The sequence below is a fragment of the Kogia breviceps genome, chromosome 7 (assembly GCF_026419965.1).
Source record: "Kogia breviceps isolate mKogBre1 chromosome 7, mKogBre1 haplotype 1, whole genome shotgun sequence".
In the NCBI taxonomy this organism is placed as follows: Eukaryota; Metazoa; Chordata; class Mammalia; order Artiodactyla; family Physeteridae; genus Kogia; species Kogia breviceps.
This window is the reverse complement of record NC_081316.1, coordinates 12365620-12503818: the sequence shown is the minus strand read 5'-3', so window position 1 is coordinate 12503818 and position 138199 is coordinate 12365620. Positions and strand designations below refer to the sequence as shown.

The window sequence follows — 138199 nt, the reverse complement described above, 5'->3', positions numbered from 1 at the left end:
AGAAAATTGCTGGAGCGCCTTCATTTCAGATATAGCCCCTCCCCCGTATCAGTGTTTCTGAAATCGGGGTTCAGCTGCCACATCCATTTAACATCTTTGTGTTTCCTCTCCCAGATCATTGAGGCATGTATCATGCAAGGTGTCTAAAGAGTGGAGGGTAAGCGCACCGCTTACGATTGTAAACTCCCCCTGACGGGCTTCTGTTCCTTCAGGTCACAGCAACGTCATTCATTCCAGCCTCTCCAGTCCCAGCTCAGGGCCTGGCTCTGTAAGGGGTGGTCCGAGTGCTCTGGAGGCGTAGAGATGGGGGAAAGGTCTTCGCTGGGAGCAGCTCCCATCACCAGGCCCAGGAGGATAGCTCTGGCAGGAGACCTTGTGGTTCAGGACGCCAGCCCTCAGAGAGTCCCCTGTCATGTGTGACCCTGGTGGTCCCAGGCTGCCTGGGGGCTGGGATGGAGCAAGGGAGACATGTCTCAGAGTTTCCCCAATTTCTCTCAGTGCATATGGAACAGAGGGGCTCAGTGTGTATGGAATAGAGTGTGTATGGGGAGGGGGCTCCGGTGAGAAATGAGGAAGAACTCGGAGGGTGTCACCACCCCCCTGTTTGACTCCCAAGGGGCAAAGGTGGGGAGGGGTTAGGGCCAAATTGTGAATTGGCTGCTAACTGTCTGAGTGACCTCGGACAAGTCCTTTCCCCTGCCAGGCCTCAGTGTCCTCCTCTGTAAAATGAGAGTGAGACAAACCTCTCCTCCAGCACCAATGTGCTAAGACCCCATGAAGCGCTGTCTTCTCCCCTTTCTCCTTTTACGGACATCTCTTGCCTCTGCTGATTCATCTACCAATGAGAGGGAACCCTTATTGCCAAGCCTCTAACCCACTGCTGTGTGCACTTTACCGACAAAGGCTCAGAGATGTAGAGTGACTTGCCGGAGACCACACAGCCAGGACAGGGTGGAGCCGGGATGTGGAGCCTGGCTGTCTGAAAAAAAAGGCTTTCCACAAATCCCACAGACCCTGGGAGTCTGATCCCGCCCACCCCAGCACTGGCTCCTCCCCTAGGAATCCCCCCCCCCACCCCGCCCCGCAGCCCCAGGAGGGTTCAGAGGGCCGGAGGAGGGGGCCCCATCACAGGGCAACCACATCCTGTGACGGTTGCCCTGGGGAGTGCCAGCTTTCTTTGCACCTCTGGGAGAGGTGAACGGAAAACAGGCCCTGCTCAGCCGCTCAGGGCAAGATCCACTGAGTGGCCTTCTCCGCCATCCCTGGCTCTGGGAGGGCTCAGAGGAAACCTGCCCCCCCAGCCTCCTGCCTGCAGGCAGAGCTGGGCATTGGCTGGTGCAGCTGGGCTAAAACCCCAGCCTCTGAGCAACCTGCGCTCAGCGTGCCTTTTCGAGGCAGCTCTGAGATAAACTCTACTCATCCTCCGCTGCCTCAGAAGCTTTTGGAGGCCCAGGTCAAAATGCATTCAGCGCAGCGACCCTGGCCCCCCGCTGATCCAGGGCTCATTGGCAGATCAGGGAGGGGGTGCTGAACTCACAGGCGTCGGTCTGTCACCTCCAGGAGGGCAGGCCCTGTGTCTTCTTGTCGCTGCATCCCCAGCACTTTTCATGGTGCCGGGCCACAGTATTCAATACGTTTCCAATTCACCCTGACATCTGCACCTCCGTGGATACAGCCGCCTCCAATCCAACACACACACAGACGCAGATACACGCACACACACACCGACACACACGGACACACACCCAGAGGCAGAGCCTGGGTTCTGTGAGTTCAAAGACTTCTCACTCCACCCCCGGTTTCTTTCCGCAATTGGTTTAATCTCGGGATACTCAGAACAGGACGCCAGAAGCTGGCCCTGAGCACTCAGGCCTCTCCCTGGAGGCTGCCTTGGACACGTCTACGGCTCTAGCAGTGACACGGATATTTACGTGTTCATCGGGGAGGATCCCATCCATCCAGGCAGACAGACGGCGCCTCGGGGCTCAGTGCCGCCTCTGGGCCCCTCCTGGAAGACATCTCTGTGCTTCTGCCCCACGGGGACTCAGCCCCACTCTGGGTCTCTGGCGGGGCTCGATGGGACCATCTCTGTAAACCTCTGGGAGCTCAGAGTAAGGCTTGCTGCCCGGGAATGGTCACTGCAGATCAGGGCTGTGTCTCTGGCGGGCTCTGAGGCTCTCTAGAGGCAGGGCTGGCCTCAGGCCCCGGGTGCTGGAGGAGGGGCAGCCATCCTGCTCCCTGTCCCATCGTGGGCTGTGCCCAGGAAGGCTGGACTCCCTGCCGGGTGCAGGTACCAACCTGAGCTTAGCCTGGGTCAGCTGATGGCTGCCCCCGAGCCCTAGCACCCACCTGTCAGAGCAACAGCAGTCCAACGGCCCCTGCACATGGGGCCTCCCTGCCCCTCGCAGAGTACCTCTGGGCCCTGAGCTGTCAGAGACTCAGGCAACCAAAGCCTCAGACACATGACGGTCGGAAGGGGCCTCTGGAAGCTTCCAGTCCGAACCTTCCACGCGGCCTGCCGAGCAGTGGCCTCGACTCTGCCTGTTCACCCCTGAGGCAGAGAGCTCGGCCCCTTACAGAGGCAGCACCTTTTCCCGGGGGCTGCTGTTTGGGGCTGGGGGAGGGCTGTGCTGGCAGGTTCTGTTGGTGGATGGTGGCTGGGCCATACTAGGTGTGGAGGTTCCTTTCACGTCTCCAGGGCAGGACTCTCAGCTCCTGGGGCATGAGGGGGAGGGTGGGGGGAGGGGAGGGGGAGTAGGCAGAGCCGGAGTCCGGAGACACGGAGCACGCAGAGCCCGCACAGAGCCGCGCCGGGCCCAGGCTAGGCTGCCGCAATGTCATCGTACTCTTCATTGGAGGAGGAGTCAGGCTGGGCAGTGAGGGACCCTGTGTGGCCGGGAGACTCAGGTCAGTGAGAGGCCCAGTCACAGCACCTGCTGAGCAGGGACAGAGCTGAGCAGGTCTGGGTCCACATTCCTCTCCCCCGGGGATGCTGTGTGAGACCATCTTATAATCTTGTTCATGGCTACCTCCCTCGCTAGAGTGTCAGTTCTGAAGGCAGAGCCTTGTCTGTGTAGTTCAGGGCTATAGTCCCTCTGCAGGGAGCCCCTCTGCTGCCACCAGCTCCCCCAAGGGGCCATCTGGCTGCTTCTGCTTGAATGCCTCCACTAATGGGGAGCTCACTTCCTCTCAAGGCATTCTCTTTGAATCTTTCTCTGCCCCACCTCCCTCCATTTTCCCTACCTCCTTATATTCTTGTTTGCTTTAAAAAAATCCCGTTACTTCTCTTTTCTCCCCCGTGGGCCAGTGTATCCGGAGCTACCCCACTCATCCACCCTCCAGTCCCTCTCTGTGAACCCTCCCAGAACCCCCTCTCGGGCCCCTGGCACCTGGCCATCCTAACTGCTCAGCAGATGGGAGCTGGGGCGGCGGCTGGAAGTTCTGGTACCACTCTCCGGAGGAGGTGCTGGAGCTGTCATCAGCCGAGGGCCCTGCTGGAAACCCCCAGAGCCAGTCACCCTCTGCCAGCCTAGTTCACAAAGTGCCAGAGCTGGGAGGCCCTCAAGACTCAGTAGAGTCAGGTCCTTAGCTTGACAACTGGGAAATGAAGGCCCAGAGAGGGGAGGAGACTTGTCCAAGGTCACACAGCACGTGGCTGCCGAGCTGGGACTAGAGTCCTGAACTCAGACTGGCTCAGGGCTCCCGGCTTCACGTTTCCTCTGGCCAGCTCGGCTGCAGGATGGGAGGCTGGGGCAGGCTTACAATCCTCCTGGACCCACCTTACCTGGAAAAGTTGCCTGGCAGCCAGCCAGCTCCAAGTTCAGGGGCTGCCCCAGCAGGGGGTTCCTCTCTGAAGAAAACACTTGAGAGCTCCACGGAGGTAGCCTGCTGCTGGGGCTATTACAGTACTCCTCCCCCGAAGATGTGCTGGAGCCACTCTTGCTCCTTGGGTGGTGCCGAGGGCTCGTGGAGCGGGGGTCCGCAATGCAGTGTTCAGGGTCAGCAGGTGGGACCCGGGAGGCGTGCGCCTCTTCGAGTCCGGGGCCTGAAAGAGAGAATCATGATAAAGAAGGTTGCGGTGCGGCAAGAGGGCTTTAAGTTAAACTCAAGAAACAGCTTACTGCCAATGGGAATTGTTAAAGTCAGGAAAGACCTGTTGAGGGAGGTTGCGCTGATGCTTCTCAAGGCGAGTGACCTGCTAAGTCTGGAGGCGGGGCTGGCATCCTAACCACCCCCCTCCACGTCCCTCCCCGGCCTGACTCACCTTCCTCCAAGGGGGGCATCTGGAACCTGTTCTGCTGGACCTCTTCATCCGTGAAGCGGTGCCGCTGGGAATCTACAAGCAGAGATGGCGGTGAGGAAGGAGGTGGGTAGGCTCCACCTCCTTGTCTGGGGAGTCTGGAGCAGAGGCTGGTGTTCTGTGGGATTCGGGAGGCTGAATAGGGCAGGAGGACAATCCTGATGGCTTAGTCTTTTTCATCAGATCCCAGGCTCAAGTCCTAGTCCAGGCAGACCCCGAGCCTCAATCTGAAACCGGCCTGGGGACAGGCTGCTTCCGGCCAGAAACCCCAGTGCCCTGTACCTCCCCAGCCCCAGCTGTCCCTCCTGCCACTTAAGGGAACACGGGGAGTTCTTCTGCTTGGGCAGCTCGGGGCAGGAAAAGGCCAGATGTTGCCCCTGACGAGCCTTCCCAGAGTGAAGCTGAGGGTCTGGAATCTTTGTATCCTGGGCTCTGCGGTACCTCGGTTTCAGAATCAGAGAGGTGCAGATTCATAGCATCTTAAGAGCTTGAGCGTCCGGAATCTGGGAGTCAGCTTTTTGCATGTGTTACTACTGACTTTCGGTCTCAGTGTCACAGGATTTTGGACTCCCGGTCTTGCATCTTACATGCCTGGACTCAGAATCTCAGGTTCTAAGGACACTCACCTCTGTGGCTCCCAAATGCTGGACCATGGCCCCGCAGAGTGGAATCATCCACACTGTCCCCCAGAGGCCCTGGTTCAGCAGGTGGGGCAAAGACGGCTGCTGTCCTCAGTACCCATCCTACTGCCCCGCCCCCGCTACTAGGAGACCTCTGGGCTCTATCTGGACACACAGCTGCCCAGGACAGAGGCTTCGTCTCCCTGCCTCTCTTGCAGCTGCTGGGTTTAAGTTCTGACGGGTGCAAAGTGCGTGGGAGCCGTGTGGGCACCCCCTGGCATCCTGCCATACATACAGGGTAGGGCACGCCTCTCCTTCCCCCTTCCGGCGGCCTAGAACGCAGACATGGTGGGGAGCCACTCTGGACTGTGTGGACCGGGCAACGTCTTAGGGACTGCAGAGTAGCAAGAGAGGAGCCCGGGCCCCCTCCAACTTCTCCGGATGATGTCATTTGGAGTCTGTGTCACACACAGCCAAACTCTCATCCTAGCTTATAAAGGAGGTCCCGGGGTGGGGCTCAGGAAGTTTTGCTGAGCTCCCAAGGGATTTCGCAGTAGCTGGGAGAGTCTCTGGTCTCGTCCGACCTCCCGGCCTCGCGTGGGCCCTGCCTGAGCCCTGACTTTCCTCCTTCTGTATCCCCAACAGGCAGAGAACAGAGCTGGAGAAGCCGGATGAGAAGTGCGAGCTGGGCTCATGGTGGAGGTGGGCGAGGAGGTGAGACTGACGGGGCGGGATGGGACACAGCAGGGGTGAGAGCACGCGAGAAGCCCTCTGAACTGGAGTGCCTCGCATCCGGCACAGACGCGGCCCCAGTTAGGTGAATGTCGAGGGCCCGGTCTTGAGACCTGCGTGACCCCGGACAAGCACGGGAGGGAAGGTGGTCCAAGGGGAAATGACTGGAGATGTCTGCAGGGTCACAAAGCACTTTGAAAACTTCAGCGCAGGACCATTGAGAGTCGGTGCAGTGGTCCCAGCGAGGGACAGGCCACTCTCATCCTGCAGGGCTCACCGAGGGGGGAGACCAGCGCAGGCCCCCCAGCCAGCCGGGCCCTCTCCCGGGTGCGGGCAGGCGGGCCCTTGGGCTCCGGGCCCGGGCACTCACTGTAGAAGGTGGTCAGGGCCACGGGGGGCCGGCTGCCGAAGCCGTAGTGCTCATAATCTGAGTCCGAGCTGGAGTGCGAGTCTTCAGGGGGCGGAGCCTGGGCCTGGATGGGCAGCTCGGGAACTGGGGAGAGAACAGAGCGGGCAGCGCGGCAAGGCGGGGGCAGAAAGCTGCAGAGAGAGGCGGCCGACCGCGTGCGCGGTGGGGGCCGGACACAGAGGGGCAGGGGTGCGCCGGGCAGCCCTCCTTGTACAGGACCGTCGGGCCTGGGGTTTCCAAGCTCCCCGGCATCCATTTCAAAGCCGGGGAGCTAAGTAACATTTATTTACTTGACAAACACAGAGTAGTCGCGGCGTGCCGGGCACTATTCCAACATTTATAAATATTAGCTCAGTTAATGCACGTAATAACCCTGTGAGGTTGCTAGGTTAGTGTCCCCATTTTATAGCTGGGGAAACTGAGGCCCAGGGAGATTCTCACATTGCCTAGAGAAGCAGGCAATGTGGCTCTTAACCTCTGGACCATAAAAGTCGGCGAGTGGCTGCTCTGTGCCTACTCTGTGTTCATACTCTCTTCTCAAACATATGGATATCCTGTGTGCAAAGAATCTTTATAACATATGGCTGAGTTGTTTTTCTTTTTTTTTTTTTTTTTGCGGTACGCGGGCCTCTCACCGCTGTGGCCTCTCCCGTAGCGGAGCACAGGCTCCGGACGCGCAGGCTCAGCGGCCACGGCTCACGGGCCCAGCCGCTCTACGGCACGTGGGATCCTCCCGGACCGGGGCCCGAACCCGCGTCCCCTGCATCGGCAGGCGGACTCTCCACCGCTGCGCCACCAGGGAAGCCCATGGCTGAGTTTTGTATTGGTTTTTGTGTCACTGAACTCTTACAAATAAAGGCGATTTAACATATTCATAATGCAGTGTGATTAAACTTGAACTTCTTCACAAGACTCTCAAGAGGTAATGCGTTGATGTACCGTTAAAGGGGGATGACTGATCCCATTTTTTTTTGACTCGGAAAATATGCAATAAAATTATGTTCCAGAAAAATCTTGATGGGGCTTTGCAGGGAGGCTGATTGGGCAGACCTACTGGCCAATTAGCAGGACAGAGCTTTCCTTTGAGAACCAAGTCCAAACTGCCCTGGGCCTGTTTGGGTCCAGATTGCGAAAGCTGAGAGTTCTAGAATGAGTGCACGGGAAAGTCATCAGCCTATCAAGGCCCAGACTGAGGTTGAACCTGCTCAGGGTCCCACAGCCACTCGTGGGCTGGCCCAGGTCTCATCTCCAGCTGGGGCACCGCTTTGACCCAAGCAGCACTGACCCTCGGAAAATATCCCCTTCCTGTCCTCCCCCGCCCTCCTCACCCCCAGGGTGGGTGACATCCTACTTTCTTCTTTGGCGATGGTGATGGGAACCTCTTGATGGCTTGCGGTCCCCGCTGGGGTGGTGGTGGGTAGGTGCTGGTGGTTCACCATAGCGGGGAGGGCTGAGGAAGGGGAGGCAGAGATCCTACAAGTCATTTTGTGCACCTTCCAGTCTCCCTGGTTCTGCTCTCTTGGGGATACCTCCCTCCTCACCTCCCCCATCCCCAAACACCCTCACACACACACACACACACACACACACACACACAATCTGGTCCTCCTGTGGACAACTTCTGCGGGGCATGCTGGGAAAATCCTTCCCATCAGGAGGTGCTTCTTGGGGCCAGGGCTGGGTGGCCATTGCTGGATCACTGCCATTACTGCTGGGGTTCCCCATGGCTCGTGTCCCTCTGGGAGGACTGTACCTCAGGTCTGCTTCTTTTCATCCCTGGGCCTTTCCCGTGGCTCCTGGGACTCTGCACCTACCGTATTTTCCTTTAATTCTCAAGAGGATGATGGCTATGAAACTGAGTGAGACAAGCAGGAGAATTCCCAGAACGATGCAAGGGATGAGGAGCATTAGCTCTCGAGATTCCCAGTCCTTCCTTTTCACCGTCACAGAAGATTCTGGAAGCAAGAACCCCAAATCAGGGAGAAAAAGGAAGGGACATGGACTTCTCCCTGCCATTCTCACCTCTCCTTCTTCTCTGCATCTGACCCACTTCCCTTTTGGACGTATCCTCCTCCTCCCTTTTTTAAAAAAAAAATTTTCCCATCTGCTTTTAGGTGCCTGGTATATAGTAGGTGCCTGAGAAATGCATATTGAACGAATAACTGACTGAATGAAACTTTCTCCTGGCCACGAAGCCAGGAGATCTGTCTCTGCTCAACAATTATTGAGCACCCACTGTGTGCCAGGCACTAGACCTGGGGAGACAAATATGATGGCAATGTCACAGGCCTTGAGGGCCTCTGTCTAGTGGGAAGATTGACAAGCCAACTCAGTCCAATTCAGTAAGTTTCCTGCTGTGATGAAGGTATAGACAGGCGTGTGGCCCTCCAAGGGGCACCTGATTCTCTACAGGGAAGACCAAGGCTGGATCCCCAGAGAAGGTGGCTCTGAGCATCTGCTGGCAGGGAACAGACCATCAGGAGAGCGAGATCTCCTTTCCTTGCCCCAGATGCCTCCTTCTTACCAGACATGCACCCTGAGGGCGGGGCTGAGGGAGGGCCTTGATTCCAGACCTCTCAGCTCTGCAGCCCTGGTGTGACTTCTTGCCTTCCCCTCCCTCTTGGCCTCACCCCTGCTGAAAAGAACCCAAAGCAGAGAACGGATGGAAGCTGCAGGGAGGCCCTAACCCTCATCATCCCAGAGACACGAACCATCTCCCGCTCGGGGCAGAAAGCCTGGGGTGCGCGGGCCACAGAGCTGGAGGAAGGGTAGTAACAGTAACGCAGGAGGTTGGGGGATGAGATCACTCCGACTCCCTGGCTGCTGGCAGTGTCTGCTCCCCTTGGGAGATCACCCCCCACACACCCCGTCCTCATTTTCTTCCCTCTCCCCTTCTGTTTGCAAATGGGGCAGCCTGCGCTGGGGTAGGAACTGGATTTCGCAGCAGCAAGCAGGTGCAGGGGAGAGACTGGACTGTAGGGGGCTATGGGAGAGCCGCGAATGTGGGCCAAGGGGGTCAGGGCCGAGGGAGGGGCTGCAGAAGCAAGCGCTGGAGTGTGCTCCTTGGAGACCGGCCCTCCAGAAGAGCTCTGCTCTTCTGAGGGCGACATGCCTCCCAACCCGGACCTCAGCAATGGAGAGTGTGAGAGGGTGTGTGGGTCCTGGCAGGAGCTCGTCCTCCAGTCTGCGCAGCGCCCAGCATTTCATACCCTCTCCGCGCCCTCAGCCGTTGCCAGGTTCCCTGGCAGGACTTGGGGCCCCTCTGTCCCCTCCCGAAGCCGCCCACCCACCTCTGGAGAGGGCCTGGGAGAGGCAGCCAGGAACCAGGGGAAGGGGTAAGCCTGTGAATCCGGGTCCCTGTGGTTATCTCGGGGCTGCCACGGGGCTCCCTGCCTGGACTAAACAATGCATAAATAAGAATAACTGAGGCCCAGACAGTGCTTACTATGTACTAAGCCCTGTTGTAAGTACTTTATGAAAATTAATTTACTGGAGACTCACAACAATGCTAGGAGAGAAGTACTAGGATTATTATCCTCGTTTTATAGTCACGGGATCTTAGGCTCAGAGAGGTTAAGAATTTCCCAACAGTACACAGCTAGCAAGAGGCACAGCTGGGGGCTGGGCCCCAGGAGTTGGCTACACACAAGTGGAGGACAGACCAAGTGTGGATTCAGAGCTCAGAGCCTGGAAGGCAAATTCCAGCCGACACTGCTGGCCACCACCTCACCCTCTGAGCCCGAGCTTGCTCCTCTGTGTAAGGGTTGTGGGAAGACCTCCCCCAGGGGGCTGCCGGGAAAATTAAAGGGTTGGGAAATAATGACTGTAAAGCCCTGGCCGGTGCTCAGAACATTATAAACACACTGGCTGTTGCCCTCGGCGTCCCCAACGCCCTGGCCGGTGTCGGATCAGCTCCAGTTCTCTACAGCTCTATCCTCTGCCCTACAGGAGCTCACAGAGAGTGGGGAGAGGACGCCTGTCCAAGAAATATCAGGATTCAGGGAGCTGTGGAGCTGACACGATAGAGGCAGGCGAGGTGAAAGGAGCACGAAGCAGCCAGAGAGCCCCGGGGATGGTGGGGGGAGTCAAGTTCACTGTCCGGAGGTAGGGGATGGGGGACAAACCGTCAGACCCCTCCCGCAGAGACACACACACACACACACACACTCACACACACACGCACACTCACACACGCACACAGTCACACACACACCCGCACACACGCGCCCCCCCCACACGCGCGCTCACTCGCACACATGCTCACACACACTCACACCCACACACGCGCGCACGCTCACACACTCGCACACTCACGCTCACATGCACACACTCTCACACACCCATGCACACTCACACGCACGCACACACACACGCACACACACTCACACACACACATGCTCTCTCACACACACACACACACACGCACCCGAGCCTCTGAGAAACTGCATCCCCAGGGACACTCACCCACAGTGACCGGCCGAGCACTTGCAGGGATTTCAGAAGTGGACAGATTGAGCAGGCTCCGGGCACCTGTCAGAAAGCACTGTTCATTCACTCAGCACACGTGCCCGAGCACCAACTGTGGCCAGGCCTTGTGCTAGAAACCGGACAAGACAGACGAGTGGCTTGCAACTGTGGGTGTGTTCCCACCGGGGCCCATGGCTGAGTCTTTCCCGCACCCCACAATAAGGGGGATCTCATGGATTAAATGCCAGGAAGGTTTTTTGGTTTAAATAAAGGGCTAATGAAAGAATGAGCCCTTCCTTCTGTTTACTCTGCTATAGCACACAAGTATTTCCCTTTTCCATCTAGCATTGCATTTGGTCTTCACAGCTGCCTCAGGAGGTGGGAATCGGACAGTCTCGTCATTATCATAATCATTGGACGGGTAAGGGATGGGGCTTACAACCTCCCTTGGTGGATATTATCTGACTTCCCGGCTACCCTGTGAAGTGCCTGGTATCAGCACCCACATATTCACAAGACGAAGCCTCCCAGCAACGCTTGCACCTGGATACACCTCTCCTCGGGCAACAAAATACAAAGAAACTGTACGGGGCTAAAAATAACTGCATGCATGCTCAGTTATTTGTGGCAAATTCTGGACCCCAAAGATACAAAGAGACCAAAAACCCCAACTGTCACTTTTGAAGAACCTGGAGAAAAAACAGGGTGTCGGGAGCAAAAGCTGGGTACTGTGCGTGCCCCCTGCACACAATACCACCAGAGGGGTGGGCAAAACACCTAAGCCACCCCTCCGGCCCGATCCCTGGACATACCCCTACCCTCACCCCATACGAAAAGCAAGCTTGCCCCCCTCGGGGAGTGAGCCAGCAAGGGAACCTGTTATTTGTTCTTTCTCCCCGCTGCTGCAGCAGGGGCCCCAATAAAGCCTTGCCTGAATTTCTTGTCTGGCCTCTAGTCAATTTCTATTCATTGGGGAAGGCCAAGAACCCTGATCCGTAAGGACCAACAGGAAATCCTTCTAGTGCATTCTTTTGGTGCCTTGAGCTCTCCCAGACAGGAACTCAGAGTGGGGCGGGGTCATCCCAGGGATGTGGTGCTAGGCTTCTAGAAGCCGTGCTAGAGCCTGGTCTAGTCTCCTAGGGCAGGGCTTTGGACCGAGTAGGTCATGCCGTGAAATTGTGAAGTTCTCAACACAGAGGATTTTCCTTCCTTCACCTTTGTGCTAGGCTGGTGGCCTTCAGATGGGAAGGGGCCCAGGTAGCAGTAGGGGAATCGATTTCCGGGTTCCTGATGTCCTGTACCCCTCCCAGTCCGCGTCATTCCCATCCCCTTTCATAACTGTTTTTCTTCCACTTTACTAAAACCATGCAGACCCCACCTTTCCAGATCCTCCGGTGGGGAAAAACCGCTGGGGCACCGGCAAAGGGACAATTTGAAGCATCGGTGCTGGTGACAAGGAAGTAAATGACTCTAAGACAGGTAACACATCATTTTACAAGTCGCATGGTTTCTAGTTTTTATTTGCAACAGCATCTTAACAATTAAGAAGTAATTTGATGCTAGATTGCTTTGCGGTGTTTGGCATCTAACTCGGACACCGTTGAAAAAATTGTGCGGCATCACTAAAAAATGTCCTTTTGGGTCCATCCAGTCAGCACTCACGTCCATAAAAATGAAAGACAGCATGCTGATGCCTGTCTTGTTGGAGCAATAAATAATATCCATCCATGGATACTTTAGCTCAATGAGAGGGAAAACATTGACACACCTCACTAAGAGAGAGATACCTTTATTTTTATTTATTTATGGCTGTTTTGGGTCTTTGGTGCTGTGCGCGGGCTTTCTCTAGTTGCGGCGAGCAAGGGCTACACTTTGTTGTGGTGCACGGGCTTCTCATTGCTGTGGCTTCTCTTGCTGCGGAGCACGGGCTCTAGAGCGCAGGCTCAGTAGTTGTGGCGCACGGGCTTAGTTGCTCCGCGGCGTGTGGGATCTTCCCGGATCAGGGCTCGAACCCGTGTCCCCTGCATCGGCAGGCGGATTCTTAACCACTGCCCCACCCGGGAAGCCCCCACCTACATGCTTTTATAGTAGTTTGAACAAAGGGAGGTAATTGTGGAAAAGGAACTAAACGATATGGGAGAGGAAGGAAGGTAAGAGTTACAGTATGTTAACAAGATCTGTTTGTATAGAATTCTCTCGGTCTCATCTTCTTGTCCTTGACGTGATAAGAACGTAACTTTCCTTCTGGAGTAGGAGGACATCTTTCATATGGGACTTTCATCTTCTGATCTTACGAAAAAGAAGGAAGGTCAGAGTGTTTTTCTTGTATTTGTTGTTTTTCAAGTGCCTTTAACTCAAGATCATTCTTACGCCAAAGTGGCGTATTTGGGGGTGGCCTATTCTTCCACTCTAAACGCCCCATGTTCACAGCAACATTATCACAAGACCTAAGACGGAGAAGCAATCCACTGATGGATGTGAACTGATAAGCAAAGTATGGGCCGTGCATATGATGGAATACTATCCAGCCTTGCAAACGAAGGCGATTCTGTCTCAGGCGACAACACAGATAGATGAACCTTGAGGCATTATGCTGAGTGAAATAAGCCAGTCACAAAAAGATGAAAGCTGTAGGATGCCCTTTATATGAGATACTTAGAGTAGTTAAACTCACAGAGACAGAAAGTAGAATGGTGGTTTCCAGGGGCTGGAGGGAGAGGGGATGGAGAGTTATCGTTTAATGGGGTTTATAGTTTCAATTTTACAAGATGAAAAGAACTATGGAGACGGATGGTGGTGATGGCTGTACAATAACATTATGAATGTGTTTAATACTACCGGACTGGACACTTAAAAATGGTTAAGAGGATACATTTTGTGTTGAGTCTCTTTAACCACAATTAAAAATTTGAAAAAAAAAAAAAAAGATGATGGTGGATCTCAACACTAGGTTCATTTAAAAGGACGATGTAACAGTTTTCTTTTAAAATGTCCGTATTTAAAATGTGACATTGAATATGAAATGTGAGTCACATCCTGCTTCATCAGACTTTGGGTGAAACATTTTAGAAAATGACTTAAAAATGTGTGTGGGCCTGTGATGCAGCTTTCTTAAAAGCATTTCACAAGGGTCGGGGTGGGGGGGTGCGGGCGGTGAGCAAATTCCCAGCCTTGGGCTAAATCTGACTCGGTGCTTGTTTCTGTAGGGCCTGAATGCCAGGAATGGTTTTTACATTTTTAAGTGGGTGAAAAAAATTAAAAAGAAGAATATTTTGTGATACATAAAAATGATATGGAATTCACGTTTTAGCTCATTCAGGCTCATTCAGGCTCATTCATCTGTGTCTTGTCTGTGGCTGCCTTCCCATCCCTCGGCAGAGTGGAGCGGTTGCGACAGAGACCGTGTGGCCAGCGGATCCTCAAATATTTACTGTCTGACCACTTACAGAAAAAGTTTGCCAACTGCTGCCCTAGACCATGGATTCAGGAAAGCCTCATTGTAACTGCAGCTCTGCTCCTAAGCATGGATAGATCATTTCACCCCTTCGAGCCTCAGGCTTCTCGTCTGAAGAAAAAATGTGCTGCTGGGACAATGGTCTCTGAGTTCTCTTCCAGCTCTAAAAATTCCAGAGAGTCTGGGAGAGCAATTCATACTCAAGTGTTAATGACTGATACTTCCCAGGAGGACTTGCCTTTACACATGACACCTGAAGAGACCTTAACCCAAAGGGATGAAGCGTTAATGTCAGGATTTCAGGCACCATGGGTTGGTGGTGGTGATGTTGGTAAAGGGGCTCCTTTCAGCATCACTGGATTTCAGTGCTTGCTGTGAACAAAACAAATCAATCTGCTCAGTTACAAACACTCACCATCTTCCCCAGAGACCAATCCTGGTCCAGCCTGTAAACTTCCCGGGCCCTGTAGATGCCTCAGGGAAGGCCAGGCACAGAATAGGCCAGAAACAGCGCTGAGCTCTAGCTGGCCCCTGCTCTGATGCCAGGCTAGGCGGCAGGATGGGCTCTGTCTCTGTCTATGGGAAGCTCCCCTCTTGAGCAGGCTTGCAAGGAACAGTGGGAGGTGCCTCGTGAGTTACAGACAGACCAGGGACGGACCACACCTGGCAGGTCCTGCTGCTCCAGGTCCGCAGGAAGCATACTGTGCACTACCCCACCCACTCCAGTGAGCTGTGCACTGGGGTCTTGGCCGGAGGGAGGTGCAATAAACAGAAAGGGGCGTTGGCTGGGTGTTCGGGGTCTCCCTCTGCCTCTCCCCGACTTCCTCTGGCCAGGGCACCAGCCATGCTCTGCTTGCCCACGTGTCAAATGTGGCCACGCTGGCTTTTGTGGAGGGAGAAGCCCTGAGGAATCGGGGTGGGGTGGGGTGGTGGTGCACCTAGTGCCAAGAGGGTGTCAAGCTGGGTGACAAGTGGCCCTACCCCATCACAGAGGGCCACGTCTCCTTGCTGCAGCCCCAGCCGATTGTAGCTGGCTGTTGAGGTTCCAGGCCTGGCATGACAAAAGTTTCTGATTTTTCAAAAGAAATCAGAAATCTAGAATCCTATGTGAAGTCTCCTGATTTTCAAATGTTGGCAGTTCATTTCCAAAACATTAAAAACACCAAGCTGGCCTCAAAAAGCACATCTGTAGGGCTTCCCTGGTGGCGCAGTGGTTGGGAGTCCGCCTGCGGATGTGGGGGGCGCGGGTTCGTGCCCCGGTCCGGGGGGATCCCGCGTGCCGCGGGGCGGCTGGGCCCGTGGGCCATGGCCGCTGGGCCTGTGCATCCGGAGCAAAAAAAAAAAAAAAAAAGCACATCTGTAGGTCGAATTTGAATTTGGGTTCCAGACTGCTGGTTTGAGAATTTAAGAAGGAAAATCTGAAGTTTTGGACTCAGGAGTTGGGACTCCTGTCTCAGCCTGGCACTGACAGTGCGGCCCATGGGCCTGTCACCAAAGCATCTTCTTTCTCGTCTCCAAAGTGGGATCATGGTCCCGGACTTTGCAGGCATTTCCTGAGGTAGCACCACCTCCCGTGGGAGGGTCACATGTGTGTGTGGAAGGCCTCGTGACTGTCCTTCCTTTCCTGAGTGGGAAACTTGCCAGTGTTTCCTGATGACAAGAGAAGTGAAGCTGGGGCCGGTGATCTGGTGGGTCTGAGGCTCTGCCCACCGCTCTGTTACTCGTGGCTTCTGGAAGGAAGGGCTAGGCTTACCATGGCAAGGTGCCAGCTGGCCATCTCATTTTGCCCTTGCAGGTGCTGCAAAGGCCTGTCTGGCAGCCCTCCCCCCACCCAAGGAAGCCTCTCAGACCAGAGATGATCTAAATCTCCCTGATCGAGACCCTGGGGAGGGGTTGGCTGCTGAGATAGCTCTCTGATAACTTCTCCGGCTCTGCACACAGACTGCCTTCCGGTTTCCATGTGGGCGTTTTCCCCTTAGAGGAAAATTCAACGCCCTTGAGTCGTCCCTTCCCTGCTGAGGGTGCCCTAACCAGTGTGAGGCCGTCCGGAGGAAAGGCCTGCGGCCCCTGGCTCGGGGCCCGATCACGAGAACCTTAGCGGGTGTGGGTGTAGAGGGAGGCCTTGGACCCCACGATTGGATTTTTGGATTTATTCTGCTAGTCATCGGCTGTTCCCCAAGCTTCTAAATATTTTCCGTCCACAGAAACGAGATCATAACAGTAGCTGTCACATGGGGCTCTTAGGATTAAATGCCATCATGTTTAAATGCCATCATGTAGGTAAAGTGCTTGCATGGAGCGGACACGTGGAAGGACAGCCTGTGGAACAGGAACAGGATAAAGGTTTGCCAATGGGATGAAAGCAAAAACAAGTGAATGAGGAGGAACATTTGTTCTAAACCCTGGCTTGTACAAGAATGGTTTATCTCTGCTCCCGGAATATGTTGAGGCCCCGTGCCATGCCCCACGGACTTGCTTTCTAATTGTGTTTCAGCTCATCTTGCTTCACTAAGAAGTAAAATACTGAGGGACTTGGCATTCGGGAGTGTCACTCACATCCCACCCAGGGCTCTGTGCCTGAGTGGGTGGTCTCCTCGCCCCTTGGGCAGGGCCTGGGTTCACCGACAAGCCAAAACAACCCGGGGCTGGGCCGGGTCCCTCAGGAGCCCTAGCAGGTCTGATGGGGGTGTGACGGGGTGTGCTGGAGTGGGCGGGGCAGGAGTCTTCTCATTGTTTTAAATTGGGGCAGAAATGAAGGGTGATGGTGACAACTTCTTACAACTTAAAAACAAACCTTTTTGGGACACAGATGTTCAGATTGCTGCATAAGCTATTTATAGAAATGCACGTCAAAGGAATGAGCAAGACATCTTCTCAAACAGATGATGAACCAAACACCTTCTGATGCCATGTAAAGGCTGCCACCAGTTCAATTTCTCCAAGGGCCAGAAGCTAGGCAGGGCCTCTTCATTGCATCCCCTCCCCAGGACAGGGAGAAACCACGCCATGGGAACAGGGTGGCTCAGGACCCATTTCAAGGATCTTCCCAGAGCAAGGAGCCCAGAGGGTTTCCACTTTGCCTTAAATGTATTAGATTAGTGAGACCTACTCTTTTCACTACAGCTGGCCCTTTTGTGTTTCCATTTTCCATTCATCTTGACAGAGTAATGCTTTATAAAGTATCAAAGAACTGCACAAGCCCATGACGCTAGGAAGGTGGGTGGCAGGCAGTGGTAGCTCCAATGCTCATTCATCCACTGATGTGGGTGATTCAGATTCAGCACCAGAGGGGATGTTTAGAGGTGTGTGTGGACAAGGAATGCAAGTGCAGAAGGCCTGAAAGGCACTCGGACAAAAGTTGAAGTGACCCCTCCCTCCTTCCCTCCCTCCCTCCCTCCCTTCCTCAAACATTTATTGAGCAGCTACTACCTGCCAGACTCTGTTCTGGGTCTGAGGATACAACAGTGAACAAAGTAGGCAAAAAAATCCCTGCCCGCGTGGGGCTGCCATTCCAGCCCGCCTCTCCTCTCTATATGGTCCTCTGCTTGTGATGTGTAACTCTCATCATTCCAGGCAGGTGCCAAGATCTTTCACTGAATGTTTAACAAGTATTTATTAGCACCAGGAGCAACTGGAGAGTCAGCACAATGTCCTACCCATCTTTGCATCCCTAGAGACGGGCAGAGAAAATGACCCATAGTGGACACTCATAAAATATTAATTTTTATACATGTATATACATATATATATATAAAGACATTGGTCGGGGGTGGGGCAGTGAGGACAGAAGAAAAAAAAAAGCTTGAGGAACTTACAATCTTTAAAAAAAATTTTTACTGAAGTATAGTGGACTTACAATATTGTGTAAGTTTCAGGTATACAGCATGAACTTATCATCTTGATGGAGAAAATATGAAAAAATAAGAAATTAAAATAATATACAGAATCGAACAATAAAGTAAATGGATAGTGAGTGGTGGGGCCTGGTTTCTTCCTGCTGGAGAGGCAGGTTATGGGTGAACAGGAGGAGGCTGGAGTATCTGCGTGGTACTGGATTCGAGTGGGAGGCATTAGTGTGAGCTCATGCTTACCTTAATATGCATACAGGTGGCTGCAGGTGGATGGGTTTATGGATTTGTATATGCACACAGGTTAGTACACACACATACAATTTCCTTGCTCTGTCAGCTACGTGGGCCTAGAGACATCTATGCTCCAGGGGCAACGAGTACACCTAGTACCCAGTGCATATCTTGGTTTCTAAGATTATTCTCCAACAAGAGAATAACCAGGGCTCCTTAGTGAAATGGCTGATTGGAGGACTGGTGCAGGGATTATACCAGATGAGCCTGGAGCATCTTATAGCCAAAAAGTGAGGAAGTGTTCAACAGGCAAAGGAACATACCATGATGGGGTCAGTGAAGTGGTCCTGGAGCCAATGGAAAGAGCCTCCAATGGCCAAAGCTGGCAACTTTGACCAACGAAATAAAGCAGTGTTGGATTAGATCCCAGAGTGAAAACCCATGAACCCACACTGACATAAATAAACGATTGGGACTTCCCTGGTGGCGCAGTGGTTGGGAGTCCGCCTGCCGATGCAGGGGACGTGGGTTCGTGCCCCGGTCTGGGAAGATCCCACGTGCCGCGGAGCGGCTGGGCCCGTGAGCCATGGCCGCTGAGCCTGTGCGTCCGGAGCCTGTGCTCCGCAACGGGAGGGGCCACAACAGAGAGAGAGGCCCGCGTACCGCAAAAAATAAATAAATAAATAAAATAAAATAAAATAAAAATAAAAATAATGATTGAATAAAAAATAGAGGAAAACAGACAAATCTCTCATGCAGAAAACTTCCACATAATTTATGTAGATACTTCATCCTCAAGGGGGTGAATCATTGCTCCCTATTCCTTAAACGTGGACTGTGCGTAGAAACTTCCTTCCAAAGAGGATGGTATGGAAAGGGGAGGGAAAGAAGAGCTTTACATGGAGAAACCTGACAAATACTGCGTCAGCCAGGTGATCAAGGTCAATATCAGCAGTGATAACAGACATGACGATAGATGGACCATTGATGGAGTGGTACGTACATGGCCCGTTACCTCTGTGACCTTCTTCCCCCAGACCCAGAACCCCACTCTAAGCATGAGAAAAATGAAAAACCACAACTGAGGGTCATTTTACAAAGTACCTGGCCAGTATTCAAAACTGTCATTGTTGGGCTTCCCTGGTGGCGCAGTGGTTGGGAGTCCGCCTGCCGATTCAGGGGACACGGGTTCGTGCCCCGGTCCGGGAAGATCCCACGTGCCGCGGAGCGGCTGGGCCCGTGAGCCATGGCCGTTGAGCCTGCGCGTCCGGAGCCTGTGCTCCCCAACGGGAGAGGCCACAGCAGTGAGAGGCCCACGTACCACAAAACAAACAAACAAACAAAAAAACCTCATTGTTGTCAAAAACAAAGTCTGAGAAACTGTGAGAGCCAAGAGGAGTCTAAGGAGACATGTTGGTTCCGTGTCGTCTGGTATCTTGGATGGGGTCCTGGAACACAAAAAGGACATTAGGTAAAAATTAAAGAGATCTGAATAGCATTTGGACTTGAGTTAATAATAGTGTATCCATATTAGCTCATTAATTGTGATACATTTGGCGTGCTCATATAAGGGGTTAATAAGAGGGAAAACTGAGTGTGCGGCGTAGAACTCTGTACTATCGATGCGATTTTTCTGTAAATCTAAACTATTCTAAAATAAAAAGTTAATTTTTTTTTTTTTTTTTTTTTTTTTTTTTTCTGTAGTACGCGGGCCTCTCACTGTTGTGGCCTCTGCCGTTGCGGAGCACAGGCTCCGGATGCGCAGGCTCAGCGGCCATGGCTCACGGGCCCAGCCGCTCCGCGGCATGTGGGATCTTCCCGGACCGGGGCACGAACCCGCGTCCCCTGCATCGGCAGGTGGACTCTCAACCACTGCGCCACCAGGGAAGCCCTAAAAAGTTAATTTTAAAAAATGAAATGTGCCATAAGGAAAATGGGAAGAAGCCTTGCTTGTCAGCTGAGCAGGGAGCGGGACAGGCATTAGGGCCCGGAGCCATCAGCACAGACACTAAAGGCTGAGTTGGCTCCGTCTTCCTGGGTGTGACAGACTGTGGGCTGGGTCCTGCCACCTCCTTTCTCTCACACAGATGATGTTCTCCTGTTTTTACCAGCCTGAGCTGCCCCTGCTGCGTGCCTGCTCCTGGGCACCTGCTAGCCCAGGGTCGCCACCTCTGGACTCCAGGGAGCCCAGGAATGTTGGGAATTCAAGACGTGAGCTCTGCCCGGACACACTTCCATGCCAGGTTCCCCTGTAACTGTCTCCGCCCAGCTTGTGAGCCTCCTGAAAGCAGAGACCCCGTCCTCTCTCGGTTCCAGGGCTCCCTAATGGGCCTGGCCCCAAGGGTGCCCGTTAAAATGTCATGAAATGAACATCCCTGAGCTCGTAGCCGTGAGACAGGACTCCAAACGCCATCGGATCACATAGAGAGAAAGTGATGCTCTTTTAAAGCCTGTGCCAGCCTTTCTCTGACATCAAGGAGAACGTCTCACTCCCACCCTCGCCCATCCCCACATGGAACCAAGAACAGGCGGGTCTTAGCCTCAGATTCAGCAAACCAATGTATCTAGCAAGAGTAAGAGCATTGCTTTATTTTAGAATTGCCTTCGATTTGTAGCAAGCGATACTGGTTTTCCATTTAAAATAGCAACGATAAAGTTTCCTTTAAATGTGTTTTAAATTTTCATACAATTTCATCCTTAGAGAAAAGTTGAAAGAATAATACAAAGAATTCATGGATGTCCTTCATCCAGATTCCCCTAGAGTTAATGTTTTACTGCTTTTCCTACTCTCTGTCTCTCTTGTCTGTCTGTCTGTCTGTCTGTTTCTCTCCCCTCCCCCCACCCCGGCCCCACACGGATTATTTTCTTTAACCATTTAAAGATAGGCTGTCCCTTCACTCCTAAATACTTTCATACTTCAGTTGTAATTCCTAAAAGCAAGCATATTTTCTCACATAGCTATAGTACACTTAACACCGATACAATACTATTATCTGATCTGCAGACCTCATTCCTACTTTACCATCTGTCTCAGTAATGTCCTTCACAGCAAAAAAAAAAAATTCCAGCTCAGGCCTTGCATTCAGCTGCTGTGTCTCTTTTGCTCCTTTAATCTGAAACAGTTCTTGAGTCTTCGTATTTTGTGATAATAGCATTTTTTGAAAAGTGCATGCTAGATATTTTATAAAATGGCTAAGATTTCTTTATGAATAAAGTTTAAAAAACATGACTCTACTTAATGAAAAACTATTAAGTAAGCAAGAGAACAAATCTTTCACAGATAAAGAAAAGAAAAACATGCAAACACACAGAAAACCGAGGTTTGAGAACTACTGGTTTAAATTCTGGGGTGGTCAGGGCTGGCCCGCTGGGTAAAGGACGGTGGGTAAAGCGTGGCTGTTCCAGACTCTGGGCGGGAGCTCACGCTCGGGGGTGGGGGGGGATCGGGTGCTGGGCTTTCTCCTGGGTGCTGGTGAGTGGCTGGGAGGAAGGTGTGCTGTCGTGTGGGTCCACAGTGCATGCAAATTCCAGCTGTGTAGGTCACCAGAGAACAGGCCATAAAGTCAGGGATGGAGAAGAAAGCCTGACAAAGCAGCTGGAAGACTCGTGTGTGGACAGGAGAAGGGGTGAGTTTCCTGGAACCGGAAGTGGGGGATCTCAGGATCTTTACTGGGCAGGGCTCCAGAGTCCATGCTGTGGCCGTCACCCGTACGCTCTGGGAGGTTTCCCACAGCCGGAGATGCAGGGTGACGGGCCTATCTCTGACCCCATCCCCAGGATAGGTGGCCTGGGAACTGACGGCCAGGAGGGTCTTCTGCGGCCCTGGATCCCACAAGGGCCTTCTCGGGGGATGGGTTGCTCTTGCCAGAAGGGTGACACAAAGGGTGTCACTGTGTCCAGGTTGCGCAGAAGAGCTGGGGTAGTGGTGGTTACTGAGCCCTGGGTGTTTCAGCACCGCATCCTCAGATGAGAGCCACCTCCGCTGGCCTCCACGTGGGGCTTGGGAGTCTGAGTGAGGCCCAGGGGAGGGGTGGCCATGCCCCAGTGGGGAGACCGGGATTTGCTGGACGCTCGTGCGTTCCGGAGGGAGAGCGACACCCGGCCTGGGGGGCCGTGGGGGACGACATGCTCGTGAGTGCAGGACACGGATCACTTTTCTCTGCCCGCCGGGTGAGGGTGGAGGGGAGACTGTGGGCCTAGCTCTGCTCAGCCCGGAGGGCAGGAGACCCCACAGGAGGGGAGGGTGCTTGGGAACCAGTCCCCCAGAAGGAAGCTGAATCTCCAGCAGAGCCGTGGCCCTGGGGGGCAGCCCCCTCTCCTTGTGCACTTGTGGGTGGCCGGGTGTGTGGGCCGGGGGAAAGGGAGCCAGGAAGGGGCACCTGCCTCCAGCCAGGATGGGCTGCGGTCCTTGGGGTGGGGTGGGGGAGGAATCCTTCCCCAAGAAAGGATGCATCTCGATCCTCCCTCGGCCTCCATCCTATCCCCGTTGCTCTCCAGCATTGACCTTCCCATTTTCTTTTCTGTTCCTCTTCCTGCGTGCTGGGTGGAGCCCTGCTGACTGGCTGAGAATCCGGCTCCCAGGTCGCAGCTGGGTGACCTTGAGCTAGTTCCTTGACTTCTCTGGGCTACGCTTTCCTTGCCTGGAAAACAATGGAAATGAGGACCCCTCACTTCCCTAGGAGGGTGTGAGGATTAAGTGGGGCCACAGGCGTGAGGGATGCGGGACAGCGCCTGGCTCGGGGAAGCACAGATGAAGGAGGAAGGCAGCTTGGTGGGGCCCTGCGGTTTGTTCCATTGTCTGCTCAGAGCAGCATTGCCTCCTCTTATCCGCCTCTGTCTCGTTAGGCACACTCTCTCAGCTCTCCCTTTGTCTGTCTCTTCTTTGTCTTCCTCTGTTGCTATTTTGGTCCTTCCTCGACGCTGGCGGTGAGGGATGAGCCTCTTTTCATGTCAGGATGCAGAACCCCGTCAAACTGGTAAACAGCTGAAGGATGTGGTGGGAGACGAACTTTCCACTGAGGCTCCTTTGAACTCATCCCTTCCTTGACGGGTCTCCCCGGCTCCTCCCCGCTTTGGAGACTCCATCCCATCTTCGTGAAGTGGGGACAGGGGCCTGGGGCCACGGCCAAGAGGCATCCGCGCCGAGTGCCCACACGGGGCTCCAGTCCCCTCCGCCCGTCTCCAGAAGCTCCGAGAGGGTCTCAGGGAGGGGCGGAAGTGGAAACCACAGTGGGGGCGATAGGGAGGGTTGGGGAGCTGAGCGGCGGCTGGGCAGATGTGCCTCGGAGGTGAGGTTTCTAGTGAGAAAGGTACCAGTCGGTGATGCCCAGCCAGGGCTGGGAAGCCTGGGCCTGTGCCCCTGGGAGTGGTCTCAGGGCCCTGGAACCTCGTCAGTGCTGCCCAAAGAGCAGACAGGAGCCGGGGACCCTGGTGGGGTATCCTGCCCAAGTCTCCTATTGGCCTCATCCCTGGCTGACCCAGATCTGGAGGACGCAGAGCTGTGGGCCTGAAGAGCAAGTAAGATGCTTGGCTAGGCATTCCGATTTGTAGGCACAGAAACGAGCCTTTAGCGTGGACCTGACCACTTCAGGCGGCCGCGTGCAGTAGCGGCCGGGCCCGGCCACGCCATGATGAGCCGGCAGCTACGGGAAAAACTCCGAAGCATCCCGAGCCTCGGTTTTCTCCGCCATGAGATGGGGATAATAATAATACCTCACAGGGCTGCTGTGAGCACAAATGAGTCAGTACCTGTGTTATGCCCAGAACGGTGCCTGACGCGTTGTAGGTACTCAGGGATGGAAGCTAGTATTAATGTCACTGTCCTATTACCGTCGTGGCTGGAGGCTTCTGTGCTGGGAAATCACCTCCCATGTATGTGATCACTCTCCAAATCTTAGACTCCTTCCCCGTTCTCCAGTCCTGGCCACCAGTGCTCCACGGCCACCTCCCAGGTAGCCTTCCTCAAACCCACCTCCACTTTGCAGCAGTGATCTTTCCAGAGCATCCATCTCATCAGATCAGTTCCCTGCCTTAGAAACTACTCATGACTCCCCAGTGCCTCTAGAACAATGTCCTGGGAAAGTTTCACAGACCCTCTGAGATGCTCTGCAGTGACCTTTCCCACTTATGTACTCCCTGCCCAGCCCCAGGCTTCAGCCAACACGCGCCAGCCACACAACTGTTCGGCAAACTCCTATACACCCTTCAATAGCCTATTCATTTGTTCCCTCTTTGTCATGCTATCTCCGACAAACTCTGGCAGTTGGTGGCTTCTTCCCCTCTGTCCACGCAGCACTCTGTACAACGTGCTGGAGTCCTGAATGAGGCAGAGGTTACGTGCTTGGGTAACACATGGGACAAAACTTGAATACCGTCCATATTACTTTTGAAAATCCCTTGAGAGGTGAGAAGAAGCAAGGTGCCTAGGAATGTGGATAGAATGCCCTCTTTTGTATTAGGATGGCGGGGAAGCAAGAGGTATTCCTATTTGCTGGTGTTTGCAACAGAGAAATAAGTGTTTACTTGGGGATGGGGAAGAGAGGGGAGAGGGGAGATGGGTGGGTAACAAGATTTTAATGATATACATTTGTATGTTGTTTGGAGTTTTGAAGCATGTGAATATATTTACTATTTAAAAGAAGGAAGGAAGGAAGGAAGGAAGGAAGGAAGGAAGGAAGGAAGGAAGGAAGGAAGGAAGGGAAAGAAAATGCAAGCTCCTTATGAAGTCTCCTGTATTTGAGTCTGTCCTGTGCTGCCTCCAACCAGACGTTTCTCCCTCCAATGTTAGAGCAGCCAGATGAAGCAACGGGCTTGTGTTTCAAGCCCATCACATATGAAAACTATGAATCATTAATAACCAAGATCCCATCCGGTGTGGTAAGATGCCCTCTCAGTGACTGGTTCTCAGGGTCTGAGGGAACAGAGTCCTGGTTCCCACCTCTCGTCTCTCTTCCCGGGTGTTTGTTCACTGAGGGGTATGATGGGCTCAGTTGTTCTTTGTCTTTGTCTTTTGCGACCGAGTAGATACACTTAAGTTCCTGTGGTTTAAATATGCCCACGATGCGCCCCCACCGTTCAGTGTGGTGGTTTCACGTTGGGCTTTGGAGTCAGGTAGAAAAGTTGTACTACTTGCCAAGCTGTGTGACCTCCGGCCAGTCACTTAACCTCTCTGGGCCTCAGTTTCCTTATTTATAAATTAGGGAGGATTCTAACTTCTCAGAGAGCTCTGTTGTGGATTATAAGGAATAATACATGCCTGGCACATCCGTGTCATCATTATCACCATCACAGCCACCACCACCACACCCGTGGACTATATTGCAGTTACTGGTCTTTGTATCTGTCTCCCGCAGGGAAGGGCCAGGTTTCATTCCTCTCCGTGCCCCAGGCCCAGCATAGAGCCTGGCCGCATACGAGTGCTCAGGCTGTGAGTTATCCCATCCCCAAATTTAGCCTCTGTGCACCCAGAAGGTGCCTGTGCTGTCGGTGGACAGACAGGTTGGCTGGTGTCTCCAGATCTCAGAGCTGGCTGGGGCTCTGTACCCAGCAGTGTAGCTCCAGTGGACACAGGGACAGGGATGGGTTTCCCCGGGAAGTGCCACGGTTAACGCTCAGACTCTGAAGCCAGATGGCACCTATTAAAATCCCAGTGTTGCTGCTTTGTAGCTGTGTGACTTGGACATTTTACTTAACCGCTTTTAGCCTCAGTTTTCTCACCTATGAAATAGAGTGGGTGTGAGAATTGGCTGTCCTCAGCCTCTTCTCAGGTTGGACCCCCCTTTACCTTGAAAGACACCTGGTTTCTTGCTCTTTGCTTATGCTATTCCTTCAACTTGGAATGCCTATCCCTCTCCACTCCCATAGCTAATTCCTACCTATCCTTTACGACCCAGCTCAGGCATCACCTCCTCAGGAAGGCTTCCAGGATGGCCTGCCTCCAGCAGGATCAGGGGCTCTTGTGGACCCCACGCATTCCCTGGGCTTCATTCTCTCACTGCACTCGCAGAGCCGGAAAATTGCTGGAGCGCCTTCATTTCAGATATAGCCCCTCCCCCGTATCAGTGTTTCTGAAATCGGGGTTCAGCTGCCACATCCATTTAACATCTTTGTGTTTCCTCTCCCAGATCATTGAGGCATGTATAATGCAAGGTCTCTAAAGAGTGGAGGGTAAGCGCACCGCTTACGATTGTAACTCCCCCTGACGGGCTTCTGTTCCTTCAGGTCACAGCAATGTCATTCATTCCAGCCTCCCCAGTCCCAGCTCAGGGCCTGGCTCTGTAAGGGGTGGTCCGAGTGCTCTGGAGGCGTAGAGATGGGGGAAAGGTCTTCGCTGGGAGCAGCTCCCATCACCAGGCCCAGGAGGATAGCTCTGGCAGGAGACCTTGTGGTTCAGGACGCCAGCCCTCAGAGAGTCCCCTGTCATGTGTGACCCTGGTGGTCCCAGGCTGCCTGGGGGCTGGGAGGGAGCAAGGGAGACATGTCTCAGAGTTTCCCCAATTTCTCTCAGTGCATATGGAACAGAGGGGCTCAGTGTGTATGGAATAGAGTGTGTATGGGGAGGGGGCTCCGGTGAGAAATGAGGAAGAACTCAGAGGGTGTCACCACCCCCCTGTTTGACTCCCAAGGGGCAAAGGTGGGGAGGGGTTAGGGCCAAATTGTGAATTGGCTGCTAACTGTCTGAGTGACCTCGGACAAGTCCTTTCCCCTGCCAGGCCTCAGTGTCCTCCTCTGTAAAATGAGAGTGAGACAAACCTCTCCTCCAGCACCAATGTGCTAAGACCCCATGAAGCGCTGTCTTCTCCCCTTTCTCCTTTTACGGACATCTCTTGCCTCTGCTGATTCATCTACCAATGAGAGGGAACCCTTATTGCCAAGCCTCTAACCCACTGCTGTGTGCACTTTACCGACAAAGGCTCAGAGATGTAGAGTGACTTGCCGGAGACCACACAGCCAGGACAGGGTGGAGCCGGGATGTGGAGCCTGGCTGTCTGAAAAAAAAGGCTTTCCACAAATCCCACAGACCCTGGGAGTCTGATCCCGCCCACCCCAGCACTAGCTCCTCCCCTAGGAATCCCTCCCCCCCCCCCGCAGCCCCAGGAGGGTTCAGAGGGCCGGAGGAGGGGGCCCCATCACAGGGCAACCACATCCTGTGACGGTTGCCCTGGGGAGTGCCAGCTTTCTTTGCACCTCTGGGAGAGGTGAACGGAAAACAGGCCCTGCTCAGCCGCTCAGGGCAAGATCCGCTGAGTGGCCTTCTCCGCCATCCCTGGCTCTGGGAGGGCTCAGAGGAAACCTGCCCCCCCAGCCTCCTGCCTGCAGGCAGAGCTGGGCATTGGCTGGTGCAGCTGGGCTAAAACCCCAGCCTCTGAGCAACCTGCGCTCAGCGTGCCTTTTCCAGGCAGCTCTGAGATAAACTCTACTCATCCTCCGCTGCCTCAGAAGCTTTTGGAGGCCCAGGTCAAAATGCACTCAGCGCAGCGACCCTGGCCCCCGCTGATCCAGGGCTCATTGGCAGATCAGGGAGGGGGTGCTGAACTCACAGGCGTCGGTCTGTCACCTCCAGGAGGGCAGGCCCTGTGTCTTCTTGTCGCTGCATCCCCAGCACTTTTCATGGTGCCGGGCCACAGTATTCAATACGTTTCCAATTCACCCTGACATCTGCACCTCCGTGGATACAGCCGCCTCCAACCCAACACACACACAGACGCAGACACACGCACACACACCGACACACACGGACACACACCCAGAGGCAGAGCCTGGGTTCTGTGAGTTCAAAGACTTCTCACTCCACCCCCAGTTTCTTTCCGCAATTGGTTTAATCTCGGGATACTCAGAACAGGACGCCAGAAGCTGGCCCTGAGCGCTCAGGCCTCTCCCTGGAGGCTGCCTTGGACACGTCTACGGCTCTAGGAGTGACACGGATATTTACGTGTTCATCGGGGAGGATCCCATCCATCCAGGCAGACAGATGGCGCCTCGGGGCTCAGTGCCGCCTCTGGGCCCCTCCTGGAAGACATCTCTGTGCTTCTGCCCCACGGGGACTCAGCCCCACTCTGGGTCTCTGGCGGGGCTCGATGGGACCATCTCTGTAAACCTCTGGGAGCTCAGAGTAAGGCTTGCTGCCCGGGAATGGTCACTGCAGATCAGGGCTGTGTCTCTGGCGGGCTCTGAGGCTCTCTAGAGGCAGGGCTGGCCTCAGGCCCCGGGTGCTGGAGGAGGGGCAGCCATCCTGCTCCCTGTCCCATCGTGGGCTGTGCCCAGGAAGGCTGGACTCCCTGCCGGGTGCAGGTACCAACCTGAGCTTAGCCTGGGTCGGCTGATGGCTCCCCCCGAGCCCTAGCACCCACCTGTCAGAGCAACAGCAGTCCAACGGCCCCTGCACATGGGGCCTCCCTGCCCCTCGCAGACTACCTCTGGGCCCTGAGCTGTCAAGAGACTCAGGCAACCAAAGCCTCAGACACATGACGGTCGGAAGGGGCCTCTGGAAGCTTCCAGTCCAAACCTTCCACGCGGCCTGCCGAGCAGTGGCCTCGACTCTGCCTGTTCACCCCTGAGGCAGAGAGCTCGGCCCCTTACAGAGGCAGCACCTTTTCCCGGGGGCTGCTGTTTGGGGCTGGGGGAGGGCTGTGCTGGCAGGTTCTGTTGGTGGATGGTGGCTGGGCCATACTAGGTGTGGAGGTTCCTTTCACGTCTCCAGGGCAGGACTCTCAGCTCCTGGGGCATGAGGGGGAGGGTGGGGGGAGGGGAGGGGGAGGAGGCAGAGCCGGAGTCCGGAGACACGGAGCACGCAGAGCCCGCACAGAGCCGCGCCGGGCCCAGGCTAGGCTGCCGCAATGTCATCGTACTCTTCATTGGAGGAGGAGTCAGGCTGGGCAGTGAGGGACCCTGTGTGGCCGGGAGACTCAGGTCAGTGAGAGGCCCAGTCACAGCACCTGCTGAGCAGGGACAGAGCTGAGCAGGTCTGGGTCCACATTCCTCTCCCCCGGGGATGCTGTGTGAGACCATCTTATAATCTTGTTCATGGCTACCTCCCTCGCTAGAGTGTCAGTTCTGAAGGCAGAGCCTTGTCTGTGTAGTTCAGGGCTATAGTCCCTCTGCAGGGAGCCCCTCTGCTGCCACCAGCTCCCCCAAGGGGCCATCTGGCTGCTTCTGCTTGAATGCCTCCACTAATGGGGAGCTCACTTCCTCTCAAGGCATTCTCTTTGAATCTTTCTCTGCCCCACCTCCCTCCATTTTCCCTTCCTCCTTATATTCTTGTTTGCTTTAAAAAAATCCCGTTACTTCTCTTTTCTCCCCCGTGGGCCAGTGTATCCGGAGCTACCCCACTCATCCACCCTCCAGTCCCTCTCTGTGCCCCCTCCCAGAACCCCCTCTCGGGCCCCTGGCACCTGGCCATCCTAACTGCTCAGCAGATGGGAGCTGGGGCGGCGGCTGGAAGTTCTGGTACCACTCTCCGGAGGAGGTGCTGGAGCTGTCATCAGCCGAGGGCCCTGCTGGAAACCCCCAGAGCCAGTCACCCTCTGCCAGCCTAGTTCACAACGTGCCAGAGCTGGGAGGCCCTCAAGACTCAGTAGAGTCAGGTCCTTAGCTTGACAACTGGGAAATGAAGGCCCAGAGAGGGGAGGAGACTTGTCCAAGGTCACACAGCACGTGGCTGCCGAGCTGGGACTAGAGTCCTGAACTCAGACTGGCTCAGGGCTCCCGGCTTCACGCTTCCTCTGGCCAGCTCGGCTGCAGGATGGGAGGCTGGGGCAGGCTTACAATCCTCCTGGACCCACCTTACCTGGAAAAGTTGCCTGGCAGCCAGCCAGCTCCAAGTTCAGGGGCTGCCCCAGCAGGGGGTTCCTCTCTGAAGAAAACACTTGAGAGCTCCACGGAGGTAGCCTGCTGCTGGGGCTATTACAGTACTCCTCCCCCGAAGATGTGCTGGAGCCACTCTTGCTCCTTGGGTGGTGCCGAGGGCTCGTGGAGCGGGGGTCCGCAATGCAGTGTTCAGGGTCAGCAGGTGGCACCCGGGAGGCGTGCGCCTCTTCGAGTCCGGGGCCTGAAAGAGAGAATCATGATAAAGAAGGTTGCGGCGCGGCAAGAGGGCTTTAAGTTAAACTCGAGAAACAGCTTACTGCCAATGGGAATTGTTAAAGTCAGGAAAGACCTGTTGAGGGAGGCTGCGCTGATGCTTCTCAAGGCGAGTGACCTGCTAAGTCTGGAGGCGGGGCTGGCATCCTAACCACCCCCCTCCACGTCCCTCCCCGGCCTGACTCACCTTCCTCCAAGGGGGGCATCTGGAACCTGTTCTGCTGGACCTCTTCATCCGTGAAGCGGTGCCGCTGGGAATCTACAAGCAGAGATGGCGGTGAGGAAGGAGGTGGGTAGGCTCCACCTCCTTGTCTGGGGAGTCCGGAGCAGAGGCTGGTGTTCTGTGGGATTCGGGAGGCTGAACAGGGCAGGAGGACAATCCTGATGGCTTAGTCTTTTTCATCAGATCCCAGGCTCAAGTCCTAGTCCAGGCAGACCCCGAGCCTCAATCTGAAACCGGCCTGGGGACAGGCTGCTTCTGGCCAGAAACCCCAGTGCCCTGTACCTCCCCAGCCCCAGCTGTCCCTCCTGCCACTTAAGGGAATACGGGGAGTTCTTCTGCTTGGGCAGCTCGGGGCAGGAAAAGGCCAGATGTTGCCCCTGACGAGCCTTCCCAGAGTGAAGCTGAGGGTCTGGAATCTTTGTATCCTGGGCTCTGCTGTACCTCGGTTTCAGAATCAGAGAGGTGCAGATTCATAGCATCTTAAGAGCTTGAGTGTCCGGAATCTGGGAGTCAGCTTTTTGCATGTGTTACTACTGACTTTCGGTCTCAGTGTCACAGGATTTTGGACTCCCGGTCTTGCATCTTACATGCCTGGACTCAGAATCTCAGGTTCTAAGGACACTCACCTCTGTGGCCCCCAAATGCTGGACCACGGCCCCGCAGAGTGGAATCATCCACACTGCCCCCCAGAGGCCCTGGTTCAGCAGGTGGGGCAAAGACGGCTGCTGTCCTCAGTACCCATCCTACTGCCCCGCCCCCGGTACTAGGAGACCTCTGGGCTCTATCTGGACACACAGCTGCCCAGGACAGAGGCTTCGTCTCCCCGCCTCTCTTGCAGCTGCTGGGTTTAAGTTCTGACGGGTGCAAAGTGCGTGGGAGCCGTGTGGGCACCCCCTGGCATCCTGCCATACATACAGGGTAGGGCACGCCTCTCCTTCCCCCTTCCGGCGGCCTAGAACGCAGACATGGTGGGGAGCCACTCTGGACTGTGTGGACCGGGCAACGTCTTAGGGACTGCAGAGTAGCAAGAGAGGAGCCCGGGCCCCCTCCAACTTCTCCGGATGATGTCATTTGGAGTCTGTGTCACACACAGCCAAACTCTCATCCTAGCTTATAAAGGAGGTCCCGGGGTGGAGCTCAGGAAGTTTCGCTGAGCTCCCAAGGGATTTCGCAATAGCTGGGAGAGTCTCTGGTCTCGTCCGACCTCCCGGCCTCGCGTGGGCCCTGCCTGAGCCCTGACTTTCCTCCTTCTGTATCCCCAACAGGCAGAGAACAGAGCTGGAGAAGCCGGATGAGAAGTGCGAGCTGGGCTCATGGTGGAGGTGGGCGAGGAGGTGAGATTGACGGGGCGGGATGGGACACAGAAGGGGTGAGAGCACGCGAGAAGCCCTCTGAACTGGAGTGCCTCGCATCCGGCACAGACGCGGCCCCAGTTAGGTGAATGTCGAGGGCCCGGTCTTGAGACCTGCGTGACCCCGGACAAGCACGGGAGGGAAGGTGGTCCAAGGGGAAATGACTGGAGATGTCTGCAGGGTCACAAAGCACTTTGAAAACTTCAGCGCAGGACCATTGAGAGTCGGTGCAGTGGTCCCAGCGAGGGACAGGCCACTCTCATCCTGCAGGGCTCACCGAGGGGGGAGACGAGCGCAGGCCCCCCAGCCAGCCGGGCCCTCTCCCGGCTGCGGGCAGGCGGGCCCTTGGGCTCCGGGCCCGGGCACTCACTGTAGAAGGTGGTCAGGGCCACGGGGGGCCGGCTGCCGAAGCCGTAGTGCTCATAATCTGAGTCCGAGCTGGAGTGCGAGTCTTCAGGGGGCGGAGCCGGGGCCTGGATGGGCAGCTCGGGAACTGGGGAGAGAACAGAGCGGGCAGCGCGGCAAGGCGGGGGCAGAAAGCTGCAGAGAGAGGCGGCCGACCGCGTGCACGGTGGGGGCCGGACACAGAGGGGCAGGGGTGCGCCGGGCAGCCCACCTTGTACAGGACCGTCGGGCCTGGGTTTTCCAAGCTCCCCGGCATCCATTTCAAAGCCGGGGAGCTAAGTAACATTTATTTACTTGACAAACACAGAGTAGTCGCGGCGTGCCGGGCACTATTCCAACATTTATAAATATTAGCTCGGTTAATGCACGTAATAACTCTGTGAGGTTGCTAGGTTAGTGTCCCCATTTTATAGCTGGGGAGACTGAGGCCCAGGGAGATTCTCACATTGCCTAGAGAAGCAGGCAATGTGGCTCTTAACCTCTGGACCATAAAAGTCGGCGAGTGGCTGCTCTGTGCCTACTCTGTGTTCATACTCTCTTCTCAAACATATGGATATCCTGTGTGCAAAGAATCTTTATAACATATGGCTGAGTTGTTTTTCTTTTTTTTTTTTTTTTTTGCGGTACGCGGGCCTGTCACTGTCGTGGCCTCTCCCGTAGCGGAGCACAGGCTCCGGACGCGCAGGCTCAGCGGCCATGGCTCACGGGCCCAGCCGCTCCACGGCACGTGGGATCCTCCCGGACCGGGGCCCGAACCCGCGTCCCCTGCATCGGCAGGCGGACGCTCCACCGCTGCGCCACCAGGGAAGCCCATGGCTGAGTTTTGTATTGGTTTTTGTGTCACTGAACTCTTACAAATAAAGGCGATTTAACATATTCATAATGCAGTGTGATTAAACTTGAACTTCTTCACAAGACTCTCAAGAGGTAATGCGTTGATGTACCGTTAAAGGGGGATGACTGATCCCATTTTTTTTTGACTCGGAAAATATGCAATAAAATTATGTTCCAGAAAAATCTTGATGGGGCTTTGCAGGGAGGCTGATTGGGCAGACCTACTGGCCAATTAGCAGGACAGAGCTTTCCTTTGAGAACCAAGTCCAAACTGCCCTGGGCCTGTTTGGGTCCAGACTGCGAAAGCTGAGAGTTCTAGAATGAGTGCACGGGAAAGTCATCAGCCTATCAAGGCCCAGACTGAGGGTGAACCTGCTCAGGGTCCCACAGCCACTCGTGGGCTGGCCCAGGTCTCATCTCCAGCTGGGGCGCCGCTTTGACCCAAGCAGCACTGACCCTCGGAAAATATCCCCTTCCTGTCCTCCCCCGCCCTCCTCACCCCCAGGGTGGGTGACATCCTACTTTCTTCTTTGGCGATGGTGATGGGAACCTCTTGATGGCTTGCGGTCCCCGCTGGGGTGGTGGTGGGTAGGTGCTGGTGGTTCACCATAGCGGGGAGGGCTGAGGAAGGGGAGGCAGAGATCCTACAAGTCATTTTGTGCACCTTCCAGTCTCCCTGGTTCTGCTCTCTTGGGGATACCTCCCTCCTCACCTCCCCCATCCCCAAACACCCTCACACACACACACACACACACACACACACACACACACAATCTGGTCCTCCTGTGGACAACTTCTGCGGGGCATGCTGGGAAAATCCTTCCCATCAGGAGGTGCTTCTTGGGGCCAGGGCTGGGTGGCCATTGCTGGATCACTGCCATTACTGCTGGGGTTCCCCATGGCTCGTGTCCCTCTGGGAGGACTGTACCTCAGGTCTGCTTCTTTTCATCCCTGGGCCTTTCCCGTGGCTCCTGGGACTCTGCACCTACCGTATTTTCCTTTAATTCTCAAGAGGATGATGGCTATGAAACTGAGTGAGACAAGCAGGAGAATTCCCAGAACGATGCAAGGGATGAGGAGCATTAGCTCTCGAGATTCCCAGTCCTTCCTTTTCACCGTCACAGAAGATTCTGGAAGCAAGAACCCCAAATCAGGGAGAAAAAGGAAGGGACATGGACTTCTCCCTGCCATTCTCACCTCTCCTTCTTCTCTGCATCTGACCCACTTCCCTTTTGGATGTATCCTCCTCCTCCCTTTTTTTAAAAAAAAATTTTCCCATCTGCTTTTAGGTGCCTGGTATATAGTAGGTGCCTGAGAAATGCATATTGAACGAATAACTGACTGAATGAAACTTTCTCCTGGCCACGAAGCCAGGAGATCTGTCTCTGCTCAACAATTATTGAGCACCCACTGTGTGCCAGGCACTAGACCTGGGGAGACAAATATGATGGCAATGTCACAGGCCTTGAGGGCCTCTGTCTAGTGGGAAGATTGACAAGCCAATTCAGTCCAATTCAGTAAGTTTCCTGCTGTGATGAAGGTATAGACAGGCGTGTGGCCCTCCAAGGGGCACCTGATTCTCTACAGGGAAGACCAAGGCTGGATCCCCAGAGAAGGTGGCTCTGAGCATCTGCTGGCAGGGAACAGACCATCAGGAGAGCGAGATCTCCTTTCCTTGCCCCAGATGCCTCCTTCTTACCAGACATGCACCCTGAGGGCGGGGCTGAGGGAGGGCCTTGATTCCAGACCTCTCAGCTCTGCAGCCCTGGTGTGACTTCTTGCCTTCCCCTCCCTCTTGGCCTCACCCCTGCTGAAAAGAACCCAAAGCAGAGAACGGATGGAAGCTGCAGGGAGGCCCTAACCCTCATCATCCCAGAGACACGAACCATCTCCCGCTCGGTGCAGAAAGCCTGGGGTGCGCGGGCCACAGAGCTGGAGGAAGGGTAGTAACAGTAACGCAGGAGGTTGGGGGATGAGATCACTCCGACTCCCTGGCTGCTGGCAGTGTCTGCTCCCCTTGGGAGATCACCCCCCACACACCCCGTCCTCATTTTCTCCCCTCTCCCCTTCTGTTTGCAAATGGGGCAGCCTGCGCTGGGGTAGGAACTGGATTTCGCAGCAGCAAGCAGGTGCAGGGGAGAGACTGGACTGTAGGGGGCTATGGGAGAGCCGCGAATGTGGGCCAAGGGGGTCAGGGCCGAGGGAGGGGCTGCAGAAGCAAGCGCTGGAGTGTGCTCCTTGGAGACCGGCCCTCCAGAAGAGCTCTGCTCTTCTGAGGGCGACATGCCTCCCAACCCGGACCTCAGCAATGGAGAGTGTGAGAGGGTGTGTGGGTCCTGGCAGGAGCTCGTCCTCCAGTCTGCGCAGTGCCCAGCATTTCATACCCTCTCCGCGCCCTCAGCCATTGCCAGGTTCCCTGGCAGGACTTGGGGCCCCTCTGTCCCCTCCCCAAGCCGCCCACCCACCTCTGGAGAGGGCCTGGGAGAGGCAGCCAGGAGCCAGGGGAAGGGGTAAGCCTGTGAATCCGGGTCCCTGTGGTTATCTCGGGGCTGCCACGGGGCTCCCTGCCTGGACTAAACAATCCATAAATAAGAATAACTGAGGCCCAGACAGTGCTTACTATGTACTAAGCCCTGTTGTAAGTACTTTATGAAAATTAATTTACTGGAGACTCACAACAATGCTAGGAGAGAAGTACTAGGATTATTATCCTCGTTTTATAGTCACGGGATCTTAGGCTCAGAGAGGTTAAGAATTTCCCAACAGTACACAGCTAGCAAGAGGCACAGCTGGGGGCTGGGCCCCAGGAGTTGGCTACACACAAGTGGAGGACAGACCAAGTGTGGATTCAGAGCTCAGAGCCTGGAAGGCAAATTCCAGCCAACACTGCTGGCCACCACCTCACCCTCTGAGCCCGAGCTTGCTCCTCTGTGTAAGGGCTGTGGGAAGACCTCCCCCAGGGGGCTGCCGGGAAAATTAAAGGGTTGGGAAATAATGACTATAAAGCCCTGGCCGGTGCTCAGAACATTATAAACACACTGGCTGTTGCCCTCGGCGTCCCCAACGCCCTGGCCGGTGTCGGATCAGCTCCAGTTCTCTACAGCTCTATCCTCTGCCCTACAGGAGCTCACAGAGAGAGTGGGGAGAGGACACCTGTCCAAGAAATATCAGGATTCAGGGAGCTGTGGAGCTGACATGATAGAGGCAGGCGAGGTGAAAGGAGCACGAAGCAGCCAGAGAGCCCCGGGGATGGTGGGGGGAGTCAAGTTCACTGTCCGGAGGTAGGGGATGGGGGACAAACCGTCAGACCCCTCCCGCAGAGACACACACACACACTCACACACACACGCACGCACACTCACACACACACAGTCACACACACTCACACACACGCGTGCTCACTCACACACAGACACTCGCACGCTCACACTCACACACTCACACCCACACGCGCGCGCACGCTCACACACTCGCACACTCACACACTCCACGCTCACTCACACACACATGCACACACTCACACACACGCACACACTCACACACACACATGCTCTCTCACACACACACACACACACACACGCACCCGAGCCTCTGAGAAACTGCATCCCCAGGGACACTCACCCACAGTGACCGGCCGAGCACTTGCAGGGATTTCAGAAGTGGACAGATTGAGCAGGCTCCGGGCACCTGTCAGAAAGCACTGTTCATTCACTCAGCACACGTGCCCGAGCACCAACTGTGGCCAGGCCTTGTGCTAGAAACCGGACAAGACAGACGAGTGGCTTGCAACTGTGGGTGTGTTCCCACCGGGGCCCATGGCTGAGTCTTTCCCACACCCCACAATAAGGGGGATCTCATGGATTAAATGCCAGGAAGGTTTTTTGGTTTAAATAAAGGGCTGATGAAAGAATGAGCCCTTCCTTCTGTTTACTCTGCTATAGCACACAAGTATTTCCCTTTTCCATCTAGCATTGGATTTGGTCTTCACACCTGCCTCAGGAGGTGGGAATCGGACAGTCTCGTCATTATCATAATCATTGGACGGGTAAGGGATGGGGCTTACAACCTCCCTTGGTGGATATTATCTGACTTCCCGGCTACCCTGTGAAGTGCCTGGTATCAGCACCCACATATTCACAAGACGAAGCCTCCCAGCTGGTAATTGGCAGAGCTGGAATTCACAGCCTGGTGTCTGACCTCCAAAGAGATGCTAAAGCTGTGTTTGTTTAACGCTCTTGCTTTTTCACATTTTAACACCTCGGAAATCGGGGTGATGACATCTATCGCTACAATTGATGGCACTTCAAGAGTTTATTTTGGCAGCATTCTTGTCCTTTATGGTACCTAAAATACTAACAGTGTGACTTATCTTCAATGCCGTCTTAGACTTCGTGAAACCCAATTCGTAGAGCAGATGGGAGGCTCTGCTGAAATATATACTGAGTGCCCAGCAATGCCTGGCACCTGATTAGGGCTCCAGACACTGTGGCTAATATTATTAGTGTCTCCTAATGTTATTTTTATTATGATCCTGGGATGGCAAACTGGTTTTATCTCCTGAGCCGGCTCCAGTCAATAGGGAACACTGCTTCGCATATAACAATGCCTTAATAAAGACTGGATTCATGATTCTGGGACTGAGTCAAGGATCTGGGGAAAAGAATGCCCTGATTATTCAGTAATGTCTGCCTGGGCATGGGAAGGGCAATGGTCCCTCTTATGCCAGTATTTGCCATTCCTGATCTAGCCCAAGCTGTAGTCCTTAGGCTGTGGATTCAGATGCAATTCTTGGTCCAAAATCTGGGGGTGAGGGGGAGTGGGGTGGGGGGAAGGAGGGATACCTGAGCAGAGGACCCTGGCTGCCTGTGATTGTCTGCAGAGGTTGGAGTTATTGAACCGCCAGAAGCACTTGGAGAGCGTGGGCTCCCCTCCCTCGCATGAGTAGTACATCTTGCCCGACAGGGAGTGTGGCAGCCCCTTGGGCACCCGGGCCAGAGTCCCACAGCCCAAGTCCCGGCAGAGCACCTTGGCCTCCGGTTCGTACCACGTACTGTCACACACCGTGTTCCAGACCCCTCGGAAGTACACCTCCACCTGCCCCTCGCAGGGGTCAGCGCCCCCGGTCAGGCGCCAGGACTGGTGCTCTGCAGGGGGTGGGGGGGGTCAGAGTCAGGTCAGAATCCTTTGGGCAGAAACCCTCACCAGCCCCGACCCACAAATGCAAGCTCCCCAGAGCCCATCGGTCTCCAGATCTTGTGTACTCTCCCTCCTGCCTCTGTATCCCCTCCTCTCATCTGCCCCACCTGCTCCAGCTGACCCAGCTGCTGTCTACATCCTGGCTGCTCAAATGTGGTCCTTGGACCAGCAGCTTCCGTATCACCTGGGATCTTGTTAGAAATGCAGAATTTCAAGCCCTGCCTCAGACCTGCTGAATCAGAATGTACATTGGACGAGACCTGCCTCCCTACTCATTCTTGGGCACATTAAGAACAGCACTGGCTGGACCAGAACTTCCTGTCCTCATCTGGGCTGCCGACAGCCTCCACAGGGCCTCCAGCCTCCATCTCCTCTTGCTGTTCTGCACCAGGTGACCAACTCCCACTCAGAAAAAGCCTCACCTCTAATGTCACCTCCTCCAGGAGGTGGGCAGGCTTAGCCCTCCAGCTCTGGATTGCCTGCTGTGTCTTAACTCGACCCGGCTTCCTTTCTTAAGGCATTTGCCCCTCTCTCTCCTGGATTATGTTTGTCTGGGTCTCATCTTCCCTCTTGGACTATGGCCTCCCATGGGCAGGGACCATCTCTCCAGCACTAACTGCAGGCCTGGCGCCCAGCAGGCCTCCAGGAAGTGTTGGATAACCGTGGTTCAGCACCGCCCACTGACCTGAGCACACCACGCCTGCGTCCTCCTTGTGGCCACAGTAGCCGTTTCCCGGCAGCCCCAGGCAGTCCCACAGGTAGGTCTCCGACCCGGAACAGTTCACTTGGTCCCGGTGGATGCGTCCTTGGCCGGGGGCAAAGTGCAAGCCGGGCAGGGCCTGGACTGCCCAGCCGCAGCTCAGTTGCCGGCACACCACGTGGGCGTCGTCCAGGTCCCACGTGTCGTCACACACGGAGCCCCACTGTCCGTGCTCCAGCATCTCCACGCGGCCCTCGCACGGGCTGCCACCACCCACCAATTTCAAAGCGAGGTTTTCTGGGGATAGGAGGAGAAGGGGTTTGTGGATGTGAGGAAGGAGGGAGAGGAGGGAAGTGGCCGGAGGATTGTTGGGACTGGGCAGGAGAGCTGTGCCTGGGGCTGTGGACCCAAGTGAGAGGGGCGGGTAACCCAGTGGGTAAGACTGGGGAACACTGCCTGCCTGGGCTGGGGACCTGGGGTGCGGCGGAGGTGGGGAACTGGTCAAGACTGGGGACCCAGGGGCGGTGCTGGATACCTAGTGGGAGGGGCTGGAGGCCTTTGGGGAGGGGCTAGTAACTTGGTGGGCGGGGCTGAGGAATCGGCTCAGGGCTGAGGGCAGGGTAGGCTGAGCGGCAGACTAGTGGGTGGGGCAAGAGACCGGATGGGCGGGGCCTGAAGAGCTGGTCTCGGGGCTGGGGAGCGGCAGCGCTAAGAGATCCTGGGAACCTCGCCTATTTCTGTACCAGGGTGTAGAGGCGCTGCAGCCCTCCGGTGAGGGAGCCAATTGTATTCGCGTCGGTGGTGGGTCGGGGTAGAAGTCCGGAGGGCGAGACTTGGGTCCAGTGGCCAGGGCTGGGGACAGGAGGCGGGGGCAGTGGCCGAAGAACTGGGAGGTAGGACAGGGAGGAGCCCGGCGGCGGGAGCGGGTTGGTCCGCTCGTACCTGCACAGGTGACCTGGACCGGCCTCTCGTCGCTGCTGCACGCGTGCTCCACCACCTTGCAGAGCTGGCGTTCGGGGCCGCTGCACTGGACGGTGGGCGCCAGGGCCCACTTGGTATTCAGGGCCCAGCTCGCGTTTCCCGCGGCTGCACCAGGCGGCAGCGCCGGGGTCGGCAGGACGGGTTGTTCCAGCGGCTCCGCCCGGCCGCAGCCCAGCGAGCGGCACACGGCATCGGAGGCGCGGAGGTCCCAGAGTGCCCCGCATGCAGGCTCCCAGGACTGCCGGAACCAGACCTCCACCGTCCCGTTGCAGCGGCTGCTCCCGTTCATCAGGCGGACCTGCAATCGCTCCCCTGGAAGGGCCAGATCCCAGCTGAGCCTCGGCTGATTCGGATTCTGCCGACCTCAGGGATGGAGGGGGAGGCGGACAGCCGCCAAGGGTCCCACCGCTGATCTGCTGCGTGACCTTGGACCATACCCTACCCGCCCTGAGCCTCAGCCTTCCAGTCTGCAAAATGGGGCTGGGCTGCCTCATCCCCTCACCCTTTGGTCCTCCTTAGAGACAAGAGAAGGTAGGGCCGAAGGTGACTGGAGGTTAGGATGGGTTAGCCCTGGGGTGTCCAGTCTCCACAAACTCTTCTTTCTTGCCTCTGTCTCCAGAGTCACCCTTGTGTGAAAGGAGGGCAGGGTCCTGGGTTGAGAGGCCCTCTCCCGCGCTACTGTGGGTGCCATGCTTCTCCTCCCAGGCCCCTCCGCTATTCTGAGGGTACTACCATGGAGGCTGCCATTGTGACACCAGAACCTTGGAGGATGGACATGGGGGTGGTGATGGGGTTGAAGATGAGCGGCCTCAGTGGGTGGTGGCTCCCCCTTCCCCAGAGCCCCTCCTGGAGGGATCGCCTCCTGTGTTTGCCCAGGGTTGCACACAACTTTGCACAGAGTAGGTCCTTAAATATCTGTTGAGTTCATTGAGGACCCATCTGATGGAACCCCACCACTCCTACCAAGTGTCCTTCAGCTTGTTCTCAACAAATCCCCTTTAAATGCCCGCTGAATGCCTTGCCCACATGTGCAGGACCTTTCGTCAGTGGCCTCCCAAAGATGGTAGCTCTAAGATCTCAAAGTGAATCTAGCCGTGGAGCTTCGGGCATTGGGTCAGGAAGGAGAAGTGTTGTCTGGAGTCAGGGAGCCTCCCTGGTACCATAGAAGCCCATTTCCCTTTCCCATCACCGCAGCAGACCACCTACTTGGTCTCAGAAAGCTGACCGTGAGCCCCGCGAGATTGTTTCCTCACCTGGCTCCAAGAGCTGGCTCTCTTCACTGCTGATGTTGGGCTGGCCAGATGGGGCTGGACTTGGGTGACCTGAAATTAACCAGCAACAGCCGTGAGTGAGCTCAGGCCTGGAGGGCACACAGGTGCCTTGAAGGGCAGGGCGCACTTTCTGGAGCCTTCTGTGGCTACATGGGGCCTCTGGTAGGACAGGGTCCTCGACCTTGGGTGCACTTACCTCCTTTCGGGGTAGGGAAATTCTCAAGCTTTGGAGTTGCAGCATCCTGCACTTTATCTACTAATCATGCACGCATCCTCAGAAATCAGAGGAGAGCAGAGAGGACGAGCTGTGGCTTTGGGGCCAGACCCACTTACTGGCTGAGCGACCATGGAGGGGTTACTAACTGCTCTCGGCCAGAGTCCCAATTTGTTGGCAATAACACTTACAAAAGTTCAGTGAGTCTAAAAGGAGGCAATGCCTGTAAAATGCTTCACATACAGAAGAAGCTCAAAAATGGGAGTTATTATCAGGAAGAACATTTTCGGTTTGGAAAATTTGGCTGAGAAACTCATACCAGACTTTAGGGTAATTGGAGCATCCTGCGCTGGGAACCACTGCACTATGAAGTACTTTCAGACACTAAGAAACTAACATTTGCTGAGGACCGATTCTATGCCAGGTCTTTGCATATGTTATTCCATTTTCCTTCAACAACACAGTGAGGTAGGTATTAGCGTGCACCTTTTAGAAATTAGGAAAGGGAGGCCCAGAGAATAGAAATCAATTGACTGTGCCAGATTGTGTCCATTTGTCCCTCCAGAGCCTCTCTCCACTTTGCCCTGGGAGGCTGACCTGTTTCGACTAAATCAGCATCTTCCGGAGCACTTGGGCGTCTGTTGGGCTCAGCCAATGGGGAGTCCCAGCAGAGAGAGGAGGGAAGGAAGAGAGTGAAGTCGCGGTGTTTATCCTCCTGGTTCCCTCCCGGTGGGATCCCTCGGGCAGGTTGTGCCCCTCATCTGAAGGTCATTGGTCCTCTCCACGGGGTCACTTCTCCGTGACTTTCTCCTTCCGGGTCTCAATGACCACTCTGTGGTCTTTTCTGCTCAGGCTCAGGGTGATGGCAGCTCAGCTGCTCCGAGCTCCTGGTTACTGCCCTCGCCTTTCTAAATAGTCCTTTGCTACATAAGACCCCTTCAAACTCCTATTTTGAGCGTGCCACCTGCCTCCTGTTGGGACCCTGGCTGATACATGGCCTGAAGCCACCCAGCTAGCAAGCGGCAGAGGCGGGATTTGAACTGTCTCCGAGGAATTGGATCCACGCCGGGCAGGGATCTCTCGGTCGGCAGAAACGTAAAAGGAAGGATATGGCTAGGGCCGTAATGCTCATAAAGGAGCTCCTCTACCCTTCTGGGCTCTCCTGCCCTCAGGTTGGGGCCATTGACGTCTAGGCAGAAGGACGTGTACCCACTGCTGGACCAAGGTAGGTAAGAGGCAGCGAGCCTCTTCCAACTCTTTCCGCTCTGTTGTGGCCAAATTAGAGGCCCTGGGTTCCCCATGCAAAGACAAGGTGGAGGGGGACGTTGACCCACCTTGAGTTTTGTGCAAGAAGTGAGCCTTTCTAGTGTTAAGCCATGAAGATGTTGAGATGTACTTATTATCGCAGCCTAGCCTGACCTGGCCTGACTGCTGCGGGGGCTGAAGATTCAGGCATGACTGCTACACATTCTCAGCCTCGCCTGAGAATATTCCATGGACTCACACCTAGATGAGCATACACACACACACACACACACACACACACACACACACACACACCTGCAGACACACACACACACACACACACACACACACACACCTGCAGACACAGCTCTCCTACAAGCATCCAACTGGGCTACTCCGTCACTCAGACAGAAGTAACTAAGCCTTTAATTGCCTGTCCTCACCAACTCCCTGGTTGGCTGCCCAGCCTGACCCCCCGAATGGGAAATGACTCAGAATTCAGAGCACAAACCCTGCAGCTAATGTCATAGTCAGAGCGAGGATTCAAATGCTCCCAAGTTAGGATTTCAGAATCCTGGTTCCCACAGCAATGGTCCCAGTGCTCCTGTGCAGTTGTTATTATTTCTACATGTGCTGGGGTGGTGGGGAGAGGATGGAGGGACTGGGACGCTGGCTGCGGTGCGTGTGTGTGTGTGTGTGTGTGTGTGGCAGTTGTGTACCATTATGTGTATGTCTCTGCGTGTATATGTTGTTTGTTTGTTTGTTTTTGTGGTACGTGGACCTCTCACCGCTGTGGCCTCTCCCGTTGCGGAGCACAGGCTCCGGACGCGCAGGCTCAGCGGCCGTGGCTCACGGGCCCAGCCGCTCCGCAGCACGTGGGATCTTCCCGGACCGGGGCACGAACCTGCGTCCCCTGCATCGGCAGGCGGACTCTCAACCACTGTGCCGCCAGGGAAGCCCGTGAGTGTGTATGTTGTTGTGACTGCCTGTGTGTCTGTGGGGGGGTCTCTACATGCCTCTGTGTACCTATCTCTGGTCTAAGAAACTATTTCTCATGCATAAAGGCACGCATGTTTTCTGCTAGATCAGAAAACCCTGGAGGGCGGGGCCAAAGGCCGGGTCAGCGCCGTGCTCCCAGAGTGCCCAACACAGGGTTTGCTGATTGACTGAATGAATGAAAGAGTGAGCAGGAACCTCCAGCTCCAAGGACAGCCATTGCCGAGGCCGTTTATTGATACCAGGTATACTCAAGGGTTTGTCTTCTGTGTCACAGGCATTTCCCTGTCCCCTCTCCCAACAAGGGAGACTGGCTTTTGTGTTTTGATTTCTGTGTGCAGGCACAGAAGTCACCTCTCAGCCTCCTTCCATCCAGGCCTCGGTTCACAGAGAACCCAGTGCAGGGTCGGCACTTCCCAGACCTTGTTACTGCCTTTGCCTGGCCCTGTGCTTCACACTTTTCTATAAATTTAATTCTCGTTTTTGCTGCAACAAATTGATTGGAAAAGGAGTCTTTACCCTATCCTGTGAATTTGCTTTACAACGCAAAGATGCCTGAATGTAAAAGTATACATTGCAGGTTTTTGAACAGCAAACAACTGGAAAGGGTGAATGCCCATCTGTTGGGAAAGTTGCAGAATAAATATGATCTATTTACAGCATGGCATCTTATGCAGGCTTTATAAAGAATGAAATAGGCTTATACCACTTGGAGGGATTTCCACGCTCTGTTGAGTAAGGAAGCAAGATACAAAGAAGAAAATGTAATATGATACAACTTTTGTAAAACAATGGCCAAAAACCCACTCTTACGAACTAGTATGATTATGTGAACATGGAGGAAAGTACGGAAGAACACACACCAAGTTATGAAAATGGGTAAATTAGAAAGGTGGATGGGAATTCCCTGGCGGTCCAGTGGTTAGGACTTTGCGCTTTCAATGCCAAGGGGGCGGGTGCAGTCCCTGGTCAGTGAACAAATATCCTGCAAGCCAAAGAAAGGCAACTCCCCCTAAAAAAAGGAGGACTTCAAGGGAAAGACAGAGCGGGGCCAGCTGCATGGCCGTGTGACCTGCACTTAAGTGTCCTAGACTTGGTTTAATGCTCTGCCGTCTCCATCTTGAAATTCTCAATAACTTTGGAACAAAGGGTCCTTCATTTTCATACTGCACTGGGCCCTGAAAATTATGTTGCTGGGAGAAGAGAGGTGGGAGAGAGAGAAGAAACAAGAGGTGAAAGAAAGAGATGAAAGGCTGTACTAAGAAAAATCACATATACAGATGATTATACATAATTTTATATAGATTCCATCCATATAAGATTAGGTACAGAGGTAGATATGCAGAAAAACTAGAAAAGGTAACAATATAAATGGGCTTTTTGTATCGCTTGCCTAAAGTACAAGGGAATTGTAAAAATAAGTATACTAGAAATAAAGCCAAGTTAGAAATATTGAGACACATGTCATCATCAAATAGAGACTCTTTGAGGAGATCAGATGATCTCTGAGGGTGACAGAGCATTGAAAATAAAATAATTCAATACCTTTTTTAATCACTTTGTTCAGTGTTATTTAATGCTCTGTTCATTTACCACTTGAAATTCTCCTGTGTGTCCAGAAAACCATCTTGGGTTGAGCCTCACGTTCTGGAAAGTTATGGACCAAGAGGGGTAAGGGAGGGAGGGGAGGGTTTCTGACTGGGAGGCGAAAGAAGTTGGGAGAGCTACCCAGCACCCCCAAGGAAGGTGGCAGCTTTTTTAGGCTGGTCCCAAGCAGAGTGGGGGCAGGATGTTGGCTAGGGCAGCAAGAGGAAGATGCCAGGGGAGGATGAAGTGAAGGAGACAGAGAGTGGGGAAAATGAAAGCACTGCAGAGCCACCTTGCCAGGAACCTGAGAAAATGGGCCATTCGTCCCCCTCCTGGGTCGCCCAGGCCCATGGGATTTCCCTGTAGCTTTTGGAAGGTGAGAGACGCAGGGGGGGTGTTCTCCCAGCCAAGACCCCGGCTGGCCAGCCCAGTGTCAGAGCAAGGCTGGCAGGGAGAGTTTCCGGTCCCTGTAGGGGCTGTGGAATGCCGGCCCGGCCACACATCCATACGGGGGTGAGATAAACATCAGCTACCACTGAGGGCACCCTGGGCCCTGGCTCCATCAGATGTGCCAGGAACACGTAGGCGCATACTAAATGCTCGCCCAGTGGACGGTGGATACAGAGATTCTGTATAGAGGGGAAGGCACAGTGGAGCAGGGCTACAGAACTACGGGGGGGGGACCCACAAAAAGAACCAGTATGGGGAGCGTGGCAGGCAGCGTTGGCCAGAAGCTCATCTTTCTCCCCTTAATATCAGTGCAAAGTGTTTGTGAGCACGTGTGTCAACAGCCTTAAAAACGAAGAAGAGGGCTTCCCTGGTGGCGCAGTGGTTGAGAGTCCGCCTGCCGATGCAGGGGTCACGGGTTCGTGCCCCGGTCCGGGAAGATCCCACATGCCGCGGAGCAACTAAGCCCGTGAGCCATGGCCGCTGAGCCTGCGCGTCCGGAGCCTGTGCTCCGCAACGGGAGAGGCCACAACAGTGAGAGGCCCGCGTACCGCAAAAAAAAAAAAAAAAAAAAAAAAAAAAAACGAAGAAGAACAAACCAGCCCCTTTTGATCTGGTAATTCCACTTCCGGGAACCTATCCTAAAGAAACGATCCAGAATACCACACGACACAGCGGTTAGTGTCCACGCATCGGAATTCGAGAGTTCTCGATTCTTTTTGCTAGCTGAGCCCCTTTCTAACTGTGTGACTCAGGCAGATCATTGACCTCTCTGAGCCTCGGTGGCCCTCCTGTAAAACGGGAGCAACAAACACCCACGTTGCAGGCTCGCCATGAGGATTAAGAGAGATGGTGTACCCGGGGCGCCCTGAGTGGCTGCCTTGTTACACAAAAAGCCTGCGGCCACGTGGCTTCTAATAGTTAAAAAACAAGAACAAAACTGGAGAACAAAGAGACAACTGGATTGTCTAAAAGAGATCGAAGGATTGTTTAGGAAAACACAGCATGTTAAAAATATTTGCAAAAAAAAAAGGCTACCAAGAGTTTTTAAGGATGTTGCGAGGTTCAGTGATGGAAGCGGGATACACAGTTCTCTCTCCCGGGGTTCCCGCCCAAGCCTCGGCTTTAAGCATCTGAAGGTCTTCCAGGACCCAGAGGGACCCAAGTTCAATGCCTCGTTCTAGCTGCTCATCGTACCCTGGGCTTTTCCTCTGTGACCCCAGCCACAGGTGATTACATATTTTATTTATGAGCAGTTTTGTGGCTGTCAGTCCCACTGAATTCTGAATACACACAGTCCCATGTGTATCCCAAGGCCCACAGACTCCCAGTGCAGTGGTCTCCCAAGTTGGCCCGGCTGCTGCTCCAGGGCACTGCTGGGGCGGGGGTGTGGTGTGCCCCTCTCCAGGATTGGGACCAGGCCCCAGGGACTGCAGCGCCCACTGGTTTTGGAAGTGGCATGGGACTGTTGGCCGGGAGACCACCACAAATTGTGTTCATGCAGACCAGCCTTTCGTGTCCTGAGCAAGGATGACGAAGGCTGGTTGAATCCAGGAGGACCTGCCTCCCAGGCTCTAGCTTGGGGCCCAGATATTCAAAGAGGGCAGCTGTCCAGAAACATCCACTGGCCCCTAGTCCTGAGATTCACTGGGTGGACACTGGACTGCCGTTCCCAGTTTGCAGATGGGCATTTGGGAGACAACCAGATGCGTAACTAGTGTTCTATTTCCATCCCACACCGATGGGAGCCGTTACCCATCTCCGGCATCTTGAGTCCAAAATGTAGAGAGATAAGGGAAGGACTTTATGATTCTTCCCATTGCTCTGATGGGGAAAGGGGAGGCCCCAAGACATGCCAAGTACCCACCACAACTTCCTGGCACAGCTCAGCGATATAGCTGACATGTATTGGGTACGTTCACATACCAGGCCTTTAAAAAATACTTTAGATGAGTTAACCAGTTTAATTCTCACAGCAAGTCCACAAAGTGGGGAAACCAAGGTGCAAAAAAGTTTAGTAGTAATTTGCTCAAGATGACACAGCCAGAAAATGGCAAAGCTAGGATTCGAACCCAGGCTGCATGGTTCAAGAACCCGCACACTTAGCCACTCTGTGTTGGGTTGGAATCCAACATCCTGGTTTCTGCTTCAGTGACTGACCATGCCAAAGGCGAGGGGCAGGGAGCTCTGACAACCCGGGTGGTCTTCCAGCTCTACCACACTCAGCCAGCCCTGAACTTAGATAGCCCACCTCCAAGGGTGATACAACTCAGCACTCAGTCAAGCCCCAGGGACCAATTCCCCAAAGGGCCCTGCTTCTGAATACGCGCAGCCGTGAGGAAGCCGACCTTCCCTAGGTCAGGAGCCCCTGAGATGGCATTCTGCTGCCATCCCCACGACAAGGACAAGATGAGGTCTGGCAGCCCAGCCAGGAGCTGCTCCACCCCTTCCCCACCAACTCTCCCACACAGGTTGGATCGGGCACTCCCTGAACCCCCTTGTTTCAATTCTGAGACCAGAGGAGAAATGGGTTACTGGAAAGAGTCAAGGACTAAAAGCCCCAGGGAGTTTAGGGGGAGGAGCCCCGAGTGGGAGGGTGCTGGGACTACAGTGAATGTTTTTCTTTGAAAGACTCTCTTTGTATGACAGACTCCAGGTCTATCCACCTCATTACAAATAACTCAGTTTCATTTCTTTTTATGGCTGAGTAACATTCCATTGCGAGAGTGAAGTAAGTCAGAAGGAGAAAAACAAATACCGTATGCTAACACATGTATATGGACTCTAAGGAAAAAAAAAAATGTCATGAAGAGATTAGTGGTAGGATGGGAATAAAACACAGACCTACTAGAGCATGGACTTGAGGATATGGGGAGGGGGAAGGGTAAGCTGTGACGATGTGAGAGAGTGGCAGGGACATATATACACTATCAAATGTAAATTAGATCGCTAGTGGGAAGCTGCTGCATAGCACAGGGAGTTCACCTCTGTGCTTTGTGACCACCTAGAGGGGTGCGATAGGGAGGGTGGGAGGGAGGGTGACACAAGAGGGAAGAGTTATGGGAACATATGTATATGTATAACTGATTCACTTTGTTGTAAAGGAGAAACTAACACACCATTGTAAAGCAGTTATACTCAAATAAAGATGTTAAAAAAAAAAAGAAAGAAAGACTCTCTTTGAGGTTGTTGATGGAGAGCAATTTTTTTTTAAGTTTAATACTAGTTTTATTTACTAATAGCTAGTGATCTTTAGTGGAACAGTAAACCTCTGAAATGCTTTTTTTAAAAATTTTCATTTTATATTGGAATATAGTTGATTAACAATGTTGTGTTAGTTTCAGGTGCACAGCCAAGCGATTCAGTTATACATATACATGTATCTATTCCTTTTCAAATTCTTTTCCTGTTTAGGTTATTACAGAGTATCGAGCAGAGTTCCCTGTGCTCTACAGTAGGTCCTTGTTGGTGATCTATTTAAAATATAGCAGTGTGTACAAGCAGTCCCAAACTCGTTGGAGAGCAATTGTTAAAACAACTGTCAAGGAAAGACAGTCTATAATTCCATTAAAATTGGAAAGAAGCGTAGCGCTGGCTCGCACAAATAGCTTATGACTCGATTCAGAGGGAATAGCTGTGTCCTGTATTTGAAGGGACTTGGAGAGGTTCGGTTGAGTTTATTGTGTCGCAGAGACTGAAGCTGTCCTGGGGGCTTGGCTGGGCAGTGTGGTCCTCGCTTCCAGAGGTACCGGCGTCGATGTCTATGTGACTAAGACCGGCTGTACCCACTGGGGACTTTCGAAACCCAGGAAGGTTGGGCTGACTTCTCCCCGCCCCCGGGAACCCAAGAGAAAGTCAGCAACTTGGTGTCTTAGGCTTATTTAACTTATTTTACAGGATTTTTGTTTGTTTGTTTTCATTCTCTCTCATCATACCTAGGAAGGGCTTAGGGACACAAGGAAAACTCAATGCACAGGCTATGGACTGAATGGGTATGTCTTCCTAAAAATTCATATTTTATTCATATATGAATAAATTCATATTCAAAGCCCTAATCCCCGGTGTGATGGTGTTAGGAAGTGGGGGCTTTGAGAGATAATTTGGGATAGATGAGGTTATGAAGGTGGAGCCCTCATGATGGAAAAAAAAAAGAAAAAAAAAGCAAGAGACATAACATCTCTCTATTGTGTGAGGACACAGCAAGAAGTCAGCTGTCTGCAGACCAGGAAGGGTACCCTTACCAGACACAGAAGCTGCTGGCACCTTGATCTTGGACTTCTTAGCCTCCAGAAACGTGAGAAGCAAATGTTTGTTGTTTAAGCCACAAACATTTAGACCACCCAGTCTATGGTATTTTGCTACAGCAGCCCAAGCTAAAGCAGCACGTGATTGGCAGAGAAAAGTGATGGCAAAGGCTTCAAGAGTCGCAGCCCCAAAGGTCCTCAGTCAGGCAGGTCAGAGAAATCCAGACTTTTTGGCTTGTATTTGTCACCATATTATATAACAGAGGATATGCTCACCTGCACGACATCCTCCCTACATGCCAGACTGAATTCCCCTCCTTTCCATCACCAAACCCAGGGGAGGTAAAAGGCAACAGTTCACAATCTGCAGTGAGAGGAAACTCAAAGATCAAATCCAGGTACACCACCGGCTTTGGGGTATGCTCTGTTTCTGGAAACTCCCCTTCCTACTCTCATGCTCAGGAAAGCGGGGGCGTGTGAGCGACGTTTTCCTGAAAGCTGAGAAAAGAGTCTATTGCTGTTCTGCATTCAGTTCCATTAACACTTGCTGAACTTGTACCACGTGCTGGGGCCTGGAGTAGGTATTAGGGAAGTAAGTGTAAATAGGACGATCCCGGGGGTAGGAGGGTCCACAGCCTTCCCGGCACCAATGCATTAGCTTCACAGTTGACACTCTTGGAAATTTTTTTTTTTTTTTCGGTACGCGGGCCTCTCACTGCTATGGCCTCTCCCGTTGCGGAGCGCAGGCTCCGGACGCGCAGGCTCAGCGGCCATGGCTCACGGGCCCAGCCGCTGCGCGGCACGTGGGATCTTCCCGGACCGGGGCACGAACCCGCGTCCCCTGCATCGGCAGGCGGACTCTCAACCACTGCGCCACCAGGGAAGCCCGGGAATTTTTTTTTTTCAAGTTTTTTTTATTGTCTTCTCAGTTACTAATAAAAGAACAGGCATTTAATCAAAGAAGACATACACCTGGCAAAGGAACACAAAAACGTTCAACATCATGAATCATTAGGGAAGTGCAATCAAACCATAGTGAGACACATCTCCACACTTTTAAAACAGGTAATAGTCAAAGTACTGACCATACCAACCAAGAACCGGTGAGGAATACAGGGGGACTGGACTGCCCCCATACTTTTGATGGGAATACAAATGGCTACAGTCATTCATTTAGAACCAGAAACCATATGTTCGTATAAAGAATTTTATGTACACGTTCATAGTAAACTTATCTGTGATAGCCAAACTGGAAACAAACAGGAAATTCTTTTTTCATGATTGAGAACGGAGACTTTGGGGGCAGACAGAATAGTGATCCGAACCCATCTCTGTCGATCACTAGCTGTGTGACCTTGGGAAAGTCACTGAGCCCTGCCAGACTTCAGTTTTCACCTGGCACTGGACATAATCCATAAGCCACATTGGATCGCTTTGAGGGGGTGCGTGGATAACATATGTAACATGCTTAGGACGTGGTACGTGGCCACTGCCATTATGTGCCCCCACCCTGCTTTCTCCTGTTCAGTCCCCAATGGACATAGGAGGGCAGCTGGCCATTGACTATCTATTCATTCATCCCAGGCATAAGGATGCCTCAGTTTTCTCTGCAAAGGGACAATTCCAGTTCCCCCAAAGCTGCCTCCTTTCCTCTTGCCTCCCTGTCTTTCTTAGGAAGCTTAGCAGAGCTGCCTCACACTCACAACTCGCTATTCCCTTCCTTGGCTCTACAAACATGGCATCCAGCATTCCTAGAGATGAGATGTGGATTGCAGTTGCCATGGTAACAGGAGCTCCTCTAAAAGCAAAGGCTCCTGTGGACCTGGCCCCAAGGCTTGCTCAGGTTCCCGTGTCAGACTCTACCTTCTCTGCAGCTACCAGATGGTAAGATGGGATATCACCAAGCGTAGAGAGTCATGAGCAACTCATGCTTGAGTTGCTCCAAGTGAGTCCAGCAGGCCAGAGACACTGGGCTTTTACAAGCCCCCTCTTCTCGATCTCCCCGTAAGGATTCAGACCATTGAGTGCAGGAGATGGACATCCAGGTTCCCCCTCTAGAATTCCGATTCAGTAGGTCTTGGATGGGGCCCTAGCATCTGGAAGGCGTAGAACCGTCTAGCAGGTCTTGGGCGGCAGAAAGGGAATGGGATTGGAACTGAACAAGCCTGGGTTTGAAAACCAGCTTCTTCCTTACTGTGGAAACCTTGGGCAGATCCCTTCATGTGCCCCACGTGCCTCCCTCACCTCACAGGTATAAAATCCTCACAGGTCTGAAACAAGATCACACAAAGATCCAATACCTGGCCCCAGTGGGTAGCGAAGAAGATCCTGCAAGATCAACAAGCACAAATGTATATATGTGATAGATGTGTGTGTGCCTATGAGTAATAGGTGGTAAAAGATTGTAAACAAGATACACAGGATGATCATATTCTTGTAAATACAATGCATAGAAAAATGGCCAAAGAGGCCTCATAAAGTTGAGGATGCTGATATCTTGACTCCAAAACGATACTTTTCTATGTATAGCTTAGAAAACTATTCGCCGGCAAGTTCACATACAGACACATACAGGGATTGTCACTGCAGCACTGTATGTAATCAAAGAAAATTAGAAGTAATCTAACGGTTCATCAGCAGGAAATAATTAATGATACTATGCTATATTTATAGACTGAACTATTTTGTTAAAAGAATGAACTAGATCTATATCTATCCACTTGGATAGATCTTTGAAACATATATTGAGCAAGAAAAGTAAGCTGTAGAACAATACATCCAATATGATACCATTTGTAGAAAATATGGCACAAGTACTATCTATTGGGTATTGATACATTTTTATGTAATAAAAGTATAAAAACATGGAAAAAAAAGGGTACACACCCCACACTTCGGAGCGTGAGTGCTCTGGGGAGGGAGGGATAAGGAAATATTTCAGCAGCATCTGTATGGTTTTCTTCCTTATGAAAATAGATCTGAGCAAATATGCAAAAGTGTAAACATTTCTTAAAACTGGGTGGTGGGGAGGCCTAGGAGTTGTTGAAATACTCTCTGTACTTCTGTGTGTTTTTCAATATTTCTCACTAACAAAATGTCTGGAAGATTCTATAACAGGGTGGTAACAGTTACCATTACAGGTAAATTTCTTTGTTTTCCTGTAGTTGCTAAATTCTGTACTATTTACATTATATATAATTTTAGTGTTGAAAACGAAAACAACCGTTTTTTAAAATGACAACATATGTGAAAAAGCCTTTGTAAATTGCTTGAATCATATCAATGCCCTCTGCCAATGAGTCTTGTGTGCTTACATGGGTTCTTTCATCTCTATTATGATGCTCAGAGGAAGGTATTATTATCTCCACCTTACAAATGGGGAAATATAGGGTCCAAGAGGTGTGGAGGAACTTTCCAGAACAACAGGGCTCACGAGAAGCAAAGCAGGGGAACTTCTTATGAGCCCTGTTGTTCCCTTTTCAGAACAACAGGGCTCATAAGAGGCAAAGCAGGGGAACTTCAACTTCATAAGAGGCAAAGCAGGGGTGGTTCAGTGGCAGGGGACGGGGGTTCAATCCCTGGTCAGAGAACTAAGATCCCATATGCCACGGGGCAACGAAGCTTGCACGTCACAACTTGAGACCCCGAGTGCCACAACTACAGAGCCCACGTGCTCTGGAGCCCGCTGGCCAAAACTAGAGAGAAGCCTTTGCGCCACAACTAGAGAGAAGCCCACGTGCCGCAACGAAGGATCTCGCGCGCCGCAACTGAGAGCGGATGCAGCCAGTAAATAAATAAATAAAGGCAAAGAAGGATTTGAACCCAGACAAAGGGTTTCCTGGGCTGCCTTGATTACACCTGTTCAGGAAGTTACTGCAAGAGAGGTGACCTTTGGGCCAGGGCTTGGGGTCTAGGAACATTTCACTGGGGCAGAGGCAGCAGATCCATATTTATTGAACAGAGAGCTGTATAGACGTCATTCAGAAGCATCATGATGACCCTGTGAGGAAGGGCTATTATGAAACCCGTTTAACTGACAAAGAGGCTCAGAGAAGTTGTTACTACTGCAAGGTCACAGAGCTTGGTGGTGCGAGAGCCAGAATTCAAATCCAAGCATGTTCCCCAGATTCACTCTTTCCACTGTGTCAGGCAGCTTCCACAAGTGAGAGAAGGCAGAGGGGCATTTTGGGTAGGGGGTACAGCACATGCAAAGGCCCGGAGGCAGGACAGGGCCTGCCGTGTCAAGCTAGAGACTCAAGTATGTGAAAGTCAAGAATAAAATCCCCCCGAGTTTGGCCTCTGTACGGAGGGCAGGGCTGGGTTTCTGGGTTTCAGTGGAAGCTGAAATTCTGCTGGGCCATGCAAGATTTTCCAGGGGGGCCCGTCCCCACCCACTGGCTCTCAGGAGTGAGTCTGGTTCGAAGTCTCCGAGAGCTGCTGGAGCAGCAGTTTCTGGGTGAATGAAGCTTGAGTGTGGGCAAGGAGTGAAAATCCCCCCAGCTCTCAGGGGTGATACTGACACCTTCCTGGGGTGGCCGAAAGCCCCCTTAAGAGAAGGGCCCCCTTAATATCAGACGTCATCATCCCTCCTAGGAAGGAAACACAGCCCTTCTCAAGCTGGCCGGGACCAGAATGTCTCCTGGGGGGTAGGGACCAGCCCTAGGCTCAGCAGCTGTGCCCATCAGCTCCAAGGGGCCCCTCCCCTCTCACCACCCACCTCCTCTCTCTAAACAAATCCAGGCCCAAATCCAGATTCAAAGGGGAAACTGGGGAGGCGCGGGGCATGTTCAGCCTGGATCTCCACGGCCACCTTGTGTCATTAGCAGCTGAAGGCAGCCAACGGCCACAAGGCCAACCAGGCCCGTGAATTCAAGTTCAGGAAATAAATCTGGGTTCCCTGGGAGGAGGTAGCATGTGTGTGTCCCTGATTTACATACAGCACGTACTCTCCTGTGACTCTCCATTGGGCCCACTAGTCTCAGTTTTCCAGGCAAGAAACTTGAGCGACTTGCCCAAGGCCACAGTTACTAAGATGTGGAACCAGAATTCAACTTCCGGTCTCTCCAAATTCGAGCCCATTTCTTAGCTCTCTGGCGATACGGTCACCCCACACTCCCCTCCATAAGTCGCGTCTAGGGCACTTCTGAAGTGGCTCAAAATCGTTCACGTTTCTGCCTATCTTAGCCCTTAGCCAGGGAGGTGTCCTTCCTTCCTTCCTTCCTTCCTTCCTTCCTTCCTTTGCTCCTCATTCTTGCCCAGGCTCTGTGCCAGGCCCCAAGCCACGGTAGAGGACGAAGATATACTCAGAGTTGATTATGATAAGGTAGAAGTGCTATCCCAGGGGTCAGAATAAAGTGCTCTAGGAAGAGTAGAGGTGAGAGGGAATCATTCTGGCAATTGGGAGGGGCCTTGGAGGATGAGTAGGAGTTCTCAAGGATGAGAACGTGATGGAGAGCAGGAACTATCCAAGCCTTTGCCAAACAACCTGGGAGATCTAACTTGTACCTTTCCGGGGCGTGAGCGAGCTCAGAGGAGAGATTGTGTGGGGCAGTGACCAACCACCCTCCATGCCACCCTTTCTCCCCACCAGTGGCCTGACACCACGGGACCTCCCTATCCCTCCTTGCAAAGGTGCTCGAGCTCTGACTTAAATGCTGGGAAGACATTGTTGCTTTCTCAGTCCCTGAACCCCAGCAATGGATAAGATCTCTGGTCAGCGTCTCCCTCTCCAGTGTCTAAAGAGGCCTTCAAACTGGGGCAAGGAGAGAGGCAGCTGAATGTTTGGTCAATGCCAAAGTACGATGGACCCTCGAGAAGCTTTGCAGAGGTTTGAGGTGGACATTCTAGCTCTGGCAACCAGCACCCACTGCTTTGGGGTGAGGGTCTGGCTCAGCCAACGGACCTCCCACCTACTCGCTCCCCGCCACATCCCACCCTCCCAATCCACTCCTCTGGCTGGTGACTCTGCTTCTAAACTCCAGAGTCCTGGGGAGGAGGGAAGTCAAGAAGCCACCTCCATAGGGTCCGGGGCAGCATGGCAGAGTTGGAAGCAGGTGGGCTTTGGAGTCACACAGAAGTGAGTTTGAATCCCATCTCTTCCTCTTAATACCAGGATCTGGATTTCTTTTCTTTTTTTTTTTTGCGGTACGTGGGCCTCTCACCGCTGTGGCCTCTCCCGTTGCGGAGCACAGACTCCGGACGCGCAGGCCCAGCGGCCATGGCTCACGGGCCCAGCCGCTCCACGGCACGTGGGATCTTCCCGGACCGGGGCACGAACCCGTGTCCCCTGCATCGGCAGGCGGACTCTCAACCACTGCACCACCAGGGAAGCCCTCTTTTCTTTTTTAAACAATTTTTATTGGCATAGAGCTGATTTACAATGTTGTGTTAGTTTCAGGTGTACAGCAAAGTGAATCAGTTTTACATATACATATATGCATTCTGTTTCCTAAACTCTAGTATCATCAGTGACCTTTGTCCACGTAAGCGATGATGTTTACAGCCACCTCCCGGGGCTACTGGGAGATTAAAAGAGAAAATGATCGTCATGGGGCCTGACTCTCAAGAGCTATTTGGCAACATGCTTGCACAAATCTTTAATGCAATTTTGAAGCCCCAGATACCCCTGGATTTTTCATAACTCTGTGGGTGGACTTCCTGACCTGAAATGATGCCGCCTTGTCCGTGGTCTTTATTTATTCTACGTGGTGTGAAAAAATCATATATTTTGTTGCAGAGATGTTAAGGTATTTGGTTACAGGGGCTGCTCTGGCCCCTGCTGAGACATTACATAACATAAACATGTCACCTCTCTAAAATCCTAACATTCTAGCTTCTGATTTGAACCTGGCCCCAGAGATTCCAGAAAGAGACTCAGGGCCTGAAATGGCTTCCTGTCTTTCCCTTGAAGGAGTAGCTGTGTGGATGAGTCCTCGAAATTTCAGGCCAGAAATGATGACCTAACTTCCCCCTTTATCTTCTTCTTTCCTCACCTTCCCCCGTGGAAACCTTCCTGAGAAAAGAATCTTCTTCCATTAACCAGTGAGGAAAAGGTAAGCAATAGAGTAATGGGGAAAAGGCAGGAAGAGGCCCTTCACAGAAGAAGAAACACACAGGACCCTTGAACATATGAAAAACAGCCAGCCACACAGCCGCAGGGGAAAGCAACGTCAGGTCACAGGGAGAGACTGTTTCACAGGCACTAGATTGTTGACAATTAAGAAGGGTGGTAATATGGAGTGTTGGTGACTCTGTATATTTCTGGGGGGGGGAGGTGGGGGGGTGGAGCAAAGCTGTCACAACCACTCTAGAAAGCATTTCCATAGTCGTGACCCAGAAATTCCACTCCTGAGTCACGTGCGCGCACACACACACACACACACACACACACACTCACACACAAGCATGCACTACTATGGGCTGAATTGTGTCCCAGCAAAACAGATATGTTGGAGTCCATACCTCCCAGTACCTCAGAATGCAAAATCTTGTTTGGAGATCGGGTCTTCACAGAGTTAAAATAAGGTCACTAGTGTGGGCCCTAATCCAGTATGACTGGTGTCCTCATAAAACGGGGAAATTTGGAGGCAGACGTATGCACACAGGAGGGCAGAGATGGGGCTTTGTTTCTAGAAGCCAAGAAGTGCCAGAGATTGTCAGAAAACCACCAGAAGCTGGGAGAGGGGCATGGAACAGATTCTTCCTCACAGCCTCAGAAGGAACCCACCCTGCTGACACCTTGATCTTGAATTTTCAGCCTCCAGAATTGTGAGACAATACATTTCTGTTATTCATGCACCCGTTGTAGTACTTCGCAGCCCTAGGACACTAAGTCACACACGTACCTGCAACAAAGGTCACCTCTGGGAGGCAAGAGCTGGTAAGAGCCCACAGCTGCTTCTAGGGAGTCTTGGGAGAGAGAAGGAGGGGAACCCAAGGGACGGATAGATGTGCCCTCCTTCACTTCCAGATCGCCAGAGTCAAAATATCCACAAGCGCTTTGTGGGACTGAGCTTCACGGCTGCATGGACGCGGCTGGAACGGAGCCAGCCCCCACAGATGCAGGTGATGAAAAATGGTCTCTAAAGATCTTCAGGGAGGGCTTTAGAGTCTATCTAGAGAGCAAGAACTGGGGAGCTGACATTCTGGTCGTACCCTTTTCCCCTCAGAGAGGTTTGGAAACTCGCCCAAAGTCACAGAGAAGGTGGTGCGGCCTGGGGTCCCATGCTGGTCCCCGAGACCCCAGAATCCACCTTCTCACAGCCATTCTGACAAATGTTCACCACAAGCAACACGGTGCCCTTCCGCACACCCACCTCCGCGCCGATGCGACTAAACGCCCACGACGCTACCGAGACTTACACACTCCCTCCCTCGGGGACGAAAGGCCTCACTGTGTGTGCCTGCTGGGTGAGATCTCTTTTAATGTGGCTGTTATCACATTTTTACAATAAGGATGACGAATGTTTACATCGTGTCTTAATTCTCAGCTGGAACCAGGTGGGAGTGACCAGGAGAGATGGTAGAATTGAGACCAGTCATTGTTATGACCTTGGGTGAGTCCCTGTCCCCTTTGCCCTCCTGCGACAGCTCCTGATGTGAGGTTGCCAAGAAGGCTTTGCTTCCCTCCCTCACAACACAGACCCCGCCGTCCCCACTGCCTCCCTGCAACTGGTCCTTCCACCAGTTAACGCGGTATATCCCACACCAGACCAATTTAAGATCCGAGATGAGGGCTTCCCTGGTGGCGCAGTGGTTGGGAATCCGCTTGCCAATGCAGGGGATACGGGTTCGTGCCCCGGTCCGGGAAGATCCCACATGCCGCGGAGCGGCTGGGCCCGTGAGCCATGGCCGCTGCGCCTGCGCGTCCGGAGCCTGTGCCCCGCAACGGGAGAGGCCACAACAGTGAGAGGCCCGCGTACCGCAAAAAAAAAAAAAAAAAAAAAAAAAAAAAAAAAAAAAAGATCCGAGATGAAAGAGTATTGAAACCCACAGTAAGCAGATGATTCCTTTCCCAATTCTTCAGTCCTGGGGATTACAAGCCTTTAACAAAGGGAGAGCTGACTTGGGTCTGGCTGGCAGGCCAGTGAACGACGCAGTTGTTCTGAGTGTCTTATCTGTTTATACAGATATATTCAATTTATTGAAGCAACGTTGGTCTGAGATATAGGAAACCTAGAAGATGTCTAGGTTTAAATAAACTGACTTAGGCTTACATACGAAGTTGATGATAAAAAGATATTTGTTAAATAATTGTATATACATAAGGGCAAATCAAATCACATCCTTTTATACTTAAACCTCTCTGATGATCTCCCATTTCCTTTGGATTAATTCCAAGCCCGTATGTGATCTGTTTTCCCTGACATGTGTCAACTTCTCTGTCTCCATCTCCTCCACTCTCCCCTTCCCTCTGTAATCTCCTCCAGCGTGTGAACCTCACTCCTGCTTCAGGGCCTTTGCACCTGCCGGGCCCTCTGCCTGGAGTGTGTCCTGCTCCCTGATCTTGGCACGCCCAGCTCAACCCATCCATCAGATCTCTGCTCACGTGTCGTCAGAGGCCTTACCTGGGTCCCCACTTCCAGTCTCTCTGTCTTCCTTCCTTTGCTCTATTTCCCTTGGTGCACGTATTCCTCTCTGAAATGATACTATATTTTTTTGGTAGTCATTTTTTAAAGTTAATTTTTATTGGAGTATAGTTGCTTTACCATGTTGTGTTAGTTCCTACCGTCGGGCAAAATGAATCGGCTATGCATATACATATGTCCCCTCTTTTTTGGATTTCCTTCCCATTTAGGTCACCAGAGTGTGTTAAGTAGAGTTCCCGGTGCTATGCAGTAGGTTCTCATTCGTTATCTATTTTATACACAGTATCAATAGTGTATATGTGTCAATCCCAATCTCCCAGTTCCTCCCATTCCCCCACCCCCACCCCGCTTTTCCCCCTTGGTATCCATACATTTGTTTTCTACGGCTGTGTCTCTATTTCTGCTTTGAAACGATACTATTTTTTAAACGTTTATTCATTTGTCTGTTTTCTCCACTGGAATATACGCTCCTTGAATTCTGGGACTTTGTCTTACATCCTCAGTAGCTAAACACAGCGCCCAACACGTAATAGGAGCTCCACCCAGTGAATGGAGGGAGGCCGAGCCGGGGAGCAGGGAGGAGCACCGCCAGGCTCCACAAGGAGGCAAGGCCAGATGGCGGCCGCCAGAGGCGCAGCCTGAGAGCTCAGCCTTGGCCCCGTCAGCACCAGCCTTCAAAACGCTGAGCCAGCAGAGAAAGCTGAGTCGGCCACTGTATCTGTAAAAGAATGATGGCGTTACAACATCACCATCAAGAAACCCTCGTAAAGGGCTTCCCTTCCCCGGTGGCGCAGTGGTTGGGAGTCCGCCTGCCAATGCAGGGGACGCGGGTTCGAGCCCCGGTCCGGGAAGATCCCACGTGCCGCGGAGCAGCTGGGCCCGTGAGCCATGGCCCCTGAGCCTGCGCGTCCGGAGCCTGTGCTCCGCAACGGGAGAGGCCACGACAGTGAGAGGTCCGCGTACCGCAAAGGAAAAAAAAAAAAAAAAAGAAACAATCATGGTAATAACTGATTCAGGCCAGAATCAGCCATAATATTACGAGTGGGTAAAGGTTTGAAGGGAACCCCAAAAATTACGTATTCTCAAAGAATCTGCCCACAAGAGACATATTTATTACAAAGGAGGAGAGTGACTTTACCTAGCAGACGTCACCCTAGCCGAGCAATCAGAGCTAGACGGTGGGTAATGGGACAAGCTGATACCATGTCTGAGAAGGACACAACTTCACTTCTGTGATACTCCTGCCAGAAACGAAACAACTAATGATGAGGAATCATCAGACAAGCCCTGCTGAGGGACATGGTACAGAATAACTGGCCTGTACTCTTCAAAATGATCAATATCTTGAAAGAAAAAAATCTGAGTAATTGTTCTAGATTAAAGGAAAATAAGGAGAATGAAATGCAACACATTCAATAGAATTTTCTTTTGCCTCTAAAGGCAAATTGTTTTGGAACAATTGGCAAAATCTGAAAAAGTTCTACAGATTCTTTTTGTAGCAATGTTAACCACCTGATTTTGATATGGGTACAGTGGTTGCATAAGCGAATGACCTTTTTTGTTTTTTTAAGACATGTTGAAGTATTTAGGAGAAAGGGAAGTTCTGTCTACAACCTACTCTCAAATGGTTCAAGAAAAATAGAGAAAATGATAAAAAATATTACCCGTCCGGAATCTGAGTAAAGAGCATATGGAAAATCTTTGTATATTTTCGCAACTTCTCAGTCAGCCTAAAATTGTACTGAAATAATTTTTTTTTTTTAATAAAACTAAACAGTCGGGGAGCCGTTGAAATGGTGGAGGCAAAGTGGCTGCAGGAAGCCAGCTCCTCGCCTCACAAAGCTGACATCTCAGAGCCCAGGGTCAGCTGTGTTCACCTCAGGCCCACGTCAGACCACAGCCCTCCCCTGCCGTCTCCACATCGAGGTGGGGGGGGGGCGCTGAGGACGCATCTGTGGGCACAGGCCAGCGCCACACCCTCTGGGTAATGTGGGGCAGGGGCCCCGGGCAGAGCCTGCAGACCCTTCTCACCCCTACTCCTGACCTTGGGTGCCTCCCTCCCCGTTTTGCACCTCAGTTTCCTCCTCTGACAAATGGGTAGATGTCAATGACTGGCCACCCTCTGGAGATGGGGTCTTCCAGCTCAGCCACTGCTGCGGTGTTTCTAGAACCCCATCTGGAGAGTGCAACACATCTCTCCAAGGAGCTTGATTCATCTGGCACGTGTGTTTACTTAGTTGAGCTGAAGGAAAGAGAGGAAGGTGGTCTTGCTGAGCCGAATGAGGAGGAGACGTCCCTCCGTGTCCGGGACGTGCTGCTCCACCTCTGCCCCCGCCCCAGCCCAGCTCCCAGGCACCCCTTCTGGAAGAGATGGACATCCTAGCAAAAATTGTATTGAAGTGTAGAGAAAATCTCTCCCCAAGCCCCATTTAGGAAGAGGCAGCTGGCGCGGATGGGTTGGTCAGTGCCCAGAAAGTGACTCTGGTCCTAGTTCTCTCAGCAACTCGCTGTGTGGCTCCAGGTTTCCAAGCATCACTTTGCGCTTCTGCGAGATGGACAGAGCCATGCTTGGCTTGGCACACGGCTGACGACACAGTGATTTCACCTCTGTGTTCTCCCTGGCCCGAGGCTCAGTCGGTGACTTCCAAACTGGAAGTGGGTCACACAGATGGGATTGCCAGGACGCCTTGAGAAGCTCTTAGCTCTGAGGAGCCCCCACACTCACACACAGCCTGTGTCCCCGCACAGCCCTGGCCCCCAGCTCCGGGTGCAGACGCCCTGGGCTATGCTGGCCCTGCCCGGAAAGCCCAGCCCAGCTCAGGCTCATGATGGAGCGGTCGGGGGTGTCCTGGAAACTTACAGGCTGGAACTTCTAATGCGCCCTGCCATCTCCTAACGCTCAGTGGAGATCCGGGGGCAACCCCCTTGCAGGGGAAAGTAAGGGGGTCACTTTCCCATCATGGTACCCTAATCCAGCATCTCCCAAGGGTCCCGCAGCCTCCTCCTCAGCCCTGCCTCCCAGCCCAGCCTCTTGGAGGCTGTCTCAGATGCCACTTTCAGGCAGAGGCAGGTGGGCCACAGGAGTCTACAAAATGGTGGGCGGAAACCCAGGCTTCCCTCCGCGAGCTCCTGCCCTGGCCCCAGGCCCAACAGTCGCTGTGGCCATGGGGCTCTTGGGCGCCCAAGAAGCCCCGTGTTTCCCCAAGTACTTCACAGCCATTGTCTCATGGAGCCTCATCCCAGCCCTGGGCTCTGGAGGTTGCCACTGACCCCACTTTATGGCTGGGGAAACTGAGGCTGAGTGGAAGCTTGGCCAGGAAGTGGCTTGTGACACACAAGTTCCTTCAACGGTTTTTTAACCCAAGTTCCATGACAGCCCAGCTGTTGGTAGCTGAGGTGAAAACTCCCCAGAGAATGGGGGACCTTTCCTATAAAAATCTTGAGGTGGCTGGAGTTCCAAACCCCGCCCATCTTCCGGGGCTGGGAAACATCGTGGATTTGGAGTCATAAAGTCAAGTTAAAGATCTGGCGCCTATTAGTTAGCTGTGGGTCTTGTTAAAAAACAAGACAACAGGCCCCAAGTGGAGTTGCTTATGCTAAAAGCCCCACATCACCAAGCCGAGACTTAATTATGGTTTCAGCTCTCCCAGAGATGGAATCTTAAACCAGTCAGTCAGGAATCACCTGGCCAGCTCTAGTTAGGTCATCTGCCTGCTAGACCCCGCCATCCCCTAAAAGAAAGTAACTTTGAGATAAACAACAAGGACAGCACAGGGAACTATACTCAATATTTTGTAGCAACCTATACGGGAAAAGAAATCTGAAAAAAAATAGATATATATGTATGTATAACTAAATCACTCTGCTGTACACCTGAAACTAATACAAGATTGTAAATCAACTATACTTCAATTTTAAAAAATAAAACTAAAATAACGATAAACGACCAAAAAAAGAGTAACTTTGCAATAACCAATCTGCTTTTTTTGCCGAGTATAACTTTCTCGTTCCTACTCCCTTCTGCCTATAAAAGTCCCCTTTTATACCTGTCTTTTCTATCTGCTAGATCGTATGGCACCGATTTGAATCGATTTTTGCTCAGTTTCAAAATTTTAATATGCCTCAGTTTAGCTTTTAACTATTTTTAACAGTCTATTAACTGTGCCATCCAGGAAAAGTCACTTCACCTCTCTGAGCCTCAGTTGCTTAATCAGTAAAATGGGGGCAGTAACTCATACTTCACAGGGCTGTGATGAGGAGAAGACAGGTATATGAATTTACACCTGTTGGCCTGGCCAGTGTCAATGTAGATGTACGGTTTGTGTGGGCCTTCTCTGTGCCGGTCTCTGCGCCTGGCATATGCTCACTGCATTCTCATGACACAGCAGTCTGGATGAGTCAGCACAAAAAGAGCCTGGAGCCCAGCTCCTCTGGGAATTAGGGCCCTACCTACCCAATAGGCCTTAGACCATGCTCTCCAGATTCTGCTCAAATGGGCCCCTTTGCCTGAAATGCCTTTTTTTTTTTTCCCCTTTAACTTTTTATTTTGAAATGACAGACTCACAAGAAGTTGCCAAAATAGTGCAGAGAAGTCCCATGACTCATCTTCCAGCTTTCCCTGACGGTGACCTATTCCGTAACTACAGTAAATGACCAAAACCAGGAAGTAGATAGTGGCACAACGCGACTAGCTCACCAGCCTTTGCACGCACACATTCTAAAAAATGTCGGGGGCTTTCCTGGTGGCGCAGTGGTTGAGAGTCCGCCTGCCGATGCAGGGGACACGGGTTCGAGCCCCGGTCCGGGAAGATCCCACGTGCCGCGGAGCAGCTGGGCCCGTGAGCCATGGCTGCTGGGCCTGCGCGTCCGGAGCCTGTGCTCTGCAACGGGAGAGGCCGCAGCAGTGAGAGGCCCGCGTACCGCAAAAAAAAATAAAATTAAATTCAAAAAAAAAAATGTCTTCGTGCCTAGGATGTTTCTACCATCGTTCTTTTGTATGCAAAAGCCTTCTTGTCCCCCGTGTCCAGCCCCTCTGGGACAGTGACGTCCCCCTCTCCGGGAAGCTCAAGCTCTCCCTGTTCTGACTCCTGGTTCCCAGAAATAGTGCAGCCCAGTGATGGAGAACATGGGTTTTGGAGATCTACAGCCATGGATTTAAACTCAGCATCAGCCACTAGCCTGGGGCAAAATACAGAACTTTCTGAGCCTCCATTTCCCCACCTATAAAATGGGGACGAGTGCCCCAGTGTCAGTGTAGGACAGGATGAGCATGGCTGGTGCTTGGGGAATGTAAGTCCCCTGCAGTGAATGGTGCTTATGGCTGTCATTGGATTGCACCTGTTGTAACATCTATCCCAGAATGACCCTTGTATGTTTTGCCACCTTCCTCAACATTGAATATGTTCAAGGTCAAACCTTCATATCTCAGTGCCAGCCCAGGACCTGGCACATAGCAGGTGTTAAATAAATTGTGGGTAGATGGAGCCCCCTGCCAGGCATGCTTCCCTTTGGCTCACTGTGTCTCTTCAGCTTCACTTCATTCATTCCTAGCCTGGTGGGCAGGGTTAAGTGCACAGCAAACCCATGAAGGCTGGGCTTTGCTGAAAGAGGCAGCCCATTTGCTTCCAGACGATCCTGAGAAGTCTTCCAGGGGGTCCCAGGAACCCAGAGGCCCCTTGGGGCTGTCCCTGGATGCAACGTTGAGGCTGCAAACCCGGGAGGGTACAGCACCTTGGGGAGATGCCTCATCCTCAGAGGGAACCCCGGGGGCAGTCAGCCAGGAGACAGGCCGGGCCACTCTCCCCCGTCAGGACACCTCAGCTCAAGCGTTGGCACATCTTAGCTCCAGACTTTGGACAGGCCTCAGCCTTGCTAACCCCGGGTTTCCTCACCTACATCATGGGGTTGTCACGCGGGTAAATGAGTTTATTGTGCAGATGGCATCACGTTAGCCACTAAATCCTGTATTTACGTATAAGAGATCTTTGTCCTGGCTGTGTAACATTTCTAAGCTCACATTTAGGTGGTCACCAACAGGGTATTAAATACCACATGTCTGGCCAGAAATGAATAACATTGTTTCCACGATGTTTAGTTTCACCATTGTTACCATTTAGATGATTTACAATGGCTTTATCTTGAAGGTAGCAATATAAAGTTTTTTCTAAAAATAAATGTCTTTATACTTTAAAACGTCCATTAAGGAATGAGGGCCCCCAGGAAACGCTGCTCCCCTGACCCACCTCGCGGTGACCTGGCCCATGCGAGGCCAGTGCTGAGGGTGGGATGGATGGTCTGGAGGACACTGAGACTGGGGCAGGCAAGCGACCCGGGCATTCCAGCCCCACCAGCGTCTCTTCAGTGCGGGGCTCAGCATCTGGCATGGGATTTAGCTGTGGTCCAGGCAGGGGGAGGGTGGGCCCCATGCCGGGGGGTCTTTTCCTCCAGGCCCCTGTCCCAAAGCCTCACTCCTCCCTGTCCCAGGGGGACGGCTGATGCTTCAGCTTCAGAATCCCACAGCTGGGGGCCCAATTTAATTTTCGAGCATTCCTGTGAGAAATGAGGCTGGCTCGGAGCAGGCCTCAATAAATGCGAGCTGAACGAAGGAGGCTGTGGGCAGCCTTTCTCACTCACTCTAGATCCCTCTGGAATCATCTGTGTTTGGCTAAATATGCCAGACCCAAGGCCCTAGGAGCTGCCTTGTCCCACATTACCACCATGGTCACGGCCATGCTAACTGTCCCCACCAGTCATATGACCAGAGAGCCAGACTAAGCTGGGAGAAATATGCAGATGTCTGTCATATGTTATTTATAGATCTATGAATTGGAGTCTTGCCAGGCAGGAAGAACATGGGGGAAGAAAAAGAATAGTAAACATTTGTTTAATTTAATCCAATCAAGTGGTAAAACTCCCTGGGCTGGGGGGAGACAGAGAGAACCAGGTTTTTGAAACCTGGATTGTGGATCGAGCAACCAGCCCAATCAGAGGCCACGGGCTATCCGTCAGCAGCACAAAAGAATCATAGCTTTTTTTTTTTTTTTTTTTTTTTTTTTTGCGGTACGCGGGCCTCTCACTGTTGTGGCCTCTCCCGTTGCGGAGCACAGGCTCCGGACGCGCAGGCGCAGCGGCCACGGCTCACGGGCCCAGCCGCCCCGCGGCACGTGGGATCTTCCCGAACCGGGGCACGAACCCGCGTCCCCTGCATCGGCAGGCGGACGCTCAACCACCGCGCCACCAGGGAAGCCCAGAGAATCATATCTTATATTTTGGCAAAACAACAAAAAAGCTGTCTCATCTCAGTCCACTGAGATGGAAACTCCAACCTGCTCGGGATAAGCCAAGTTACGTGCAATGGTACTATTCTTTTCTCCTTGGTAAGTGATTTTTAAGCCCAGGAAGATTAGAATTTAAAAAATTGAGCTGTGAAATAAACAAAAACCCATGGTATCTGTACCTTTCTGTTAAGTTTAAGTTGGGTCAAGTTCTGTATGTTGGTGTATAAAATCCTGTATTTTAATGTTTAAGAACTTTTGGCCATAGAGTTTCTCATGTTTGTGACGGAGTAACTGACTTCAGTTGAAATCTGTAAACTTGATTAGACTACTTAAGAGAACTTAATATTCACTTTCTTAATAAGTTAGTGTTTTAGATCTATAAGCATTCTTTTAAATTCTTGGGAAGGTTGTGTTTCTTAGAGGTATTTGAAGCATTTATAAGAAAATCAAATTCATTAAATTTATAAATGTAGTGTTAGAGCATCTAAGGTGGTACTAGCAGGTATAAATGTAGGGTGAGCTCCAGATGTCATTTTACATTTTCTAGGAGGCACATTTTTAAGAAGGAAAAAGGAATAGGTAAACTTAATTGTAACAGTACCACTTATTTAACTCAACTTATCCAAAATATTATCATTTGAATGTAATCATATAAAAGTTATTAATGAGATATTTTACAATTCTTTTTTTTTTTTTTGCGGTACGCAGGCCTCTCACTGTTGTGGCCTCTCCCGTTGCGGAGCACAGGCTCCAGACGCGCAGGCTCCAGACGCGCAGGCTCAGCGGCCATGGCATCTTCCCGGACCGGGGCACGAACCCGTGTCCCCGGCATCGGCAGGCGGATTCTCAACCACTGCACCACCAGGGAAGGGAAGCCCCTACGATTCTTATTTTGAACACATCTTTAAACTCTGCTGTGTATTTTATATTCCTAACACATCTCCATTCAGACGACCGCATTCCAAATGGCACATTCTAATAGCAGCTAGATTAGACATCACAGATCTAAGGGAATTCAATTAGCTACATTTGTCAGTGGTATTTATTACTTAAGGAGGCTTACTCTGTTCAACCTGACTTGCTGAAATATTAAGCAAAGACCCCTTGAGAGCCATTGTTAAAAACGACTGGACTTGCAAAAACAAAAAATGAGATCTGTGTGTTGAATTTACAAGGTAAGGAAAAACAGATTTTTTAAAATGTGTTAATTTAAGAAACTATTTTTTTAAAGTAAAAGCACAGATAGCCTTTTCAAGTGCACAACAGCAGCCCTTGAGGACCTCGCCAACCGCAGTCCGGATGGAATTCGAGTCACCGACCTCGCCTCGGCCCTGGTGGGAATGGCCGGGTTTTTTGTTCCTGCACCTCATGCAGAGCGTCAGATCTGACCAAACTCTTAAGGATCATCTGCCCAAAGAGCCCCATTCCACCCAAACTGAGGTCCAGAGCCGAGAAGCACCGTCACAAGGTGAATTAAAGGCAGGGTGGCAGCAGTCGGCTGGTCTCCTGACTCCCCTCCCCGCCAGCCTCCCAGGCCAGGGGCTTCTAGTTCATTCTCTCCACTTCTCCATCCCCACTTGGCTGATCTGGAAACTGAGGCAGAACTGGAGGATAAGTGGACAAACAGGTCCTGGACCCAGGCCTCCAGGGAATTCGGAAGCATGGCTCTCTAGGCCCTGGAGAGGCCCGTTCCTCAGCACAAACCAAGGCCTGCCGAGAGGCCGGCCCAGAATCCAGGCCAACCTGGCCGGAGAAACAGCTGTGTGAGGCCCAGGATGGAGCCTGGAGGTGGGACTGGAAAGGGGAGGCCGGGTCCACCAGGACCCAGGAGGGCCAGACTCCACGGGCCTGTGGTCTGAGGGCACAGCCTGGTAACCGGCCCAGGCCACGTGCTGCCCTCGGGATGCTGCCCTGGAGCTCCCTTACGGACCTCATTCTCCCAGCTCCCTCTCCTCCCCCCTCCCCTTCCCCGTTGTTTTTCTTTCTTTCCTTTTCTTTTCTCAAGTTCCCTCCTGGCAGGCCATGTTTCCCAGCACTAGGACCTATACCACCGGGCACCCTTAGGAGGGTTGAAGGGAGCAGCATTTAGTGTCATTAAATCGCGTAGCGAGGAAACTATTCCCCCCCAGAGGGCTTTCAGACCCCCTGAAAAGTCAAGAAGAAGATAACAATTTGGAGGCAGGATGTCTTTATCATCCTCTCATGTTCCCTTTAACAAACAGGGCCGGCAAAGGCTTCAGGCTCAAGGGCTGTTACATTCTTTTAACGTTTTGCTAACACATCAGAGGAACTGGTTTTCACCGCCATTTACTTTTATGCTTACCTTTACCTCTTATTTGTGGCAAATGAGGTCAGTTTTCCATTTGTAATTGTGACATAAAGTTTCCTCTCAAAACTGAACTTGTATTAGTAACAAGTGAGTCAACTGACTGTAAGTACAGTTTTGAAAACACGAAGTAAGTAAGTAACTATCCTGAGAGTGGAGAGGGCAGGGCAGAGACCACCTCGTTTCAGGCACCGTTCAAGGCCAGATGCCGGGGCCCAGGGGCCGGTCCGCAGACCTCGCAGACCCAGACTTAATTCTGAGCCGAGGCCAGCAGCTCATGGAGAACAGAGGATGGAGACGCAGAGTGAGGGCCCCACTCTCGGACCATGTGTCTGTTGAGCTCGGGGGCGGAAAGTGGCCGAGCTCCAGGGGCTCCTGGTAGAATGACACAGGCAAAGCCTCTCTTCCGGGGCCCGTATGGGGCCGAAGGAGCACCTATTCCTGATCTCAGAGCTAAACGGCTTTCCTTGAACCAGTGTGAGGTCAGGAGTCTGGAAGCACGTGCCTCTAGATAGACAGAGGTAGGGAGAAGAGCCCCCCCACGGCTCCCCGAACGCTCCAGCCTTCCTGATGGGGCCTTCCTGGGTCTCCCTGACACCACACTCAAAGCATTGAGCTGCCAGGTGGACCCAGACTCCCAGGCCCAGAATTCTGTTTCCATAGCCATCTCCATATCCCCCAGCGTGAGGGCCCAGAGAGGCAGGATCTCCTGCCCGGCTCCTGCCACCTTGGACCCTGTACTCCACAGGGGCCAACAAGCATCCGATGAGCACAGCCCAGCACCCAAAACTTCCTGCCACCCGATGCCTGGCCCAGGTTGCGAGGGTGTATTGGCACCCAGGCGGGCTTCAGGATCAGGGAGGATCTGAGCCCCGAGAGCCTTTCTGTTCATTTGTGCCTTAAACTAAGCCCCAGCGGAGCAACCAGCGGCCAGCTGTCCCCAGCTCTGCTTAGCTTCCCGAATTCTGTTTCAGGACGGCTCTGCTGTGAGCAGTACAAGCTTGGTGAACCAGGGCCTCAGCTTTGGGGTTGAGAATATGACCATCAGTGGTCCTAGTTCTCTGAAAGGCAGACGGTTCCTTCCTGAGAGTTGGCAAGAAATAGGGAAGCCCCTGCTTCCCTTCCCTGAGCCTGTGGGTGGGAGGTGTCTCCCTCCCCCAAGCCTGGGAGCCCGTTGGTAAGACACTCCACACGCTACCCACATTATCTGACCCTCAGGGGTCCTCTTAGCACTGCCCAAGCACAGCCTCAGCCCCTCGCGGGGGTCCCTGTACCCTCTCTGGGCCCCTAATGCTGTTGACACAGCTGGGACCATCCTGGCCCCAGAGTATAGACTTGGCTAAAAGGCTCCAGACAGGTAAGCGTGAGAAAACAAGCAGAAAAGGGGCCAGGAGGGCAGTTCCCAGGCTCTCCTGCAGCAGCGGCAGGAGGTGGGGAGAGGGCTACCTGAGAGAGCTGCCATCAGCAGTCCAGCAACCACGAAGAAGAGCATTACGTCTGGTGTCATCTCCGACCGCTATGCACGCCCGGCGGTGGGAGGTACCATCCTGGGGCCAGAAGGTGGGCAGAGGCTACCGGGTGCCCCTCGCAGCTGCTCTGCCCGTAGCTGCTCCCGTTTGTGTATCTCTCTCTGCAGGAGACAGCACCCCTTTGCACGCATGCGGCCAAACCCAGCCTATGAGTGTCTCTCACACCTCTGTTCTCTACTTGTGGTTTCGGTCTCCAGGAAGCAAGGCTGGTAATATAGGCGAGGAGAGCTCAGCTGCCTCGACTGTGAGCCCCCCAAGCCTGGCTGAACCCCAAGAGTCGCAGAGTGAGACACACGCACGCGCACGCGCGCACACACAGGGGCCTCAAGGGTCTCCTAAGGAAGAGGAGGCATGCCTCATTTCTGGAGATCTGGTACGTAGCAAGTAGAATGCTCCGTCAGTACCTATTAGAAGAGTGACTGAGTGACCCACTTCTGTCCTAGTCCCTGGGATCTGGCTCTCAGGGGATTGAATGCCAAGCTTTACCTTGTTCTCAGGTGCAAAGATGGCTGGGAACAAGGAGGACGTGGCCTTGCACTTTCAAGAGGGAGCACCTCCCCCTCCCCTCAGAGAATGGTAAATCAGGAAGGGTCTGATAGATGGTTTCCCCACCTCCTCCGCAGGCTGGAACCGTCCCTGGCAACGGCACAGAAGGCTCCAGTCCCCGCTCCGCTGGGTCCTGGGTTGGGGGTTCGTTGCTCTGTGGAAGCAGGCACGGGAGCCGGGCCCAGGAGGATAAGCAGGATTTCAACAGGCAGTGACGGCACACGCCGCTGGCCCAGAGGTAGCAGCAGAAGCAAAGGGGTGGGGGCTTTGCAGGCCGCCCAGCGCTGTTCGGGAAACGCTGAGCTGTCCAGCTGGGCTGCAGTGGACACTGGGAAAGAGGCAGGGACCAAGGGTGTTTAATTCTCCACTGAGCTCCCTGTGGGGCCTACAGTTGATGCCGAACGAATGCTGTTGAGTGAACGAAGGAACAGATCACTTAATTTGGTCGTCCACACAGAACCCTTGAAGAAGTTGAGTCCAGAGGAGGTTGGTTCTGTCCTGACCCTTCCCCATCATGACCCCATCTCAGACTCACCTGGCCTGGCTTGACACTTCCCTCATCGTGCTTGTCTTTATCTCCCGGCCCTGTGGAATGGAGAGCGGATATCTGAAGTTAACAGGTTTGGGAGCCACAGGGAACTGGGCACCACCGCACCCCCCCCCCCCCCCCCCCCCCCCCGCCGTCCCTCCCGGTGGGGTGGATGGAGTTCTGGCACCAGCTGAGGCTGCCCTCTTGTGGAAGGTTCTGGTAGCACAGGCAGCAGGTGGATAAAGCCCGCTTCCATTCTCAACTCCATTCAACCGACCCTTAGAGAAACCTCTTCAGGAGGAAGAGAGGAAACCACAGCCCCGCCCTCAGAGAGCAGGTAGTTCACAAACACAGGTGACCAACCGCAGGCCAGGGTAGGATGGACGCAGTGGGTGGTCCCCTGCTGATAAGCAGCATCCTGAGAGACACATGTTTGATTGAGCAGGAAAGACGGCTAGACTTCCGTTTCTGGCAATACAGGCGATAGCTGGAAAGTTCTCCTGAAACAAACACCAAAAAAAAAAAAAAAAAAAAAAAAAAAGCTGGATAAAAATATTTTAAAGCATCTTTAGAAATGCCTAACAGAGGTGGCAAGAAATTAAGGATAATTATCAGAGAGCAGAAACAACAAAAAGCAAACATCCAAAGAGATCACTGAGAGCATAAGCGGAGGTTGCTCTGTGGTACCTGCTGATCCCAGGTGGCCAAGAACCTCAGTTTAATGGGTCAAAACCTAGAGCTTGAGCAAAGTGAAAAGCAGAATCTGTAGCTCCCCCTTAAAGCAACATGATGAAAAACAACACCCACAGTGGATGACCTAGGAGAGGAAAACCTCTGGAAGGGAGCTGATGCAGAACTGGCTAAGCTCAGCCTTGGCACTGAGTGAAAGAAAAAGGAATGTCACCCCTGAATTCTCCTAACCACCAGCCTGACCCCAAATGGGCCTGGAGGTGGAATTCACAGCAGGTGTGTGGCAACAACACAACAAACAAACAACAAAAACAACGGGAGAATTTGAAGAAAGGAGATAGTTGTTCCCTAGGTACTCAGCAGGATCCAATAGGAAAATCTTCTCTGGAGTAACTCACCTTAAACTTAGGCCTCAAAGAATCCCCACAGAAAAGTTTCACAGGAACATGAGTTCATATGCCAAAAAAAAGTCATAAAATGCAAGACACAAGTGTATTAGTCGGGGTTCTCTAGAGAAACAGAACGAGTAGGATATATATATATGATTTGTTACAAGAAGTGGCTCATGTGATTATGGAGGCTACGAAGTCCCAAGATCTCAGTTGGCAAGCTGGAGACTCAGGAATGCTGGTGATGTATTTCCACCTTCTTGTGACAACAGGAGTTCCCTGGCTTTTCTTGCTTGTTGCAGCATCTCTCCAATCTCTGCCTCTGTCTTCTCAGTGCCTTCTCCTCTGTTTGGGTCTGTCTAATCTCCTGTGCCTTTCTGCCTTTCTCTCTCTCTTTTTTTTTTTTTAAAAAAATGAATTTATTTATTTATTTTTATTTTTGGCTGCTTTGGGTCTTTGCTGCTGCGCGCCGGCTTTTCTCTAGTTGCGGTGAGCGGGGGCTGCTCCTGGTTGCGGTGCACAGGCTTCTCATTGGGTGGCTTCTCTCGTTGCAGAGCACGGGCTCCAGGTGCCTGGGCTTCAGGAGTTGTGGAACTCGGGCTCAGTAGTTGTGGTGCATGGGTTTAGTCACTCCGCGGCATGTGGGATCTTCCCGGACCAGGGCTCGAACCGGCGTCCCCTGCATTGGCAGGTGGATTCTTAACCACTGTGCCACCAGGGAAGCCCTTCCTCTGTTTTTAAATTGACCCTCTTCACCCATTTCCCCACTCCCTATGCCCTGCCTCTGACAACCACCAGTCTAGTCTCGGTTTCTATGAATTCATTTTTTTTAGATTCCACATATGTGTGAAATCATACAGTATTTGCCTTTCTCTGTCTGACTTATTTCACTTAGCATAATGCCCTCAAGGTCCATCCATGTTGCTGCAAATGGCAGCATCTCCTTCTTTTTTTTACGGCTGACTAATACTCCACTGTATATATATACCACATTTTCTTTATCCATTCACCCATCAGTGAACGTTTAGGTTGCTTTCATGTCTTGAATAATGTTGCAGTGAACGTGGGGGTGCAGATATCTCTTCAAGATAGTTATTGCATTTCCTCCGGATAGACACCCAGAAGTGGAATTGCTGGATCATCTGATAGTTCTATTTTTTACTTTTCTGAGAATCCTCCATACTGCTCTCCATACTGGCTGTACCAATTTACATTCCCACCAACAGTGCGTGAGGGCTCCCTCTCTCCACAGCCTCACCAATACTTGTTATCTCTTGTCTTTGCCTTTCTCTTATGAAGATACTTGTGATGGCGTTTAGGACCTAAAAAGATAATCCAGGATAAGCTCCTCGTCTGAAGATTTTTAATTTAATCACATCCTTTGCCCTATCAGATAGTATTCACAGGTTCCAGGGATTACAATGTGGACATATCCTTTGGTGGGGGGGGGGCACCATTCAGTCCATGATACCCTCTCACAGCAGACATTTTTTTATGGCCGCAGTTCTCAACCAGCGATGATTTTACCCCCCAGGGACATTTTGCTAGTGTCTGGAGACACTTTTGTTGTCACACGGAGGTGGAGGGATGTAGCTAGCATTTTGTTAATAGAAGCCAAGGCTATTGCTAAATACCCTACAGTGCACAGGACAGCCCTATAACAAAGAATTAGCTGGTCTGAAGTGTCAATGGTGTTGAGGTTGAGAAATTCTGATTTATAATAAATTATTATGATTATATTATACTCTCTCTAAGAAACCTCCACTGTCATCTCCTTCTCTTTATCCAACTTTCTCGTTATAGCCTTTATTATATGTGACACTAAATACATCTTATTCTCTTTTATTTTATTCTCTTCTCTTCTATTCATTTGTTTATCTCCCCCAACATGTCAATTCAATGAAGACAAAGATCTGTGTTCGTTTTGTTCACTGTTGTGTCCTCAGCCAGTTGAACGGCACTCAGCACATAGTAAGCAATCTCAAAACATGTCTTAATTAATTTATTAGTTAAATAAAGTGCAGATATTTCCTTTACTGTACACCAGCCACAGTGCTGGGTTATCTCATTCTGATGCTCCCCCAAACCCCCGTAAGATAAGGAGTATTATTCTCCCCCATTTTTCAGATAAAGAAACTGAAGAGGTTAAGTAGCTTACTGAAGATCACACAGCTCTTAAGAGGTCAAGACAGAGCCTTTTCTCAGGTGTCCAAGCCCAGGGTATATTGCCTTGTGGAGGCAGGGTACCAGGCTCTGGAACACAGAGATGAAGAAGACACAATCCCTGTCCCCAGAAGTCTCTAGTCCAGTGGGAGGAACAGCCAAGTAAGCAGACAACTATGACATCAGTCATGCGGGGGGCTCTGAGGGCTAACACAACCTTGGGAAATCAGGGGAGACTTCTCGGAAGAGGTGACATCTCAGTCAAGTCCTGAGGGACCAGGATTCATTAGTCATGGGAGGTTCTAGGCTGGGGCAGCTGGGGCAGCATGGGCCAATTTCTAGATGAGAGACAGGACTGGAAGCTGAAGGCAGAGTGGGGGCAGGGGCCGTGGAGAGGGAGCTGCGAGGGATGAGACTCAGGAGTCGGCAGGGGATGGGAGGAGCCCTTGCAGGGTTTCGAGCACACCGACTGCCATGCTGACCATGAACCGGAAGGCATCGCTGCTGTGGTCCAGGCAGGGAAGGACGCAGCCTGAATGGGCCAAGTGCCAAGGGACAGAGACAGGTGGGTGGAGATGAGACAGGATTGTCTGGCAAAATCATTGGGACTTGGGGGCGGGACCCTTGGAAATTCTGAAAGAGGGGCAGGCTTGCCGGCCCATCAGTTTTGTAAAAGGTTGAGAATGGACATTTAGTAAAAGGAAATAATCTGTAACAACTATCATCTGCCACGTGTTGCCGCCCCACCCGAACCCCAATCCATGGATGTTCACTCTCACGGGTGCCAACGGGACGGGAAGACAATGCGAGGGCACATCCTCTGCTGCCATCTGCCCCCTGGGGGCCACGGCCTTCCGCAGGCCAGTCCGCATCCACGCCAGACCTTCGGCCCTGGGAATGTCTTGCTTTCGTTCATCGCCTTGGAAAGGAGTCCACTCTGTTCCATTCCTTTAAAGGCCCCTGGCTCTCCCGGTGGTCACGGGAACGGAATAAACCAGCAGTTCTCAACCTTGTCCTACAACAACCCAACTAGGAAACTGGGGTCTTCCGTGTGCTGCTACCCACCTCGTAGAGAATGTGAGTCCTGCCCAGACACGTCAGCTGCAGGTTACATGCCATTCCTGGTGCGTCTGCTACGCCCCAGGACGTGTTGGGATTGGCCACCCCTGGCACAGGAAGCTGCGGTGGGTGGACACCTGCACAGCCGTCCAGGAACTGCCCCGGGCTGTCGCCATCCTTCCCTCCACCCTACCCCTCCTCACTCCACCGCTGCTATGCTTTCATCCAGCTCTGTTTTTGATTCCTACCCATCCTCTAAGCCAGGATCCCCTACAGGCACAGGGAATAGGTTGGCCCGGTACAAGGAAAACCCAAATTGTCCTGCACGTGTGTGGCAGGCCTTGGGTGGGCCTGGGAGACCAACCTGGCTCCGCTTCGGGGGCTGCCATCCCGGTCATCCTTACGGAGCTGCGGTGAGGCTGTGCATCTATGGTGCTTACCGGGGTCTGTATCACCTGTGGGTGATGTAGCAGGACAGCAGTGGGGCGTTGCTAAGAAACCGTACCTGAAGCTAGAAGTTAGATCTAGGTGTCCCCTCTTCCTTTTGTCAACCACATAAAGTAACTGTGCTGGGTTCTAGAAGGTGGGGCTGGAGGGCTAAGAGGTCAGGCAAACGCCACTTTGGGACTTCTCACAACCTGGCGTCTCTCACCTGGCCTGGCAGAGGCTGTCAGGAGGACCTGGGTGAGGCCACCGCCACCAAACATGCCCAGCTTGCAGACGGTGCCGTCCTTGCCTTTCTCGCGTTCACCAGTAGCTGCTGCTCGGTGTGTATGTGAAAAGGCTCCTTCACCGGCCTCCAAGTGTCACATCTACAGAGCCACTACAGTGATTCAGTGATGGCCTCTCTAGACCGGGGTAGAGTTGCAGACCATCCCCAATTTCCAGAGCAGCCAGAAAGCCTGATTTTCATGTGAACATTTCTGAATTTTTAAGGACATAATTTAAACATTTTTTTAAAATTAAAAAATGAAACAAGAACTAAAAGTACACACCATGGGGTCAAAGGCTGTTTGGGCCAAACCACACATGTTTATGGGTCACGGTCATGGACCACAGGCTCTGGGTCTCCTCAGACTAAAATTCTGCTCCCTAGCCCATTACGTGGGTAATCGATGTCAACTCGTGCCTGAGTGGTAGTCACACGTATCTCCAGAACATTACTTCTGCTGTCTGCAGGACACAAATCGCCCCTACCCAGCGAAGCAGGTGGCCAGGACTTTCCCCAGTCACCCCGCCTTAGTTCCTGGTCACCACACATCTCCGGGGACGGAGACTGGTCAGCGAGGAAGAAACTGCACTTATTTTGGGGGGGGCTGCTTTCCTCTCCTGGTTTTTCTCCGCTGGCTACATTGTTATTAGGACCTTTCCTTTCGTTCACCACCCCAGGAAGGTCACTGGTGGCAGGTCACCACTCTCATTGGCAAGGCTCAGCTCTCTGGGATGGCATTTGTCACCTCTGCCATCTTAGTGACCTTGTCAAGAGAGGACAGGGTGGAGTCTGAATGAGATGTGCAGTTCCGTCACCACACCCTGGTGATCCTGAGCTTCTACCAGTTTGAGGTAGAGGCGGATTAGCCCAAGTATCTGGGAGGGACTGGGAGACTCCAGCCTCTGCTCACCTCATCCACAGCACTGTCCCGGACTGATGCGACTGCAACAGAATCCAGGGTGCAGAGCTCTGCTTTCTCTCCACCACCCTGCATTACCCCTGCCTTTGCACGGGCTTGTCCCATCCCTCACAGCTTGGCTTCTTACCCGATAGAAAATGTTAACAACCCAGATTTTGGTGGTATCTACAGCTTTTGCGAGACTCCATTTATTTGAGCTCTTAGCCTTCCTGAGGCTATCCTTACAAATCTTGGCTTGGGACAGTCTTTCATTTATTTATTCAACCAAAAGTTTATTGAGCACCTCCTATTTGCCAAGCACTGGGCAGTCACTAGGTTAAAACAGTGAAAAGTTACACAAGCCTCTTCTACAAAGAGTGCTGGAACAGCTGGACATCTGATCCAGCAATCACACTCCTTGATATTTACCCAAAGGATCTGAAAACGCGCGTCCACACAAAAACCTGCACACGGACGTTTATAGCAGTTTTATTCATAATTGCCAAAACTTGGGAGCAACCAAGGTATCCTTCAGTAGGTGAATGGATAAAAAAACTGTGGTCCATCAGCCAATGGAGTATTATTCAGTGCTAAAAAGAAATGAGCTATCAAGCCATGAAAAGGAATAGAGGCATCCTCAATGTATAATCCTAAGCGAAAGAAGCCAATCTGAAAAGGCTACATACTTTATGATTCCAACTCTATGACATTCTGGAAAAGGCAAAACTATGGAGACAATAAAATGATCAGTGGTTGCCGGCGGATGGGAGGGTGGGGGAATGAATAGGCAAAGCACAGAGGAATTTTAAGGCAGTGAAAATACTCTGTATGATACTGTAATGATGGATACACGTCATTATACGTTCGTCCGAACCCACAGAACATACAACACCAAGAGTGAACGCTAAGGTAGCTGTGGACTTTGGGTGATTATGATGTGTCAATGTAGGTTCACCCTTGGTAAAAAAAAAAAAAAAAGTATTCTGGTGAGTGATGTTGATAATGGGGGAGGCTATGCATGTGTGGGGCTGGGGGGGGATTAGAAATCTCTGTACCATCCTCCTGATATTCTTATAAACCTAAAACTGCTCTAAAAAAATAAAGTCTTAAGAAAAAGTTCAACAAGTTCCTTGATCCAATGACACTTCTATTCCACTGGAGGTGATAACTGGTAATTGAACAAGTATTATGTGCTCCAAAGACATTAAAACAGAGAGAGGATGCTAAGAATCCAGTAGGCAACTGCTTAGATAGGATACCAGGGAAGGTCTCCATGAAGAGGAGACATTCCAGCTGAAATCTAAAGAAAGAGAAAAGGCCACCCATGGCAAGATGTGGAGGAAAAGCAGTTCTGGCAGAGGTAACAGCAGAGACCAAGGTCCTGAAGCAGGAAGGGGCTCAGCATGTGAGAGGAACAGAGAAAGTAGGTCCTCCAACGTGATGTTGGAGGAGGGCAGGGACGAGATGCCATGGGGCTTCTAGGTCAGGGTGAAGGCTGGCCCTTAATCCAAGTGCACCGCAGGGCTCTGAGGAGGGGAGGGCTAGGGTCTGATTTTGATTTAGTCTGAGGTCAGTCTCTCTCAATCTCGACTTACTTGTGGGCCCTGTATGGCGCCACAAGCTTCTGGAAGATGCCCCCACTTCCTTCCTCATGATCGCATTTGCACAATCTGAATTGCATTTGAGGGCTTCCTGTGTCTCTCAGGAGCCCGAGCAGTGGTTTACCCCTCGTTCGGCCACCACGAACCAGTCATCCCCGGACCTCCCTTCCCGGCCTCCACTGGGCCTCAGTCTCTGCGTGCACGAAGTGGGCGGGTAGAACCAAATGACGCATATGGCGTTTCCGGTCCTATCACTCTGGCTTTGGTCTGTGATTGGAACAGGATGCAGTAGACGTGGGATCCAGGAGACAAACGAACGTGAAAGATGGAAAACATTCCTCCAGCCTCCAGAAAAGTAGGCAGAGCTGGCGGGGAGGCTAATGGGGGCGGGGAGAGGGAGGTTTTTAGAAAGCTGGCCTGGCAGGGTCGCTGTGACCCAGACTTTCGTTTCTCCTAAACACCCCAGGACACCATGTGACGCATCCTGGCCACAGAAGCAGCGAAAGGGGAAGCTAGGGGCTCCTAGAGTTTCTCAAGGAGCGGAGAGCTGGGCAGAGGCTGAGCCCGAGGGGAGAGGGACGGGCAGGGGAGGAGGTGGAGGAAGCAGCGGGGCGGTGGGTGCAGAGGGGACCCCTGTGGGAGGACCCTCGTCTCCGGAGTGTGGGCCAGGTGTCACCGGGGGAGGGGGACCACGGTTAAGAAAAGCCGACCGACCGGGGAGACCCGCAGGAAAGGAGGGGGAGGGGCAGGGTGCGGGGCCGAGAAGCGCAGCGGGGACCCAGGATGCCCGGGCCGCGCGCCCCAGTGGAGCCCCGAGAGTCCGGGGATCGCCGGCCGCTGCTGGAGCGCAGGCCGCGCGAGCCCCGACGGTGGTGGCGGGCGGCGGCGGCCGCGGTGCTGCTCGTGGAGATGCTGGAGCGCGCCGCCTTCTTCGGCGTCGCGGGCAACCTGGTGCTCTACCTGAACAGCGCCGACTTCCACTGGGCGGGCGAGCAGGCGTCCCGCGCCGCGCTGGTCTTCCTGGGCGCCTCCTACCTGCTGGCGCCCGTGGGCGGCTGGCTGGCCGACGTATACCTGGGCCGCCACCGCGCCATCGCGCTCAGCCTGCTGCTCTACCTGGCCGCCTCCGGCCTGCTGGCCGCCACCGCCTTCCCCGACGGCCGCAGTTCCTTCTGCGGCGAGATGCTCTCCCTGCCGCTGGGGCCCGCCTGCCCCTCGCCCGACTGCCTGCGCACCTCGCCCAGCCCCTACTGCGCCCCCACCCTCTACGCGGCGTTGCTGCTGCTTGCCCTGGCCGCCAGCTCCGTCAGGAGCAACCTCACCTCGTTCGGTGCCGACCAGGTGAGTGGCAGGAGGGCCCGCCCCGTCGGGAGGCCAGGGGCGGAGTCAAGAGGCCCTGGCTGGCTGCCAGCCAGCGTGACCCCCTCTCCGGGGCCCAGTTTCTTTATTTGAAAGAAGCGGTGGGGTTTGGGGTTTGGGGGTGCGGGCCCCTGCCACAAAAACGATGGCCACAATAGTGATAAGCATAGTTGACCTTTGACTCTGTGCCACTTTCAGTGTTTTAACTCATTTCATCCTCTTAACTACTTAGAAGGTAGGTAGTATTTTTATGTCCATTTTACGGAGTAGGACACTGAAGTTTCAGGACTTTTATCGGCCTGGCTGAGGTCTCGCGGAGAGCAGGGCGGAGGGCAGGGTAAGGGTAGCTGCACTTCAGGCCCCACACCTTGGGCCCCCTCTTTGTGCGTTGCAGGGATCTAGAGGCTGGCGGGAGCCTCTTCCCGCCCGCTGTGCCAGAGGTCGAGTCAGGCCACGTGTTCAGATCCTCGCTCTGCAGCCCACCAGCCAGAGGCACTTGGGCCAGTATCTTAACTTCTGAGCCTTTTGGACAGAACATGGCACATAGGAGAAATTCAACAGATATTCGTTAAATCAATGAGTGAATGCTGTGTCATAACGTGGCAACGTTTTGATAGCTCTACTCGGTGGGCTATTACACAGTGATTTTTGAAAATATGTACCGTGGGCTTCCCTGGTGGCGCAGTGGTTGAGGGTCCGCCTGCCGATGCGGGGGACGCGGGTTCGTGCCCCGGTCCGGGAGGATCCCACGTGCCGCGGAGCGGCTGGGCCCGTGAGCCATGGCCGCTGAGCCTGCGCATCCGGAGCCTGTGCTCCGCAGCGGGAGAGGCCACAGCGGTGAGGGGCCCGCGAACTGGAAAAACAAAAAAAGGTAACGCGACTTGAACAAAACCACATACAGTGTTAATGAGCAAAAGCAATGCAAAATTGCCTACAGAATATGATTACAGCCGTGTGAAAAGAGCAGGTGTCCACAAAAGGGGGAAACTGGAAAAAACTGTGACAGTAGTGTGATCAGGTGCCCCTGGACTAGTTGTACTTTTTTCCTAATTGTTTAAAAATGTTCTTTAATTGCATATATTACAATCAGAAAGGGGACATTTTGGAAGGAATATTGCATCCAGCTGGCATCCACAATCCAGCATCCAACACAACCTCCAGAGTCCTCACCAAGGAGTGACTCGTCCAGCCTGCTTGGATTCCTTTGATGATGGGGGATTCAGTGCCCCCAGGACAGCCCTGTCCATTTCTCAGCCACCACCGACCTTCCTGCAGACCAGGAGCCCCCCAATATCTGCCTGTGGGAATCTCTCATCTTCCCTTAATTCTGCTCTTTCGTTGACATCCCACTCCACCCCCAGGTGCCCTTGACTTCATTGACCTCCAGAGGGCCTCAGCCATCTACTGTCTCCTGTCTGTCCCTCCTCTTGGTGGCAGAATTGGTCTCTCAGAGGCTCGGCCGTTGGGTAGCATGCACTCTGGGTGGGGCCAGGCCAGGCTGGAAGGCTGCCTGGGGGTCTGGCCTGATCCCTAGGACAGTTCAGAAACACTCAAATGATTTGAGGCAGGGATGGACATCATTAGATTAGATCTGAGTTCTTTAACATGGCGCTGGTTACAGGGTAGGGAGTGCATGGGGGTAGCATGAGTGAGCACAGCAGAACAGTGAGGGGGCTGCTGCAGAATTCGGGGGGCAGTCAGATGGGGAGTGCAGGTGGGAGGGGGTGGCACCATCGGGCAGACAGCCACACTCAGGAACTGAGTGTTGAACACACTTGCTGCTTTCAGAAAGGGCCATCCATCATTCTCGACAAAGTGGCTGCTCCTTTTGGAAGAGCTCATTTATATCCTGAATGGGCTGCCTGGTCTTCCCCTTAGAGTTGCAACTGTCATATTCATTTATATCCAATTAATAAATGGAATGCCTGCTCATAATGGGACTTATTCAATTTTCTGCTTGAAAGTCCACAGCAAGGATTTTCAGTGAGTGAGAAATTCTCAGTGAGTGGAAAGGCCCCTCCCTCCTCATCCCCAAGAGGACCCCTCAGAATCTCCAAGGGATGCAGTTTTAAGCGCACCTGTGTGGACTAAAATTTTACGTTTGGAAAATGAACAAAATACCTAGTTACCTTTTTCCTAATGCAACTACAGAAATTAAAGCTTGATAAAATCTTAACTAATGGATATATGGATCTCTGGGTGGAAGGAGAATAATGGATTCTGGGATTTGGGGAGTTACTGAAACGGTGATGGGGTACAGAATCATTTATCTAGAGAGGTGACCTCCAGACATCACTGCTTTTGAAAAGTACAGATGCCCGGGCCCTGCCCCAGACCTGCTGAGTCAGAATCTGGGACCAGGATCTAGGAGAGGTACGGGCAGCCAGTGCAGTTGATCCAAGCCAGCAGACCGGAAGGGGGCCTGGGGCCTGGCTGTTCCAGATTGATCCAAATCCTGGGTAAAGATTTTCAGCCCTACTGCCCTTGCTGGGGGGCCCCAATGTTTTTTTTCACCAGGCCAGAACCCGCTCTTGGGGCCGTGTCTGGGACCACTGCTGCTTTCCCTGATTATGCCAACTTTGTCTGACTGGGAGGAAAGTTGCGGTGGGAGCACAGTGGAAAACTCCATTTGCATCTTCAAACTGCAGAGGAAATTTTCAATTAGACTTCGAACTGTTCTTACAGTAATATGCACAAATCATATTTAATAATGTAGAACAGACCTGAGACCTTGACTGGCTTTTTTTTGACTATGAAGGTGACATACAGTATGAATGGCTCAAAGACAAAGGGATAAATCAGCTAGAAATGAACAAAGTGGCACCAGAGACATCTGTTGTGTGTACTACTTAGTGACAATAAAAAGGCAGTGTGTGTCAAGGGCAGGAAGAAACAGCTGTGTCAAAATGTCCCGGTCATTAACCGATGACTCCCAAGAGAAGGGCTTATTCACTCATGCAACAGATATTATTGAGCATCTATTTAGTGATCAGGAGGAGGAAAGTGCCAGAACGCCCACCCACTGATCCAAGAAGTGTCTCTGTGGGAGAGGGGGTACAGGCACACGGCAGGGTGCCCTCACACCTCCCTGGCCTTCACTCTCACCCTCGCCCGGCAGGTGATGGATCTTGGCCGCCACGCCAACCGCCGCTTCTTCAACTGGTTTTACTGGAGCATTAATGTGGGTGCCGTGCTGTCGTTGCTGGTTCTGGCCTTTATCCAACAGAACGTCAACTTCCTGCTGGGCTACAGCATCATCGTGGGCTGTGTGGGCCTGGCCTTCTTCATCTTCCTCTTCGCCACCCCCAGCTTCGTTACCAAGCCCCCCACAGGCAGCCAAGTGTCCTCCATGCTCAGACTTGCTCTCCAAAACTGCTGTCCCGGGCGGTGGCACCGACGCTCTGCCAGGTAAGGGGAGGGCTCTGGGGGAAGAGGCCACGTGATCCAGTTTAAAGACATTCTGGACCAGCTCCAGTGGTAGCCCTTTATGACGACCAGCTCCCCGGTGGGCTAGAGCTGCCCGCCATGATTGAGGATGTTGATAGAGGTCAGGGTGATGGTGGTGGTGTTGGCAGTGGACTAACTGTAGAAAGTATGAGGACGTTAGTGGTCTTGACAGTGATGGTGGTGGTAAAGATAGGGATGATGGTGTTATGGCGACAATGAAGATAAACGCAGGCAACGGTGATAACCACGGCAGTAGAGTGGTGCTTATGAACATGATCTACCAGTGAAGGTTGCTGGGATAGCAGTCTATGCTACCTGGGTATTAAGTATAAGAGAGGCTAAGATGTCAGCCAAACTGGCTCCCTTTCCCATTAGCTGGCATTCGAGGGAGGAAGGCTCCGAATGGCCTTGCACGTGCACGATGGCTTCCTGTTGCCCCTCTCTTCCCCGAGTTAGTTGACTACTTATGCTAAGCAAACCCGTCTCCAGACCTTGGACCCAGTTACAGCTCCTGTCAGTGGGATCTAGACGGAAAAAGTATAGAACACGCTTTCCCCCAACCTGGTGCACTGCTGTATGGTTTTGTTTGAATGGTCCATTGCTGCCTAACTAACTACCCCAGAACTTAGTGGCTTAAGCAACCACCTTTTTTTTTAACCCCTCAAAATCCTGTGGGTAACTGGGCTCAGCTGGACAGTTCTGCTTCTTATGATATCACGGGGGGCTGCAGTCACTGAGGACTTGAAAGGGCTAGAACATCCAAGACAGCTCACTTTCCTGGCTTGGCAGTCGACGTTGGCTGTGAACGAGGACACCTCGGCTCCCCTTCGTGTGGCCTTGCCCCCCAGGTGGCCAGAGCCTCTCCCGGCAAGGTGTCTGGGCTGCAAGAGGAGGGAGCATTCCGAGAGGGAATGTTCCAGAGGGCAAGAAGTGGAAGCTGTCGGTCCCTTGAGGGCCTTTTGGAGGTTTGGAGTCCCAAAGCATCCCTTCCTCCTCATCCTGTTGGTCAGTACAGGTGGCACAGGCCAGGTCAGATTCAAGGGCAGGGCGGCGAAAATCCACCTGTTAGTGGACGAGCAACATTACACAGTGGGTGGGGAGAAGCTGATGGCGGCTGTCACACCACACCGGTATCGTCCCTGTTGGAATCTCAAAGGATGAGGCAAGGCTCTTGGGCAAGTAGGGATTCGAAGCCTCTCGGGACAAAGGGCAAAGGGTAAAGGGTAAAGGTTGATCTTTCTTGTCTCCTAATAATGTTCCCTCCACCCCTACCTCTCCATCCCTTGTTCTGTAGGGAGAGGGCTCCCATGTTGCCTGTTGAGGAGGATGGACTTGGAGACCGCGCTGGGGGAACTGGGGTGGCTCAAATTGTGACGGCCTCTCTCTCTGAGTCAGGCACGGACTGGGGCTTCCCTGGTTCCCATGGCACATCCACACTGCGAGCCAAAAACTCCCCCAAGACTGCTCGCCACAGCCTCTGGTCTTACTTCCCCCAGGACCCGAGAGGCCACACCTCTAGGATAGAGTGGCTCTTGATCGCCAGCTCTGCCACGGGGAGGACAGTGATAGTATTGACAGTGGCAGTGCCAGCGCTGAAAAAATAATGGTGATAGAATGAGGGCTCCACGGGGGGGGGGGGATGGCTTTGGTGACGGTGATGATGGCGAGGACGGCGAAAAGGATGCCGACGGTGGAGTGGAGGGCGTGAGGGTGGCGATTTCCGAGATGATGTCTGTGATAGCTGGTGACAGGGGAGTGGGATTAAAGTTGGGGAGGTGGGAAGGCGGCCATGGTGGTGGTGACGGTAGCAGCCATTTTATCTGCTGCCTCTACGGCCCCTCAGAGATCCTCCGGGCGCCCAGCTGCTGCCTGACCAGAGGTCTCCCCAGCCTGGCCCTTCCCCCCAAGAGGACATCGCCAACTTCCAGGTGCTGGTGAAGATCTTGCCCGTCATGGTGACCTTGGTGCCCTACTGGATGGTATACTTCCAGGTCAGCACCCCTGCCCTTTCGCTCTGGGGGGACTGGCTCCCCGGGCCCCTCACAGGTCTCGTCTCTCACGGTAGATGCTCAGGGTATGTGGGAAGGCGGAGGGGCTCACAAAATGAACTGCTGCCCCGTAGCAGCTGGGGTGGCGCCTGGCGCTAAGCCGTCCCAATAATTACTCTCTGGGTGGTAGAGAACAAGGAGCTCTGGAGACGGCTCTGAGGCCCAGCGACTGAATAAGTCACCCCATCTCTCCGGGCCTCAGTTTCCTGTTAGACTAGAGGCTCTAACAGTTCTGCAGCATTCAGATTCTCCGACTTGGCAGCGGAGGCCCAGAGAAGGTGTGTCGGTTGCCCGAGGCCCCACAGCAAGTTAGGGGCAAGCTCAGTCCCTCGAGTGCTTTGCAACAGTGGTTCCCCGCCCTGGGCGCGCCTCAGAATCCCCTGCAGAGCTTTAAAAAATACAGATTCCCAGGTCCCACCGCAGGCTACTGAAAGAGAATTGCTGGAGGAGTCTCTAGTGTAATAAACTTCTCAGATGATGCTGATACCCAGCCAGGTTTGAAACCCGCTGCTTCCCGCCCGCTCCCCAAGGGGGAAGGTTGCTGCAGTGAATGTGTGTGCGGGTGTGCGGGGGGCGGGCTGTAGCCTAACCCCAGCCTCTAATCCCCAGTCCACAGGGTCACTGCCTCCCACATGTGCTCTGCGGGAGCCTTGTTGCGAGCTGCAGAGGGTGAGGGTCGTGCGGGGCCAGCCTGCTACTTGGGGGCGGCACAGAGGCAGAAGGTGTCTATGATGGGACATGTGTGTCCATGGTTGATCCCTAGTCGTACCAGTTGTCAGAATCCTGACATCCTTCCATGCCAGCCAGCAAACAGCTGCTGCGCTGAGCAACCCAAGTGCCCTCCTCTGGCCCCAGGCCCGCCTGCAGGATTCTCCCAGAGCCCCCTCCCTCGTACAGCAACTAATGGGGTAACGGCCGGTATGGCGGGGACCCCTGGAGCCTGCTCCTGCTGCTGTCCAGGGCCACTCTGGTGGGTCAGTGCCTACGCAGTCCCCAGCTGTGTCAACCTGTGGGGCTCAGCTTGGCCTCAGTGTCAGATGAGCGCTCCCTGCGGGGACAGCCATGCATTATCTCCTCCACCCCCCCCCACCCCCACCCCCGTCAACAAATATTTATCCACGCTTACTCAGTGCCAGGCCCTGGAGACAAGAATGTGCGCCAGACCAGCTGGGCCTGGGCTCTGGAGCAAAGCTGCACGCACAGTGCTCAGGCCTGGGAACAGAGCAAAGGAAACTCCCGGGGAGGGAGGAGGGTGGGAAGGTCACTTTCCCCCTGAAACTGGGCGAGGGGACAACTGGCCGGCTGCCCTGTGCTACCGCGGAGGAATGCCTGCCTTGGAGCTGGGAGCATCCTGGGATGGAGGGGAGGCGGCCAGCTCTGTTCCAGCCTCACCTCCAGCTCTCTCGGCAGATGCAGTCCACCTACGTCCTACAAGGCCTTCACCTCCAAATCCCGAACATCTTCCCAGACTGCCCTTCCAACAGATCTGCGGCCCTGAGGGCCCAGGGCAGTGGCTACAAGGTGAGAGACACACATGTGATCAGCCCCCACTTCAGGCCGGGCTGGGGGCTTCCTCTAAGAAAAGGAGGAAATGAAGCTGCCGCCACACTCCCGTCCCCCAGCGGCAGGGCATCCTCGGGATACAGGAAACGCACCTGGAGGCCCAGACATCCTGCCAAAAGGCTCCAGTGCATACAAGACTTCAGGTCAGCTTCACTCCCACCCACTGCTGCTCTGAAGCGGGCCTCACTGCCCAGTTTGCGCCAGGCCCTCAGATCAGGCACATTCGGGGCATTCTCAACTCTACCTTGCTCCCTCCCTCTGTGGGATTCCTGGATGCTCAGATCTCTGCCTTTCACCAGGACTTTCCAAACCAGTTCCTCGGCATTTCAGAGACTCTTAAAATCAGAGATCTTCAGAGCTGGCAGATAAATGACATATCTGCTACTAGACCTCCCTTCCTTGCCCATGGCAGACATCACTAATCGATCACGGCATTCTTCCATGCTGAGCCCATGAACATTCCAGGCAGCCACTACCAACTGACAGAAGTTGAAGGAACCTATTTGCCATCCCTGATCTAATCCATCCCCTAGTTACACAGCCAAGGAGTGTGTAGTCAGGGGAGGGGAAAGGACTGACTCTGGGTCACGCAGGGACAGTCTGGATGGAGTCCAGGTCTCCGGACTCCAGCCCAGAGTTCCTTCTGCTCTGCTAGCCCACCTCTCCTGGTTCCTTCTTTCCCAGATCCCAGAAGCCTGGCTCCTCCTGGCCAACGTCGTGGTGTTGCTGATCCTGGTGCCCGTGAAGGACCACCTGCTCGATCCTTTACTGCTGCGCTGCAAGCTGCTTCCCTCGGCTCTGCAGAAGATGGCGCTGGGGATGTTCTTTGGTTTCACCTCGGTCATTGTGGCAGGTATGTCGGCCTGAGTGGAGGGCCTTGGGGTGGGGGCTGGCCTTTGTCTGGGGCTGGGGGGAGGCTGGCTCCACCAGGGGCTGATGCTGAAGCTGTGGGCCTGGGCCAAGTACACCCTCCACCCGTGGGTGCCAGTCTTGGCTTCTGGAAGATGTGAGCTGAAAGAGACCCTCCTCCTTGAGTCCAGCCTCCCCTCGTTTTGATGAGGAAACTCAGGCCAAGAGAGGAAAAAAGATTTTTCCCCAGTGGGATGTAAGCTTTCTGAAGGCAGGGGATATTTTTCTTTTTTATTCCCTGCTATGAATAATGCACATGGGGGGGCTTCCCTGGTGGCGCAGTGGTTGGGAGTCTGCCTGCTAATGCAGGGGGCACGGGTTCGTGCCCTGGTCCGGGAGGATCCCACGTGCCGCGGAGCAGCTGGGCCCATGAGCCATGGCCGCTGGGCCTGCGCGTCCGGAGCCTGTGCTCCGCAACGGGAGAGGCCACGACAGTGAGAGGCCCGCGTACCGCAAAAAAAAAAAAAAAAAAAAAAAAGAAAAAAAAATGCACATGGGTGCTCAAAAAATGTGTTGAATGCATTTTCCAAAGACACACAGCCATTTAGCAGTTGGGGGACATTTTTCCAAAAGTATCTATTATTTATTCTCTTCCCTCTTCCATTTCAAAAGGATTTGAAGCCCCTCATAAGAAAGCAGCTCTGGTAAAGAAGCCTTGCTTCTTTGTGACTTAATGATCCTAAAGTTACTTAGTGTCTTTGAGCTTCATCTTTAAAATGGGGAGAGTGATTCATTCAGACCCTGTGCAGAGGCCAGGCTCTACCCTCATGGAATGTGGTCTAGCAGGAGTGTTGTGAGGATTAAACAAGATGACGTAGGTAAAGCACCCAGCACCATGCCTGGAACACATGTAGGAGCCAGAGGAATTAAAGCTCAGTAAGTAGTATTGTGTTGCAAGTATGAAAACCAAACTAGATTTTTTTTTCAGCTACATGCTTTAGTGCATTTTGTCCTATTTCATCCTCACAATAATCCTAGGATCTTTATTCCTACTTCTTGCATAAGGGAGCTGGGTCTCAGAGAGGTTAAGTGGTTGGCCCAAGATCACACAGCTAGCCAGTGGCAGGACCAGGATTGGAACCCAAGTCACCTAATTCCATATCTGGTGTTCATCCCACTAGAGCACAGCTGTCTCCTAAGCAATGAAGGTGAAGGAGATAAACGAAACTTGAAAGCCAAGTTAGAAATGCTATTGTAATACTTGATGCTGCAGTAGAGGAGTCACGTGATATCATGGGAATGGGGCTGGCTTTGAAACCAGACACGCTGGGGTGCAAATACAGCCCCAGTGGCTTATCAGCTGTGTGACTCAGGACTGATTGCTTAACCTAAATTTCTCTTTCTTACTTACAAGAACGCATATTAAATGCCTCGCCTGTAACAGGCTCTCAATGAATGAGAGCTGGTACGGTTATTGAGTGCAAAACCTAGTTCTGAGCTTCCTAGCAGCCAAGGCAAAAAGGGAAGAGAGGGAGGGCCAGTGTTCTTTTCCTTACATGCTGCCTAGTCAATGACTGGCTACTTCGTGAATACCCACTACATGCCAAGCCCTGTCATGGGCTAAGCTGCCTACAGTGGGCCTGACTGTAGCCCCTCTCCCCTACCACCAGGAGTCCTGGAGATGGAGCGTTTAGAGTACATCAGTCACAACCAGACGGTGTCCCAGCAGATTGGGCAGAACACATATTATGCAGCACCACTGTCCATCTGGTGGCAGACCCCTCAGTACCTGCTCATCGGGATCAGTGAGATTTTTGCCAGCATCCCAGGTATCCTGGACCCCTCCCCTGCTCTCGCATGGGTGATGGGCTCTGCCTGGTGTTGCCTCAAAGTCAGAGGGCTCCATGGGCACAGGCTCTGGAGCTTGTCTGCATGGAGGAGAAGGCAGGGCTTTCTGAGCGGGGCTGCAGTCACCCCGTGGGGACTTATCAGCACTGGTCTGTGCCGGGCCCTGCGATAGGCAGCGGGGATTAGAGGTGAATAAGACACTTCCCATACCACCTTCCCTCACCGTCCCCCTGGTGCCGTGTTCCCCACCCTCTGTAACTCTGCGCTTGCTGTTCCCATTTCCCGGGCTGGAAGTGAACTCCCATTTCCCCTTCAATTCCCAGTCTAACTGCCCCCTCCTCCATGAGGCCCTCCCCAAGGCCTCCGGGCAAAGGGGGTCCTCTCTGTCTTCCCTTTGTTCCTGTGGCCCAGGGCAGAGGCAAAGGGGCGGGGGAGACCCTGGGAGATCTCTGAGGTTGAATCAAAGTGATGTGACGATGATACTGAAGGTGGGCAGAGGGTGAGAGAGAGAGGATGAGGACGGGGCTTCTGACGCTGAAGTGGGAGACCCAGGAGGACGGGGAAGAGGGGGGACAGGGCAGTGTGGGAGCTTCCGGGTGGAGGTGTTGGGGGGGATGCGCAGGGCACCCAGGGAAGCCAGGAGGGAGGCTTGGCTGGGGGAGGGGAGGGCTGTGGCCCAGCAGGCTCTGCTCCTCCACCAGCCCCTTGGGTCGTCCTTCCTCCCTCCGCAGGCCTGGAGTTTGCGTACTCAGAGGCCCCGCGTTCCATGCAGGGCGCCATGATGGGTATCTTCTTCTGCCTGTCTGGGGTGGGCTCCCTGCTAGGCTCCAGCCTGGTGGCGCTACTGTCACTGCCGGGGGGCTGGCTGCACTGCCCAGAGGATTTCGGTGAGTGTGGGGGGCCCCCCCGGGACGGGGACATGGGTGGAGGGCGACTTGGAAAGGTGATGGCCACTGCCAAGTGCTTTGACCCCAGGCAGATGCAAATGGCACGCTAGACTCAGAACAGGGCTCTCGCCCAAACCTGGCCCAGCGCCACAGCACGGTCCTGTCCTGAGCCCCAGGTACCCTAACCGTGCAAAAGGAATCAGTGAACTCAGCAGACCCCCAAGGCACCCTCCTGCTCCCGGAACCCTGCCATTCTGGCCAAGGGTCACCTTCCTCTGTGGTACTTAGGTTTTAAGCCCCTGAAAGAACAGCAAGCTACCAGGGCATTGCAGACGCCACGGGAGACGCCTAGGGCAGCCCGATGCCAGGGGGCTATCTGCCCTGTGTTTTCAGACCCCACCCACTGCCCACTTTGGCTTCAGCTGCCAGCACTGGGGGAGCCCTGCCCTGACCTGAATGCCAACCCCTCCTTTCCCCAGGGAACATCAACAAATGCCGGATGGACCTCTATTTCTTCCTGCTGGCCGGCATTCAGGCTGCCACAGCCTTGCTGTATATCGGGATCGCTGGTCGCTATGAGAGGGTGGCCCAGGGCCCAGCCTCCCAAAGCTGTCCCAGGAGGGACAGTGGCTGAACATGGCCCCCACTGCCCCCCCGGCTTCTCTCCCCCAACAGACAGCCGCAGGCCCAGCTGGGGTTTCCTTCTCAGTTTATTCTGTACCCAACATTAGGATGAAATGGTTCTCATAAATAAGGGCCATGAGCCCTTCCTCGCGACCGACCGCGGTCCATGACAAGGGGCGGGGCAGAGGGGGCCTGGCTGGGAGTCCTTGAGAGGGACCAGGCAGGGGATTCGCATCAACAAGCACCAGAGGACGGGCAGGAGGCTGCCCAGGCTGGAGGCCGATGGCGCCGGGCCAGGCGGGCTGGGGAGGGTCAGGAGCTGCCCCGGATCCGCTCCATGTAGCTGCGCAGCTCCTCGGGGTCCTTCAGCCCCATGTCCTCACACACCCAGCGGATGTCCTCCTCGCCTGCCACCAGGATGGATTGCACGGCAGGGGCCCCCACGGGCTCCTCGGGCAGCTGGGCTGGGGGTGCTGGCGCAAACGTCACAAACTCTACTCGCTTCCGCCGCCCCCCGGCTTCCTTCCTGGCCAGGGTGTTCGAGGAGCTGGTGGTGCCCCCAGCAGGGGCCTGGGCCGGGGTCAGGGCCTCCCCTCCTCCCCCACTCTCGCAGGGGCAGCCCCCCTCCCCCTTGGGCAGGCCAGGGGACTGCCGGTCCAGCTGGCGGCTCAGGTCCTCCTGGTCAGTGCCCAGCCAGACCCAGTTGTGGGGCTGGGGGGCGGCAGGGTCGGCAGCGCTGTCGGGGGGCTCCTTGAGCTGGTAGCGCAGCATGAAGACCACACCATTGACCAGGAAGATGAGGATGGCCAGGCAGAAGATGCCCAGCAGGGCGTACATGCCCAGCTCTAGTTCGGTGACCCGCTGAGGGGCGGGGACCATCTCCTCCTCTTCCTCCTCCTCCTCCCTAGCCTCTGCCTTCTCCTTCCCGGCCTCCTCCTCTGCCTGCTCAAACTTGCGCCTCACGTCCCCGCCGCCCTGCACACTACCTGCCGCCCGCCGTTCCCCACCCACGCTGGCCTCTGGGGCCGGTGGGCTCCGAGCTGGGCTGGATGGGAGGGCAGGGGCTGGGGTGGGAGTGGGGGACAGCCCTAGCCAGGCGGTGCCAGAGGCCAGGGGCACACGGTGGCGGCCCCGGCGGCAGGGCTCAGGCGGGTGCAGAGCCACATGCAGGGGCAGGCCCTTGACGCCCGCCCCACTCACCACCACCCCGAGTTGGGCACCCCGCTCATAGGCTGGCAGCACAGCTCCAGGCTCCTCGGCCGAGACGGACAATCCCAGGTCACGGTGGTTGTAGAGCTCAGCGGGGGCCAGGGTGTGGTCAGAGAAGGACAGCCACAGGGAGAGGGCCACCTCCTGTCGGGCACACAGACACAGGCAGAGACACGCGAGGGCACGCACGCATGCACACAGAGACCACTCCCACAGAGACAGGCCACACGGAGGAGGAGAGACCAGAGAGAAAACAGACACAGGCAGAGGGACAGAACACAGGGAGAGAGGGGACATGTGTCAATCACCTGTCTTCTACTCAGCCCCGGGGTCTGAGTCATCGGGAGGGTCCTCGGTTACAGCCATCTAATAACCTCCCACTGCCACACTCCAGCCAGCCACTGCTTGATTACCTCCAGCCGCAGAGAGCTCACTACCTTACAGGGAGCCAGTCCTCATCCTGAAAACCCTAAGGTGAAGGGTGGAGGTACCTCCCATTCCCCTGTTATCAACCCCCAGCTGGAGATGTTGACCTCATCCCCCTGATCCCCCAGCTGTCACCTGCTTTGGGGCAGGAAGGGCTGACTGTGCCCAGCACGTGGCTGTGACCTCCCCGGGGTGGGCAGTGCCCCGGCTTAGGGCAAGTGAGATGCCCATCACTGGCTGCACCCGCAGCTCCAGCACGGAGACCTTGTCATCCGTCACAGCCAGCACCTGCTCCCCCAGGATGGAGTCAGACAGCGGGGAGCGCACCTGAGGGTGAGAGGGAGTTGGAAGTGGGGGGGCCTCGTACACAGACAGCCTCCGCCCTCTGAGAGCCCAGCACCCTCACAAAGGGATCTGGTTTGTGCTCACAGCATCTGCACAGGCTGCTTTCCCCACCTTGGCACCTCAAGACCTGGCTCCCACATACCCAACCCCAGCACTTCATACTTTGAGGACATCCCCCGTTACGCGGGCCGCCCTATTCTGACCCAATCCCCACCCCCACCCCCCCGGGTGGGTACACCCTGGGCCTTCCGACACTCTTCACACCTGCCCATTAACATCATGGGAGTCGCCTACACCCTTTTCGGGTCGTCTGCTCACCTCGATGGAGGTGACGCCGGGCTCCCGGCCCACCAGAACGCGGCCTCCCTCCAGCGAGGCTACGCTCGGGTCCTGCACGCGGGCGTGCGGCGCCACGAGGTGGGACACGTCCAGCAGCCAGTCCGGGCCGAGCAGGTGGGTGAGGCGGCGGCCGCCGTCCAGTGGGTGGGCCGCGAAAGGGACGAGGAAGCGCACGCCGGCGCGCTGGTACTGCAGGCGGCAGCCGCGGACGCGCCGCTCGGCCTCCTCCGCCTCTGCCGCCTCGGGCCCCAGCACCCTGCGGGGGAGCGACGGCCCGGGGGCGGGGCGTCAGCGCGGGCCCCGCCCCTAGCCGGCCGAGGGCCCCGCCCAAGGGAAGCCCCCGGCTCCTAGTGGGCGCACGTTCCCCCAGCCCCGCTCGCGGCCGCACCTCCGTGGTCAGGTCCTTCCACCTGCAGGCGCCGCGCCCCAGTCCCATTCCTGACTGGTGCCTTTGCCTATGCATCAAGCCGCTCTCGCCCTCCTCTTACTCCTAACTGGAACTCTGGTTATGCGTGCCGAGACCCTCTCTTATGGGGGAGACCCACGGTGCCCACTCTCTGGAGGGCCTGGGAGGTCAGATTCCAGAGGCCTGAGGCCACCTCGTCCTCGGGCTCTGGTGGGATCCCCTCAATATTTACGTACTAAGTGCCATCTTAGGCTTTGAGGACACGGCAGGGAACACAATAGACAAAATCCCTTCCCTCAAGGGCTTGCATTCTAGCGGAGGAGGGTGGAGGGTACTCAGACCACAAACAAGATTAATCAGATCACGTGGCACGTTAGAAAGTGATACGTACTATAGAGAAATAAGGCAGGGAAGGAGGAGAGGACTGGAGGTCGGCAGTCACAAAGAGCGGTCGGAAGCTGGGTGATGTGCAGGCGGGGGGAGAAGGAACCGCAGGCAATGGGGCAGTTTTTTCAGACCCCGGCTCGGGCTTAGGGCTGTGTCCCCTGCACCCTCAGTCCCAGAGCGACTTCGCCAAGGCCTGCCAGCTTCCCCAGGGCTCCACCTACCCTTCCGCGGGGCCAGGTACCCTCCAGCCTCGGACCTGCTCGAGGGTGGTGTCGGTGAGTTCGATGCGAAGGGGCAGCAGCGGGGCCCACACGGTCAGCCGCAGCGAGGCCCGCAGCCGGCGCCACCAGAAGTCCACCCGCACCCCCCGAGCACCCCGGCTCTCCTTGCCAGCCACAAACACAGCGTCACAGGCCTCGGACACCTGTGGGAGGGCAGAGGACAGGGGGTGGGCTCAGCCACCCGGGACAGGCATGGACCGGGGGGCATCTCTTGACCCCCACACCATAAGAAAGGGGTACGGTTGAAATTCATTCTGTATTTTTCTGTAATGCATGTCCTCAGATTAAGATTTCCCCATGCAGCCAAGATCCATTCCCCCGGCAGGAACGGCCCTTCCTGTGTTCACCTGGGGCTCAGTTGGGGGAACTGGCTATTTGCACAGGACAAAATCCTTCTCCTGGCAGAGGAGGGTTTGAATCCACAACTCTGGCTCCTCGTTAGTGCTGGCCTCTGGCTTTGGTGCTGGAGCCACCAGGTACGAGTGGGTAGGCAGAGGCTGAGGGCAAGGCAGACCTATCCATCCGTGAACCCTGAGGTAGGAACCACTTACACAGAGGAAAAGTGCTGGCACAGGTATCCAAAGACACCTCCACTCAGGAGGCCAGAATTTAGGAAATGCAGGCTCTGGGCTTCCCCTCTTAGGGGAATTCAAAATGGGGAATGTTGCCCTGCCTTTTTTGTAACCTCATGGGTCATTATGAGGCTCCAATAATAATAGTTGTCATTACTTTTACCATTCGATGACGATTATATTGTATTATGGTTATAACGGCAGCAGCTGCTGTTGTTCAGCCCCTGCTCTCTGCTGGATGCTGTCTTAGAGTGCTTTTAATTCTTACAACATCCCTAGAATAGATTCCCATTTTAAAGCTTAGGAAACGGAGGCTCAGAGAGGTTGAGACTTGTCCACGATCACACAGCTAGCTGATAACAAAGACGGGTTTCAAATGAAAACGTTCCCACCATAAAGTACATGCTCTTAACTCTCCCACGTCAGTTCATTTGCCAGTGCAGTAAGAACGTGAAAGTGCCTAAGTTGGGGCTTTGGGGGTTGCACAGCTCCCACTTGACTCTGGAGAGAGTTGGTGGGACCAAAGCTGTGGTTCCCCTCATGAGGTTACTGGTGTCAAGAAGAAGCTGTTCTCTTGGGGACCTGGGTGGGGAAGGAGGAACGCTGTGTGCACCACGCGCGCACAAATGCATACGTGCCACTCACCTGCAGGACCTGTGTGTTGGCTGACTCGCAGCCGACGTGCTCTGTCACCTCCACCAGAGCTCCGCCACTGTCCACGGTGACGAGGCGCACAGGGATGTGCCGTGGCACTCCAGTCAACGGCGCCGTGTTCACCAGCTCCTCAGCCTGGGGGTGCAGGAGGAGCTCAGCCCCAAGCTCTTCACCTCACTTGGCCCCCAGCCTGGCTGGGAAGAGCTGGGGACCCCTTACCTTGGCCAGTGGGACGAGGGCTCTTATGTCCCGCTCCGACACCAGGATCTCCCACACCATTTTGTCCTTCTCTGCTTCGGGGGCCTGGCCTGGGTACTCCAGCTGCCATGTGACAGGGCGAGTGACTGCCACGCCCCCACTAGTGTCATTCTCCACCAAAAAGTCCACCCACAGGAACTCGGACAGTTCAAGGGGGCTGCTGGCCAGAAGAGAGAGAATCTGAGTGCTTGAGAGCGGCCAGGCACTGCTGTGAGCACTTCCTGTATTCGTGAGGTAGGTCCTACGATTATCCCCATTTTACAGATGAGGAAACTGAGGTCTGGGGGTTATGTAACTCGCCCAAGGCCACACAGCGAAAAGTGGTAGGGCTGGGATTAAACCCAAGCATCCTGGCTCCAGAGGCCAAGTTCTGATTCGCTCAAGATCCATGGAGCCCCTTTACCCACCCCTAGAATGCTTGCCGGCTCTCCAGCCTTCCTGGGCCCCCTGCACTCAGGCCTCTGTCTTCCACAGCCATTGACATGGCACGAAGCACAATGTCAATTTCTACCAAGTAGGAAGACTCACTTCCCAGTCCTAGAAGCGGCACTTGAACCTCACGGTTTCCTTTGATCAAGCACCGACTATGTGCCAGGAACCAGCCTAGACGCTTGCTGGGTGGTACCTTATTTTCACAAACCCTAAGGGATGCAATCATTATCCCCATTTCACAAGTGAGGAAACAGAGGCTCTGGTGGGGTAGGGCAGGGGCATGCTTAACTAGCTTGCCCGAGTTATTTATCCAAAAAGTGTCAGAACTAGGGTTCAGACAGGGGCTACAAAGCGCATGGCCTTGACCCAGGCTCAGGGCATGAATAAGAAGGGTTCATAAGTGTTAAGAACGGCAACTGGGCTTTTGGGGGAATATTAATGGCCGGGTAAAAGGGACCCATTTGCTGGTGGTGGGAGGCAGGGTGGCAGCAGTGAGGGTTGTGACTGGGTGGCCAGGATAGATTGTCATCACCTGGAATAAGGCCCACAGACACTCACTGTACCTGGCACGTACCTGGGGACGGATAAAGAGCCGCTGAATGAACAGAAGATTTTTCTGCTTTGTGCTGCTTCCTCGAAGGAGTCTGCTCTTGTGCCTGCCTACAAGGGAATACGGGGGCCGGCAGCCCCCTCCCCTCGGGCCCCCTAAATCTGCCCACTAGCACTCTAGTACCATCCCTCCCCGCGCTACCCCTGGTGGGAGGGAAGTACCCACCTGGAGTCTGGCCCCGCGGGCCTGTCCTGGTGGCAGGTGATGAGCGTGGTATGGTGCTTGGAGCCCTTGAATCGGTCCAGCTTGGCAGTCCAGAGGGCTGGCTGGACTGGGCGGGCAGCTGTCACCTGCAGCCCCTTCTTTACTTTGATCCTGGGGAAGGGGACACAGGTCCAGTTTGTCAGGGGGGGTGCTGAAGTGTGGACTGGATCAGAGCGGGAAGATAAGGGACTCTAGTCCGAACCTCCTCCTCGCCATCCCCTGACCCAGAAGGACCTCATCTCATTGCAGGTCCTGCCACACAGCTCTCCCCCATTCAAAGACCACTTATGACTCCCCACCGCCCACAAGGTCAAGGCATCCGAGGCCCTCCGGGGTCCGGTCCAGTTTCTTCTTTGGCTGTGACATCTCTCCACACACTCTTAGCTTTAGCTGCACCCAAAGTCCACAAGCACAATGCCTGTCATGCCTCTAAGCCTTTGCTCAAACTGTGCCTTCAGCCTGGTCTGCCCTTCCTTTCTTCACCTGCTCATTCTTCAAGCCTCCAGCAACACAGATACCATTTCCTTTAGAAAGCTCCCCCTGCGGCAGCATGAATTTCCCCTGCCTCGACCCGCCCCACCCCAGCCCCTGCAGCACTTGGTTCCTTCATCAGAGCATAGAATCCAGTCCATGCCCATCCAGTCCCCTTCCCTACCACTAGGGGTCCCTTAGTGCCAGAGGGGGACGGGGCCTTGCTCTTTTCTGAAAGTCCAGAGTGGAGCCACAGGGCTTGGCCTATTTTAAGTGTCTAGGGAGATCTAACGATGATACGAGTGAGAGAGGAGGGCGTGAGAGACAGGGAGATAGGACGGGCACCTGTGAGACACAGGGGTGGGACACACACAGACCCGATTATGGGATAGGCAAGTCACGCTCTGCAAATCCTTGGCAGTAGTAAGACTGGGGTTGGGGGAACTTCCCTGGTGGCGCAGTGGTTGAGAATCCGCCTGCCAATGCGGGGACACGGGTTCGAGCCCTGGTCTGGGAAGATCCCGCATGCCACGGAGCAACTAAGCCCGTGTGTCACAACTGCTGAGCCTGCGCTCCAGAGCCCCGTGAGCCACAACTACCGAGCCCGCGTGCCACAACTACCGAGCCCGCGTGCCACAACTACTGAAGCCCGTGCACCGCAACAAAGAGTAGCCCCGGCTCGCCGCAACTAGAGAAAGCCGGCGCTCAGCAACAACGACCCGACGCAGCCAAAAATAAATAAATAAATTAATTAATTAAAGAAAAAAAAAAAGATTGGGGTGGGGGACAGCTGGGGGTGGGGCACTTCCTGAAGAAAGGGACACAAAAGGAGGGCCTTCCTATGGGGAGGAGCCAGCTCTGTCCAAAGGCTAAGGACCCATGGTGAGTGCGGTGAGAGGGAAAAGACGCAGATGAGCGGGACTATAGGGCAAATACCTCTGCCGGGCATCCGGGCATTAGCTCCCAGGCACTGCACTGTCCAGTTTTGAAGCCCTCTCCCGTTTCCCCTCCTTGGAGGGGCAACTGCCCCGTGGGCAACGTTAGCCCACTGGACAAAGGAGTCTCGGGGAAGTGCCAGGGGAGGGGAGCTTCCTCCTTCTGAATCCAAGTTCAGGGTCGTGCCCAATCGCCGGGTCCTGCCTGCTGCCAGGGCAGTCCCAGTGCTTGGCCTGGAGTGGGGGATGGCGGACCCCTGTTTTGCAGAGGTCAAGGATTCCACTAAAGACCCCAAGAGGAAGAGGTACCTGCGCAGTCTTCCTGCAGAGGTTCCGGCCTCTCACCCGCCCCCAGGGGCCCGGTGCTCACCGCAGGGTCAGGACGCCAGCTGTGAAATTGTGTTGAAGCAGGAGGGTGGCACTGAAGAGCTGGCCGGGCCGCACGGGCATGTCAGGCACCCGCAGAGTCACCGCCTCATCCAGGGGCACCTCTCGGTACTGCGGGGGGTCCGCGGGGCGCAGCTCCACGTCGCCCACTGAGAGGGCCTGTTCCCCCGGACCCCCCTCCCCGCCGGGGCCGCAGCCCCCAGGGCCCTCGGCTGCCGGCTCCAGTGTGTAGGCCAGCTCGGCCCGCGTGGGCGAGCCCTGGGAGAACCAGTGGGAGGGGAACTCCAGCTCCACTACACAGGCGCCCAGGGATGGCTGCAAAGACACAACGGCCATGGTCAGCGTGGCGGGGGAGGGGAGTCCCAGCACCCAGGGCGGGAAACCCAGAGCTGCAGGGGTCCACGGGAGCAGGGCCGGCGCGGGCCACAGGCGCACGCCACGTGACACACAGCCAACCGGCAACGCGACCGAGGCCACGTCTCAGAACGCGCCCGCCGGCCGTTCTTCCACCTTTGGGAACAGTCTCATTCCAGAGGGAACCAACCCCAACTCCTGCCCCTAATCCTGCTCCAGGACCGCCCTGACGACCGCCCAGAATCTCCAGGCTTCTCAGAATCCCACAGCCCACAGAACACCTCTCTCCAGTGGAATCCTGCGCTAGACTGCAAAAGAGCAGAGATTGCAATAATAAAAGTAATGCTAACAATAATACAAACACTCACTGAAGGACTGCTCTTGTGCCAGGCATTGTGCCAAAAGCTATTCTTGCACCCATCTCATTTATTTTTATTCCAACTCAATATGAGGTAAAAAATTGTTACTGTCCCATTTTACTGATGAGGAAACTGAGCCTCAGAGAGGTTATGTTACTTGCCCAAAGTCACGTACAATGGACTGAACTCCTTAAGGGGCCCTAAATAAGAGGGACCCGTGAAAGCCAGCAGAGCGGGAATGGGGTCAGGTGGTCCATGACCTCCAAACCTCCCAGGAGTGGTGAGCCCTTTCTTCCCTACTCCGGGACCACGCTCTGGCGGACACAGCAGCAGGGCCAGCCCAGGCGGGGCCCCTCCCACTCACCTGGAGCCGGCAGGCTCGGTGAGCAGTGCCTGCGGGGTGTGTGGCGTAGAGCCGCGCACAGGGCAGGCTGCCAGGCCCCGGGGGCCAATCCTGCCCTTTGAGGTGGAAGAGGACGCGGGCGTGGGGCTCCGCTGGAGTCACAGCCACTTCCACTGACACGGCCCGCACGTCCCACGGGACTGGCCGTTGGTGTGGCTCAGTGACCCGAGGAGGGACCACCTGGAGGGAGAACGGGGCTGCTCAACAAAGCAAGGGGTGGAGAGAAGCAAAAACTCAGGCTGGCAGGAGAGAGCCTTTATGAACCTCCTTTTCCCCCTCTGGAAAATGGGGAGCACAGCTAGGGCTGAGCCACACACAGCAGACCTTGGCTCTGTTAGTCCGGTTAGCCCAGGAGACTCTGGCGGCCCCTCCTTACCTGCTGAGTGGCGAAGGGTGGGTAGGAGGCCCGGAGAAGTGGCTGGGCCCTGGGCCAGGGCTGCAGGAGCAGAAAGGTCTCAGATCTGGAGCCCAGAGAGGAGTTGGCAGGTGGATAGCGGCCCACCTGCTGCACACGGAAGTGCTCGGGGGTATCCAGGAGCTCCAGGGCCGCCGGCAGGTAGACTGGGTCCAGGGGGTCCTGGTCACAGTCCACTGAAGAGGGAGAAGGGGGAGGGATGGTGACAGCTTTAGAGCAGGCAGGGGCTGAACTCAGCTTTGTCCCGGGGCACAGCAGTGGTGGGCGATGGAGGAAGAAAAGGGTTGTAAGTGTCCCCTCCTCCCAGGGTGTCGGTGGGGGTGGGAAGAGTCTCCCCATTTCACAGATGAGGTAACTGAGACCAGGATTTGAACCTACATGCAGGACTGACTGCCAGCTTCTAAGTCATTCCTTCTTCTGCCTTCCACAGACCAGCAAAACCTTCTCAATGTCTCCTCCTCCCCCATTCCTGCCCCCTACCTACCTGCCTCTGACACCAAGGCATTTGTGGGGTACAGACCTCCCCAGACAGGGTCTATGTAGTAAAAGATGGTGATGAGGTGAGCTTTGTAGAAGTAGAGACCCTTTCTCATCCCCTGGGGTCCTTGGCCAGACTTGGCTGGGCATCCACCCCCCCCCTCCCTCTGCATCATCACCATGGCAACCCTGCACTGGTTTCCCCGAACTTGCTCCCTTCTACCCCATCCCAACTGGGTATTGGAATGCAAGTCTAGGACCATAAGCTTGGGGAGAGAGCCAAAGTATTTAACCAACAGTCAGAAGGGCAAAGGACCTCTAAGACCATATTTGGTTTGTATCAACTGACTATTAGTTAGCCCTGAAAATAATAGTTAACATTTTTTGACAGCAAGCTATATGTTGGGTACTATTTTAAATACTTTACATGTATTAACTCTTTCGGGTTTTGTAATAGCTCTGATAACTAGGTTCTATTAATATTAATCCCATTTTATGGTTGTAGAAAATGAAGCTGAGAGGTTCAGGGACTTGTCTGGGGTCCCACAGCAGGAACGTGGTGGAGCTGGGAGTCACAGCCCAGGTACCAACCATTACACACCCTGCCTCTCCACCCTCCACTTCTCTCCACCCTGTGCTGCCTTCCACCGTGCACCCTGTGGGCTTCATTCCCTAGAGTGTGGGTCTCTCCCCCTCTGCTGGGCAGCATCTCCCTCCTCCTTCGCGGTCAAGAGTCATTGTCACCTCCTTAAGGAAGCCCCCCTTGGTTGCTTGCCCTCCCACCAGTCCCCTCAGTCTTCTGCACCCCTGAATTAGTTATCTTCCTGTCTGTCGGCTGGGGGCCTTGTCTTACTCGTCCCAGCATCCCCCGTTCCTGGAGAGGATGTTCTGGGAGCCTGGAGACCTGTGTTTACGTCCTAACTCTTCCCCGCTTAGGCTTGGGTCAGTCATTTAACATCCTGGAGCCTCAGTCTCCTCACCTGTAGAACGAGCGAGCATTTAGTGACACGGTGGACTGGGGAGGGCTTTGTAAACTATGGTGCGCTGTCTGGAGGAGGGATTATTGCTGCTGCATAATAGATGTGACAAGGCTTTCCTCTTCTCTCTGTGTGAGGGGCTATTAGGGCTCCTGCTGGGTCCCCTGGGGAGGGGAGCAGGTGGCTGAAAGCAGCCCTAGAGCCAGTTCGCTCTCAGCCCCACTGCTGGGCTGGAGGACTTGATGGTTTCAACCTCCTTCTGGACCCTCCCCAGCAAGGAGCATGTGGCTGAGAAGCTCCACTCCCCGCGCCCCCCGACCCCCAAGTGTAACAGGTGAGTGACTATGGCTCCCTGGGGGCAGACCCTGGCTTCTGGTCCTTCTCCTACTCCATACTCCACTGCCTGGATAATTACAAGATGCTCTGTGGCCTGACACCCACGGACTCGCATCACTCAAGAGCTCAGCTCCCTGGTGGGGGGAGGGGGCAGAGAATGCCTCGCTCTCTGTGGCATCATCCACCTAGCAGCCTCAGCCCCCGACAAGGGCAGTCTGCATCCCACGCAGGGGCACAGGGGAGGCGCTGCCCCTTCCTCCCGTGGTCCCCATACTCAGGAAGGCACCGACGAAGTAATTCCAAGGGCAAAGAGCTCCTTGGGGCAGGGGGAAGGCGGCTGCGGATCTCGCAGGTCCTGGGCAAAGGGGCTGCTTCCCGTTCCGTGGGGGCTGGGTTGATGGTTGCGGGGAGGAGGCCAGGAGCCACGGGGCTACAGCTCTCTGTACCGCAGATTAGTGAGCTGGTGCGTGCGGGGCAGGGGGCAGCCAGGTTAGACGTCGCGACTGGAGGGGAAACTCGTGGGAGGTGCGGGGACACGGCGAGGATGGGGGGAGGACGGTGAGAGCCCGGGGACCCCGCTGGCCTTGGGTCAGGAAGAAGTTGCCAGGGTTATGCAAGTGAGGAAAGCCATAGAGGCGCGAGGCTGGGCGCCAGATCCCAGGCGTAAGACCTCTCCAACCCTCAGGGCACGCTGCGGGGCGACCCACCTCGGGGTTTAGTCCCACAACTCGCGGGTTCCCGGCTGCCGAGCATCCCTCGCGCTCGGCCTCTGCTCGGGCCCGGCTGCCCCCCGCCCCGCCCCGCCCCGCCCCGCCCCTCCCGCTGACCTCTCACGAAGTCCAGGGCGAGGGCCACCAGCAGGCAGAGCCAGGGGCCGCAGGGCCCCCGGGGAGCCGCTGCCACGCGCCCCGCCATCCAGACGTTCATCCTTCCCACGCAAGGCCGGGACTAGGCGGGCGGCTCAGGTGGCCCCGATCCTCCCGGCATCTCCCGGCCCGACCGGGCCGGCTGGGTCCCCGCCGCCCGCCAATCCGCGGGCCCGCCCGCCCCGCGGCTGCTGTTCCCAGACAATGGAGCGGGAGCTAGAGCTGGAGCAGGAGGGTGGGAGGGAGCGAACGCGGCTCACGGGCTGCCCCTCAGCCCCGCCGGGTCCTAGTGCCCTACGGATGCCGAAGCCCCAAGCGCCCCTGTGCAGGAGGTCGGGCAGAAGGCCACTTCCCCGGGGACTGACTTGCCTTTGCCAAAAGGGACACGACGACGTGTTCGGTTCGCTCCCTTTCGGAAGCTCCTGACCAATGAGGAAAAAGCACCTCCGCTGCCTCACCCCCACCCCACAAGCAGCTCTCCTATAAAGGCATCTGACACTTGAACCAGAACCAGAATTCGGGGTGGGGGGGGACGTTGCGGAGGGGTGGGGGAGAGCAGCCCTCCCTCTTCATGGACCCACAGGCTTCTCCCAGGGATGGGGCTGCCTGCATCTGGGGCTCTTCCTCTGTCAGAGCAGTTGTCACCTGGCCCTTACTGGCCCTTTTCATCCCCTCTCCACCCCTGAGCTCGGGGATGGAGTGGGGCGCAGGCGAGCCTCTCTCTGGTTGGGAGCCAGCCTTTGCCGCTCCTGCACACAGGGCTGGACGGGGTACCCTCCTCTCCCTCCCCCACAAGTACACTACTGCCACAGAGCTGGTCAGTTCCTGGAAGTTTGGTAATGGGGGTGCGTGCCCTCCTCATTCCTCACACCCCTGGAGGGAAGGGTGACTGGTACCAGCCTTTTTTCCGCACTCCTTTCCTTTCTCCCAGCTTCGCCACTACCTGACACCTGCAGAGAGAAGTCGTGAAAGCTGAGCAGCTCCACAGAAATGGGTTTAGCTGGAGAGGGAACAATCAAAGCAAGCCAGACTTTGAGCAAATACATTTGATCCGGAACTAGATAATAAAATAGCGTGCACTTTATTTAAAACCAACCAAGCGCTGATAAAAATATATTTCACTGCAGCTGTGATTCCATATCCAACCTCAACAGTAAGAACTGGGCACTTGTCTACTCTTCACATCACGCGTGGGGCCCGGCAGAGGAGGCCATCCACCTCCGCCAAAGCCTCGAAGGAAGAACGAGCGCCCTGGTGGGGAGGGAGCAGCCGAAGAGCATGAGAAGGGAAGGGTCTGTGAGGTGCATCTCTGCGGTCTGCTCTGCGCTCCTCCTAGGCCACTGATCAGCGAACTCCTTGGTGGCAGTGATGAAGAGAGAGATGGAGAACCGCCCGGAGCTGCGCAGACAGGAAGATGAACCCTCCTTCCTCCTTCAGGGTCTCTGAAATCCCCACAGGGGATCTCATGGCCACTGCAGGGTCCTACTCGCAGGCACAAGCCTACGAAGCAGTCATCTTCTGCTCTGGCTGAAGGGAAATCAAGATTCCGAGAGGAACCACTTTCCTCTTGACACAAAGCAGCTACAGGGCAGCTTCCTACATACAGTACGGCGGCGGGCAAGCAGAGGGCCCTGCTGGCTCGGATTAAGGCACTTGTAACAGACTCAACGTACGTCCCGGCCCGGGCCCCAGGCTGGAACTTCCCCACTTCCCTTCCCCTCAGGCCCCAAATGCCCTGCCTCTTCCCCAAGCTGGGCAATGAAGGGGACAGGGGCATGCCTTGAGGGACTGTGGTTTGGTTGGAGTACAGGGCTAGAAGGAGAAGACAAGCAGGAAGGAAGCCGGGGACTTGGCAGGGGAGGAGCTAGAGGAGGACAGAAGAGCAAGAGTATCGAAGGAAGGCAAGGCAGCAGCTGAGTCATGGGAGCCACTGGCAGTGATCAGGGGGTGTCTGCTGAGAGGAGATGCAGAAGCTGGCGGGAGGCCCCACCTTCCCCTGGCTGAGACGGGTGGGAGCAGAGAAAGGGTGAGGAGAACCAACCCCAGACAGAGAACCACAGAGGACAGGGCCCCTGAGGACCAGCGGGGGGCATGGTCTTTCTCTCTCTCTCGGCTAAGGGGGCTGGTGCAGAGATAGGGTTTGGAGACAGAGCAAGAAAGGGGCGGGGGGGGGGCTGGAAGGAGGGCTGTGTGACCCAGAAGCGGCTAGGCTCTTTGGTATGAGGAAGGTGGCATCGTCCGGCATCCCTGTCACTCCTCCTCCGCGCTCCGGGGCCCCTTGGCCGCTCGCCTCTGCCGCCAGCGCAGCTCCTCCACCTGGCGCTCCAGCCCCCGCACCTTGGCCTCCAGCTGGGCCCCCGAGGCGCGGGTGCCCGTGAGCCGGCTCAGCAGGGCGAAGAGGGTCAGCAAGGCCAGGAGGAACAAGGCCCGGGTGGAAGGGTCGGGCACTGACCTCACCAGGGCCACAAAAGCGGCCAGGAAGAGGGTGAGCTTCAGGCCCCACAGGATCCGCCCCAGCAAGGCCAAGACCAAGCCCAGGAGCAGGGACAGCAGCCAATAGGCAACCAGGGCCCCCGCCCCCCACAGCAGGAAGGTCTGGACTTGGCCGGGGCTGAGCTTCAGGCCCTGGGTGAGGCGATCTCCTGGAAGGGGAGAGAGTCACAGAATCAGCCAACCTGGTGCCGTGAAAGGAGAGGGTTGGTCAAGAACCGAAAAGGCGGGGTGTGGGGGGGAGCCAAACCCCCTTGCCAAGGAAAAAATCCCTTCCCACCGGGTCGGAGGGCTTAAATCTCAGCTCCGGGCCCAGCCGACTGTGGGTAGACTACTTCCCTTGGTTGAGCCTGCCGCATCTATGAAATGGGAGTAAGGCTCTGGGCTGTGGGTGACGCTTAGATGAGACGTTATGGCTTAGCATGACGCGGCAGTTAGCAGCCTGCTCTCATGCTCGTCTCTGGGGAGACCTGGGAGATGCTGAACAGCCGGAGAAAAGTCTAGACCCTGAAAAGATAAATTCCCACAAACAGGAAGTGACAGGCTAAGCTGCAGCCGACCTAACCAGTTCTCTGTCACTCACCTTCTAGCCCCAAGGCATTCAGCAGCTGGGCGGCAATCCCAGACAGAGTGACGAAGGCCACGGAGATGGCCGATGAGACCGCCCACATCACCTGAGCCAAGGTCTGCGGGAAGAGCAGGGCGTGAGTTGGGGTCCATGACTAATGATGCTCTTCTCTTCTGAGTCTCGCCACCGCTGCCCACGAACATCTCCACCTGCTTCTCAGCCTGGCGGAGGGGTCCCTTCCACAGCCACCTTCCAGTGCGTGGGGATGGGCGGCGGGCCGTTTCTCCTTCCTGTCTGAACTGGAACCCAGGACACCCGGGCCCTAATTCAACTGCTGTGCGGGAATACTTTGGCGGTAGTAGTGAGTGAACGTGGGCGTGGGCGTGGGGGGGTCATCCAATCCCTGGAGCAGTCACCCCGTAAAGCTGGGGTCCTCCCAGCCTCCCAGGGAATCATGAAGGTGTGTGAAGTAACGTCGGTGGAGGGCTAGGATGCTTCAGTGACAAAGAAGTCGATCAGCTCTTCTATATTATGCATTTTACAAATGATTGTTTCAGCCGTTTAGTTTAGTACGACCTATCAAAAGTACGCCCCAGCATGCTTGGGATGCCATTAGGTAGAAGAGACAGCCCTGCCCAAGAACCCTGAGTCATCCTCAGCGCCACCTCTAAAGGTGAAAGAAGGAACTCGGGTCTTAATATTTTGCCAGCTGAAGACTTTAGGTCAGATTTAGACCAAAGCCAGACTCTATAGTCACCGGTGACATAGGCTGATAAAGATGGCTCGTTTCCCAGCCTCTCTGGCAAGGAAAGGCAGGAATGAGGGAAAGATGGGGGTGGAGCTAAAGGCCCTGGGGTAGGAATGCAACAATGAGAGTGAAAAAGGCCGGGGCTGTCTGGCTTCATTCTGCGGAACTGGGGGCTCTCTGCCCCAGGGATTGTGACACACAGAGGGTGAGGAGCCAAGGCGGGCGGCCATGAACATCGGCTCCTCTGTCCTCAAGGCGCGGAGCCACAGCACGGAACACCTTCCTTACCTCAGAAGCTAGGTGCGTGGCTTCTGGCCCAATCCAGGCATCCAAGGTTCCCCGCACAGATCGCCCTATCTGGCTCAGGAGGTCAACGGGGGCCTCCCTCTTCTGCTGGCCTGGTGGCACAAAGTCTCGATGGGACTGGGATGACGCCGAGTGGAGGAGGAGGAGGGCCACTAGGAACATCAGGGCGACTTCGAACAGATGCCTGCCCCGTGGTGAACTGCTGCCTGAGCCTGCCATGGCTGGGCCTGCCGGAGGAGAAGCACGGGGTCAGCAGAGGGCCCGAACTGGCCGAGAAACCCACTGTCCCGAGCATGACGGGCCCCAGCAGCCCCCTCCGCCCCTCCCCGTTAGCTGACAAAGGCAGAACTCGGACTTCAACTTAAGCCGGGCACAACCGTCATTCACGGGTTCCTCTCTCACGTTCTTTACCACTTGCATATTAACTAGCCAGCAAGTATCAGTCAATGCCTTAAGGTGGGTGAAGATCTCTCTAAGGCTTATTCCAGTTCTAGAAACCTAAAGGCCTGCCTTTGTGTCTTAGGTGCTTTGGGCATTAAAAAATATATATATATAAGACTATATGGCTTTGGGCTTCCCTGGCGGCGCAGTGGTTAAGAATCCGCCTGCCAATGCAAGGGACACGGGTTCCATCCCTGGCCCGGGAAGATCCCACATGCCGCGGAGCAACTAAGCCAGTGCGCCACAACTACTGAGCCTGCACCCTAGAGCCCGCGAGCCACAGCTGCTGAGCCTGCGTGCCACAACCCCTGAAACCCGTGCGCCTAGAGCCCGTGCTCTGCAACAAGAGAAGCCACAACAGTAAGAAGCCCTGGCACCGCAACAAAGAGTAGCCCCCGCTCGCCGTAACTAGAGAAAGCCCGTGCACAGCAACGAAGACCCAAATGCAGCCAAAAATAAAAACAAACAAATAAATACATAAATTTATTTTTTAAAAAAAGACTACACAGCTTTGTCCTCAAGGAGGTTATAATCTATTTAAGATAAAGCTGATATTTATATTTTAAAAAACCTTAAAAAACAGCACTCGAATAGGATTCCCGCTATATAACAATGTAAAGAAAAGTGCTCGGGGCTTCCCTGGTGGCGCAGTGGTTGAGAGTCCACCTGCCGATGCAGGGGACGCGGGTTCGTGCCCCGGTCCAGGAAGATCCCACGTGCTGCGGGGCGGCTGGGCCCGTGAGCCATGGCCGCTGAGCCTGCGCGTCCGGAGCCTGTGCTCCGCAACGGGAGAGGCCACAACAGTGAGAGGCCCACGTACCACAAAAAAAAAAAGAAAAAAAAAAAAAAAGTGCTCAGTTAGGTGCTCAAATAAGGACCCACTGCACATAGGCCATTCGCTCTGCAGGACCATCACGTGAGGTGGGCGTTATCCTCCTCGCCACTAAGGGGAGAGAGGAGAAGAAACTGAGACTTAGGAGTTAAGCATTTGCCCAAGGAGAAAGGCCAGGAGTTAAACCCAAGCTTCTGCTTCCAAAATGCAGAAGTGAAGGTGGTTGCTCATTGGAATCACCTGGAAGCTTCACAAAGTTCTGATACCTCTGCCCCAAGCCCCGAGCTTCTGATGTCACCATCTGGGTGTGGCCTGGGCTTCGACCTGCAAAAGCGCCCCAGGGGATTCCACTGTGCAAAGTTGAGACCCACTGATATAGAGATGACCTCAACGCCCCAGCCCCCAACGTAGGCAAGAAGTTAAAGCCCAACTTTGAAGACAAGATATTATTAACAGGAAGTTAACCTTGTGCCACCTATCTCGTTTAATCCCCACAACAACCCATCAGTTAGGTATTGTTCTTATCCCCCATTTTCCTGATGAAGAAACTGAGGGAGGATAAGTCGTAAGCGGGAGAGCCAGGATTTGAATCCAGGTGCATCTGACAGCAGACCCGCTCACACACAGCACTGTGTCGTATCCTCTCCAACTTCAGTCTCAGAAGTGATTTGGAAAGTCCTACAATAGATTATTCATGAGCTAAAATAGACTTGGCATCTACCAATCCACTCCATGAATTACTGGTGACAATTCACTTAACCGCTTTGTGCTCTGATCTCATCTGTAATGTGATATTGTAGGCAAATTAAGACTCAACAAGTATCGACTCATTGAAGTACGCGTGGATTCGGCCATGAAAAACGTTTTCAGTTCCAACTTCTATTTGCCACCACGCCTGAGAAGAGTCAAATGGCACCAGCAAATCCCATTCTCTTCCAGGCTCCGAAGTGGACCTGCAGCTCCAGGGTGTTTCTGTGATTCAGACCTGATGAACAGAGAGGCTAAGCCATGTCCCTGAGGTAGGAGCAGCCCTCTGTTTGAAGTTTTTGTAGTTACCGGGGCCCTCCGGGAGTCGGCCAGAAATCTGGAGCCATCAGGATGAAGGAGAGCGAAGAGAAGATATTCCCATTCTTGTTTAGTGGGAAGGAGCAGGGTCCAAGAAGGGGTTATAAAAATATCACACTCGGGGCACTTTCTGGCCTAGAAACAGCTGCTCTAAGTCCCTCCTGAGGCCTGTAGGTAAAGCAGGGCTGCAAAACCTGCCTTTCATAGGGAACGACCTCAGGCCGGGAAGCCTTCTACTCTTTTTGGCACAAATCAAGAACCAGATGGTTCCTGCCTGCCAGTGGTCAGAGATGAGGAAAGCATAGGTCAGTTCCTGGTCTATCTGGGTCAGGACCACACTGGGGACATAAAGAGCAGGGTTGCTATCTTGGGTTGGATTCTATATCCAAGGACCTCCACCAGGAGGGATCAGATGTCGTCTCCTCCTTTCTGGAAGGTAAGGGTAACGTGAGCTCCTGCCCCCCTGGCGGACTTCTGCGTTCTTTGCCAGGCTTGACTTGCAGGCGGCCATTTGCTCCAGTCGAGGGGAGCTGGGGGACCTTGAAATAAACTCTCCATGGGGAGGCTGGCCCTGCAATGCCAGCTGACCTTCCAAAGGGCAGCGGAAACCAAATCTAACAGGATTCTGGAGTGTGCCCTGCGCAGATAAGAGAGCAGATTACTGGCTCCTCCCTTTCGTCCGATTGTTTTCTTTAACACGATTCTTTCTCATTTTTTTAAAAAACATTTTTATTGGAGTATAATTGCTTTACAATGGTGTGTTCGTTTCCGCTTTAAAACATCTTTCTCATTTCTTCTTCGGCAAGAGTCTAACCCACCACCATTACACCTCCTCACTTCAGCCCGATCAAATACTTTTAATAAAGAGAAGCCACGGTAGTCAGGAGCCAAAGCAGTCTTCAGCTCTGAGAGGAAGGACGTGTTAAACGTCTTCACCTCCTGCAATGCCTGACCTCAGAAAAATAGCAGGCACTCAACAACCACAACAAATTGTGTGTGTGTGGTGTGTATAGTGTGTGTGTTGCTTTATAATTTACAAAGTGCTTGTTCTTTCACAATCTCATTTAACTCCTATAACAATCGTATAAGATACTGCTACTCTCCACGTTTTACTCAGAAAACAATGGCTCGGAGAGATCAAGTGACTTGTTAAAGTACACACATCAGGACTGGGACTTGACTCCAGAGCCCAGGATCAAAATCTTGCCCCTTTGCTCCTTCCACACCTCCACTCTGTCTCAGTAAGACATGGTCCCTGCCCTCAAGGTGCTTGAAGTTCTGCCCCCAAATCAACAATCACAAAGTTAGAGCACTAACTACCCAGACTACCACGAGGAGACCACCCACCACATGATGACCCACCTGCTGGGCTCACACGTCATGGTTCTGCAGCAAGAGGTATGAGGACAGCAAAAAATTGGGACTAGACCTGCCACTTTTGTTCAGGCAGCTGCAACGGGTCTCAGGAAGAGACGGGCTGAGCTAGGGAAACTGCTTCTTTGAACTATGGTAGTGAGGAACCACATATGTTTAGCTGTGGTTTGCTAAGAGGGCGGGGTGGGGGGCGGTCCCCACACCCCCTGCTAAGGCTCCTTCCTCCCGGTAGCTTCCTCTTGCGCTATGAATCACGACGTGGCAGGAGGGGCAGCTGACTTAGTACCCTCTGCCGGCTCTGATTTCCCCATCATTGAGGGACTTGCCCCTCTGGAGCAGCGGTTCTCGACCATCATTGAGGGACTTGCCCCTCTGGAGCAGCGGTTCTCGACTCTGGTTGCCCATCAGAAGGGCCTGGGCCGGTTTAAGCTAGAGGGTCTGCCCCACCCCACCCTGGGGCTTCCTTACTCTGACCCTCCCCAGAGACGGGCTCAGGCTTTTGTTTTTAGAGCTCCCTGGGGATTTCTGATGCATAACGGGACCGCTGCCACAAATTAGCAGCAGCACAGGGAAAAGTCTACTTTGGGCAAAGCCCCCAGAGTGCAGCAGTGGACAGAGGACTCTAGACTTCCTTCTGTCCGAGGCTCAATTCTGCCACACACTAAAAACCACTACCTTCTGTCCTATTACTTAACCTGATTTTCAGTCTCCTCAAATGTAAAATGGGGTTAAGCAAGGTTAAGAGTTATTGCAAGGAGTTAACATGTTTCTGCAAGAACTTTGTAAACTGTAAACATCTATAGGAACGTTGCAGTACACAAATTGCCAATATACCACTCATTGCATTGTAGCATCATTTACCAGTGTCTATGCCTGGCTCCCCCATTAGACTTTGAGCACCTCCTCGTCAGACTTAACTTTTCTGGGAATCCCCAGCGCCTAGCACAGAACAATGACTAATAAATGCTTGTTAAATGAGTATTAGAAGCCCGCCAGGAAGCGGTGAGGGTGGCAATGGAGAGCCATGGAGAAGTGCGGAGAGGAAGCTATTTTAAAGTTGATCCAAATATGCAGAGGCCACCCGAAAAGCACAGCTGCGTGGAAAGGAAGCTGCTAGACCGGGTGGTGAAGCTGCCCCTGAGAAGAATGAAGTCAGCGTCCTAGCAGGTGGGGGCAGCCCCCGCTAAACCCCTGACAGCTGCTGCTGCCCAGCAACTGTTTGGGGGCCGGGCGACGGGCAAAGGGGCAGCCTCCCAGGCGCACGACGCCTTCCCCAGGACCCAGCCTCCCCGAGACAGGGTGTCAGTGGCATGCATGTGCTATTTCGAACCGCGTGTCCCCTGCCAAACTTGCTGGGTGGCGTCACCGACAAGGGATGCGGCGCGGCCCAGGGCCTCGGGGTGCCCCAAAGGGCTCGGAGCGGGGCCGCGGGAGGCTGGGCCGTGGGCGGGAGTCGGGGGCGAGGAGCTCAGCGCTGGCCTTGTCCCCCAGCCTGACAGCCACCCGGCCTTGACCGGACCTCGGAGCAGCGCTGGGAACTCTTCTCCCCGGAAACGCGCGCCTCCCGTTACCTACTAACGACGCCCCCTGTTGCATAGCAACGAGGATCCGAGTCCCCAGTTAGTCTCCCCGCCGCGCGACGTCGGAGCCCTCTCCACTGGTGCTCGCCAGGCCTCGCGGCTCCGCCCTGGTCCCGCCTGTAGCGGCCCCCGCCGCAACCCAGTCCCGGGTACAGCCCCGGAGCCCCGGTCTCGGGTCGCACTCACCGGGCTCCGGCCACAGCTGGTCTTCACGTGCAACTTCACTAAAACGCTCCACTAGAGCCGCGCCACTAAAGCCGCGCCTCAATACTGGGGCGTTGGTTTATCGTCTGCGCACGCGCAAGGCGGGATGCGCCCACGGACCGGCCGGCCTCCCTCCCAGCCCAAACCTGGTGCCGGTCAGCGCATGCGCCCTACCCTCTGATTACCTTTTTCTCCCAAGCATTCCCATGGAGAGAAGAATGGGGTCGGAAGTTCGAGCTGGGAACGGAAGTCTCTGGCAGGAAAGGGGAAAGAAGTGACTATATCTGGGCTATAGAGTGGGTAAACTGGATCTTTAAATTTGGAGTGGAAGCTTATGCGCCTCTAAACATCCCCTTGGCATTTCGGGGAATGTAGTTCTCCAGCTACGTGATGCCTCCTGGGGCATTGTGGGAAATGTAGTTCTAAAAGGCGCCTCCGAGCACCTGGTTTTTTTGAGAAACTTTTCGCGCTAAAAAGGCACAAAGGGAAAGGGTGTTAGAGGAGGAGTAAGAGGCGCACAACCGGGAAAATGCATCCTTTCCTTCTGAGAGCATTTCCACACCCAAACTCTGCAGATGGCTCCTAAATGTTCTCCCAATTTTAGAAAGGGAAGGGAACCGACTCCCAGACCCATTTCTATATATATATAAAGGCAGCATTATGAGGAGGAACGCCAGGGGATTTGGAATGAAGTGATCTTTGGTCTGCTTTGTGATTCTAGCAGGTCACTTCATCTCTCTGGATCTCCTTGTTTCAACTTTGCTATTGTTAGAAAGAAAACTATAGGCTCGAAATGGAGTCACTTATTGCTAGGACAAGCCCCCAAACCGGGGATTAATACCTGACCTAGCTGAACTTTCAACCTCCCCCAGAAATGTAGTCTTAACTAGTCAGTCAGGAATTTTTTGTTCAGCACCAATGAGGCAATCTGTCACATGGGCTCTCTCTTGCCCCCAAAGGAAGATGAGATAATCTGCTATATAGACCCCTTCCATTCCCCATGGATAGGTTACCTATGCCTAAAGTAATCTCCTTTTTTTCTGTTTATGACTTCCATGTCCTGCCTTTAAAAACCCTTCCCTTACTGTAGCCCTTTGGAGAAATGGCATGCTGCCTGATTCATGAATCTTTTATAGCCAATTAGATCTTTGAAATTTACTGGGATGAATTTTGTTTTTTAACTGTATAAAGTACTAGAAGGTCCTAAAAATGCCTCTTCAGTGCACAGTAGGTGTGGAGATTCAATGAAGTAAGGGGGGGTGAACATGTTTTTAAAAACATCCCAGTAGCTGTCCAAATGCTTTTATCACATTGGCTGCCATCAGCAGGCTCCGCTTTGATGTTAAAACAGTTCCTGAAACTCAACAGTCTAAAACAGAGCTCTTTTTTCCTCTCCCTCCCTGAATCAGCTGTCTAATTCAGCCTTCGCTAGCTCGGAGGAACTGATCCCAAGAGGTAGTGGGAGAGGCCAGTATACCTGTGACTTTGGCTAAAGGGTATGTGCAACCCAGCACACGTCTCAGCAGGAGGTGACTGCCAGCCGCGAGGACCAGGGATCTCACTTCATGATTGCAGGGCTTTTCTAAGTAGGGGAAGATGCAAGAATTTGGGTTCATAAAAAATTTTCCTGTCATATCTAACTATCTAAGGGCCTGTTTTCTCAAAGCACAGAGTGGATCATCCTGTTCTTCGCCCTGAATTCCTTTCAGGGTAGGTATACTGTAGGTCAGCAAGTACAGTGGCTAAGGACTAGTCGACTAGTCCTTAGTAGACTTGCGGAACTGGATGATGAGTGGCACCCCTTGTTTTACAGTGCCCCCCTGTGGTCATAAATTTCACCAAGGTTTGGGAGGCATCTCATAACCAATTTGTCCCATGGGCCAAGTAAGGCTTATTTCTAGGTCAGGTGGGGATTTCGTGGATATGCCGCCTACCGTGAAATTACTGGACCAGACCCTGTTCATTGTAGCCATAGAAGTATCTGAACCACCTGTATTACTAGTCTGTTATGGTTCAGGAAATGATTATCTCTTGTTGCTTCTTCCCATATCTAGAGTTACACTGTTACCATCATTTTAATATTTTATAGAACTATATATTTGGTCAACTGTTTCAAGTTGCTTCGTCGTCACTATTTTTTGTTGGAGGCTCAATTACACATGGTGTAACACAAGAAATAACAATCTTGTAGATAGGCGGAGTACAAGTAGTATAGCTAGCAACATTAATAAAGTCTGAAGTAGGAATTTAAACTAAGAACTTTCATTAGGTGCAGCCCCTGGTCATCTGACACAGTCTGTTCCATACCAGTCACTATAGTTAAGGGTAATGATAAATTGGCATTGTTCATAAGGTACTCAGCCCAATTTCTCAATGTTATTAATCTGATTATTCTTAGTATAATTTAATTGTTCCCAACATAAGGGGGCTTTTAAATTTAAATGACTGTAGCCTGGTGTTGACTGAAATTTAGCTCATTGTTCCGACTGAGCTTGAGTGAGTAACCTTTAAAAAAAAAATTGTATTAATGGCCAGGCTCAGAGCAGGTATGATTGATTGGCCAAGCGAGGGGGTCTCATCTAGTAATATCAACAGTGGCCTGAACGGAACTATAACTTCTTTCTTCTAGAAAAAATTTCCTAAGGGCCATTCAATCAGAACCTTGGAGTGGAGAAATCCACCAAGGTAAACCAGAAGTACTGGACATTAGGTAATTGACCATAAACCCAACAATTGGATTGATTTTTAAACTCTGCATAGGACTTATGCACTGGTTGTAGAAACCAAGAAAACATTATAACTGATCACACAGGTCAGGCCCAGCATCTTGGAATAGCTGTCTACTTCTGGTGTTGTCTTTTTTTTCCCGGTGCGGGTGTAGTTTCTCCTCTGAGTGTCGTTTTAAGTTGATGTTGAGGTCAGCAGTCCTCTCTATAGACCAGTCTGGTACAGAGGCCCTTTTTAAAGTGGGAGGTAATGTAGCCAAGAGTCAGTTCCCTTCAGTTTCACTGCACATGAGCTAGTTAAGAGTACCTGATAAGGATCCTTTCATCTAGGTTGGAGACGGTTCTTTAAATGATGTCTTTTCCAGTATATGCACAACCTCCTGGTTGCAGGTCACGGGGTATCTGATCTTCATACAAACGTAACTAGGGTAAGCTTCAGAAACAAGATGACAATGTCCTTTTAATAGTTCAATTAAGGGCTTCCCTGGTGGCGCAGTGGTTGAGAATCCGCCTGCCGATTCAGGGGACACGGGTTCGTGCCCCGGTCTGGGAAGATCCCACATGCTGCGGAGCGGCTGGGCCCGTGAGCCATGGCCGCTGAGCCTGCGCGTCCGGAGCCTGTGCTCCGCAACGGGAGAGGCCACAACAGTGAGGCACGCATACCACAAAAAAAAAAAAAAAAAAAAAAAGGAAAAAAAAAAAAAATAGTTCAATTAAACCTTACAGTAATGCAACTTAGTAAAAAGGAGCCATCTAGGAAGTGAGTCTTCAGCAGTAAATACCGAAATTCAAAGAAAACTAACAACTAACAGCACTAGAACTTAATATCCACAAATGTATATTTACTGAAACATAATTCTTATCTCCAAAGCCACCCTCATCTCTACCAAGTATAGCCAAATTAAGACTAATTTGCTTGCAAAATGAGTCTGGTTTCAATAAGTTTGGCCTGATTATTTACATAAGTATAATTGATCAAATATGCTCTTTTAAATTGCCTTTGGGGGACTTCCCTGGTGGCCCAGTGGTTCAGAATCCGCCTGTCAACGCAGGGGACACGGGTTTGAGCCCTAGTCCGCACACCACAACGAAGTGTAGCCCCCGCTCGCCGCAACTAGAGAAAGCCCGTGCACAGCAACGGAGACCCAACACTGCCCAAAATCAATCAATCAATAAAAATAATTTTTAAAAGTGCTTTGTGACCACCTAGAGGGGTGGGATAGGGAGGGTGGGAGACGCAAGAGATATGGGAACATATGTATATGAATAACTGATTCACTTTGTTGTAAAGCAGAAACTAACACACCATTGTAAAACAGTTATACTCCAATAAAGATGTTAAACAAAAAAGCATTAGGAATATTTTAAAAATAAATAAATAAATTGGCTTTGTTGGAACTTTTCATAAGGAATCTCAGATTTGAACTTTAAAAGTCCTCTCAAGGCCAGGAAAGACATGCCAAGGACTTGCCATCAGATTCTGTTTGGAATACCTATAAATTTGGGTGAATCTCTTTCTTCTTGAGGTACAAAATATCTTGACGTCCTTGCACCTGCCAGGAAGTGGCTTTCTTTATTCACCTGATAAGGCTGTTGGGGACCCTGTATGCAAGATACCAGACTGTTGTTTCAAGGGATTTATGGCTCCATAAAGTCAATCTTAGTTCCTTAAAGCTGTCTGGTCATATCTGAGCCTATGCACATCTCTCTCTATTATGACATTCCAATCAAAGCCTTGATAGTATAACGAATGTTTCCAGTTGTGTGCTGTTATAAGGAGAGTAGATTCTTATTGAACTTATGCAAATAACCATATTGCCATGAAAATAAGAATACTAAGAGTTTCCAAATTCTGGAGGGATCAGGTAGAGAGAAAAGATAAATGTTTCAGTTCTGCTTACAAAGGTATAATTTACCAAATTGCTGTAAGTCACAGCTTAAGGGGAAAGGTTTGCGTGTATCTGGAAAACAAAGATTTAAAAGTCAATAATATTTCAGACAAAAAGTCACACTTGTTGATCTTGATACTTCATAGTTTTTTGAAGCCATCAGGTTTTCCATTCGAATTCTTTGATTTCTTACCCAATTCAGCAGTATAGTCTGAAAGTTATCAGAACCCTGTACTTATCAGAAAGTCCTTTCTATGAATCTTCTTGAAAATGGAGCATTTTTGCAAAAGCATCAGAGCAAAACAGTAATTATCTATAAATGACAAGAGACTTTAAAAGGCATAGTTAAACACCTAATTACAATGCAATTGTCAGAGAAATTTAGCTATTTTTGTGACATAGAATATTGAAATAATAACTAGAATTATGACTGATAACATTATGATTGATAACATTATTAATGTTATAATGTAACATTATATCTACATTCAAATTTTAGAAATTTCATATAATTTCTAGAACACTTACATTAATAACAATTACCCATAAACTATAACCTAAGAAGGTTGACAATGCTTCTCCTATAATTTAACATACCAAATAGTTGGGATTGACATATATACACTAATATGTATAAAATAGATAACTAATAAGAACCTGTATAAAAATACAGGTTCTGTATAAAAATAAAACAAAATAAAATTAAAAAATTAAAAAAACCCCAAAACATACCAAATAGTATGTTAGATATTAGTTTAATATCTTTCTTTGAGATGTTTTAGTATTCTCTGAAGTATCCCAAAGTTAGCTAGAAGTCAAAAGAACTTTGGGAGTTCGCCGGTAAGATCCCCCATGATGCACGCACGGAAGTTTGTCAAAGATATCAAAAGATTTCAAAACACTTGGTCAAATAGGATCAGTGGTCACTGTGAAACAATATTTATTCACTTAATCACGTGACAATAGAAGACAATAGAAGATTTCAAAGGCAAATACAAAAAATTGCAACAGATTGTTTAAAAGGTAGAGAAACTTTACATTCTGCTATGGAAAGCAGATCAATATTCCAAGAAAACTTTGCCCCTCTTAACAGAGAGAGAAAACCAAATTCTAATTTTGTACCAGCTTATTTTTAATATTAAAACTCATTCAATCAATTAAATTCATTCCAATCTTCACCAGTCCTTATCACATACAAAATTCTTTTCCTAGATAACTTTCTATAACTTTCTTTTATACCTTCCGATTCTGTCCTATGCTTTCCCTTTCTCGCTCTCTCTTTAACTTCTTTTTAGGACAAAGTTACATCGTTTTCCCTTAACAAAATTCATTTCCATTCCTTAAACCTTCTTTTTCCTTTGCACACAAATATTTTTTCCTTATTAATTTTTGGAAGTTTTAATTATATATTTTAATTATATTCTTTAACCTTTAAAAACCTTAATTTCTAGTAAAAGCTAAGAAGTAAGCAATTATGAACTGTCTCTTAATTAGCATTCTGTAGAATGGCAAACTTATTAACTCTATAATTTCTAAAAACATGTGCTTTCTTATAAAAAAAAGTCTCAATTAATAGTTCTAAATATCATTAGTTTCTTTGTAGAGGGAAGCCTATGTTACTGTTTCAGTATCTTATTTTATTTTTAAAGGATCTAGATAGTCAGGAAACTTCTAGATATTCAGTAAAGTTTAGCTTAACTTAGCAAAACTCTAAAGTTTCAAGTTACCAAAAACCTGGAGAAACTATTTTTAAGAAGACATATGATAAAACATAATTTTTCCTAGAGAGTTCGTCTAAAAACTCTTATCTCATTTACATTTAATTTACTTGAAAAAATCTTACTACAGCAAGTTATTTTTCTTGCTGACAAATTTTGTAATAGAGATAATAAGATCTTATTTGACTTTTAGTAAACCTACATACAATAAAAATATTACACTTATTGCTGATTACTTTAAAGACATCTCAAGTTACCAAGTTACCAGTATTAATTAAACCAACAAACTTAAACTAACAATACCAAATATTAATTTAATACTGAATATTTCCCGGATCATATGAACCTGAAATCCATTTGGGTTAGTTTATTTATATTTCTGAGAATTTATATAAGTGCTTAATTTCACTTAAGCCAATTAAATAGAACTCATTTACAAATTAATTTTGGCAATACCACCTGCAGGTAGAAACATATCATATCTATAACATACACACAAACATGTAGACAACACAACCAGAGATCTCAAAGCCTCATTTAAAATTTAGTCATGAATTGTATATTACAATGTAAAACTCATTTGTTTATATAACAGAATAAGTTGTTTACTTGCTTGAGTTTAAAAAGGCCTCGTTTCCATTTTTTCCCCTCCAGTCTCAGGAACTGGAGATGGTCTAGATAGATGAGAGTTCCTGAGAGCCCTGGTAGAACATTTACATCTCAAAGGCACAGGGAGAGAAAAGCAAGCTCCTGCTAGAAGGACTTTTGTTCCGTTAGGTTCAGAATTTTGAAAAGATGCTTTATCAAACCGATTTCTCTAACAATGCAAAAACCAGTTTTGGAATGTTAAAAGAGCCCCATCTTGGCCATTTCAGGCTGGGGTTTCCTTTAGTTCTCAATTAAGTAAGTACTTGCAAAAGTATAAGTTCTGTAAATACATGAACCTGACTGGGGTGTTAGTTGGAGGTTGGCTGTTTGATGCTCCTCTTTTCTTCTTTTTGGGAAACTCTATTCCACATTTGAAAGTTGGTTTGTCGGGATAAAATTACTACTGAAAACTGTATGGTGGGCCATGTGCTGTTTGTGAGCTTAATTCCTCTAAGGTGTTACCTGAGCCATTTCAGCTCTTTTACCCGTCTCGGTTTCTCCTTCCAGCCATCTAGAACCCCCGCAGGTGCTCGGAGCACCGGACGGCCAATCCTTATGTGCACATCCCTGGATGAGTGACTTTTTAAATTAATAAGTGGGAGACTTCCCTGGCGGTCCAGTGATTAAGACTCTGTGCTTCCACTGAAGGGGCCACGGACAGGTTCGATCCTGGTCAGGGAACTAAGATCCCGCATGCTAGAAAGTGCGGCCAAAATTAAAAAAAAAAATAAAAACAACAAGAACAACAAAGAACAAAAAAGACCCCAAAAACCTATAGGAAAAAGAATAACATAAATGAATAGGGGGGTTCCCTATGGGACTGCAGTACAGCACGAGGACTCACCTCCCCCTCTCCCATAAATTTCTCAGTTGCCTGAGAAAGCTGAAACCAGCTGGGAGGAGCTATGTCTCTTATCTTTGGAGCTGAAAGCTCTCATCTGCTATCTTCACTTTTATTCTGACAAACCCTGTTAAAGTTTATGAAGCTGATTTGAGGAAAGACATCAGGTCAGCCTCCCACTCAATCACCCAGTCCAATCACACTGAAAGACTCCTCAGTCAGTGTCTTTCAGCAACTGAGCAAAATCTTCCCAGTGTCTCTCAGCTGGGGCATAAGGCACCTCTTCTTGAACCTAAGCTGAAGGATAACCCGCTCCTCATACCAAGGAGTTTAACAACCTCTGAATTAAACCTAGGATTGTCAACCAAGATGAGAGATCTGAGCTTAGGAGAGACTCAGCGAAATTCATCTGGACACACCAAGGAGGTGGACGGGCGCAAGGGGCCCTTGCTGGTACCAAGGGTCTGGGTCGTCCTAGAGTTTAGACAAAGGAGAGAAGTCTGCTCTGGGTTTCTCCCCTCATGGTCACCAAAACTGTCAACTGACAAAAAAGTGCACAACATACGAGCTGTGAGTTGAGTTTTATGCATTGTCTTACTGAGGACTATAGCCCGGGAGACAGCCTCTCCAATAGCTCTGAGGAACTGCTCCAAAGAGGTAGGGGGAGAGGCCACTATATGTGTGATTTTGGCCAAGGAGTATGCACAATCCGACATCTCAGTAGAAGGTTACTGCTAGTCACGAGGAACAGGTATCTCTGTTCATGATTTTTTTTTTTTAATGTTTGGGATTTCATTTTAATTAATTAATTAATTAATTAGGCTGCACTGGGTCTTAGTTGCAGCACAGGGGATGCCGTGTGCAGGATCTTTGTTGTGGCACGCGGGATCTTTCGTTGTGGCGTGTGGGATCTAGTTCCCCAACCAGGGATTGAACCCAGGACCCCTGCATTGGGAGCGTGGAGTCTTAACCACTGGACCACCAGGGAAGTCCCTCTCAGTTCATGATTTTAGTGCTTTTCTAAAGGATAGGAAGATGCAAGAATTGGGGTCATAAAAATTCTCCTGTTACATCTAAGGGCCTGTTTTGTGCATTTTTCCAAAGCACAGCATGCCTCATCCTGTTCTTTGTCCTGAATTCCTTTCAGGGTGTAATGTAGGGCTGCGATTATAGTGGCTAATGATTTCATCCTTATAGGACTGGATGATAAGTGACATTGTTTGTTGTGCAGACCACACATGAGTAGCAGCCGGTCTGTCCCCATGTCAGGTTGTTTCTTTCCTTCAGATGTTTCTCAGACACATCCATCCTCCTCTGGACCTTCATCACTTCCTGCCTTGGCTGAGGGTCTTTTTCCTCCAGAACAGGCTCTGGTAGCATCCTGGCCAACACTTTCCAGCCTTTCTCACAGGTGCAACTTCACATTTGCTTGTGAGATCGTTTTTGATTTGTAGGACTACCAATCTCATGTCACTTGGATTTTCCTGTGCAGGAAACATAACTTTTTTTTTTTCTTACGACAAGTTAATTTCTCTTCAACTCTCTTTTCCATCTGAGTGGTAGGAACACTCTTAGACCGTTCAGGGTTCTTCCCACCCTTGTTTTACAGGTTGTACACACCTTTTGGAAAATTAACATAGGGCCAAAGGGTAGAGGGGAAGAATTCCCCTAATCCTCGAAGTTGTTTGAGCTGCATTGTCCTGGTTAATCCTCTGTCCGTTGTCCACACAGGTTGCAACTAAATCTACCTGGGAAATGGAGCTTCTGGGTTATTGACAAGTGTGTACCTTTGCTTCCCAAGGAACAGCAGCCTTGGCCTGGGGGAGCAGGGCATAGAGTTCCAGTCTCAAGAACCCACTGACAGCTACGCATATAGCCCATTCCCCCACCTCTTTCCTTCCCAGCCTTAGGTAATCTTTATCTCCTTTTCGGGGAGAGTGAGATTGGGGGGAGTGGGGAGGAACCTGAGATCACGTTCTCACCTGTAATAGTTACTCCAAAAGCAATTGCCCTGAATCCTTTCTATTCCCTGAGGGGCTCGTTTTGAAACTCAAAAGCCTTGAAATGACTCCCCGTTTCCTCCATCTTCTGTCACAGCCATAAGCTCCCCAGCACGGGGACAACTCTGGTTTTGTTCAGAGTGCTATCCCCAATACCAAGTACAGAGCCTGACTAGCACATAGTGGATACTCAATAGATTTGTCCAACAAATGAATTATTGGGTCTTTCTCTCTCCCCCTCCAACCCATCCAGTTAATGTCTTCCAGAGGAATCTTCTGGAAATGTGGTTATCACTCCATAGCTGATCTGCTGTCCGGCTGTGAACCCAATCAAGTCTAACCACCTCTGGTTCAAGGTCCCCTCTAAACGGATCCATTTTATTTCCTACCACATCCAAGCACTTAAGATGCCCGGCCTTTCACGCAGCCTGTCATTCAGCCAACGATAGTTACGACGTTCCTGCTCTATGTCGGGCACCGTGTTAGACTCTGAGAAACAACAGTGACCGGAACAGTCATGGTTTCTGCCATCACGGACTTTACGGTCTAGCGGAGAACCCAGACAGCAGACAGATACTTGTACATAATTAAATAATTAAATGATTATAGTTATCCAGAGTGGCTCAGGGGAGAATTACAGGGTGCCGTGACTAAAATTCAGTCAGGGGTCAAGAAAGAGGCTCCAGAGGAAGTACCATTTAAGGTGTGATTGAGTTTACTTTGGAGCGGATGGGAGGGGAGGGAAAGAAGAGAGGGGGTTGAGGAAAGTGTTCTGGGCAAATATAACTGGAACCAGCCAGAGTGGGTAAGTCTAAGGACTTAAAAGGCCAGTGTGGATGTGCAGAAGGTGAGGACTTGCCCAAAATCACACAGCAAATTGGCAGTAGAGGCAAGACCAGAACAGTTTCTTGGCCAGTGTTAGTTTCTCTACCCATCTGCATCTGCGCCTTCTTCACTGGGTCTTTTTTTTTTTAATTTATTTTTATTTTATTTATTTTATTTTTGGCTGCATTGGGTCTTTGTTGCTGCACACAGGCTTTCTCTAGTTGCGGCGAGCGGGGGCTACTCTTACGTTGTGGTGCACGGGCTTCTCACTGCGGTGGCTTCTCTTGTTGCGGCGCACGGGCTCTAAGCGCGCGGGCTTCACTAGTTGTGGCACGTGGGCTTCAGTAGTTGTGGCTCGCGGGCTCTTGAGCGCAGGCTCAGTAGTTGTAGCGCACGGGCTTAGGTGCTCCGTGGCATCTGGGATCTTCCCGGACCAGGGCTCGAACCCGTGTCCCCTGTATTGGCAGGCGGATTCTTTTTTTTTTTTTTTTAAAGGAATTAATTAATTAATTTATTTTTGGCTGCGTTGGGTCTTTCTTGCTGTGTGCGGGCTTTCTCTCTAGTTGCGGCGAGCAGGGGCTACTCTTCGTTGTGGTGTGCGGGCTTCTCACTGCGGTGGCTTTCCCTTGCTGCGGAGCACGGGCCAGAGCGCGCGGGCCTCAGTAGATGTGGCGCACGGGCTTAGTTGCTCCGAGGCATGTGGGATCCTCCCAGACCAGGGCCTGAACCCGTGTCCCCTGCGTTGGCAGGCGGATTCTTAACCACTTCGCCACCAGGGAAGCCCTTCACTGGGTGTTTCAAAGCGTATTCCAAGAAACACTTGCCCGAGAATCACGTGGGTCACACACTGACAACGCAGACTCTCTAAAGCAGACCCCAGGAAGATGCATTTTAAGAAGTTCGTTAAGAAATTCTCACATACACCAAAGTTTGCAAGACTACGGTCTCACGGTCCCCGCCAGCTCCAGTTTCAAAAGGGTGTAGCTGAATTGATTGGCTTTAAAGTCCCACTGCATCATGGGAAATGTAGTTTCGGATCTCCTTTCCTAGCCGCTGGGAGCGCTTTACGGAACGAGCCGAGAGGGCCCGGAAATAGCCGAATATTTCCTGGCGCGCCCTTTCCTGCCCGATTGCATTCTGGGAAAGGGCAGTTTCCGTTAAGTGCCAGAGGCTGGGGCGCGCGACTGGTCGCGGTTCCACGTGAAGCCCTACGCGAGCGTCGCTCGGCGGGACTGCTCCCCGCTCGCAGCGGAGCGTCCCGGAAGCAGCGGGGAACCGGAAGTGGCCCGCGGAGGTTCGTGAAGCTGATCCCGGAGCCTGGTGTGAGGAACCTTGGAACGCAGCGACGGCGCCATGTCCCTGATCTGCTCTAGTGAGTATCGGCTGCGGCTGATCGCGGGTCGCAGGAGGCCGGAGAGCCGAGCGGGAGGATATGCGGGCCGCTGCGAGGCCGGGGTTGGGGCGAGGTGAAAACGGGGCCCCCGGGAGGCAGGGCGGCGGCCTGTCAGCCCGGGGGTCCTCCTCCTTAAGCGTGGGATGCATTTGCGCTGCGCTTCACAGTTTACATAACGCCTCAAGCGTATTGTCGCAGGCAGCACTGAGGCCACCCACCTCGTTTGCGCAGTGGAACTGAGGCCTGGATAGAGGGGAGCAGGTGCAGGGGAAACAGGAAACCCTAGGGCTTGTGCAGGATCCGCCTCCGCTGGCGCAGGGATGCGGGCCTCAGTTTCCCCATCTGCAAAGTGAAGGCCTTGGCACTGGATGTTGTCTGAGGCGCCTCGCTTGGGTAGGCAGAACTTCTGCAATTTGCAGAAGTCACACAGTGGGTTAGAGGCAGTGACAGGGCTGGAAGCCAGGTCTCTGGCTCCCAGCCTGACTCCGTAGGACTAATGAAAACAGCGCACATTTATAAAGCCTCTGTTGGTTTACAGCGCGCTTGCAAGACTGTGATCTCGTTATATCCTCGTAAGAATTCTCCAAAGCGGTAATAAACATCCGGTTTTACAGATAAGGATGTAAGGCTCAAGGAGAATATGGCTTTTGTAAAACAGTACAGCTAGTAAGTGGCAGAGCTGCATGATGGAGCCAGGTTTCCTGACCCTGAATCCATGCTCTTTTCAAATGCCTTGTCCTGTCTTTTCTTTAGGTGTTTTATTGAGGCGTGCAGATGTCTTGCATTCTCATTGTTCACCCGGGTGTTAGTTTCTCATCTTTTTCTCTCTTGGCTTCCTAACTCTCAAGCCCTTTACTCTTCTCAGAACCTCTCCATACATCCAATACAAAGGGAAGAAGGAGCGAAAGGCAACGTGACTAGAGAAAGGAACCTTACACCTTAAAGAAATGACGGTGTGCAAAGTATTTTCACATTCACTGTTTGAATCTTGAGAAAGCTCTTTTCTGTTTTTCCCAGCTCCATCCTTCCTCTCATTTGCTCATCGGTTAGATGTTTACTGAGTGCCCGCTGGGCATCTGCATTGTTCTGGAAGGCAGAGACCAGCTATAATCCGTATCCTCAAGGGGTGTAAGTGATACCTCTGTTGGGGGCTCTTGTGAGGATGAGTTAATCAGTGGAGAATGTTTACGGTCGCCCTTGGCATCTAGTAAACACCACGTAAATGCTTTTTGTTGTCATAGCACTTGGCACATCGCTTTGTAATTTCTTTGTTTGAGAATCCATCTAGGCTCTAGTTTGAGATTTGAATGGCTTCGTGTGTATCTCCCTGTCCTGCGGTATAATGGGTGCCTAAGCATCTTTGTTCAAAAATGAGATGGGCGGGGATTATTGACTGCCCTCTAGGTGCCTGGCATTTAGCAGTCCTTTAGTAATTATTTATTGACTATCTGACTGCCAGGAGACTGATGGCGAAGCTAGTTACGTGGCTGGAAAATGTTCTGGGTACAGTCCGAAACTGGCTTGGTGTCACGCCTTGATTCCTGTTAGCTGAGTTTAGGGACGCGTGGTCTTGTGGAGGCCGGCAGTAGGTGAAGCATCCCTGTGGCCCTTTCACCAACCCCAGGCTCACTGCCTGCCTTTTCTCCGCAGTCTCCAATGAAGTGCCAGAGCACCCTTGTGTGTCCCCTGTCTCTAATCATGTCTACGAGCGGCGGCTCATCGAGAAGTACATCGCAGAGAATGGCACAGATCCCATCAACAACCAGCCTCTGTCCGAGGAGCAGCTTATTGATATCAAAGGTGCATGCTGGCTGGCCTCAGTCCAGGGCCCTCCTAGCCCAGAGCCTGGGAGGGTGGGAGGGGGTGCCCGTGCACTTGGGGAGGGGATGGCGGTCTGTTAGTGCAGGCTGAAGGGGAAAGGGTGGGGGAGGGATAGAGTGCCCTGGGTTATGGGTTTTCACACCCACTTGCCCTCTTTTGGCAGTTGCTCACCCAATCCGGCCCAAGCCTCCCTCAGCCACCAGCATCCCAGCCATTCTGAAAGCCTTGCAGGACGAATGGGTAAGTCCCCAGAAGAGAACTGGTATCTTACGCACTTGAAAAGCAGGGATCACTGCACTAGGATGTGGGGGAGGGAGGGAGGGAGGGATGGAGCATTATTTTCTCTTTTGAGGGGAGGGTGAGAGCAGAAGAGGAGCCTGCTTCTTGACCTCACACAGATCTGGGCTCCACGCTTTGTTCCATTGCCCGCTCGCCGTGTCCCTGGGCAAGTTGCTCGTATCCAAGTCCTGATTTTCCTGACCGTATGATATGGATTAGTCCCTGTCTCTCAGGGTTTTGGGAGAATTAGAATAAGATTAGAGTATAAACTTCATGATGTCAGGGGCTTATTTTACTCATCGATAGAACCCCAGCACTGAGAGCAGCGCCAGGTACATAGTAGGTGCTCTAAAACGTGAATGAACCACTACATCTTGAGGATTGTCTGGCGTAGTGCCTGACACAATGAGGGCAATCAATAAATAGCAGCTGTAGCATTTTTATTCCCTTTTGACAAGGTGATGGCATGGCATCTGAGATGTGCCGGTAAATTAGAGAAGATGGAGATGGGAAAGAGTTGGCTCCCACTCCTGTCTGTGTGCCCAGGGGTTGGCGTGTGTAGGAGCTCCGGAGCATCTCCCAAAGCGTTCCGGGTCACTCAGATCTTGCTTGGGTCGCCAGTACTGGTCTAGTCTTCTTATCAAGGGCTGACTCTTCTGCTGGGTGCTCCCCGCGCCTCCCCGCCCCCTCACAGTGGCGTCTCCCTTTCCCAGGACGCAGTCATGCTCCACAGCTTCACCCTGCGCCAGCAGCTGCAGACCACCCGCCAAGAGCTGTCCCACGCTCTGTACCAGCACGATGCCGCCTGCCGTGTCATCGCCCGTCTCACCAAGGAAGTCACTGCTGCCCGAGAAGGTAGAGCCTCTCGCCTGCCATGCCCCACTCTGGGCTGGACCTGTTTTATAATAGCCCATTGCTGACACTGTCTTCTCTCGCAGCTCTGGCTACCCTGAAACCGCAGGCTGGTCTCATCGTGCCCCAGGCTGTGCCGAGCTCCCAGCCGAGTGTTGTGGTGAGTGTCCCCCCAGCCCCGCCAGCAGCCCGCGTGCGTGCGCGCGGTGGCTCGCACAGCCCTCCTCTGCAAGGGTCTCTGGCATGTCTGTGCTTCTCTCACCTTCACCTTTCTGCTCTTCAGGGTGCAGGCGAGCCGATGGATTTGGGCGAGCTGGTGGGAATGACCCCTGAGATTATTCAGAAGGTATGTCGTGCTCTCACTTGGTGGGAAGGCTGATGGGTCCTCCCTTTTCACTATCTGTCTGGAGTCCAATATGAGTAAAAATCCCATCCATTTGGGGATGAAGTGCAGTGGCACGGAGCACAGACTCCGACCAGGCTGCCTGGCTTCGTGTTTTGATGTCACCAGTTATAAGCTTTATGACCTTGGGCTGACCTCACCAGTCCTGTGTCTAATTTGCCGTCTGAAGTGAGGATAATGGTACCTGCTTTATAGACTTGTGGGAATTTTAAAGATTTTGATTACTGTTAAGTACCATTCGTTGCTCCTATTAGGGTTCTTTGCAGATACTAAAACATTTTGTTACGTGTCTTCATTTTTTTTCTTTTGAGGGAGACAGGACAGGAGTGGTCACTTCCATCTTACAAATGAAGGATCTGTAAAGAATGTGAGGTTCAGATTCAAAGGCACAGCTCACAAGAGGCAGAGCTGGCCCCTGAGTCCAAGTCCAGTGCTCTGTTATACTTAGGGGATCCTCCTTAGTACGAGTTGATAGGGGGTGTCTTTTCCAAGCCGTTCCGGTTGTCAGCGTGCACCTCAGCTCTCATCTTAGTGGCGCAGACGTGGTCTGGCAACCGTGCCATTTATTGCCTCTGTGGCCTTGGGCAAGTGACTTCACTTCTCTGAGGCTCAATTTCCTACTCTGTGAAATAGGGTTATCAACACCCACTTCATAAGGTTGGAATGAAAGTAAAAAGAGGTAATGCACTGAAGCCTTTAGCACAGAGCTTGGCAGATGATGAGTTCTTGGCGGTGCTTGTGAAAGCGTAGATGTGACCAGCATTCACCGGGTTGTTTTCCTGGCAAAATAATTTTCTCACGTTGAGCCTATTCGCCTCTCTCTTCCCCAGCTTCAAGACAAGGCCACTGTGCTAACCACAGAGCGGAAGAAGGTGAGTCCTCCCAGGGTCAGGGTCAGGAGCTGGCCTGGAGGACGTGGCTGGCCCCTTAGGAGGAGAGGGGATGGCCGAGACCTGCACTCACTGCCACTTTTCTTGGGGGGCTTTTTCTTTCTGTCAGAGAGGAAAGACTGTGCCTGAGGAGCTGGTGAAGCCGGAAGAGCTCAGCAAATACCGGCAGGTGGCATCCCACGTGGTGAGTGGTGGAGTCCTGCAGACCTGGAGACACGGCCCTCCTAGGCTGTTCCTGGGGTGGGGCGGGTCCGCGTGGAGTGTTGCCAGGGCCTCTGGCCCCGCCCCGTTTCTAGTCTTGGCTGCTGAGCTGTCAGGCTTCTCTTCCTGCCTGGCTCTGGCTTTCCCAATAGCCAATGAGGGACTTACTGCATCCAGGCGGAAGTCCAGGTGCAGTGGGTGAGGAGCAGAAGTCACTTGTGTTCTCCGGGGCCGGGGCCGGCGCGTTGGGTGGCTTTGTGGCCTGCCTTGATTCGGCCGGGGCTGGGTTTGACGCGGCTCTCTCTGCACAGGGGCTGCACAGTGCTAGCATTCCCGGGATCCTTGCCCTGGACCTCTGCCCCTCCGACACCAACAAGATCCTCACTGGTGAGAGCGGGCCTGGGGACAAAAGTACCTTCTTCAGCAGAGGGACTTGGGTGGGCCTGACCCATTTTTGGATCTCATTTTGGTCCTCTTCAGGTGGGGCAGATAAAAATGTCGTCGTCTTCGACAAGAGTTCTGAGCAAATCCTGGCCACTCTCAAAGGCCATACCAAGAAAGTCACCAGCGTGGTCTTTCACCCTTCCCAGGTAAGGGCTCTCCCAGCACCCTCAGCCCTCATTCTTGAGCCCTGTTTCAGTGGTTTAGGGTCCCAGGACCAGACCCCCACCCCGTTGCCTTCTTGGTGAAGTGACACGGACCTGAGAAAGAGTGCTGCTGACTCTCTAGCTCTGGCAGTTAGGGGCCGGGTTTGGGGTCATGGGGTTGCCCCCTACTCTGTGTCAGAGCTTCTGAAGCGTGGCCTTCAAACCGGGGGAGAAAGGAATTGTGTAGTTTGAAAAGCATATTCGTTGAAATGTTTTATGTTAGGAAAAGGAAAAAAACCCTACAGCGTTTATAATACAAACTGTAGTAAACAAAGCTCAACACAATCTTGCCTCATGTATCTGAGGAGGACAGATGGGTCTGCGTTCCTGCGGTCCTCCAGGCTGAGGGTGAAAACTTGACGTTGACCGCTCTAAGGGGTGTGGGTTAAAACAGATGGAGAGCGGCTGGTTTAGAGGGTAAGCAGCTCGTTTGACCAGATTAATGACATTATGGGATTTGAGTTTTTACGTCCAGGACAGTTTGGGACTGTAGGACAAGTGGCTGGATCAGCTCTTCCCAGAGTCTTTTCTCTGTACCTTTAAGGAAATTAGAAATAGGAAAATAACATGGTGAATTTTTCATTAAAACTAGATATATTCAAATTGAAGCACTGTTTTCCTGCTTACTGCATGTTAATGTTGTTTCTCTTATGCAAGTCCATCGATGGAAGATGGTAGTGGGTTTTACCTTATAGTTTTTAATGTCCTAACTAACCAAAATAATTGGTTGGTGACACCACATAGGTTTTTCTGAGAATTAACTTGCCCCCAAAAATCCTTAAGTGTGGGATGCACTGGAACATGCCCTTGCAGCCCCTTCCGGGCCTGGTACTGTTCAGACCTGTGCCACCCCAGACAGTAGCTATTAGCTACATGTAGCTATTTAAGTAAACTGAAATTTAAAATTCAGTTTTTCAGTTGTACTAGCCACATTTCTCTCTGGTCCTGGAAAAGGGTTGTGGGAAATTTCCCTCTGGTGCAGTTATCCTTTTTACCACTAGATGGCGGGGCCTCCCGCCGTGGGCCAAAGGCTGTTTAATTTCCCATTCTAGTAGCATTTACCCTTGGGCCCTCTTAGGCATCGTTGGGCCGATGGGCGATTCCAGGCCGGGCAGGGCTGTGGCTGTCCCCAGCCCTCTTTTGTAAGATGGTTGTGGTCCATCGGTTCTCTGTCTCTGATCATCGGTCTCCTCGCGTTTCTTTCAGGAGCTGGTGTTTTCCGCCTCCCCAGATGCCACTATCAGGATTTGGTCTGTTCCGAGCGCCTCTTGTGTACAGGTTGTTCGGGCCCACGAGAGTGCTGTGACAGGCCTCAGCCTCCACGCCACTGGTGACTATCTCCTGAGCTCCTCTGATGACCAGGTGTGGTCCCAGCCAGGGCCCCAAAGAGGCTCCTGGTCCCCAGACTCCTATATCCTGGGAGGAGGGAACATCTTACCAACCCCAGCCGGTTCCTCAGAACCCCAGGGAGAATGTTGCCTCTACCAAGGGGGGCTGGCCTTGCCAGGGTCTGCAGGACTAGAGTCTCTGCCTTCCTGAGGGGCCACCAGAACCTGGGGACCCACTGTCTTACTGGCTCCGTTGTCTCTGTGTTTTCAGTACTGGGCCTTCTCTGACATCCAGACGGGACGTGTGCTCACCAAGGTGACCGATGAAACCTCTGGCTGCTGTAAGTTGCCTCGGAAGCGCTGGGCTCTTCATTTGCTACGTTTTGTGTATTGTAATGTTTTATTTAGTCATTTGCTCATTTGCTTTAAAAACACACTTAACCACCAGTAGCTGCTGAATGCTGGGCGTGGTGCCAGCCCGGTGAGCAGCGGCAAGAGTGAGGAGCCTGCCTTTGCTGCACTGGGTCCCCTGGTGGGCTCTGACGCACCTCCGTCTCCCCTCCCCGCAGCCCTCACCTGTGCGCAGTTCCACCCTGACGGACTCATTTTCGGGACAGGAACCATGGACTCTCAGATCAAGATCTGGGACTTGAAGGTAGGACGTGGTGACCTCCATCTGCGGCCCAGGGCTGGAGCTCTTGCAACCGTTCAGTGTGATGAAGTGCTTATGGCACCTGGCCCCAGGGCTGTCCCAAGAGTGGACAGTGGCTCTGTGTGTGTGTGTGTGTGTGTGTGTGTGAGAGAGAGAGAGAGAGAGAGAGAGAGAGAGAGAGAGAGAGAGAGAGAGAGAGAGAGAGACAGTAGGTGTGGTCTGGGGGCCCCAGGCTGGGCATCCACCCCTGCTGTTCCTGCTGGTGTCCCCCCTGAAGGATGGAAGAGGACATCGCAGAAGTAGGACTTTGATGAGCTCCATTTTCTCCCCCTGACCAGTGGGTGACATTTTACTCCCTGCCCCCCAACTGTAGGAGCGCACCAACGTGGCCAACTTCCCCGGCCACTCGGGCCCCATCACCAGCATCGCCTTCTCCGAGAACGGCTACTACCTGGCTACGGCGGCTGATGACTCCTCTGTCAAGCTCTGGGATCTGCGCAAACTTAAGAACTTTAAGACGTTGCAGCTGGATAACAACTTCGAGGTGCGCCCCTCCCTCCCCCCAGCTCTCTTGGTCGCCTCTCCTCCTCACTTGTCGGTCATTCACTGAGTTACTCTAAACTGCCTCTGTTTATCCCCAATTGCGCATAGTTTCTGCTCCCCTCATGTGACCTCTCTCCTGATTCCGGCAGGTAAAGTCACTGATCTTTGACCAGAGCGGTACTTACCTGGCCCTTGGGGGCACGGATGTCCAGATCTACATCTGCAAACAGTGGACGGAGATTCTTCACTTTACAGGTAGAGGCTGGCCCTGGGATCCTGAGGTCTCTGGGTGCCCTGGCCCAGAGGAAAGTGGGAAAATCCCACTGTGTTAGGAATTTCTAGGGCTAGGCTTGCATTTGCCAAGGCCGCTTTTAATCACTATCTGAGGCAGTAGAGTTTAATGGCTAAGACAGTGAACTCAGAGAGTCAGACTGCTTGGCTTTAAATGCTGGCTCTACCCCTTGAATCTGTGTGACATTGGGCAAGTTACTTAACCTCTCTGGAGAATGATAATAGCACAGTTGATCCTTCACAGATTCACCCAACTGTGGGTCGAAAATAGAGCAAAACTCGAATTGGCCACACACTGGCAACTGTTAACATAGCATTTACTTTATATTTACAACTATTTACATAGAATTTATGTTGTGATAGGAATTATAAATTATTTAGACATGATTTAAAGTATGTAGGAGAATGTGTGTAGGGTATATGCAAGTACTATACCATTTTATATAAAAGGCTTGAGCGTCTGTGGATTTTGGTGTCTGTAGGAGTTCCTGGAACCAGCACCCCTCAGATGCCAAGGGAGGAGGACTATACATACCCAGTGGGGTTGTTGTGAGGTTTCGCCGAGTTGATATGTACATACGTGTATTTAGATGAGTTTATGTAAATATGTAAACATATACAAATGTACATAATGTGTAAATATGTAAATACAGAATAGCAACACACATAAATATATGTGTTTAGAACAGTGTCTGGCACATAGGAAGGGTTTGCTACTGTCATTCATTGCTGTGTCTTAGTCCACGGTGGGATAGAGCAGTAAATAAGGCAGAGCCAGTGTTTGCGCTAACGGGAGTTCTGGTCGGGTTGGGAAGGCAGGTGCAGAGTGACTTCGCCAGCAGTTACTTAAGTGTGGCGATAAGTACCCGAGAAGACAGCGTGAAACGCGCTGGGGCGGCGCACAACTGGGTTGGCAGCGTCATAGTCGTGTGGCCTCGGGTATGTGACTGGCCCTTCTGGAACTGTAGTCCTCATCTTAAAATGGGCCTTTTGACACTGCAGATTGTGCCAGCTGGTGCTGTGGAGGTGCCTGCATGGTGACAGGGTGCCTCTTGCACCCTCGGGAACTGAATGAATGGCAGCTGCTGTTGTCTTTGTTGATGAAGTTCTTGGCCTCGTTAGCAGGTTGGGGGCAGGGCACAAGCACCTTCTCCCACCCCAGATTCTACTCGGTGTGTGTGTCCCAGAGGTGGCCAGGCCTGACTGTGTGATATGGCCCACGAGTTTTAACCTTCACTGGGCCCTGGTGCTTTGATTTGGGGCAGAGTGAGGTGGAGTGAAGGGCTGGAAGCACAGGGTGGCTTTGTAGTGGGGAGCTGGTGGGCCGGCTGTGATCCTAGGAATTTGCACTGATGCCCATGAACTGCCCGAGCCTGGAGAGGAGGGTTGCCCAGCCTCCTCTGCCCCTGCCCCAGCCCCGCCCTGCTCCAGGGGCCGAGTGTCCTGGAGTTAACCCCGTGAGCTAGACCCACCCGATAAGACTATTCCAGGTACACACAGGGAGTCAGAACTAAATACATACCAGCCAGCCTAGCCCCCAGTCCGTCTTCAGGCTCGAACCGGGCCGAGCAGAGCCGAATTGTAGCTGCTCCGAAAGCTTAGGTGGGGGAGACTGGCGTTCCACTCAGCCCAGCCACAAAGACCTGAGTGCCTGCCGTGGGCCAGCACCAAGTGAGGCCCTGGAACTCAGTGCTGTGCAGGTCAGACGAGAGCCCTGGCCTCGGCGGTTGACAGGCCACGGGGAGGTCCCACGGGCAGAGGCCCGCAGGATGAGGAACGCTGACGGCCGAGGACTGGATGGGTTGGGAGCGTATCATCAGGGGTCAGTGCTGAGACCCCGAGGAAGAAAAAAGCCTCCTCACCATTGTCTCTTGTCTCTCCCCACAGAGCATAGCGGCCTGACCACGGGGGTGGCCTTTGGGCACCACGCCAAGTTCATTGCTTCAACAGGCATGGACAGGAGCCTCAAGTTCTACAGCCTGTAGGCCCCGGCCCTCCTGACGGGAGCTGGGCCTCATCTCAGTAGTGGGGTAGCGTTAGGGGTGCGGGGGTGGGCAGGGGAAAAGAGACTACTGGGGGGTGGGGGGTGTATGGGGCGGGACATTCGCATCATTTCCCTCTGGTCCGTGCGGCGGGCTGAGAGCCGCGGTGGCGTGGACCACCCCCATCCGTGCAGCCTCCGGGCCCGCTGGGAGCAGCTGTGGGGCAGAGTCGGGGAGGGGCTGAACCAAGGGAACTGTGAAGGGGCTGGGCCGAGGGCTCAGGCAGGGTTTTGTAAGCAGCGATCTAGTTTTCATTAAAAAAAGAAAACACCAAACACAGCCACCTTCCTCTGTGTGTCTGTAGCAGGGAAAGTCAAGGGGGGTGGGGTGGGTACCAAGTAGGCCTCTGACCACCGGGATGTCCCTCGTGCCTTTTTTTTTTTTTTCGATTGCACAACAGAAAGAAAAAAGAAAACAAAAAAAAGAAACCTACAAGCCATTTGCCAGAATGACTCTTCCACATTCCCGCAGGCCTTGACTTTGTGTTTATAGGGTCTCATGTCACTTGCCTCGTGGGGTTGGCTCCCACGCGAGCCTGGAAGAGAGGGGGAAAAGCTGAGCAGCTGCCAGCACCTCAGGAGGGATTCCTCAGTCCTTCAGTCGGAGGTGACAAAATCTGTCCCAAACTAGCTTGAATCAGAAGGGTTTCTGTAACTCTGGTGTTTAAAGATTTGAAATAGAGCTGGTCCCAGGGGAGGCAGCCGGCAAACAGTAAATGAGCAAAAGATCAGCAAATGCCCTATTTAATTAGGGAAATGAGGGTGGTCAGCGTGGCTGCTTTGGGTGGTCAGGAACGGCCTCTTGCACATGACACTTAAGTTGAAGCCTGATGGGAGCTAAAGGGGAGGTGGAATGTTGCAGACTGAGGGAAGGTTCTAAGGCTGGAATGGTCAAGGTGCGTGGAGCAGGGAAAGGAGGCCAGTGTGGCCGGAGTGTGGCGCCACTGGGTGTGGCCCCGGGAGATCATCAGTACCCTTGAGAAGAGCGGTCCCAGTAGAGCGTTGGGACGAGAGAAGTTAGAAAGTGGGAGGCAGTGATTGTAGGAAAGGAATCGAGCCAGGGAGGGGAGCCAAGAAATGGAGTGTCCCCCTTGGGGTGGCGGTGGGGTCAAAGCATAGCAGTCCATGTTGACACAGCAGAGCCCTCCACGTGTGCTTTCCTGGGTCCGTGCCGCGTGGCCAGGTTTTCGGGCATGCCATGTCTTCTAGGAGGGTCAGAATGCCTCTTAGCTAGTAAAACCCTTGAAACTCCTGCGGCAAAGAAACCATTTACCTTTTTGACCCGGTTTCCTCATAAATATTTGACAAGGAGAGCCTCTGTGTATGTGTGTGTAACCCCTGGTGTCCATGGAACTCGCCTTTTGGAAAACATCCCAGAGTTCTAGCTGTTTATAGACAGTGTGCCGTGAGCATCTCCAAGCATGCAGCCTTTGCTAGCTTCGGTTAGTTCTTACAGGGGAGAGAGGAGTGGTAAGGCAGCGTTTGGAAGACTTGGAAGTTTCCCCACATTTGCCAACCAAAGCAGTGCCAATTTGAAGGTGTGGCTCAATGTGTGACGATATTAATTTTATGTATCCTCAGCCAATTTGGGGTATTTCTTGCGATTTGAAAAGAGTATGGGTCTTAAGAAAAGACCCATCATGTAGTTCTGAAGCAGGACCAAAAAGGAGAAGGGAAACTGCTGAGTGAAAGATGGACCTGGAGAGCTGTCCGCTGTCGTTTGCAGGTGGTGGGGCAGCATCATTCCAGGTGGGAGTGGCTGAGGGCCCTGGGGGTGTCCTGGGGCCACCATCGAATGGTTTCTGGCTAGATACTCATATGCATTCTGAAGGTTTGCCTTCGTTTCCAGGAAAACTGGAAACCGTGGGACATGAGGACAGAGGTTCTTGGGGGACCTGTGGGTTGGAAAGGGCACCGTGGTCTCCCTCAGACCGTGTGAAGCATGTGTTGTATCCATGCACATGTGCATTGGGGGCGGGGCTTAGAGTATATCTCAGAGGGACTATAGTCCCGCCCCCACCCCGTCAGTTCCAGACCACTGCCCTAGAAGGGCTGGTATGTAGATCGTAAGGCTCTGAAGTGCTTTCATCTCTCCTGCCCTCTTTCCACTCTCACGGGCAGAAGGGCTGTGTGCCAGATACTACACATACATTTTCTCATTTTATGCTTGAAACACCCTTGCCTTTAGCTGTCCAGCAACTGGGCAGCTTCCTGCACCCCCGTGGGGCTTCATGTCCCTTTGCGGTCCAGGGTGGAAGATAGGCTCTGGGACTCTGGGGACAGACGCTGGGTTTTGAATCCCAGCTCTGGCACTTAGTAGTGAGGGGCCTCGGTCAGATTATTTAACTCCTCTCTGTTCAGTGCCTTCATCTGGAAGACGGGGATAGTGTACTTACTAGGGATGTTATAAGGCTTAAGCAGGTTAGTGTGTGAGCAGTGCTTAGGACGGTGATGGACGTGATGAACGCCGTACACATTTTAGCTGCTGCTGCTGCTGCTACTTTTACTTCTACACTGTTTGCTCTCCCCAGGGTCCCTGCCCTGCCGGGCGAGTTCCCTCACTCAGCCCGGGTTCGTGCCTCTGGCATAGTTCTAAGCACGTTACCTAGGAGGTGATATTTATGCATTTGTCTCTCACAACTAGGTTTTAATCTCCCGAAGACAGGCCCGTGTACTCATTGCTGGCATTCGATTCACTGCTGCTGAGGGGCAGACCGACTCAAACCTGGGGC

The 138199-nt window shown here is 53.0% G+C and overlaps 6 protein-coding genes across 12 annotated transcripts; 2 read left to right on the top strand and 4 right to left on the bottom strand.

Annotated features, from left to right (window-relative positions):
* Nucleotides 1–1806: 1806 nt before the first annotated feature.
* LOC131759728 (T-cell differentiation antigen CD6-like) lies at nt 1807–14682 on the bottom strand. The gene is made up of 9 exons (XM_067039388.1): nt 14646–14682; nt 10526–10591; nt 7876–8016; nt 7413–7511; nt 6023–6145; nt 4265–4336; nt 3785–4045; nt 3390–3491; nt 1807–2886 (listed from the first exon to the last, which is right to left on the bottom strand). The coding sequence occupies exons 1-9, from the start codon at nt 14680–14682 to the stop codon at nt 2822–2824; spliced, it is 966 nt and encodes a 321-aa protein (XP_066895489.1). The 3' UTR covers nt 1807–2821.
* Nucleotides 14683–27870: 13188 nt separating this feature from the next.
* On the bottom strand, nt 27871–70659 carry CD6 (CD6 molecule). 2 transcript variants are annotated; one of them, XM_059070457.2, is made up of 13 exons: nt 70474–70659; nt 41087–41155; nt 39795–40145; nt 38838–39149; nt 37798–38100; nt 36578–36643; nt 33946–34086; nt 33479–33577; nt 32088–32210; nt 30330–30401; nt 29850–30110; nt 29455–29559; nt 27871–28951 (listed from the first exon to the last, which is right to left on the bottom strand). In XM_059070457.2, exons 1-13 carry the CDS (start codon nt 70532–70534, stop codon nt 28887–28889), a joined length of 2028 nt encoding a protein of 675 aa, XP_058926440.1. In that variant the 5' UTR covers nt 70535–70659; the 3' UTR covers nt 27871–28886. The 2 variants fall into 2 exon arrangements, with proteins under 2 accessions (XP_058926440.1, XP_066893441.1); XM_067037340.1 differs by having other exon boundaries at nt 29455–29556; nt 70474–70651.
* A 9267-nt stretch (nt 70660–79926) lies between these two features.
* SLC15A3 (solute carrier family 15 member 3) lies at nt 79927–91997 on the top strand. Its single transcript, XM_059070469.2, has 8 exons — nt 79927–80484; nt 83621–83910; nt 85793–85940; nt 87408–87518; nt 88245–88413; nt 90080–90238; nt 90989–91144; nt 91624–91997. The coding sequence occupies exons 1-8, from the start codon at nt 79927–79929 to the stop codon at nt 91776–91778; spliced, it is 1746 nt and encodes a 581-aa protein (XP_058926452.1). The 3' UTR covers nt 91779–91997.
* On the bottom strand, nt 91837–104261 carry TMEM132A (transmembrane protein 132A). Of its 5 annotated transcripts, none has more exons than XM_067037339.1 (11): nt 104241–104261; nt 101177–101391; nt 100762–100980; nt 99668–99999; nt 97853–98002; nt 96607–96805; nt 96379–96522; nt 95102–95304; nt 94067–94343; nt 93539–93730; nt 91837–93121 (listed from the first exon to the last, which is right to left on the bottom strand). In XM_067037339.1, exons 4-11 carry the CDS (start codon nt 99745–99747, stop codon nt 92081–92083), a joined length of 2286 nt encoding a protein of 761 aa, XP_066893440.1. In that variant the 5' UTR covers nt 99748–99999; nt 100762–100980; nt 101177–101391; nt 104241–104261; the 3' UTR covers nt 91837–92080. The 5 variants fall into 5 exon arrangements, with proteins under 5 accessions (XP_066893440.1, XP_058926413.1, XP_058926414.1 ...); XM_059070430.2 differs by lacking the exon at nt 104241–104261 and adding an exon at nt 103833–104228; XM_059070431.2 differs by lacking the exon at nt 104241–104261 and adding an exon at nt 103833–104228 and having other exon boundaries at nt 96607–96802.
* A 668-nt stretch (nt 104262–104929) lies between these two features.
* Nucleotides 104930–113662, bottom strand: TMEM109 (transmembrane protein 109). 2 transcript variants are annotated; one of them, XM_059070540.2, is made up of 4 exons: nt 113462–113662; nt 107966–108210; nt 106945–107047; nt 104930–106513 (listed from the first exon to the last, which is right to left on the bottom strand). In XM_059070540.2, the coding sequence occupies exons 2-4, from the start codon at nt 108200–108202 to the stop codon at nt 106122–106124; spliced, it is 732 nt and encodes a 243-aa protein (XP_058926523.1). In that variant the 5' UTR covers nt 108203–108210; nt 113462–113662; the 3' UTR covers nt 104930–106121. The 2 variants fall into 2 exon arrangements, with proteins under 2 accessions (XP_058926523.1, XP_058926522.1); XM_059070539.2 differs by having other exon boundaries at nt 113267–113569.
* PRPF19 (pre-mRNA processing factor 19) lies at nt 113338–135747 on the top strand. Its single transcript, XM_059070478.2, has 17 exons — nt 113338–113753; nt 125177–125498; nt 127170–127319; nt 127504–127580; nt 128333–128474; nt 128558–128631; nt 128755–128817; nt 129705–129746; nt 129874–129948; nt 130277–130352; nt 130446–130555; nt 131819–131974; nt 132212–132281; nt 132510–132595; nt 132966–133136; nt 133285–133390; nt 135314–135747. The coding sequence occupies exons 2-17, from the start codon at nt 125480–125482 to the stop codon at nt 135409–135411; spliced, it is 1515 nt and encodes a 504-aa protein (XP_058926461.1). The 5' UTR covers nt 113338–113753; nt 125177–125479; the 3' UTR covers nt 135412–135747.
* Nucleotides 135748–138199: the final 2452 nt, after the last annotated feature.

Coding starts and splice junctions, on each gene's coding strand:
- LOC131759728 (XM_067039388.1), bottom strand. CDS start 14,682: ATGCTTCCTGCGGACCTGGAGCAGCAGGACCTGCCAG. Junction 4,337..6,022: donor GGCCCTGACCACCTTCTACA/GTGAGTGCCCGG, acceptor CTCTGCTTGTAG/ATTCCCAGCGGCACCGCTTC. Junction 3,492..3,784: donor CTGCCAGGCAACTTTTCCAG/GTAAGGTGGGTC, acceptor GGTTTCCAGCAG/GGCCCTCGGCTGATGACAGC.
- TMEM109 (XM_059070539.2), bottom strand. CDS start 113,291: ATGCAACAGGGGGCGTCGTTAGTAG. Junction 108,211..113,266: donor ACAGGGGGCGTCGTTAGTAG/GTAACGGGAGGC, acceptor CTCCTCCGGCAG/GCCCAGCCATGGCAGGCTCA. Junction 106,514..106,944: donor GAATGCCTTGGGGCTAGAAG/GTGAGTGACAGA, acceptor CTCCCCTTCCAG/GAGATCGCCTCACCCAGGGC.
- CD6 (XM_059070457.2), bottom strand. CDS start 70,534: ATGACACCAGACGTAATGCTCTTCTTCGTGGTTGCTGGACTGCTGATG. Junction 30,402..32,087: donor GGCCCTGACCACCTTCTACA/GTGAGTGCCCGG, acceptor CTCTGCTTGTAG/ATTCCCAGCGGCACCGCTTC. Junction 29,560..29,849: donor CTGCCAGGCAACTTTTCCAG/GTAAGGTGGGTC, acceptor GGGGGTTTCCAG/CAGGGCCCTCGGCTGATGAC.
- PRPF19 (XM_059070478.2), top strand. Junction 128,818..129,704: donor CCCCTGAGATTATTCAGAAG/GTATGTCGTGCT, acceptor TCTCTTCCCCAG/CTTCAAGACAAGGCCACTGT. Junction 131,975..132,211: donor TGAGCTCCTCTGATGACCAG/GTGTGGTCCCAG, acceptor CTGTGTTTTCAG/TACTGGGCCTTCTCTGACAT.
- SLC15A3 (XM_059070469.2), top strand. CDS start 79,927: ATGCCCGGGCCGCGCGCCCCAGTGGAGCCCCGAGAGTCCGGGGATCGC. Junction 90,239..90,988: donor GATTTTTGCCAGCATCCCAG/GTATCCTGGACC, acceptor CTCCCTCCGCAG/GCCTGGAGTTTGCGTACTCA. Junction 91,145..91,623: donor GCACTGCCCAGAGGATTTCG/GTGAGTGTGGGG, acceptor TCCTTTCCCCAG/GGAACATCAACAAATGCCGG.
- TMEM132A (XM_059070429.1), bottom strand. CDS start 101,554: ATGGGGAGACTCTTCCCACCCCCACCGACACCCTGGGAGGAGGGGACA. Junction 98,003..99,667: donor GCTGGCGTCCTGACCCTGCG/GTGAGCACCGGG, acceptor CCCCTTCCCCAG/GATCAAAGTAAAGAAGGGGC. Junction 94,344..95,101: donor GTACCTGGCCCCGCGGAAGG/GTAGGTGGAGCC, acceptor GCTCCCCCGCAG/GGTGCTGGGGCCCGAGGCGG.